Below are 144,179 nucleotides of genomic sequence, written 5' to 3' on the forward strand. Positions count from 1 at the left end.
CCTAGGCCTGTTGGGAGCTCTCCTCAGCCCTCCTCAAGAGGTTGTGGGTGCTAGTGCAGGCCTGTTGTTTCCCCCAAGGTGGACTGCACCTTTGTGCACAGCCTCTTCCTTAAGCTCTGTTCAGTGTCCCCTGCTGGGACCCTGATGGGACTGTCTCACTCATAGGCCCAGCTGAGGAAGTGACAGACCAGATGAAGAACAGTGGATCGTACACATGACAATTTTGTGTTTGTGTGTGTGGTGGTGGTTTTGGGAATTAAATCTATGGCCTTTGCATAAAGATACACTCCCCAACCATTTTTATATTTTATTTTGAGATAAAGTCTTACTAAGTCGCTAAGTTGTGCAGGCTGGGTTCAAACTTGGAATCCTCCTGCCTCAGCCTCCTAGAGTGCTGGGATTAAAGGTGTGCACCACCATCTCACACTTGATTCTTCCTGGACCAAAGCATGCCCATAAGGTGCACTAGTTACCACCTGCTGTATAACAACTCCAAAACACAACGGTTTAAAACATAAACATGTGAGACTTCATGCCGTTGCTGAAGGCCAGGAACTGGACATGCCTTCCCCTGTGGCTCTGGCTTCAGGTCCACCAGGAGGGCATGGTCAAAGTCAGGGCTGCAGGAATCTAGAGGCCAGAAAGGGTTGGACGATTTTTCCAAGATGGCTCATTAACACACCTGGCAGGTCAAGTCCTTCCTGCAGTGTGGCTTAGTGTCCTCATGATATGGTAGCTCTGGGAGGAGGAAGCCAAAAAGAGCCCAAGTAAGAAGCCACAAAACCAAATCTGAGAAGTCAGCCACTATTACTGAACCATATTCTACTTCTAAGTGAGCCATTAACTCCAGCCCAAACTGTAGATGGAAACATCAGTGCCACCTACTGGAAGGAGGAGCATCAGAGAGGATGTGGGCAAGTGATCTAGAACAGCACAAGGCCATGCCTAGCTGCGGTGCGGACCCGGGGAGCAGGACAGGAAGTGCAAACATCCGTGGGCAATGCTGATAATTGCAAGGATCCTGGAAAAGTTTATTGACCACTTAAAAGTTAAGCAAATCCGAGTCCAAGATTTACTATTGCGTTTGATTTATGAATCTGGTATATCAACCTTGGGGTTAGTTGAACTATAATTTGAACAGGGCCGAGGTAGGAGCTCAGTTGTAGAGCATTTGCCTAGCATGTGTGGGGTCCTGAGTTCAATCCTCAGCACAGCAAGAAAGAGAGAGAGAGAGAGAGAGAGAGAGAGAGAGAGAGAGAGAGAGAGAGAGAGAGACCCCCTCTCCCCAGTCAATTCTCTGATGGAGAATTAAACAACTGGGGGTCCTACATTCAATCCAGTTCTTTATATGCAGCTGGAGTCAGATCCCCCAGGTTTAAGGGCCTCATGAAACTGTCCCCACTTCAGACACCAATCATAAACAGTAACTTGTGGCCTTCACTTCTGACTGACCAGCCACAAATCGGGATTCCCACGACCCTCTCCTTGGTTCTGATTAGTTCACTGGGATGGCTCACAGAACTCAGGGGACAGTTATGTTTCCTGGGTTTATTATAAGGGATGTGGATGAGCAGCCAGAGGAAGAAACATGCAGGGAAAGTCTCCTGGCCAGGCTCCGTGCCCTTTCCGTACACACTGCCCTCCCAGCATCTCCCGTCTGCCACTATCCAGAGGCGCATGAAATCTTACTGTTCAGGAGTTTTACAGCACTTCATATGCAGCTCCTCTCTCATCCTCGTTTCTGGATGTGGGGACAAAAGTCCCAGCCATCTAACCCTGAATCTTTCTGAGACTTCCTAGGGGTCCCTCCTTCAGCCACTTTATTGGTATCAACTCTGTTGACCAAAAGGGACTCATTGCAAACAGCAAAAGATGCGCTTATCACTCAGGAAAGTCCAAGGCTTTTAGGTGCACTAGGACAGGAACCAGAAAAGACCAAATACATTTCACCCTGAAGTCCCTGGGATGGGACTGCAGGCAGCCCAACCTCTGGCCCTTTCCTGAAATGTCCCCTGAGAGGAAGGGGCCCTTTATCTAAGAAACTAGATCTGTGAGTGAGGCCCGGGAGGCAGCTCTGGGGACCCACCTCTGTCAGCCTTGTCCTGACTTGGGACTTCTCAGTGGAGGGGCCAAGGTATGTTCGCCTTCGGAGCTAGGAGGTCTAGAGAGAGGGACCTCTGGAGATCTTCACTTTCCTACCACTACTGTTCATCTCCTTTGAATGCTGTATGATTCTGGTGAACTCTGCCTAATCGGGCTGCTTAGCAGCAGATAGCTGACCCTAGGAGAACAGTTGTACATGGACCCTTGGGACCAAGCATGGGGGCCGGGGCCGATGAGCTGGGGCTGGGAAGCTAGAGAGGCTCCTGGGAGAGGGTCGGGGCCCCACCTCAAGTTAGAGCCCTGAGGTCCCGTCATCCTCTCCTCTCGATGCTGCTCTGCTGACCAGATGTAGGCATTCCAGCTGTGTTTTGTGAATGTATCTGGCATTTCCTCATCACCGGCTGCCCTAGTCTTCTTGCCCTGATGCCCACAAGTGTGCACACAGCAGCTCGGAAACCCAGGCAATGGTGAGGAGCCGGGCTGCGGGTTTGGATGTCTGCGATGGAGCTGGGCAGTCATTTCCAGATCTGGCACCCAAGGCATACAGGGATGGAAGGGACCGGGCTCAGGCAAGCACTCCTGAAGGCTGGAGACTGTTTCTGTCTGCTAGCTCTGGGGCCCTGTGGGAAATTCTAGTCTTTAGCATCTGTGAAGGTTTCCCAGGATCTGGCTGAATTAAAGAATCCTTCCTTTCTTTCTTTCTTTCTTTCTTTCTTTCTTTCTTTCTTTCTTTCTTTCTTTCTTTCTTTCTTTTCTTTCCTTCTTTCCTTCCTTCCTTCCTTCCTTCCTTCCATTGTCTTTCTTTTTTTTTTTTGAGACATGATCTCATTATGTAGTTCAGACTGGCTTTGAATTCACCGTGTAGCCTAGTCCTCGAAATTTCAATCCTCCTGCCTCAGCCTCCCAAGGGCTGGGATTACAGGCATGCACCACCACCTCGTCTGTCTCCTTCCTTCCTCTCTTTCTCCTCCTTCTCCTTCTTCTTTTTTTCAGTCCTGGATACTGAACCCAGGGACAGTTTACCACTGAGCTACATCCCCAGCCCCTTTTTATTTTTTATTTTGACAGAGGGTCTTGCTTGCCTCAAACCTGTGATCTTCCTGGTTCAGCCTCCCAAGTAGCTGGGATTACAGATGTGCACCACCATGTCCTGCTTGCCTTAATTTCCTGTTGAGCCTCTCACCCCCAGGGGAGGAATGTCCTAGGAACAAACAGCCTGCATGATACTCAGTGCAGCACCTGCTCCACACCTGGCCTCTGGCCTGCAGGGCGGGGCAGTCCTCCAGCTGCGGGCAGCTGTGCACAGCTGAGCTGGGATTTGCCAACATTGTATCTAGCAACTGGACTTGTACAATGAACTAGCACGGTTTGTGCCCAAACCAAAAACTAGCTTGTGTCTTTAACTTTGAATCTTTAAACTTTATTCCTGGGGGCAAACCTTTCTGCTGCTGGCACAAAATGAAAACTCAGCAGCCTCACGTTTTTCCTGTTCGGTGTTAGGTCCTGGAGCTGTCCAGTCAGTCGATTTAGGTCAGAAAGACAATCTCAATTCAGTGGTGGCTCTGGGCTTCTCTGTGGTCTTTGTCCAGAGGGAAAGCTCCTCCCTCCTGCTGCCGGCCCTGGGCTGGGCTTCTTTCTCCAACCCAGACCCTTCCCTGGCGACTCCACAGTGGAGCCAGGGAAAGGGTCGGAGAGTTGAGGCCAGCACTTGGAGCTTGCTGCTTGGCAGACGGCTCTATCCTCTGGTTGGCAGGGGCTGAAGCTAACTTTCTGTTTTGCAGCTGCTGGAAGACTCCCCTCCCTGAGACCTTCCTTCACGCCTGTTCCAGGGCTGCATCTGTGTTCCGGATGGTTCCTGTGACCTCTTCCCTCCCCACTTCTTGCTGATGATGCCCTGGTGGCTTTGAGCCATGAGAAATGTCCACATGGCACTGTCTGTGTGAGGCTGAGCCACCAGTGAGCTCCTGGCCTTCCTCCAAAGCCCAGAGGCAGCGCATGTCTGGCATACACTGGAGAAAGGACACACCCCAGTCTCCCAACTCAAAGGTCTTTAGGGGCGGCTCCCATCTCTAAAGACAGCCACCATCAATGCCCTGATAGGCTGCTCAGCCACCAAGAAGTGGTGTCCATGACTCCACTGCCAAGAATCTGAGCTGGCCTCTGGTTGCTGAGCAGTGACCGTGCTGGTTGAGAGTGGACTCTCAGCTCCCCTTCTGCTTCGAGAACCTAGGCTCTGTGCTGGGAGGAAGCTCCAGTGGCCCCTGTGGGAGAGCAGAGGCCCCTGGCCCATCATCCTGTCCAGCCAAAGTGTGAGTGAGCTGCTCCAGGGCTGACACCAGGTGGACAGAGACAGTGTCCAGTGGAGCCTGACCTCACGGCACACTGAGCAGACCAGGGATTACCATTGTTTAAGGTTCTAACATTGTAGTGTTTTGTTTAGCTGCAACAGGTAACTAGCACTTTTTGAGCCTCAAGTCGCTGCATAGAGGCCCTGCGCCTGATCTGAAGCAGCTTTTTCCCTCCTTGCTGGGGTGGAGGGAGACAGTGTAGCAAAAGATCCCACCAAGGATGTTGCTTTGCAAATCATCCTCTTGGGCCACACAGGAACCCTTTTTTCTATCTAGTCTGCTTGGGAAGTCCAAGAGATATGGAACTGGTTCTTTAAAAGTTCTTTTTATTTTATAGCACAACATTTATTGGTGCATTTTAGGCATATGTAATGCTAACACTCATCATAGGGAATTTGCACCTGTACATGGTACCTCCTGCCCCTTTTCCCAGCCCCCTCAAGTTCCCTCCCCTCCTATGTACAAAAGCTTTGCTTCCATTTTTACGTTTCTTCTTGTCTCTTCCTCCCTTTCTCCTCCCTCCTCCCTTATTCCCCTTCTCATTTGAACATTTTCTTCCCATTTCCCAATATCTATTATACATTTTAATCCTTATTTCCACTCTCGGTTTTTCACACCAGACACTTTGGTATTTAAATATATATGTCCAATTTATTTCACTTAAGAGTATGGTCTCAAGGTGCATCCATTTAGCTATAAATGTCTGAAAGTCATCTTTCTTTATGGCACAGTAGTACTCCATTGTTTAAAAAAAACACATCATCTTTATCCACTGGTCAATTGGTGGGCTTTTGGACTGTTTCCAAAATTTAGCTATCACAAACTGTTCTGCTATATACATGGGTATGTATATATTGATGTGGTATGATACTTTTAATTCTTTTAGGGAGATACCAAGAAGAGGAATAGCTGGATCAAATGAAACCTCTAGTTTTAGTTTTTTGAGGAATCTCTACACTGATTTCCATAGCAGTTGGACAGGTCTGCACTCCCACCAGCAGTGGAGCAGGGTTCCTCTTTCCCCACAGCCCCTCCAGCATTTGTTATTGGTTGATTTCTTGATAACAGCCATTCTTTCTGGAGTGAGTAGAATGTCAGCATTGTTTTAATTTACATTTTACAAATGACCAGTGATGTTAAAGATTTTTTTCTTTTTTTGTACCAGGGATCGAACTCCGGACCTTGTGCTTGTGAGGCAGGCACTGGAACCACTGAGCTAAATCCCTGTCCCTATACCAATTTTCTGTAGAGTTTTTTAAAAATCATAAATGGGTGTTGGACCTTCTTAAATGCTTTTTCTGCATCTACTGAGAGGATCATATGGTTTTTGTTCTTGGCTCTGTTAGTGTATTGCAGAGGACCATAATATTGATTGTGCCCAAAGCAGGCTGTAAAAAATTACCCCCACAAGTGGTTTGTTTATAGAAGTGGTTCTGGCCAAAACCTACATGCAGAGGTCAGAGTAACTCGCACCCAAATTCTGTTCCCACAATTAAAACCTTCTTACTAGAATGACAATGTTCTAATTACAACCATATATTTTATCTATTCTGCTCCTAATTTGAGAATGCTTTGTCTTGTCTTTTACGAGCCTTGCTTACATTAATTTCCATAAAACTGCAGGACTGCATTTTCTCAGGCAGTACTGCCCTTGCATATAGCTTACCTTTAGCCCAATTGATTACTAATAAAAATCAGTGGCTTGGACTGATCAATGCCTTTGTCAGTTGCACTACCATTGGTCATCCTGGTGCTCTGCTTTCTGTCTCTCTTAGTTCAGTCTTTTAGTTTTTTTTCTCAGGCCTTTGTTATATACTGGGCAGGAGACTGGAGCCTACTGCAGGGGTTTCCAGTAGCGTTTCAGGGGTTCCCCAGTAGTGTATTACATTGATTGATTTGCGTATGTTGAACCATCCCTGCCTCCCTGGGACGAATCCCACTTGGTCAGGGTGTATGACCTTCTTGATGATTTGCTGCTTTCTGTTTGCCAGTATCTTACTGAGGATTTTTGCATCTGTGTTCCTTAGGGAGACTGGCCTGTAATTCTCTTTTTTGGTCGGATCTTTCTCTGATTTTTGAAAGTTCTTTTTTAAATACAGAAAATCCAGGCAGAATTTTATTTGAAGGCCCTAATTAGTTAAAGGCTCTGCTGTGGTTGAGGAGAGGGTGCGAGTGCATGCTGGACCTGGGCCCCTGCCCTGCTGCCCACAGTGACCCTGAAGTAACGCAGACATCCTGGGTTCCGCAGAGCACAGTTTGAACACCACCAGCATCAGGCTAAGAACCGAGGCTGGGAGCGGATGAGTCTCTGGACCTGGGTTTTTCATTTGTGAAACATGAAAGGTGACTACTCCTCCGTGTCTCACGAGGAGCAGAGCACATTACCCAGTTGGTGTCCACACATGTGTGTCTCTGCTCTTCTTCTGACTTGTGTTCCACACTGCTCCATCTGTACCCTCAGGCTTCTGCAGAGCCACACTGGGGCACAACTGGGAGCTCCTCTTCCGGTGCATGTCCAGGCCCTTCCAGGACTACCCCAGCCCAGGAACTGAGAGCTAGGCTCCCTGGAGGGAAGGCCCACAGAGTGAGGGGTGGGGGTGGGCCACAAGACTGCTGGGCTAGCCCAGTTTTAGCAACCAGTCCTGGCAACCACTCCCTCAGCCACTGGGGTGTCATAAGTGCTGTACCTGCCTTCTCTGATTTAACCCCCAACAGCCCCATAGGGTAGGTATTGTTACCCCCTTACTCAGGTTAGAACACTGAGGTTCAGAGACATTAAACCAGCTCGGATGGCCATCAAAATAACGAAGAAGCTCTGGAAATGCACATTCCAGACCAACAGGACCAGACAGCTCTGCAGAGCCGAAGTCACATCCTGCCCAATGGGAAGAAAGCTAGGGAGGGAGAGGCAGGCCAGGTAGCCGGGAATGAGCACAACCCTGGCAGGCCCTTTAGGGCCCAGGGCTTCTGAACCATCTGTGTGCTGAGTATTTCCTGGCCTCACCCTGGACCTGTAGTGGCAAAGCTGGAAGTGGGACTCAGGCCAGTCTGTGGAAAGCCTATAGTCCTAGGCACTGAACTTCCACAGTCCCAGGAGGACGGTGGTGAGCTTCTCACTCTGGAGCTGGGCCCTCCCGCTGCTCCTGACTCTGTGGGCTGCTGTGGGGCTGAGGATTTGCCTCTCTAACTTGACCCTAGGCAAGCTGATTCTGCTGCTCTAGACACTGCCTTAAAATATTAGTCAGCTGTCCATCTCTGTGACAGGATACCTGAGAAAAGCAACTTGTAAGGAGGAAAGATTTATTGTGGCACAGGGTTTCAGTGCAGTTTTGCTCAGTCTCATTGCTTTGGGCCTGTGAGGGCACCATACATTATGGAGGAGTGTGTGGCAGAAGAGACTGCTCACCTCATGGTGACCACCAGGAAGCAGAGAGACACGGGAGGGTCCCAATGTCCCCTCCAAGGGCATACCCCAGTGGCCTAACATCCTCCCACTAGGCCACGCCTTTTTAAATTTCAGCGTTGGGGATTGAACCCAGAGCCTCCACACTGAGCTACATCTCCAACCCTTTTTTATTATTTTGAAACAGTCTTCCTAAATTAAGTTGCCTGGGTTGGACCCAAACTTGCAATTGTCTTGCCTTAGTCTCCCAGAGCCCTGAGGGTATGGGTGTGCACCCCGGCACCCACCTCAGCCTCACCCCTTCGAGGTTTCACCATCTCCCAGTAGCATCACAGGCTGGCCACCAAGCATTCAGCACATGAGTTTTCAGGCCAGGCCATCCGAGCCCTGACAAAGTGGAAGAGGGAGCCAGCCCCTGGTGCCGTAGCTCCCTTCCCAGGGTGCTTTTCTGTGCTCTGTGATGAAGCAGTGCTCCTGGCCCTGGGCTGCCCACCTGCAACCCTGGGTACCCTGAGTTGGCACCTTGATGCCAATTCTATGCTGCTCCAGGTTCCACTAAGGAAAGAGCACCCTTGGGAAGGGGCCTGCCTAAGGTCAGGATGAATAGGGTCTGTGGTTTCTGGCCACTCTGTATGGACACATCTGTCCACCCGTGGGCTTCTGGGAAGGGGTGGTTGCATTCACGTCTGTCTTTATGCTTTCTGCAGCCCCACAATTGTGCAGCTGACTGGGAAAAAAAGAATGTGATCTTAAAGTTCTCCCTGCTCCCTCCTTGAGCAATTGTCCTGGGACTTGTTGCAGATATTTGCACCAATTAGTTATTTTAATTTTATGTATACCTAGTTAGGCCCCCAAAGGGGAATCTGCAGATTAAATGCTGCACACACCTGAATGACTGGAACTCACAGTCCCCAGATTTTATGGATTTTGGTTTTAGTTTTTAGACAGTGCTACAGCCCATAGGCCAGTATGGGTATTTCCTTTTAATCCTCAAACAAGTGTTTCTGATTCATTGAGTATCTAATTGCACAGCTCATGAGGGAAGTTCCTATTAAAAATGAGCACCCAGCACCCTGTGAGCCATCGCCCCTCCCTCACTTCCACCCACCCCTGACGGCAGACATGGTTGCCGTCCAGCTGTCCTGGGATCCTCTCTATGCAGCCTGTCCTGACCCCTGACCCTTGACCCCTACTTCTTCCAGCCTCACCATGCCATCCTGGACCCATTATGGTTTGGGGGAAGAGCTCTAAATTGGGTGTTGGTACTGTAGTCTCAGCCATTGATAGGCCGTGTCGACTTGGCAAAATCACTTTTCTTCTTTTGGGCCTCAGTTTTCTCATCTGAATACAGGGACAGCAGGGCTGGTTTCTCCTGAAGGAAATCAGAGGTTCTGTTGGAAAAGGGAGTTGGGGCTGGAAATGAGGCACTGTTGGGACTGGAGATACTGCTTTGGAGTTTTGGGAACTGGAACTGGACTTGGAGGTGTTGGGAGGGCAGGCCCTAGCCAATGGGGAGAGTTGATCCTGGTTAGGGGAAGGGAGGTTCATTGTATCACTGGCAGTCATTTTACTTCTGCTGGCAGGTGCCAAAAAGGGCAGTCTCCAGGTTTGGAATGATGTCCGGAGCCTGAAAGCTTCTCCTCAGGGCTTAAGGAAGTAGCCCAGGCTGACCAGAGCCTGGCTCGTGAACACTGTGTGGGAATAAGTTCAAAGAGCTCTGTCCCTAAAACACTGTTGCCATGGGGGCTTGTGCCTGTGCTAGGCTGATGGTGACCCTGTGGAGAGAGGTGTTCGCGCCCCAGCCTGAGCCCTGAGAAATAACTGTGGCCTGGGAGGCAGGCTCAGAGGCCTGAGAGCTTCCTGAGGAGCTGGGTCCTGCCCTCAGGCAGCTGCTGAGTGGATGCAGCTTCACAGAGCTAGGCCATCTGCTTTGTCAGCGGGAGCCAGAGTGAAGAGGAGCCAACAATAAGCCCAAGCCCTTCATTTCTTAGGAAGGTGAAGTAATCAGGGGCAGGAAGGACTCAGTGTGAAGGCCCTTGGTTCGATCCCCAGTATAGAAAAACAAATTGTTACTTACATTCAAGAGGTTAAAGCAAAACATCTGGTTATTTGAGAGAACTAGACTATGACCTCAGCAATAACATTCTACCATCCCCAGTCCCTTATTTAGTTGAACAATAGCCAACATAACTTAGCAGTGCCAGGCGCCCTGGATGCGCACACAGATCACAGATTGTATCCAATGTGCTATATTTAGCTCCACTTTGCCCCAGAGAGTCAGAGCCTCAGCAAGTGGAATTTATAAATCATATGACTTGTCAAAGGTAGAGCCAGGAACCCAATGAGGCCTGAACTTGAGGACTTTAGAATCTCCTGATTTGAGACTGTAGGCCCAGTCCCAGTACAGCTGCAGAGCCAGCCTTACCTGCAGCCCCTACATTAATTCCAGTCAAGGACCCACTGCTGTCTGGGGAGCCCAGGCCTCTCCCTCGGCCTGCAGACCTTCACCAGGAGGCCACCAGCCCCCAGCCCAGGGCACTGCACCAACCTGGCAGGACCCACGTGAGGCTGAAGGTTAAGAAAGTTTTTTTGACAGGTGGAACACAACTGTAATCCCAACAGGCTGAGAGGCTGAAGCAGGAGGATCACAAGTTTGAGAGCAGCCTGGGCAGCTGAGCAACTTAGCAAGAACTTGTCTCAAAGTAAAAAATTAAAAAGGGCTGAGGAACCAGCTCAGTGCATGGCCCTGGATTCAATCCCCAGCAGTAGAAAAAATAACAAGGGCCTTTACATGTTCTATCTCTTTTGAAATATAATACATGCAGTTCAGTAATTTAAATGTGTGCACCAATGGCCTGAAAAAGATGCTGCCAACACAGAGGGGAAAGTCAGTGAGCAATGCCCCATGCTAAAAAGGAAAAGAAGCTTATTTTTTATGTTTTTTGCAGAGCTGGGCATTAAACTCAGGGCCTTGTACATGTCAGGCAAGCGCACTACCATTGAGCCACACCCCAGGCCTGCTTTGTTTTAGAGATGGGGTCTTGCTATGTTACCCAGGCTGGCCTTGAACTGCTGGACTCCAGTGACCCTCCTGCCTCAGCCTCCTGAGTAGCTGGGGCTACAAGTGCCCAACACTACACCTGACTCTTCCCCCCCCCCCCCAATATACTAGAAAGGCAGAAAAGTGTGACGCTATGATTAGAGAATGAAGACACGTGAGAGGCTCATGGTCTCTCGCATCCGATAGAGGAAGGCACATGCTCCTCACAGAAGCTGGTGGATGGAAGCAGGGAGCCCCGTGCCCCACCGTCTACACCCTTGCCTGGATTTGGAACCACACTAGTGCGGGGCCGTCCTATAGCCTCCAGCACTGCCAGCACTGAGGAGAGAGGCCGCATGGAGGGGACAGGGTCGGGCCACATCCATGGTGGGCGAGCTCCCAAGAGAGGCTTTTTCTTCCTTTGCGGAGTCAAACGATGAAACCCAGGTGGGATGGTCCGGGCTCAAAGATCTGTTTACTTTATTATCTTTTTACCCTGAAGAATGTGGCTGTTTGGTTAATGTTTATTAAATACTCTAGTTTTGATCATGTCAATAAAAGTCAGTGCTGCTTTTATAAGAAAAAAGTGCATTTTTGTAGCTCATTTCAGAGATCTTTCCGGGCCCGTTGGCTCTACCGCCATCTGGTGGCGGATTCCTGTAGCGCAGGGCTGGCCAGATCCAATCTGGGGTGAGAATCCTGAATCCCCTGTGAGGATGACCTTAGACTTCCTCTCTTTGGATTGCAAGGCCTAGGCCTTAAAGTAGACACGGTACTGCCAACTTTGGAATGGCTGTGATGATGTAGTGCCTGAGTGCACAGTAAATGCTTAACGCATCGTAACTATTAGTCTTATTGGAAAAGAACTTGATATCCAGTGGTTTGTTCTAGAGCGCTGTTCTTTCTGCTGCTGACTCACCTGAGGCTGCAGAAGCCAGGGATCCCCATCCAGGTGCCACTGTGCTGAGCGAGAGGCGGAGGGAGGCTGGCAGGGCCAAGCCAGGCAGATGAAACGTAGCAGGAATAATGAAGCCCTAAAGGAATATGAAGTCAGCCAGGTGCACAGGCAGTGGGAGAGAATGGCCTGGATGACAGACTAAGTGAAAAGTGTGAGCACTGTAGGAACAGGCAGCTCAACACAGGCCAGTTGGGTGGCGTGGCCACTGACAAATCTAATTTGATTGGATCTTTGAAGGGACAAAATACATGAAAGTTCTAAAAATATTCATTCACCCAACCTTGTAATTATTCAGAGGAAATCCCTGGAAATATCTGTACACAAAGATGCTATGTTGTGGCTTGTACCAAGATGGCCCCCAAAGCCTTATGTGCTCATAGGTGGGGCTTTTCAGAGCTGGCTGGATCTAGGATGTGTGATACTGGGATTAAGTGTGTATGGTACTAAATTAGTCCACTGACTGGAATTAGCATAATTCTGGGTATGGATAATGGAAGCCCCACCCTGGATGGCACCAATCAATAAGCTCATGACCTGGATGGGTTGGTTATAAAGGGAGAGACAGGCAGGCTTGCTGCTGCTGCTTGCTGATTTGTTGACTCCTGTCTGCCATGCCATGGACTGTTTCTCTTCTGCCATGCCCCTCTGCCATGCTGTCCTGGCTTGGAGCCAGCCAACTATGGACTGAAGCCTCGACAAACTGTGAGCTGAAATAAGCCTTTCCTCCTTTAACTTTGGGTGTTGGATATTTTGTCTCAGCAATGAGAAAAGTAACTGAAACATGCTCAGTGCAGTGTAGTTTATTAAAGAAAATAATTAGAAAGAATAAATGGCTAATAATAAAGGACAAATTTAATTGTGGTTCATCCATGGAATCCTTTTTTTTTCCAAGGGAAAATGCACATAAATTGGGGATGCTGGTGGTAATCAGGATAATATTGGAAATAGAGGGGGCTGGGGATTTAGCTCAGTGGTGCTGCCACCTGCCTCACAAATGCAAGGTCCCGGGTTCGATCCCTGGTACCAAAAGAAAGATTATAAGACATAGAGGACACATGATAAAAGGTACAATTAAATAAGTATTAAAAATTAAAAGCTATATGCACCAAGCCAGTCATAGTGGTATGAACTATTCGGGAGGCTAAGGCAGGAGGATCCCTTTAGCACAGGAGTTCAAGGACAGCCTAGGCAATATAGTATGACTTTTTCTCAAACACAGGAAAGAGTGGTCATATAATTTCGAGCTGTGGTTATATTTCAATGGTAAAGCACTTGCTCAACACACAGGAGGCCCTGGATTCAGTCTTCAGCACTGGACAAAAATTTTTTATATGCATCTGTAAGATAGATCCAAAATGTACAATATGAAACTTGACAAAACCACAAGTAGAAATTGACAAATCCAACATTGAAGTAGATTTTAATTATTCTCCCAATAACTGAGAGATTGAGTGGATAAAAAATAATAAGGCAGAAGATTTGCGCAACACAATTTAGAAGCCCAATAGAACCTCCCTACACAGTACCCTGAAGCCCACAGCTAGGGAGGACGCGTTCTTCTCAAGCACTCGCGGTACTGGTAACACAGTTGCTCGCGCACAAGCGCAGCAGGAAGAGGGAGTTGGGGAGCAGAATCTCTTCCATGATGCTCAGGGAAGATCCTCCAGGGGAGGCTATGACCACGAGGGGCTTGTGAGGAGGAAGTGCAGATTCGGGACCCGCACTCTCTCAGGGCACACAGGTGCGCGGTTGGAGGGAAAGAAAGCGAAGGCCGTGGTTCCAGTGAACCCCGGAAGTGAGGGAGGCGCGATGTGAAAGGCGTCTGTGAGAGGCCCGTCTGGCGCTCTGCGGTCCTTCTGCTTCCGCCCAGGATGCGGCCTCCAGAAGGCCGTGCATAAACCAGACTCCGCCTGGACCTCGGCGTCCAGAGCCTTCGGGCGATCTGCCCTGTGAGCAGCCCACGGGCTCTGTGATACCCGCACCTAGAGGATGGGCCCGAGATGAGCTCCGAGCCCTGCAGATACTTCCTAGTCATCCCTCAGTAGTGTCTGGGGTCTTCAGTTACTGCCGGTGGAGCATGGACGTGACCCCTAGTGACAGCGAGCCGGGAAGGAAGTGGAGCCCGGGAGCCAGCAGGCCTGGGCCCCTGCGGGCGGGCGGGAAGGCGCCTAAGGAAAGCCCCTCCTGTCTCCACAGGCCAAGTAGAGAGGACCCAGGACTCCAGGCGGCCCAGTGCACAGGGAGCTTCCCAGGCCAGGTGTCACACATGACCTCAGGGATAGGAGGAAACTCTAGAATTGTCCCCAGTTCCTGGATAACTGAAAAGCGGAGTTTATCTCAAATCTCCATCTGAGCCAACTGCCTTCCCCACTTCGGCCCCAGAGTCACCTCGCTGCTCCCTCTGACCTAGCACCGGGCCTCACTGTACCCTGCTTAAGTCCCCTCTCTGGCTGCTGGGCAGGCAGCAGGATGTAAGTCACAGAGGCGTGGGCAAAGCAGCACAAGCCCATGAGTTCCGGAGTCAACAAGCAGAGTGAGGCCAGGTGTGGTGGCACACACCCATAATCCCAGCACTGGAGCATCTCTGCCAGAATTGGTCAGTTTGGGGTAGCTAGTGAGTTCAAGGCCAGCCTGAACTACATAGCCAGACCCTGTCTCATAAAGAAAAAGAATACATCAAGGAAGGAGCCTGCTGGGAAGTCAGAAACCTGCACTGTGTAACATGAGCCACTCCCTCTCTCTGGTGTCTTTTTTTTTTTCCTTGAGACACATCTTGCTCTGTTGCCCAGGCTAGCCTCAAACTCATGGACTCAAGTGATCCTCCTGTCTCAGTCTCCTGAGTAGCTGGGACTACAGGTGCATGTCACTATACCTGGATAATTTCCTCATTTTTAAAATGAGAGGTAGTCATCTCCGAGATCCTTTGTAGCTAGAGATTCTGGGATTCTATCATCAAATGAACGAGGTCTCTTTCACGGGTCAACTGAGCAAGTGCTGAATCAGAGGTTCTCTCCCTCCCAGGCTTTATGAAGCTGCTTTGAGGCTGGATGTGGTAGCGCACACCTGGGATCCTAGCACTTGGGAGGCTGAGGCAGGAGGATCACTGTGAGTTCAAGACCAGCCTGGGCTACCTAGTAAGTTCAAGGCCAATGAGTCTCAAAAACAAAAACAAAACAAAACAAAACAGAAAAACAACGTGGAGCTGCTCTGAGGTGGAAGGTGTCAGAGGTGGGAGCCACCACTAGGAATTATCCTCCCTAAGCAGCTGCCTCCAGGATCTGGGCAGCAGGACCACCCAACCACAGAGGATCCAGGATGACCCTGGTATTTTTATTGGGTTTGACCAGTAATTCTGATATCCAATGGGAAGTATGGGTGCCTGTTTCTCTGTAGAGCTGCCTAGTTTCATATACATAATATACATGTTTATATACGTATTATATATATATGTATGGTATACAAATTTTGATGTCTCTTCTCTACATGCACACTCAGGTACACATAAATTGTGAGTCAAGGATAGGAGACTCACTACAATGTCGTAAAGAAGCATAAGCATTTGTAGCAAAATGGATGTACCTTGAAGCTGTAATGCTAAGTGAAATAAACTAGACACACAAGCTTCAGGATCACATGGTTTTCTTACATAAGAAACCCAAATTATAAATAAAGAGCAAGACCAAACATACAGTAATAGGGAAAAGAGAGATGGGTCTTTTGTAAAAGGGAAGGGGAGGACAGGAGAGGAGGGAAAAGGAATTAGGGGTGGGTGGATACATACCAGCTCCCCATGGGGAATGTGATCACCATGTACTGCCAGCAGGGACTAAGACAAGATGCATATGCACTTCTGGAGCATTGTGGGGTACAGGAGGAACAGTGAAGCCACCCTAGTTCACGTGACCATCTACTTGTGGGCAGGAGCTGAGTGGTACCCGGGCACAGAGTTTAAGTGTCAGCAATGAGCCCCTGTACCTGCCTTAGTCTGGAGGCTCACACTTTATTCTGGATGCTCAGTTAGGAGAAGGATCCCTGTGTTAGTCAGCTTTTCATTGCTGTGACAAAAATAGCAGAGAAAAACAACTTAATGGAGGAAAGATTTATTTTGGCTCATGGTTTGAGTACGTGGTCAGTTGGCCTCATTGCTTTTAGGCCTGTGGGGAGGCAGGAACATCATGGCAGAAGGGAGAGCTGTTCACCACATGGCGCCAGGAAGCAGAAAGAGAGAAGGCAAGGAAGAGGCTAGGGACAAACATACCCTTCCAGGGCTCAGCCCCAGTGACCAGCTTCATCCAAGTAGCACCTGCATCCTGAAGTTCCTGCCATCTCCCAGTAACGCCAATAAATTATGAACATTTGATTTGATTAACCTATTGAGGAGGTCAGAACCCTCCTAATCCAATCCCTTCCCAAAGCTCCACCTGTGAACGCTGCCGCACTGAAGACTGAGCCTTCAACACACAAGCAAACCCTAATACTCCTCAAACCAAAGGGTTCCAGTGACATCAGCTCGGGCCGGGGAGGGTCTGGAAGGCACTCGATGGCTGAAGAGACGAGGCATTCAGAGCCTGGATAAGAGCAGACAGAAGAGAAGGTAGTTAGCGAGCAAAAACTTACAGGAGAAATACAGAGGTGACTTTTTGTTTTGTTTTTGTTTTTGGTGCCGGGGATCGAACTCAGGACCTTGCACTTGCAAGGCAGGTGGTGGAACCACTGAGCTAAATCGCCGGCCCCAGAGGCAAGTTTTTACCAAAAGGTAGTAGAGGAAGGTTAGGTCAACTTCCACACTCACATTCACACTTGGTTTCATCCTTGGGTTTCTTTACTCCTTCTGCTTGCCCTGGTGTCTTGTTCACTTGCAGTGTGTGTGCTAAAGCACTGACGGTCCATCTTCTGCCAGGACATCTGCAAAGCATCACAGCTGCACACCCAGCCCCTTCTGTCACCTCCACCTGGACAGCCTCACACATACCCACTCAACATAGCTTTTCCTTTTTCTTTTTCTTTTTTTTCTTTTCAGCACTGGGGATTGAACTCAGGGCATTCACACTGGACTTCATCCCCAACTCCCTCCCCCCCTTTTTAAAGACGAGATCTTGCTAATTTGTCCAGGCTGGGCTCAAACTTGTGATCCTCTGCCTCAGTCTTCCAGAGTGCTGGGATTACAGTTGTGTACCACCAAGCCTAGCTTTAATATGACTTACAGTGAACTCATGGCCACATCTATGACCTGCGACCATGCTTCAATTTTATGACTTCTATTTGTCTGACTCTTTTTCTTTTCTTTCCTGGTTGAGACACAGTCTCACTGTGCATTTCAGACTGGCCTTAAACTCACTGTGATCCTCCTGCCTCAGCCTCCCGAGTGCTGGTGCCACCACACCCAGCCCATTTATCATTGGTAGCCCCCACGCCTGGAATGTAAGGATGTGGAAGTGTCATTTATAACCAGGCCCCAGAATGGTAGTTACAGTTCCCATTGCCTCTGTCCTTACAATGCAGGGTTTCCAACTTGCTTACTTGTCAGAATCACCTTGGACATTTGCAAAAAATGCAGATTTTCTAGCCCCTGTTCAAAACTCCATGAATCTGAACTTCACAAATTACTTTCTGAATTTTTATTGTGGTACAATACTGTGCACATTAAACTTACCATTTCAATCATTTTTAAGGGTATAGCGAGTATTACCAAATTCATTCATAATGTGTAACCATCACTACCACCTATATTGAAATCCTTTTCACCTTCTGAAATAGAAACTCTGTACCATTAAGTAAAGGCCCACTCTCCACCCCTTCCCGAGTAAACCATCTTCTCATTTCTCAGATTTTTTTTTTTTTGTACCAGGGATCGAACTCAGGACCTCACTCTTGCCAGGCAGGTGCTGTGCCAGAGAGCTACATCCCTGGCCCACCTTCTAATTTCTGATACAGTGGTTCTGACTACTCTAGAACTTCCTCATAGGAAGTTCCTGATACAGGAAGCTCTGACTTCCTCATAGTTGGAATCACACAGCACTTGTGATTTTGTGACTTGCTTATTTCACGCAGTATATTGTCTTCAAGATTTCAGGACCAGGATTTAGCTCAGTGGTTCTGCTGCCTGCCTTGAAACCGCAAGGTGCCGAGTTCAATGCCCGGTACCAAAAAAACAAAAAACAAAAAACAAAAAAGATTTCATCCACACTGTGGCCTGTGTCAGGATTTTCTTCCATTTTAATGGCTGAATGAAATTTCATTGTTATGTACATAACACACTTTTTTTCCCTTAAATTCTTTTATTGGTTCATTTTAGGTAAACAATACATTTACATTTATCATTGGGTGCTTGTTGTGCCTGTACATGATGTATCTTGGTTCTTATTTTTTCCCCATTCCCTGTCCTCCCTTCACCCCCTCCACCCTTCCCTATTTACATAGACTTTGTTTCCATTTTTTTCTCATAATTTTTCCGTTCCCTTCTTTCCTTTCCCCTTCCCCTCCCACCATCCTTACCCCTTAAGAACTTTTCTTCCTATTTCAAATTATCAATTATTCGTTTTAATCATTTTAATCCTTATTTGCACTTTCAATTTCTCACACTAGAGAAACTATTCGGTATTTACACATGCATAACACACTTTCTTAATCCATTCATCCATCAGCAGACACTTGGTTGCTTCCATGTTGTACCTGTTGTGAATAATGCTGCTGTAAGTATCGGTCTACAAATATCTTTTCCAGAACCTGCTTTCCATTCTTTTGAGTATATACGCAGAAATGGCATTGCTGGATCCTATGATAATTATTTTTGAGACAAGGTCTCACTAAGTTGTTAAGTTGTTCAGGCTGGGCTTGAACTTAAGATCTTCTGGCCTCAGTCTCCTCAAGTGTCACTGTGGTTTTGATTGGCACTTCTCTAATGATCAGTGATGTTGAGCATCTTTTCATGTGCTTATATGTTCTTTGGAGCAATATCTATTAAAGTCTTTTGCCTATTTTTGAATCAGTTTTTTTTTTTTTTGGCTGTTGAGTTTTAGTATTTATAGTTCCAGACAGTGATCCCTTATGAAAGATATGATTTTCCTATTCTATGATTTGTCTTTCAATCTATTAAAATTGTTTTTTTTTTGTTTTTGTTTTTGTTTTTTTGGTACCGGGGATCAAACTTGGGACCTTGCACTTGTGAGGCAGGCAGCAGAACCACTGAGCTAAATCCCCGGCCCTAAAATTGTTTTTTGAAAATTGGAATAGTTGATCTCTACCTCAAACTGATAGAAGCCATCTATGAAAAACCAACAGCCAATATCATACTAAATGGTCAAAAACTGAAATCCTTCACACTAAAATCAGGAACAAGACAAGGATGTCCACTATCACCACTCTTGTTCAATATAGTTCTGGAAACATTAGCCACAGCAATTAGACAAGAGAAAGAAATAAAAGGAATAAAGATAGGAAATGAAGAAGTCAAATTGTCATTATTTGCAGATGACATGATACTCTATATAGAAGACCCCAAGAACTCCACCAAAAGTCTTCTAGACTTAATAATCAAATTCAGTCAAGTAGCTGGTTACAAGGTCAACACACAAAAGTCAATAGCTTTCCTCTACACCAATGACAGACTCACTGAGAGAGAAATAGGGCAAATAATTCCTTTCACAATAGCATCCAAAAAACTGAAATACCTAGGAATCAACCTAACGAAAGAAATCAAAGACCTCTTCTCTGAAAACTATGGCACTCTGAAAAGAGAGATTGAAGATGATATCAGAAAATGGACAGACGTCCCCTGCTCCTGGGTAGGAAGGATTAATATAGTGCAAATGGCCATACTTCCAAAACTGCTATATAGATTTAATGCAATTCCAATTGAGATCCCAGCAGCATACTTCATGGACCTTGAGAAAACAATCCAAAAATTCATTTGGAACAAGAAGAGACCCAGAATAGCAAAAGCAATTCTAGGTAACAGAGACATGGCAGGGGGTATCACAATCCCCAACCTGCAACTCTACTACAAAGCTACTGTGATAAAAACAGCATGGTACTGGCAAAGAAACAAACCTGAGGACCAGTGGAACAGATAAGAAGATGCAGAAACAACGCCAGACACACTCAGCCATCTCATCTTCGATAAAGGAGCCAAACACCCTCACTGGAGGAAAGATAGCCTCTTGAATAAATGGTGCTGGAAAAATTGGGCTTCAACTTGCCAAAGATTAAAACTAGACCTATATCTCTCACCATGCACTAAACTAAAATCAAAATGGATTAAAGATCTAAATATTAAAATAGAAACTCTAAACCAGTTGGAACAGAGGTTAGGTAGAACCCTCGAAGACATCAGTGTAGGAAAAGATTTTATGAACAAAACCTCAGTTGCCCGTGAACTAGCACAAACAACCAAAAAGTGGGATCTCTTCTTATTAAAAGGCTTGTGCACAGCAAGAGAAACCACCAGCAGTGTGAAGAGACAACCCACAACGTGGGAAAAAATCTTCACCTGCTCTTCCTCAGACAAAGGTCTACTATCTCGAATCTATAAAGAACTTAAAAATATCAGACCTCCCAAATTTAAAGACCCAATCTGAAAATGGGCATCTGAAATGAACAGACATTTCTCAGACAAAGAAGTAGAAATAGCAAATAAATACATGAAAAAATGTTCAACATCACTGGTCATTCGAGAGATGCAAATGAAAACAATGCTGAGATTCCACTTCACTCCAGAAAGAATGGCTGCTATCATGAAATCAACCAATAAGAAATGCTGGCAGGGCTGTGGGGAAAGAGGAACCCTGCTCCACTGCTGGTGGGAGTGTAGACTGGTGCAAGCACTGTGGAAATCAGTATGGAGATACCTCAAAGAACTAGGACTGGAAGTCCCATTTGACCCTGCTATTTCACTTCTGGGATCTTCCCAAAGAATTAAAAGAATCATACCACAGTGATATATGTGCGCCCATGTTCAAAGCAGCACAGTTTGTAATAGCTAAAACTTGGAAACAGCCCAAATGCCCATCAACTGGAGACTGGATAAAGAAAATGTGGTTTTTTAATAAAATGGAGTACTACTCAGCCATAACAAATGAGAAATTAGAGACATTTATAGCTAAGTGGATGCACATTGAGGCAATACTCTTAACTGAAATAAATAGGACACACATGTGTAAATACCGAATAGTTTCTCTGGTGTGAGAAACTGAAAGTGTAAATAAGGACTAAATGTATAATAGGTAATGTGAAATAGGAAGAAAAGGGGCAAAGGGGAAGGAAGTGGGAGGGCTAGGGGAAAGGATAGAAGGGAATGGGATTAATATGAGAAAATGGAAAAATAGGAACAAAATCTTTGTAAATAGGGAGGAATGGAGGGGTTGAAGGGAGGGCTGGGCAAGGGTGAAAAAATAAGAACCAAGAGAGACTATGTAAAGGTACAAATTTCCAATGATGAATGTCATTATACTGTATACCTAAAATGTACCAATGATTAGAATGAATAATCGATAATGCAAAAAACAATTGTTTTTTGATGCACAGATTTTAAAAGATAAGTCAAATTTATTTTTCTTTCTTTTTAAGCTACACCATAGTCCTATTTTTTCCTTTGGTTGTCTATGCTTTTTCATTTTATCTAAGAAATAATTGTCAAGTCCAATGTTGTGAGAGAATGTTGCCCTATTTTCTTCTAAACGTTTCATAGTTTTAAGTCTCATAGAGCTTTGATCCACTTTGAATTAATTTTTGCACATGGTATTGGGTAAGTGTATTAGGGTTCTCCAGAGAGTCCGTGAGAGATGAGAGAAACTGGCTCACATGATTACGAAAGGCAAGGAGTCCCTGATCCACCCTCTGCAAGATGGGGACTGAGAAAGCAGGTGGTGTCACTCAGTCCGAATCAAAGGCCAAGAGCCTGATGCCCCATGTCCGAGGCCAGGAGCAAATGTGTCTCAGCTCAAGGGCAGTGGCAGTCTGCCCTTTCTCTGCCTTGTCTTATCCAGCCCTGACAGGGTGCATCCTCTCTACTCGCTTGTGATTCCAATGCTGGTCTTTTCTGGAGAGATTAGGATTAACTGTTATGGTGAGCATCCAGCTTCATGCTTTTTTTAAAAAATAAATTTTATTTTATTTTATTCCATTTCCCCCTCAACCTCCCTTCCCTATGTTTTCCTTCTATTTTCACTTTTTTCTTGTCCCTTCCTTACTTTCTCCCTCCCTCCTCCCTTGTTCCCCTTCCCATTTGAATACTTTCTTTCCATTTCCCAATATCTATTATACACTTAGTCCTTATTTCCACTTTCAGTTTCTCATACCAGAGAAACAATGCAATATTTAAACGTGTGTCTGATTCATTTCACTTAGGAGTATGGACTCAAGGTCCATACATTTAGCTATAAATGTCTGAAGTTCATTCTTCTTTATGGCACAGTAGTACTCCATTGTATAAAAAACCCCACATCTCCTTTATCCAATCATCAGTTGATGAGCATGGGCTGTTTCCAAGAATTAGCTATTACAAACTGTGCTGCTGTAAACATGGGTGTGCATATATCGCTGTGGTAGGATGCTTTTCTTTCAAGAAGATACCAGAAGAGATATAGTTGGGTCAAATGGAACCGCTGGTTTTAGTTTTTTGAGAAATATGCACACTGATTTCCACAGTGGTTGCACAAGTCTACACTCCCACCAGCAGTGGAGCAGGGTTCCCTTTTCCCCACAGCCTGGCCAGCATTTGTTATTGGTTGATTTCATGATAGCAGCCATTCTTTCTGGAGTGAGGTGGAATCTCAGCATTGTTTTTATTTGCATTTCTCAAATGACCAGTGATGCTGAACATTTTTCATATATTTATTTGCTGTTTCTACTACTTCATCTGAGAAGTGTCTTTTAATTTCAGATGGCCATTTTTGGATTGGGTCTTTAAATTGGGCGGGGGGATCTGATTTTTTCTGAGTTCTTCATATATCCTAGATAGTAATTCTTTGTCTGATGAATAGCTGGTAAAAAATTTTCCCCACACTGTGGGTTGTCTCTTCACACTGTTGGTAGTTTCTCTTGTTATGCAAAAGTTTTTTTTTTTTTTTTGCAAAAGCTTTTTAATAAGATGAGATCCCAGTTGTTGAATCTCTGTAGTATTTCTGATATGGGCTGGGTTTTGTTCATAAAGTCTTTGCCTGCGCCTATGTCCTCAAGCGTTCTACCTATTCTCTCTTCCAACAGATTTAGTGTTTCTGTTTTAAAATTCAGAACTTTGATCCATTTTGATTTTAAGTTAGTGCATGGTGAATGATATGGGTCTAGTTTTAATCTTTGACATGTGGAAAGCCAGTTTTTCCAGGACCATTTACTAAAGAGGCTATCTTTCTTCCAGTGAAGGTGTTTGGCTCCTTTGTCAAAGATAAGGTGGTTAGGCTGGGGATTTAGCTCGGTGGTGCTGTGCCTGCCTCAAAGGTCCTAAATTCAATCCTGGGTACCAAAAAAAAAGATAAAGTGGTTGAGTATGTCTGGAGTTGTTTGTGCATCCTCTAGTCTTTTCCACTGATCCTCAGGTCTGTTCTTTTGCCAGTGCCATGCTGTTTTTGTTTTGTTACAGTAGCTTTGTAGTATAATTTCAGGTCAAGAATTATGATACTCTCTGCCTTGCCTTTGTTGCCTAGAATTGCCTTTGCTATTCTAGGTCTCTTCTGGTTCCAAATGAATTTTAAGATTCTTTTCTCTAATTCTGTGAGATATGGTGTTGGAATTCTGATTGGGATTGCATTAAATCTGTACAACAGTTTTGAAAATATGGCCATTTTCACTATATTGGTTCTTCCTACCCAAGAACAAGGGATATCTTTCCATTTTCTGATATCTTCTTCTATCTCCTTTTTCAGAGTACTGTAGTTTTCAGTGTAGATGTCTTTTACTTCCTTCATTAGATTGATTCCTAGGTATGTGATTTTTTTTGATACTACTGTGAAAGGTGTTGTTTCCCTAATTTCACTGTCAGTGAGTTTGTTATAGAATCCCACCTATTTTAACTATCTTCAAAATCTGAATTCCACTAGGGTTATCGACAAAAATAAATCAACAGCTATTATGCCAATTAACAAGCCATAAATTTCACCACTGAACATTTACTTCTAATATGTTCAGCAGCAAATATCTTACTGATTTTAAGGGAGTGAATGCCATGGCCCTTGTTACCACCCTTAGCCAGAAAACACACCTACTCACTCATTTGCTCCATCATTCTCCTAAAACGTGGCTCCTCCGGGACACCATACTTACATGGTGCTCCAGGGACATCTTCCCTATATTCTGCTTCTCCAGACACCTGCTCCGTGGTTGCACAGTATTTACACATTCTTTCCTTCTACAGAAAACTGCAATCACTTTGTTTCTTTCCAAGCTGGAGGCTCAGGAACAGAGGAAGAATGAGCCAGGCAGTTAGGACAGGGACTGTAAGGTGTTACTCACACCAACCTGAGTGGCCTGAAATCTTGCCTCTTAGTTTTATGTATGGCCCTGAATTTCATGCCTAACATGGTTTGCCTGATAAGAAACTATCATTTTAGAGCTGGAATGCTTTGGTGTATTTTCCCCAGTACCAGGAATCGAACTCAGGACCTTGCACTTGTGAGGCAGGCACAGTGCCACTGAGCTAAATCCCCTGCCCTTTGCTGTATGTTTGATAACTTTTTCATTCAAACAAACAAAATATGGTAATCTCAGAATTCTGGGAGGCTGAGGCAGGAGGGTTGTGAGTTTGAACTTGGCCTGGGCAACTTGGTGATTTTGTGAGATTCTGTCTGCAAATAAAAAATAAAAAGGACCAGGGATGTAACTCAGTGCAAAGGCCCTGAGTTCAATTCCCACTACCACCAACAAAACAAAACCAAAACCAAAAAAGTTACGCTTATCTCATGGGAGTGGGTGGGATTAAGATGTAGGCAATTCTAATGGTTAAGTCCTTGCCAAATACTCTAAAACACCCACATGATTAAATCTCACATGCACGTGCTAGAATGCACCCATTCCCTCCTGCTTCTGTTGTTGCCGTGTTACTTACACTGTTCCCACCTCCCATCTGGATGGATGCTGCAGCCGTGGGACCAGCCTGTCTCTATGTGACTCTGCTGGATAATCTGGAGCTGACTCTGTCCTACAAACCACAGGCTCAAAGTTGAACTAAGAGAAAATGAAGTTCACTCAACATTGTTGGAGACAATGTTCCATTTCATGTGGGATGTAACACCGATGTTTAAAGTTCCCATCACACATGTCCTACAGATGTCCCCACATTGAGCACAAAGACATTCACTGCATCATCACTTGTAATAGCCCCAAACTGGAAACCACCGCTGTTTCCATCAGTATAAGGTAAAGAGGTCAACTATGGTTTATTTATATAGTGTATAAGACATCGCCAAAAAGAGGCAGAGATACATGGACTGACCAGAAACGATCTTCAAGACATGTCAAGCCTGTCCAGTAGCGTATGCTCTCAATCACAGCTACAGACTACATCGTCCCACTCAGTGGTCTCACAGGTAATGCCCTGCACCTTGTCAGGTCTTTGCAGAAGCCTGGAATTCCATCTCGGTCTGGGTTGTTTCCTTCTGGTACCTTCCTTCTGGGTGATGCCATGGCTGCCCCAAGAAGTCCCTTCCTGGGCTCCTCCTCATCAGACTCTGGACACATCTTCCATCTCCTCCTGTGTTGGCCTACTTGCTCTCTGTGTCCCGTGTCAGCCTCAGCTTTGGTTTGTGCTCCTGTTTTGATGAACCACACCCTCTAGTAGCTTCTCAGGAAAGGTGCCTAGGAAGGGAATTCTAGGGGACTGTAGACTGCAAAATGTCTTTGTTCTGTCTCTCAGTTGATTGATAGTTTGGCAGGCATGAAATCATTTCTCTTCAGAATTTTGAAAGCATTACTCTATTCTTCTACGGCAGCTAAGAAATTTTGGTGTTAAGAAGTCTGGTGCTCCAGGTATGGTGGTGCATACCTGTAACCCAGTACTGTGGGAGGCTGAGGCAGGAGGATCACAAATTCAAACACAGCCTGGGGAACGCAGCCAGACATGGTCTTCACATAAAAAAGGGTTGGGGATGCAGTTCAATGTGAAAGCACTGGGTTTGACCCCAGAAACCCCCTCCCCGCCCCCAAGTCTGATGCTAATCTGGTGGCAATTCTTTGTATATTAACCGTTCATGGAATCTTTCTCTCGAGTCAAAGTTCATAGTAATGTGTGCATGGTGAAAGGGTAGGGACCTGGGCCATTTAACCACTCTGCACAGATTTCAACCAACCCTCCCTCCCTTCGCCACACACCTATTTCTTCTTGTCAGTGCATGCGCTTCCTCCAGTTCCCAAGTCCTGAGTTTTCCTCGTGCAGACTATGTAGCTTGCTTCATTTTAGTATCCCAGCTTCGTGCACTCAAGTTTCAGCTGCCACCATATTGCTAAGTCAATCAACAAGTGTCCAATTTTTTATTTTCCAGAACTGTGCAAACATTTCCTACATAGTTGTCTGTGATGGTTGTGCTGTGGCCTGATTAAGTGTAGCAGTGAAATAATCCCCAGTGCAGTGGTCTTAAGAGGGGGGCCCTGAGGAAGTAATCAGGACCCCTCCTTATAAGGCATCAGTGCCTTTTAAAAGGGTTTAAGGGCATCTTTCCCTTTTGAGAACAACTGCTTGCTCTCCACAGAAGGCTCCATCTGTGAGGAGCAGCTCCTCCTCAGGCACTTATTCTGCCAGTACCTTTGAGAGAGGAGATCAGGGCACGGCAAAGCTGACTGGGGAAATAGGCGTGACCTGTCAACCACAAGATCCTGGACACGAGTGCAGAACAGTTCCCAAAGCCCTGCAATGTAGACTTTTTGTGAGAATTGCAGCAGGTTTTCAATAGTATACCTAGACCTGACATCAGCCTGAGACGGGGATCCCAGCACCGCCTCTTAGGACCCGGATACAGAAGTTCTCACAGGTTTCCTGGAGATATGGACAGAATAAAAGAAAGGCAGCCATGAGAAGCCGGTGCCACCCTAACTTTCCACGATATCACACATTGTGTTTTCCAGATGCTGTGTGTACATTTTGTTGTTGTTTTTTGAGGCAGGGTCTCCCTTTGTAGTTCAGGCTGGCACTGAACTCACTATGTAGCCCAGGCTGGTCTCAAAACTCTTGGCGATCCACCTCCCTCAGCCTCCAGAGTGCTGGGATAACAGGTATGTGCCACCACGCCCAGCAGCGTGTACTTTTTAATCTTTGCTTTTACCTTCTTTTTCTCTTTACTCTGCCCAAGTTCGCTCACAGTACCAGTTTCTCCCTTCTTAATTTCTGCTTTCTTGAATAAACTTTGCCACTGCTGTTTTGCTCATTTTGTTCAAGTCTCTGTTTGAGATGAGGAGAACCTGGAATCTAACTCCAGAAGGAGAGGTGAGCAACCTGAATCCAGTAACATTTAGTTGGAGACCCACTTTAGAAGCAGCTACACAATAACAACTTGATCTTGGATTTCCCAGCCTTCGAGACTATGAGACATAAATTTTTGTTTACAAATTACTTGTAATTGTACTAAGATTTTACTTTTATAGCAGCAGTACCTTTTTAAAAATTATTTCCTGTCATTTTGGAGGAATTCTGAGAAGGCAAAAGAAAAACCAATATATAAATGACTGTATTTGAAGTCTTCCACCATAAGCCTCCATCATTATTCCGTTGGTAAGTTTTGGTCTTGAATTTTGCACCATGCTTGCTCTCTGTCTCATCTCATGGTAAGTAGAAGACTCACATTGTCACATAAAAGCAGCATAAAAAAGCATTGTAAAAGTCACCTCTTCCATCCCACCCACACTCAGGCGCCTGTGGAAGGGCCTCTCCCCCAGGTCCCTGGCACCCACAGTCCCTTACTACTCCCAAAGGGACAAACCTCAGGACAGGAGGGGTTGTGCAGCCACACTCCTCAGGTTCAGATGCTGGGTGCTTTCTCGTTGTGAGACCTCAGCTGAGGCACTTCTCTGTGCTGTGCTTCTGCTGTAGCTTCAGTAGTGAGCACTGTCATGCCAGCTACAGCCTGCTCAATGAGCGACCAACTTGAGGATTCAGTTATTTATCTTCTACTAAGTGGTGGTTCTATCACATAAGTATGTGAAAGGGGTGATGTGTTCATTTGGTCTCTGCTGTTGATTTGGCTAGCTCCACTTTTATCTGGGGGTGGATTTTACAGCTATCTGCAGAAGCCATAGACTCCCCAACTCCCTGGACTTGAAAGCCCACCCAGTGCACACTCAGCTGCAGACTCAAGCACGGGGCATCCACCTGTCCCGGTCCAGCGGCCGTTCTGAGAAGGCAGTGGGGACAGGGGAGAAGGGTGGGGACTTTCGGCATCAGTGGCAGGACAGGGGAACTGTCTAGTGGACAGTGCTGCCTCTTTCCTGAGCTTAGGCAGGTAGCTTAACTGTCCAAGAATAATGTCAGCTGTAGGTAATCTTCATAAGTGTCCTTAATGGGATGGAAACTATCTCCTCCTGTTCCTAATTTGCGGAGTCTTAAATCATGAACCAAAGTTGAATTTTATCAAATGCCTTTTCTGTATGAGGACCATCTCCTTTATTTTATTAATATGGTAGATTAACTTTTTTTCTCAAGTCCTGGGGCTTGAACCAAGGAACTCACATGTGCTAGACAAGTGCTCTACCACTGAGCTACCTCCTCAGTACTTAAAAATTAAAAACAAAATTTTTTTTGAGACAGGGTCTTGCTAAATTGCATAGGCTGGGCTTGATCTGCCTGCCTCAGCCTCCGTGAGTGCTGGAATTACATACATGAGCTACACTTGCCTAGTAAGGTCTATTTTTTTTAAGGACTTTGTTGATTTCATCTAATGTATTGGTTTAAAGTTGTCTATAACATTCCTTTAATTCCTATCTTTCTATTCAGTCTGGAGATTGACCCAGGAAGTACTGAGTTACATTTCCAGCCTTTTTTATTTTGAGACAAAGTCTCATTAAGCCAGGATGGCCTTGAATTTGGGATCTTCCTGCCTCAGCTTCCCAAACAGCCAGAAACACAGATGCGAACTGCCATGCTGGGCTCTCATTACCCTTTTAATGTCTGTAAGACCTATAATAACATCCCTACTTCACTCCTAATAAAGGTAATCTAGGTTTTATCTTTTTCTTCTTACAATTTTGCTAGGGGTTTTCTCAATATCAAAGAACCAACTTTTGGCTTTGTTAGCTATTGTTATCTGTTTTCAATTATCATTGATTTTTGGTTTTATCTTTAATATTTTCTTTCTTTAAATTTAATATAGATTTTAATTTTTCATCTATTTTCTTTCTTTCAAATACATAGTTTTCTTCTCTTTTAAATTTAATTTTATTGATACACTTTAGATATAATGATCACATTCATCATAAGGAGTTTGTACCTATACATGATATATCTTGATTCTTTTTTCCCTCTTCCCCTCCCCTCCCTTCAACTCTCCTTCCCATTCTTATTTTAAAAAGCTTTGTTTCCAATTTTTTCCTTCCATTTTCTTTCTTTTCCCTTCCTTCCAAAATATATAAATGTTTAAAGCTACATAATTTAGAAAGTAAGTACAATTCAGATTTAGCCATTTACTAGTTCATTTCTCTGGGTTACTCAACCTTGAAGGAAGTTTCTAATTCTCAGGGAAAATTTTACAGGAGCTCAGTAAACACTCCCCATTAGGGGCCTATGCATAAAAATCTAAAGAATGATTGTAAGGATATAAACTCCAGTGTTCCTTGTTTTAACTCCCTGTTTCTTGCTGTAACTCTTGTTTTTCACTGCATTTCACACTGGGCATTTTGTGCTTGTTCTAAAGACACTTGAATGTTAAGAACCCTCAGTTCCTGCTTTGAAGGCTAAATTGTAATTACAGTGACTCACTCATCTGTACTTAAGCTTTTGGGTGTAAATGAAAGTTAAATGACTTCCCTTCATTTTAATGTTCTACATATACTAACAATATCACTAGATGAAATCTACTGCTAAGTATTTACATTAATTTAATGAGTCAGCTTTTTTTGAGATAGGGTCCAGATATGAAGCCCAGGCTGGCCTCAAACTCTTGACAGTCCTTCTGCTTCAGCACCATCACACCCAGCTTAATGAGTCTTTTTTTTTTGGTCACTGCTTATATTTTTATGCTTATCTTTAGAGAATTAATTCGTAACTTTTTAATAATTCATTTTAATTTCTGATTTTTGAAGACTGAATAGTACTGAATGTAGATTTTAAAAAATACTCTGGCTATTATAAAAAATTTCTATTATAAAATTCTTTTAAGAGTTCTTTATAAAAATAATAATTGTGCTATAAACATTTCAAGGTGGGGCATGGTGGAGCATGCCTGTAGTCCCAAATTTGGGCGGCTGAGGCAGGAAGATTGCTTTGAATTTGAGGCCAGACCAGGCTACATGCTGAGCTCAAGACCAAACTAGAGAATGTAGACTCTGTCTCAAAGAAGCAAATCAAAAGAAATTTTCAAACTCAATCCATCAAATTATTCCTAAATATAGGTAAAATCAAGTGTATGTTTGTATGTGTTAGAGAAGAGAGCAGAACATTTTTTCTAATTCATGTCTTCTCCCCCGCCCCGTGGTTCTGGGTACTGAATGCAGGACTTCATGCATGCTAGGCAGGTGCTCGTCATGGAGCTCCATGCCCAACCCTCACCATGAGACAAGGTCTTGCTATGTTGCCCAAGCTGATCTCAAGCCCTGAGACTGAGGAATTCTCCTGCACACTGGGACTCTAGGCACCTGCCTGGGCATCTGGCTCTAATTCATACAACACTGGTAACAAAGGCCTTCTCAAACCAGGTCTGCTGGTAGGAAAAAACCTAACACATTTAGTGTACAGTTAGTTTGGGGGAGAAGTCTTTTTATTTTTCATTGTATTGTTGCAGCGCCCAGGAACTCAACCCAGGGACTTGCACAAGGTAGGCGGGTGCTCTACCACTGAACTACATCCCAGCCCCTGGCTTTGGATATTTATGTGCCTAGTAGAAAGGGATTCCATTTCATTAGTCAAGAGATGATACAATTTGATGGAATGAAATGTGCATCCATACAGATGACTTTTGCTTGTACCAATGTTACCTTTTGAAAAAGCACAGTGCTGGGCATGGTGGCACATGCCTGTAAACCCAGCACTCTGGGAGGCTGAGGCAGGAGAATTCTAAGTTTGAGCCCAGCCTGGGAATTTAGCAACTTAGTGAGGCCTTGTCTCAAAATAAAAAAATTTTTAAAAGGCTGGGGGTATAGTTCAATGCAAAGGTCCAAAGTTCAATCCCCAATATTGTCAAACAAAATCAAACAAAAACACCCCCTGACCCACACACCAAAAAAAAGTAAAAAACAAACAAACCCAAAAACTCATATATTAGTTCAGTATCTCATTTTAAAAAAACAAACATTTGGGATAAGACAAATTTATACAATTGAACACTTTAGAACATATTGTTTCCTCACAGCGCCACACATTGGTATGTATGAATTATGTTAAAGTAACAAAAATCCTCTGAAAATCAGCACAGACTTCATTTATTTATTGTGTAAGTTTGGCAAACAGCACAAAAATCCAGCAACATTTTAAACATGTAAAAAAGTCAAATGTTAAACAGTACTGGGGATTATTTTAAAACATCATTAAAATAATGAGTACACACTTAAGATTCTGCAAAGCTAGCAAATCAAAGTGCCTGGCTTCTGAACAGATACCACAAAACTACACATTAAAAAAAAAACATACTTTATCTTTACAAAAATTACAGCCAAGCAATAGAAAAAAGGACATTAGATGAAGGAATGAGTACTCATGTTCACCACACAGACCTTACACATGGAAATGCTACATCTTGTACCCTGAAATGCCATGTGCAGAGAGCCACACAGACGGAACCAGGCTCGCCACTGAGGTTAAGAATATCTGCGAATCAGTAATGCTCAATTAAAACTTTCTCTACAGCAGTTCTTAGATCCTAACCATATACTCCACCTTGAATCTGAGAAACTTTCTGTATAGCAGTTCCTAGGTCTTCACAATGTGTTCCACCCTATGTCTGAGAAGCTAAGACTTCTTTGTTGGCAGTATAAAATTTCTGACCAGTATCAAAATTCTGATAAAACACAAACTGAAGAAAGGCATTTTCTAGTGTATATGGATGTGACAGGGGGCATCAATGAGTGTGGAAGAAACTCTTAAGATTTTACAATAAATTTCTGCTGAGCTTTGTTAAACCAAATAGCTCAACTATAAGGCAAGAGAAAATAACCCCCTCTAACTCATTAGTGGGTCTCACCAAGTAAATACAGGAATTCAACCTTAGGGAAAAAATCTCTATGTGAACTGATCTGAAACAGCTGACATCGAAAGAAGCATCTAGAAATTAACATGTTGATATTCAGTCATTGGTTCAGAAGCCCAACGAACAATCTATTGGTTTATATTATTAATTAACGTTTGGAATCAGCACCAGTCCCCAAAACCTCAAATTATAATATGTAATCTTCATTAAATACATCCTTTTTGTGCTATATAAACACAACTGTAATCAAGTTTAAAAAAGCTGAATTTATTCAACTTATTGTATATTGTTGTGATACTGGGTAGCAACTTAAATTCACTGACTTGTGCTTCTGTTTTGGGGCACTTTGATTGAAGAGAAATTCGTTTCACAGGCTCACATCTTGCTAAAGCATTCCTTAGCATTGGTCCAAACTTGAATTCCCTAAAAACAAAAGTAATTTTAAAAAACTCAATTCTGGAAGGATTCTGAAAACCCAAGTATTTGGGTTAGCAATATACAGTACTTAGTTTTGCTTTGTGATATAATCAACAAATCCAGTAAATATGACATTATATTAGAAAATGGTTAATATAAGCAAATGTCTAATGCTTCTAAAAGAAGGGGGGAATGTCTTGAATAAATTTATCTTCAAAATGTAGGAAGAATTTGTAAACTGAGTTTTCAAGATTCACATCATAAACCCATTTACTCGTATCATTTCTGTTTGTAAACCATCAAGTTTTCAGGCAGTTTTTTTTTTCAATGTAATATGTGAAACAAATCAAAAAACTTTATTGGTTCAACATACAGAGTTAATGACCGTGTGTGTGTGTGTGTGTGTGTGTGTGTGTGTGTGTGTGTGTGTGTGTGTGTGTGTGTGTGTGTGTGTGTGTGTGTGTGTGTGTGTGTGTGTGTGTGTGTGTTGCTGAGGCGCGAGCCCTGCCCCCCACACGTTGCTAGGCAACGCCCGCTCTGCTGCTGAGCCACAGCCCCAGCCCCAGCCCTGAAGTTTGACAAAACTAATTCTGCACCGAAAGCCCGAGCCCCTCTCACTGGTCCTGGCAGTCTATTTAGTAAAAAGTTCCAGATGCCCTAACACACATGAACAAGAAGGCATGACTGTAAAGATGTAACAGGTAAAGACTAGGCAAGGGGTAAAAATTAAGCTTTTTCAATAAACAAAATACATATTATTTAACAACTGCTATCTTACGAGAAAGGAACTTTTAATACTTAAGCATTAAGGTGTATTATTAATATTTTCTGAGGCTTGAGACAACAGAAAATATATCAAGAATCTTTTCAGTTTCCTTCCTCCCTGATGGAATACAGAAGACAGTTAAAGAAATAAAAACTAAAAATCCTTTCCATGTCTCAGACTGGCTAGACGGGATAAGATGGATCTCGTGCACCTTCAAGTATGATGCCCTGACACAGAGAATGGAGGAGCACAGAACACATCCTAGTGTATATGATGCGGTCCTGTTCTGCAGGGAGGAAAGTGTACTTTCCATGTGACTGCAGGACGAAACACCTCGCAGCAAGCCAAGAAGGTGTGCCGGGGGAGAGATGAGCAAGGGATTCTGGGGAGGAGGGGAGAACTTTTCCCTAATATGCTTCTGAATTGCTTTGCTTGCTTTCTTGTGGTACTGGAGAGTGAACCCAGGGCCTGCGCAATGCCAGGCAAGTGGTCTAACACTGAGTTACATCACAAAACCTCTATTTCACTTTGATAATTTTGAGACAGGGTCTTGCTAGTGCTCAACTTGTGATCCTCCTACCTCAGCCTTGAATTATTTCAAATTTCTGCAATGAGCATATGCATTATTTTTATAATAATTAAAATTTTAAATTGACAAAGATGAAATAATTGGAAAACCAATTAAGTATTTTTAATTTTTTTTTTCTTTTTGTACTGGGGATTGAACTCAGGATCTTGCACTTGCAAGGCAAGCACCAGAACCACTAAGCTACATCCCCAGCCCCCCAATTAAGTAGTTTTAAAAGCTTCAGCCTACTGGATTCAATATATCAGACAATTCATTATCAAAAAGGTTGCCCAGAAAACAGCAGTGTTATTTATTCACTTATTTAGGTATTGAGGGTGAGCCTTCACACTGAGCTACATCTTATTCCTTTTTACTTTTGAGACAGGGTTTTGGTAAATTGCAACACTGCCCTGACTAGGCTCTAAATTTAGATCCTCCTGCCTCAGCCTCCCAGAGCACTGGGATTATGTGTGTACCACCCTGTGTGGCTACTATTTACTTTTAAAATACTTTGTTACTACTAAGGGTGGGCCACCATGCAAGAGAGTACACAGTGACCTGTTTGTTTGTGTATTTTTTGAGACAGAGTCTCACTTAAATTTAGTGCAGGCTGGCCTTGAACTCACTAGGTAGCCCAGGCTGGCCTCAAATTTGTGGGATCCCCCTGCCTCTCTCCCCAGTGCTGGGATTGCAGGCATGCAAGCATTATTTATCTGAAAGTTTTTATTTTGGTTTAATATTACTGCAATTTAGTAAACAGATTATATTCAAGTAACACCTGGATTATAGTTAATATTTGAAGTAGATATTATAATGAAGCTGATATATTTTAAGTTATATAAGTAACATACACAAACTATAGACACTCATTTATCCAAGAAAAACCAATGTTAATCTTGACTTCTAACACTTAATTTGAAGTTTCTAAAGAAAAGACCACTGTCAATTTTCAAATATAAAAATCTATTGCACTAGGCAAAAAATCAAACATGATGAAATTTTATAATATCATTCTTTGGAAATAAGGGGAACACACACTCTTATTAAACTCCTGTTTCTTCCAGTTCCTTTCTTAGGACATGTGAGGCAGACATAATGTGTTCGAATACCCCTTAAGTGGCAACCCATTCCAACATTAAATTTCAGCACCCTGAACTGCCCCACCCTATTCAAAGTGAGGGGAAAAAGAGGATTTTTCACTGTTACACAAAGGTCCGTCTGACTTCAGGGAGTGAACAGGACATCATTAGGAGTTTGCTAATGAGCCTTTATAGTACAGACAAAACTGAAAAAAAAAAAAAAAAAAAGAACCAATGCTACCAATGCTAAAAGCCTTTGTTATCTGACCTTTCAGACCTCTGGGCTTCAACAGGGCCAATCAGAAAGAGGCCCAGCAGCTGGCACAGAGAAGGAGCCCACAGGCCACGGCACAGGGACTGAAGCACCACAGAACCTTGAGGCCCTGAGGCTACACCACTACAGGTTTACCAGTAATGAAAAGACCGGAAGAGTCACAATACGAGTCTCTCAGACACAGACACCACTCTAACCCAAGCAGAGAGGAGCCCACTTACTTAACTGGTGAGCCGGACAAATGTCTATGCTGCAGCTGCTGCAGGGGATACCAGAGAAAAGTTTAAGAAAAGTGATGTCTCTTAGCCAAAAAATAAAGCTTGTGGCTAAATTACAGCACAGGAATTGTATGTTTATATGAGTGTGATGTTCCCCCCTCTAAAGTCTTCAGAAATATGGAAATTCCTTTTTGTTGAAATAAGGAAATTCTTACTCCTATGATTCTGAGAGAATGAAGGTTACGTCATTTGATAAATTACGACTTGCTGGACACACACACAGTACGGGGTTGTGGGGTGTGGCTTGATGGCAGAGCACTGGCCTAGCACCTGTGAGGAGGTCCTAGGCTTAATCCTAGTAATGGGAAAAAGAAAACAGCATTGCTACTGGTAGTGGTAGTTAATGTGGACAGATCTTAGGTTATGAAAAAGAAGTTAAGGAATGCTTCTGAGTTTCTTCATGGAACAGAACTTCAGAAAGGTTTCACTTACTGTCAAAATACTTATTTTAACCAGAAAAAGCCTCAGCGTTCAGGTTTTTTGCTATGGGAATCAGCTACATGAAAGATTTACTTTGCCACCATTCATACCATGTCCCCACTTTCCCAAATAACAGTTAACCCATTTTCCAACCAAAGTATCCCTCGTTATTGGACATGGTATTGTACTGCCCTGCCCAAGAACACCATGTAATGAAAGCATGCTGCTGGCATGTATTCTGAAGTAAATTATAAATGGGGCACAAAAGTTGGGACTTTAGGTGAGTGCTGACAGTGACTGACATTTTGATGACAACACTTCACACTTCTCTCAGTATTAAGCAGAGAAATTAGGAAAAATTCTAGAAGGAAACCATGAAAATGAAAATGTATTTGGTTCAAGTAAGAGAATTCACATGACTGTGTAAGCACTTTGTGAGCATTAGGTGTCTTCCCTGGAAGCGAGCCTACCTTTTTGCACATACTGATCTGCATGACCGCATAGCTTATGAGGGCCTCCTTTAAGTCATGGTTCTTTTGTTCTTTGAAGCGTTCAATATCAGCCCAAGCATTTTTCACAAATTCTCTGAAATACAAGGTATAATCATTATTCTTATTTAAATTATGTGGACCATACATTATAAATTCAACGAACAAGTTACTGAGCTTATTTCTGTCTATAGAGAAAGAAAAGCTATTCTTTATTTTCTTTCTTCTTTCCCTAAAAATTATGAGGGAAAAAGCAGATATAGTTACATATCCTCCCATTTTAGTAATCTATATTTTTGTCACAAATTATTTTTCATTTAAAACAGATACAACTGGTTCCTTGAACCAGCTCCCAAGTTGTACAGAAGGCACAGTGAAGTGCCTTCCTGGCGACATGGGAACAATCCACTCTTGACAAGACAAATTATGAATCACACTGCGCATGCACATGGTTCACATGACCACTAGGCTCTGGAGGACGGTGCTTGGGAGGCTGATGTGGGACGACCGTTTGAGTCCAGGAGTTTGAGACACACTCAGACAATATACTGTATACCCATTTAAAAAAAAAGTTCCCATATATGGTTTTCTTTTTAATTCTACTCATGAAAGTTTACTTTGACTTATTTGGTGCCAGCAGTTCTAGAAATTAGCAAAGCCACTTCAAACCCACTGATATACTATGGGTCTGCACTAGGTCACTAGTTTTCATACTGACTGTCGGACGAAAACAAAAAGAAAATGAGCCAAATGAGACAGCACATCTCTGAGAACTGAGTTTCTAGAAACACTGACAGAACAATCAGCTTCCCAATACAAAACTACATTTATGGTGGGATAAATCAGGTGCTCTGATGGTCGGTGGAAACAAGGGACAACTTCACGGTGGCGTAACCAGTCAACAGAGCACTGAAGGATGATCAGGCTTGTTGGGTTAAGTGGGGGAGAAAAAAGGGAGAGAGAATGTGCAAAGAATAGAAATCACGAAAAGTGCCTGAGAATAGCAACTTGAAAACCCCACCCCTGCTTCCTCTTTCCCTACACCACATCAGCTATTCCTATAACATAACTTTTGTTAACTCAGATGTGTTAGGAATGCAATGCCTGCATTTTAGAGGAACAGGATGTATCCAAGGATGCTCACGAGGATGCGAATTTCTACTAAAAACACATTATCTGTCACATACCCTACACATCCAGCTTTGTCCAACAGCTCAGTATGTTTACCTGCCTTCCAGATTTTTAGACTTTAGCTGTTGTTCCCCTTCACTGATTTGTTCTTCTAGCACCTTTATTCTGGCTTCTCTCTGCTCTGGGGCTTCTTGACCAAAGAGCTTGGTGGTCATTCCCTTCAAGGAGAATGTCCTCACAGTCTAAAACGAAACAGAAATGCATGAATGGATGACAAAGCACTATCTACACACCACAAACTGCTACTCAGCCCTAGAAAGGAAGCCACTCCGACACCTGCTGCAACATGGGTGAAACCTGAGGATGCTCACACCGGCAGACACCGCATGACTCCACGCCAGTGAGGGACCGAGCAGTCAGAATCAGAGGCAGGAGACCAGATGACGGTTCCCAGGGCTGGGGAGGGCAGGGTGGAGCTGTTCGGGAACAGCTACAGAGCTCATTTTCGCAGGATGAAGGGTTCTGGAGGTGGCCACAAAGCAGTGTGAATGCACAGAACATCACTGAACTGTGAGCTTGCAGTGGTCAGACAGTAAACTTGATGTTATGTGTATTTCACACACATACGCACCCCTGGGAATGGAAGCACTGGCCACTTTCCCTGATCTCAGACAAAAGTAACAGCCAGCCAGGGGAATGAGAATATGATTTCTTTTCATTCTTTCTTTTTTTTTCTGACAGGGTCTCACTCTGTAGCCCAGGCTGGCCTTGAACTTGTGGCCATCCTCTTACCTCAGCCTCCCAAGTGCTGGGATTACAGGCCTGCGCCACCACATCTGGCTTTTAATACAGAATAGTCAAAAGGGGGAAAATTCTAACTGAATTTCTTAATCAACTGGAAAATTTCCATGTGAAATATTAGACCAATTATTTCTTATTTATATTAGTGGTCATATTTTTTTTTTTTGGTACTGGGGATCGAACTCGGGTCCTTGCGCTTGCGCAGCAGGTGGCGAAACCACTGAGCTAAATCCCCAGCCCAGTGGTCATATTTTTAAAAATTACTGACATAGAAGGTAAAATTTAACAGACAACTATGTAAATAAACCAAACCTAAGGAGCATATTTAAAATCTGCATAACTCACAATGCCACACGATGTCTCTCAGTAAAGCAGGCAAGCCCTGCAGGGCAGCCCCCAAGGCGGGTTTCTCACTCCCTAGAGCTCTCTTCAAGTGTAGGAGTGGTCACCCAAGTGCCCTGAAAATGGCCTGGGGACGTCCAGAGCTTCAGGAATAAATCGAAGGCCTGGTCTGTAAACAGCTCACAGCAGGGGTCTCTTCTCACAGAAATCTATGACTGGTCATAGATCAGCAAGTGGTAATCTGTGTGAAAAGCACTTTTAACCCTAAACTACTTGATAACTAGGAAGTGATGGCTAAACAGCAACACTTGCTGCTTTGTTGCCTCCAGAATACGTCCCTCACTGTGGCAGTGAATGAATTCCAACGACTACAAAAAAACGACCTGAGCCAGGTGTGGTGGCACACGACTGTAATCCTAGCACTGGGGAGGCTGAGGCAGGAGGATCAATGAGTTTGTGGCCAACCTGAGCTACATCATGGTCCAAGGCTAGGCTGAACTACATAGCGAGGCCCTGTTTCAAAAAACCAAACCAAACCAACTACCTGCCTATGCAATTAGATATGGAACTTTTTCACAGGGCTCCCTGTAAATATTAGAGAATAAAGTACACAAAGAGCTCCTGGTTAGGAGATGAGATTCTAAGTGGGGAAGCCTTTTTGAAGTAAACAAATTTAAAAATTTGTCAAATTAACCCTGAGACACTCTTGTAATACCATGTAGACTATAGTTCTGACGGCCAGTATCTACCTCTCCTATCCTAAGGCCTCACAGAGCTATAGCTCCAAGTAGATTTTATTTTTTGTTTGAGACAGTGTCTCACTAAATCACCCTGGCTGGGCTCAAATCCTCCCGCCTCAGCCTCCCAGAGTGTTGGGATTACAGGTGTGTGACTCCACGCCTGCTTTGCTGTTATCTTTTTATATCAGGACACCAAAGCATTCTGAAGTCCCTCCTACGTTATTCTCCAGCATAAGGTTCAGGCATCCTGTGCACTGTAACTGCAGCCTTGTCATCACAAGAGACCTAGGGATGAACACTCACCCCCGTGGCCAGCTCCTCACACTGCTGCTTCTTGGAAGCGAGATCCTGAACAGCCATCTCCAAGTCGTACTGCATAAGTTCATGCTTTCTGCACACAGCCCTGGGGAGGAAAGCAGACTGCCATGTAGCTTTCCTGGCTCAGCCTTTAGCATAGTAAGAAACCTTTCTCAGGGGGAAGACGGAGGCATTCACAATGTCTTCTAGGCCCTGAACTTGTATGTCCAGAATTTTCTTTTTCTTTTTAAAAATTTTTTGGTGCTGAGGATTGAACCTGGGATCTTGCACTCTACCACTGAGCTAAATCCCCAACCCCATCCAGAAATTTCAAATTTATTTATTTATTTATTTATTTAATTTTTTTTTTTTTGAGACAGGGTCTCACTATGTAGTTCAGACTGGCCTTTAACTATGTAGCCCAGGCTGACCTCCAACTCACAGCAATCTTCCTGCTCAGCCTCCTGTGTGCTGGGATTACAGGTGTGCACCACCACACCCAGCCAAAAATTTTCAAATTTAAACTGTAGTAGCCAAACATTAAAAATAAAATCTAGTAGAACTTAAGCATAAAAACTTTACATATACGTAAACAAAAGATTATTTGTGTTTTTTCCAGTAAATATACCATTATCACATATTTAAGTGTTTTTTTTTTTTGGTATGGGGGATCGAACTCCGGACCTTGCACTTGCAAAGCAGGCGGCAGAACCACTGAGCTAAATCCCTGGCCCAAGTTTTTGTTTTTTTAATATAAGAACTGATGTTACCATTTCAGGTGGCAACGGAGTATTCTTTCAAAGTATCTCAGAGTTGTGCTCCTTTTTAAAAGAAATGTCCAGTTGGGCATGGTGGTACACATGTGTAATCCTAGCACTTGGAAGGCTGAGGCAGGAGGATCACTGTGAAGTCGAGGCCAGCCTTGGCTACACAGTATAGTGAATTCAAGGCCAGCCTGAACTACACAGCGAGACCCTGTCTCAACCACCTCCCTCAAAAATAAAAAGAAATATCTATCAGTTTTTATTATCACAAAAGCCATGCTTGGTGTAAAAAAAGATCCTAACACAGAAATGTACAAAATTAAAAAAGGAAGTAGTATCAGGGACCCTCTTGATATTATTTGTGCTATCCAGGCACAACCCATGTTATAGGCAGTGTATATCCTTCTAGCATTCAGCTGGGCATTTATAGATAAACATGCCCACACATCCCAAACGTTTCTGAGTACTTCTCAGTTAGCTGTGTACTATGGGCATCTTTTCAGATTAATACACATTAGTCATTTTTATTATTTTTACATGTACAGAATTCTACTGTATTCAGAAACTTTTTTTTCCTTGGTTATTTGAAACTATCTTGGTGAGACTTTCTACACTCAAAGCACTAGAAGAAAAAAAGTAATAATATGCAGATGTTTTCCCAACGGTTATGGAAAAGCTTGAGGACATTACTCTTCAGTTTTCCTAACAGTATCCTTTCATGTGACAGGAAATCAGACCAAAAACTACCTGTGCCAGAAAAATGACTCATTTTTCAAAATTAAATAGAAAAAAAACACAGCAACTTTTTTTTTAATCGAATAGGGTTAACAGATAATTCTGTTTGGCTTCATGGGGAATACTACCATTAAAATAGAAGAAAAGTTCTTAATGTTAAAAAATTTTACAACCTGCTGAGAAGGCATACAAATGTGGGAAAAATTATAGAACAAAATGGCAACATGCAATTCATTTAAAAAGGATCTTACAATATCTTTATTTTACAGAAGCATATGAGACGCTGAGGATCAGCCAGAGGGCTGCATCCACAACATTTTATTACTACTCACCGTAGTGCTTCTGCATAGAAAAGATACTCCTTTAACTGATCTGCATAATGTTCTTCATCTTCTAAAATATCATCAATAGAAGAAGCATACCTGTTTAAAAAACACTGCATTAACAGAGCAACTTTCACTGGGACAGAAAGCACTCACATCCTAAGAAAGTGCTGTTCAGAGTTTGGGCCACAGACCATCTGCTATCTGTCAATGACATGAGAAAGGTGACTATTGGCATTTACAAACATTGATGGAAATCTGAAATGATGCAGATTATACTGAATTTCACCAAGTACAATGGCCTAGAAATAAAAAAAAGTTTGAATAAATTGTATCATTGGAATCTTTTATTGAAAGATATTATGCAAGGGCTATAAAACCTATGAAAGGATGTGTTTGGTGTAACTGGTGCACACACATCCTTGGTAGTAACTAGTTATAATAACACCAAAAAGCTACAAAGGGAAAAATAAAAAAATAAAAATTACAGGAAATTCCTGGAGACTTCCTTTGTACTGATTCTGTACAGCAGGCTCGTCCTGCAACAAAGACAAGCTCCTCACTGCTGTGTGGCCACCACTCCTGTACCAAGCTCTCCTCCAAATCCTGCGAGCACACAGCTCAACTCTCCGTGCCACCTCCCTCAATTCCTGGAATCTCTGTCACTCTACTGTGGATCTCGATCAACAATTCAGAACTTTATCAAAGGAATGTCTTGTGGGCTGATTTTACTGGTCACACTGTAAATTCTGCATGGATGAGGGGCCACATGTTCATGTTACTGGATCATACAGGAGTTCATCTTTCCTTCAAATTAATTCTGATTCCTTAGCAAGGAGATAAAAAATACATTTATATCTTCAGGCCTGTTTCAACTAGACAAGTAAACAAAGTTTACCGAAGCTATAAAATTAAATATACACAACTATGGTAAGGTTTATTTGGAAAGCAATGTGCTTACAGGATTTATAAAAGCAGGCAAAGTACATAATCTATAATTACAAATTTACACCTACTACTGAAATTTCATCCACATGACTGAAAAGAATCAACACTCTACAAAACAGTAAAAGCAAAATCTGCCTTAGTTCATAAATCTATGTCTCCAGGAAAGTTATTGTTAAGAAAACAAACAAAAACAGCCACAGGGCCGGTGGCTCGAAGACAGGAAACACAACATAGGGCCAAACTGGCACATCTGAAGAGAAGCATCAAATGTAGAGAACTATCAGTGGCAAAGATTTGTAGATGTCAGTAATGAGAATAATTTATTAACAGTTTAATAAATCAACTAGAAAGATAATCCTGAATTCGCTCTCATTTTTTTTGGTACTGGGGATCGAACTCGGGACCTTGTGCTTATGAAGCAGGCCCTGGAACCACTGAGCTAAATCCCTGGCCCTTGATCCTGAATTCTTGCACACACTGAAATGCTAAATCAAGAGAGCAACACTTATGGTTAAAGAAACTGAATGAAAAAGCAGCCAGTTAATTTGAATATGGCCTAAAGAAAATATTTAGATAAAACATTTTTTCACCCCTCCCCAGAGTTTAAGGTATAAATGACAAATAAAATTAGCATACACTGGCAGTGTACAATGTAATGTTTTGATATATGTACACACCATGACATAATTAATTCAAGTTAATTAACATATCGCTCACTTGACATACTAATTTTTTTATGTGAAGGGACTATTTAAAATCTATTTTTAGGGGGCCGGCGATTTAGCTCAGTGGTTTCGCTGCCTACTGCATAAGCCACAAGGACCCAAGTTCGATCCCCGGTACAAAAAAAAAAAAAAAAAAATCTATTTTTTTCTTTTTATTAAGGAGTTGTAGGAGTTCTTTATATATTATGGTTAGAAATGTTTGCTACTAGTCTGTGGTTCGCCTCTTTACTATCTTCACATTTCCTTTTTTTTGGCAGAAAACACACAATCCAAAATTTATCTTTGTAACAGATAAAATTTATCTTTGTGATTTTTAAGTGTGCAGCTCTGTGGCATTAAACACATTCACACTGCCATGGAGCCATCACTACTAACAATCTCTGGAAGAAGTTCTCGCCTTCTCCAACTGAAGCTTTGTACTCCATTTCACATTAACCTTCCATTCTTCCTGCCCCCATGCTATCTCTTGATAACTATCAATTTTAAATTTTGATCAGGATCAATTTACCAGTATTTTCTGTTTATGTCCTTTTAAAGAAATCTTTGCTTCATATCACAGCGATGTATGCACACACATGTTTCTAGCAGCACAGTTTGTAACAGTTAAATCTTGGAAACAGCCCAAATGCCTTCCAACTGATGACTGGATAAAGATGTGTTTTTTTAAATAATGGAGTACTACTCTGCCATAAAGAAGGATGAGCTTCAGACATTTATAGCTAAATGGATGGACCTTGAGACCATACTCTTAAGTGAAATAAATTGGACACATATGTTTAAATACCACATTGTTTCTCTGGTGTGAGAAACTGAAAATGGAAATAAGGACTGAGATGTATAATGGATGCTGGGAGATGGGAAGAAAGTGCTTAAATGGGAAGGGGAACAAGGGAGGAGGGAGGGAGAAAGGAAGGGACAAGAAAAAAGTGAAAATAGAAGGGAAAAAATGGAAACAAAGGTTTTGTACATAGGGAGGGGAGGGGGCTTGAGGGGGGAATGGGATAAAATGAAATTTATTTTTAAAAAATAAGCCAAAAAAAATAACGAAAACAAAACCAAAAGAAGTCTTTGCTTACTCGAAGATTACAACAGTATTCTCCTGTCTTTCATTAAAAGCTCTATATTCAGCTTTTATACTTATGTATGAGACCTAAATTGAATTACTGTTCTTTTGTGTAAAGTGTGAGATATAGCTCAAAGTGTCTCCACCACGTAGAGACCCAGTTCTTCAAGCATTATTTGGTTTTTTTTGTTTTGTTTCCTTGGTTTTTTTTTTTTTTTTGGTACCGGGGATCAAATTCTGGTCCTTGTGCTTGGGAGGCAGTTAGCAGAACCACTGAGCTAAATTCCTGGCCCCAAGCACTATTTGTTGATAGGACTATAGAAGCATGGATCTAATTCTGGACCACTGATCTGCTGTTTACTTTCACTATCTTTATAACCATAACTTTATAGTCAATCTTGAAAGCAGGCAATAAATTCCAGCCTTGTTCTTTGTCCAAATTGTTTTTGCTATTCTAGGTCTTTTGAATTTCTGTACAAATTTTAGAATCAGCTCATTAACTTCTATAAATGCCAACAGAATTTAACAGACTGCAATTGGAGAAGAATGAGCATCTTAAAACTGCGTATTCCAATCAATGAACGTGGTTTATCTCCATTTATTTAGGTTTCCTTTAGTTTTTCTCAGCAATGTTTTATATAGTTTTTTCAGTGTAGAGGTCTTCTAACATCTTCATTAAATTAATCCCCATTATGTTTTGATGCTATTGTAAACAGTATTGTTTTAAATATTTTATTTTCTAATTGATTTTAGTATGTAAAAATTATTGATTATTATATAGTGATCTAATATCTTGAATTCTTTTTTTTTAGACAGGGTCTTGCTATGTAGTTCAAGCTGGCCTTGAACTCATGGCTCCTCCTGCTTCAGCCTCCCAAGTGCTAGGATGACAGGCATGCAGCACCACGCCTGGCTTGATATTCCGAATTCTTGCTAAATTCAATTTTTAGTTCTGTAAGATTTTTGGTTAATTCACTATGATTTTTTTGTAAAAGACTTTGTTGACTGCAAATAAAGATGGTTTTTCTTCCTTTCTAGTATTTATGCTTGTTAATTTTCTTGCCTCATTTCACTAGACTTGGCAGTGCAATGTTTACTAGAAGCGCCATGAACAGACAACCTTGCCTTTCTTGACCTTAGGAAAAAGTATCTCTATTTCACTATTAAACATAACCTAGCTACCTACTATCTATCTTTCCCTCCCTCCTTCCTCACCTCTCCTTTCTTTTCTCCTTTCCTTCCTTTCCAGCCAGGGTCTGGATGTCTGTTTTTTTGGTTGTTGTTGTTTTTTTGGGTTTTTTTTTTGGTACCAGGGATTGAACTTGGGTCCTTGTGCTTGTGAGGCAGGCGGCAGAACCACTGAGCTAAATCCCCGGCCCTGGTTGTTGTTGTTGTTTATGAAAAAAAATTGCTTTATTTTAGATATATATATCGATAACATTCATCAGAGAATCTGTAACTGTACATGATATATCTTGCTTCCTTTTTTCCCATTCCTCCCATACCCTACTTCCCCTCCTTATATAAACAAACTTTGTTTCCATTTTATCCATTTTCTCTTTTTTTATTCCTTCTTTCCTTTCCCCCACCTCTTTCCTTGTTCCCTTTCTCATCTGAATATTTTCTTTCCATTTCTCAATATCTATTATACATGTAGTCCTTATTTCCACTTTCAGTTTCTCACACCAGAGAAACTATGCGGTATTTAAACATGTGTGTCTTATTTCACTTAAAAGTATGGTCTCAATGTCCATCCATTTAGCTATAAATGCCTGAAGCTTATCCTCCACTGTCTATAAAAAAAAAAACAACAACACATCTTTTTCCATTTGTCAGTTGATGGGCACGTGGACCGTTTCCAATATTTAGCTATTACAAACTGTGCTGCTATAAACGTGAGTGTGCACATATTGCCGTGGTATGATGCTTTTAATTCTTTCGGGAAGATATCAAGAAGTGGAATAGTTACGTTAAACAGAACCTCTAGTTTTAGTTTTTTGAGGAATCTCCACAATGATTTCCACAGTAGTTCCACTAGTCTACACTCCCACCAACAGTGGAGCATGGTTCCTTTCTCCCCACAGCCCCTCGAGCATTTGTTATTGGATGATTTCTTGATAGCAGCCATTCTTTTGGGAGTGAGATGGAATCTCAGTGTTGTTTTCATTTGCATCTCTCGAATGACCAGTGATAACTGAATATTTTTTCATATATGTATTTGATGTTTCTACTTCTTCTTCTGAGAAGTGTCTATTCATTTCAGATATCCATTTTTGAACTGGGTCTTTAAATTTGGGGGGTTGATTTTTTTTAGTTCTTTATACATTCTAGATAGTCCTTTGTCTGATAAATTGCTGGCAAAAACATTTTCCCACATTGTGGGTTATCTCTTCACTTTGTTGGTGGTTTCTTTTGCTGTGCAAACACTTTTTAATAAGATGAGATGCCAGTTGTTGATTCTTTGCAATAGTTCCTGTGTGATCTAGGTTTTGTTCATAAGGTCTTTGCTTACAACAATGTCTTTGAGAGTTTTACCCAGTCTATCGTCCAGCAGATTTAGTGTTTCTGTTTTAATATTTAGATCTTGGATCCATTTGGATTTTAGTTTAGTAAATGGTGAAAGATAGGGGCCTAGTTTTAATCTTTGGCAAGTGGAAACCCAGTTTTTCCAGCACCATTTTTTTTGTTGTTGTTAAATTCTTTTATTGGTACATTTTAGGTATACAACACAATTACATTTCTCATTGGGAACTGTACCTTTACATAATGCATCTTGGTTCTTATTTTTTCCCCATTCCTAGCCCTCCCTTCATGCCCTCCACCCTTCTCTATTTACAAAGACTTTATTTCCATTTTTTCCATTTCTCAGCATTTTTCCTTTCCCTTCTTTCCTTTCCCCTGCCCCTCCCACTACCCTTACCCCTTTGGACCTTTTCTTCCTATTTTGCATTATTGATTATTCATTCTAATCATTGGTACATTTTAGGTATACAATATAATGACATTCATCATTGGAAATTTGCGTCTTTACATAGTCTCTCTTGGTTCTTATTTTTCACCCTTGCCCAGCCCTCCCTTCAGCCCTTCCATTCCTCCCTATTTACAAAGATTTTGTTCCTATTTTTCTATTTTCTCACATTAATCCCATTCCCTTCTATCCTTTCCCCTAGCCCTCCCTCTTCCTTCCCCTTTGCCCCTTTTCTTCCTATTTCACACGACCTATTATACATTTTAGTCCTTATTTACACTTTGTTTCTCACACCAGAGAAACTATGCGGTATTTAAATTTATACATGTGTGTCCTATTTATTTCACTTAAGAGTATCACCTCAATGTGCATTCACTTAGCTATAAATGTCTCTAACTTCTCATTTTTTATGGGTGAGTAGTACTCCATTTTATTTAAAAACCCACATTTTCTTTATCCAGTCTCCAGTTGATGGGCATTTGGGCTGTTTCCAAGTTTTAGCTATCACAAACTGTGTCCAGCACCATTTATTAAAGAGGCTGTCTTTCTTCCAGTGAAGATGTTTGGCTCCTTTGTCAAAGATAAGGTGGCTATGTCTGGAGTTGTTTATGCATCATCCAATCTGTTCCATTAATCTTTGGATCTGTTTTCTTTGGCAGTACCATGCTGTTTTTATCATAGTAGCTTTGAGTATAATTACAAGTTGGGGATTGTGATGCCCCTTGCCTTGCCTTGCCTTTGTTGCCAGAATTACCTTTGCTATTCTAGGTCTCCTCTGGTTCCAAATGAATTTTAGGATTGTTTTCTCTAATTCTGCGAGATATGGTATCAGAATTCTGATTGGATTTGCATTAAATCTGTGTAACAATTTTGGAAGTATGGCCATTTTCACTATATTGGTTCTTCCTACCCAAGAACAAGGGATATCTTTCCATTTTCTGATATCCTCTTCGGTCTTTTTTTTTTTTTTCAAGAGTACTGTAATTTTCAATGTAGAGGTCTTTTACTTCCTTCATTAGATTGATTCCTAGGTATTTCATTTTTTTGGATGTTATTGTGAAAGGTGTTGGTTCCCTAATATCTCCCTCAGTGAGTTTGTTATTTGTGTACAGGAAGTCTATCGAGTTTTGAGTGTTCAATTTGTATCCAGCTATGCTACTTAATGTGGTTATTAAATCTAAGAGTCTTTGGGTGGAGTTTTTGGGGTCTTCTATGTAGAGTATCATGTCATCCTCAAATAATGATAATTTAACTTCTTCCTTTCCTTTTCTTATCTAACTGCTCTGGCTAATGTTTCCACAACTATATTGAATAGGAGTGGTGATCGTGAACATCCTTGTCTTGTTCCTAATTTTAGAGTGAAAGCTTTCAATTTTTGTCCATTTAGTATGATGTTGGCTGTTGGTTCATCATAGATGGCTTTTATCAGATTGAGATGAAGATGATCTATTCCAATTTTCTGTAGGGTTTTTAATCATGAATGAGTGTTGAACCTTTTCAAATACTTTTTCTGCATCTATTCAGATGATATGGTTTTCATTCTTGGCTCTGTTAATATAGTGTATTACATTTATTGATTTGCTTATGTTGAACCATCCCTGCCACCCTGGGATGAAACCTACTTGGTCATGGTGTATAACCTTCTTGATGATTTGCTGCATTGTTTGCCAGTAACTTATTGAGGATTGTGTCTATGTTCATTAAGGAGAATAGCCTATAGTTCTCTTTCTTGGCTGGATCCTTCTCTAGCTTTGGTATCAGGTAATGCTTGCTTCCAGGAATGAATGTGGGAGTACTGATTCCCTTCCAATTTCATTAAAGTGTTTGAGAAGTGGCAACAGTCTTCTCTAAATTTCTTGTAGAATTCAGCAGTGAATCCATCAAGGCCTGGGTTTTTCTGTGTTGGTAGGTTTTTAATTATATCTTCAATTTCACTGAGTGATATTGGTTTATTTGGTGTATATGCTGCAGAAGTGAGTACGATATTGGTTTATTTAGAATTTTTATATCTTGATTCAGTTTTGGTAATTCATATGTATCTAGGAATCTGTCCATTTCTTCTGTGTTTTCCATCTTATTAGAGTACAGGTTCTTGAACTAGGTATTGATGATCTGGATTTCTGCAAGATCTCTTGTGATTTCACCCTTTTCATTCCTAATTGCATGGGTTTGAGTATTTTTGATAAGGTTGGCTGTTTGTTAATTTTATTTAATCTTTCAAAGAACCAACTCTTCAATTCATTCTTTGTATTGTTTTCTTTGTCTCCACTGCATTAATTTTTGCTCTGATCTTTGTAATTTCCTCCCTCGTATGAGCTTTGGGTTTGACTTGGTCTTCTTCTTCTAGAAGCTGGAGGTTCAACATTAGGTTGTTTATTTGTGCTCATTCTGTTTTCCTTTTTTTTTTGAGACAGGGTCTCACTAGGCAGTTCAGGCTATCCTTAACTCTACGTAGTCCAGGCTGGCCTTGAACTCACAGTGATCCTGCCGCAGCCTCTTGAGTGCTGGGATTATAGGCGTGTTACCATACCCAGCATGCTCTGTTTTCTTGATATAGCAATTCACCTCTATAAATTTCCCTCATAGGACTTCACTGCGTCCTATAAGTTCCAGTATACGGTACTGGCATTACTGTGTAATTGTAGAAACTGTCTGATTTCTTCTTTAATTTCATCTGTGACCCATTGTTTGTTCAGGAGGGTGTTATTTTTCATGTGTTTATGAAGTTCTTGTGGTTTTTTTCTGTCATTGGTTTTCAATTTCATTGCACTATGGTCTGATAATATGCATGGGATAATTTCAATTCTTTTGCATTTACTTAAGCATGTTCTATGAGCTAGTTCTATGAGCTATGGGTCTATTTTGGAGAATCTCCCTTATGCAGCTGAAAAGAATTTTTATTTTGATGTTCTGGGGTAGAACACTGTGTAGACATCTACTAGATCCATTTGTTCAAAAGTCTGGTTCAGTTCTAATATTTCATGTTTGATTTTTTCAGTCTGTTTTTGAACTTAAAGGCTCATATCTTCCCACTCCAGCCTTCTAAGAGGCTAACAGAGGTGGTGAACCTATGGCACAGGTGTTATTCTTCTTGAGGACAACAGGTGTTAATATGAGTTCTTTTTTTTTTGGTACTGGGGATTGAACTCGGGTCCTTGAGCTTGTGAGGCAGGTGGCAGAACCACTGAGCTAAATCCCCGGCCCCATGAGTTCTTTTTTCTATACTAAGACCTTCAGTATTCAGGGTGAATTGCAGCATTGGTAATTTGTGACAAATAAGTGGGGTTTAGGTTGCAATTTGGGCACTCGTGTCTAAAAGGTTCACCATCACTGGGCTAGGAACACAGGCCTACACCACTGTGCCTTGGCTAAATATATCAGCTAGAAATTTCAGGGTGAAGAAATTCCCTTTTATTCCTAGTTTGGTGGGAATTTTTACTGTCAATGGGTGCTGAAATTTGTTAAATAATTTTTACCTCTATTTAAATGAATGCACAGGTTTTTATCTTCATTCTGTTAATATATGAGGTAGACCAATTTTCAAATGTTGCACTCCTGAGATGAATTTAAGTCAGATATGTGTACAAAGAGGACAATACAAATGACAGGAGGGGCTGGGGATTTAGCTCAGTGGTTCCGGCGCCTGCCTCACAACTGCAAGGTCCCGAGTTTAATCCCCGGTACAGAAAAAAAAAAAAAATGACAGGAAACTTGACAAAAACCCATGAGAATTCTGAGTCACTAACATAACATGCCCCACTGCATTCTGCACCATCAGTATTATGCTAAGTCTTCCAGGTACTCACACGTCCATATGATGACCAGCACTCTGCAGCCCGTCACCCATTTCTTTTTCTATGGCACTCCACTCACTAGGGAAAAAAAGATAAAACCAGAAGCATCAGGGAACATTATGAAATGGAACTGTTTTTATTTTTCTCATACTGGACATGGAACCCAAGGGCCTTGCACAGGTTGAGCAAACCTACCAGCTGAGCTCCAACCTCAGCCCTTGGTATCTCATTTTGAAACAGGGTTGTACAGGCTGGCCTTGAACTTGTAATCATCTTGTGTTAGCCTCCTGAGTAGCTGGGATTACAGGCGTACAACAACATACTTGGCTAATAAATCTTTTTACAAAATTCTCCAGCTAGCTTTAAAAAATATTGTGTACATATTTTGATTTCTTGTGACTCAAGTATGCTGTTTTCCCCCTAAGTTTAACAACTAAACATAAGTGAAGGCTATAAAAATTGATAGCTGCTGCTAAATATAAGAGAGTACAGTAAGTCCCTGACATAAACATTTGAGTTGCAAACTTTCACAGAGGTCATGTCTAAGACTCACAGGTATATGGTGCAAGACAGACTCTGGCAGGTTACAAGCGAATCTGACTTACAAACGTTCTCCTGTAACGGTACTTGTTTGTTAGTTGGGGACTTACTGTGTATAAAATGGCTTCTGCTTATAGATTTAAAGTACTGATTCAGACCTTACTCTTGATCTACTTAATTATAATCTCTAGGCCATGTATGAGATATGATAAAAACATAGTGAATGTCTAAATTTTAAAAAATTATTGTAAAAGACACAATCCCTGTCAAAATCTTTCCCCCAGCTTTGAACACACACGCCATTGTTCTTGCCGCTTTCTGAGGAAGTGCCAGAAGTCTTCTTTTGTGAGTGCCTTCAGCCGCACTCTCAGGGCTGCTGCAACGTCCTCAATCGATTCAAAACAGTTACCTCTCACATTCACTTGGACCACGGGGAAGAGCCAGAAGTTGCATGGTGCCAGATCCAGTGAATATGGTGGATGAGGACACACTACTGCTTTTATGAGCCTGTCTTTCTGTTGGATGGCACCAGCATTCACCGTATTTTTGGTCACACATTGTAAAGACAAAAAAAAAGGACTTCCAGAATTGCTTCAAAAAGTGCCAAGAACGATGGGATAGTCAGGAGTGGTGGCCTGTAATCCCAGCTCTCTTGGAAGGCTGAGATAGGAGGATCACTGCAAGTTCAAGGCCAGCCTGAACTACATGGAGAGATCTTGTCTAAAAAATTCCCAGTGGGATAAGTATGTTCAAAGCCAGGGTATTTTGAGGGAATTAATGGCAATGTGTTTTTTACTGGAAGACCAGAGGGTCTCTCTGAAGTTTTCATTCATTCATTTCACACAGGGTCTTGCCATGTAGTTCAGGTTGGCCTTGAACTTGATATATAGCCCAGGCTGGATTTGAACTTGCAGTCCTCCTGCCTCAGCCTTCCAAGTGCTGAGATTAAGGGCGGGCACCATCATGCCCATCTTGAAGGATGAATTTAACATTACAGAGTAAACCATATTTTTATATTAAGTCATGGATACTCTATAGAATAAAATGTAAATTTTGCATGATTTGACAGAACCCAAGGGTTTGGAGAGATTCTGCTTTAGCCTCAGCTGCTTCCAGCCAATCCCAGTAGAGCTGGTGAGGAAGGCATAGGAGCTGTGCTGTGTGGATGTGACCCAGTCTGCCCACAACCACCCCAGGCAGACAGTTTCCAAGTGCTGTCACCAAGCGACCCCTTCACAGGACACAGGCTGCTGCGACTCATGCAGCTTCCTCCCTCTGCTCTGGGACAGGGCTGCACCTTCCTCTTCCTGTGCTCCTCCATCTACCCTCTAATCCTGCTCCCCTTTCCCTTCTCCCCTGCATGCTCTGCTCCCCTCCAACAACAACCACCTTCATCTTTCTCCTCTTCAGGACCTTCTTAAACAACTAACCACTAACTTACTATTTCTTTCTTCCCATTATGCTGTATTTTTAAAGTCAGCCCATATACTTTTACATATTCCTGTCCTAGTTATGAAAAGTTTATTTTACAATTCCAATAAGTTTCTCTTCATTAAAAATGTAATATAATCTTAATACTGTCCCAACTTGCATTTAATTTTAATGTATTGCTTGACTAAAGATAAGTGGATAAATTGAAATCTACAAAATCATAAAAGTGTAGAAAAAAATGAGAAAAGTTTTTTACTTTTATTTTTCGTAGTACTGGGTATTGAACCCAGGGTCTTTACACTGAGCTACATCTCCAGCTCTTTTACTGTTTTTTATTTTGAGATAGGGTCTCACTAAGTCCCTAAATTGCCCCTGCAGCGTTGGAACTTGCAATCTTTGTGCCTCAGCCTCCCAGAAAGCTAGGATGACAGGTAAATGCCACTATGACCAGCTGAGGAAGGTTTGTTTTTTTAAAATAATCCTAAATAAGGAAGGCCTAATTAAGATACACAAGCAACTCAGAGGCTATTATTTTTGAAAGGAGAAAAACTAGTCATTTCAAAGTAATTAAACTTAATAAACAGAGTATTTCTATATGTTAAGACCAACATAAAAAGAAGTCAAGACATATGACAAACTGGAAAAAAATACGTGCTCCTTTTCACAAAGACCTAATTAAAGATATATATGGACAGCTCATGAAAACGGGGGGGGGGGGGCTGTTAATCATAAGAAAAAGATATTTGAATTTATTCATAATTAGAGAAATTCAAATTACAACTACAATGAGAAACTTTTTCACCATCAGACTGGCAAAGATCTTTCTGCTCACACAGTTTGGTGCCAGGTGTGAGAAAACACATTCACACTTTGCTACTAGGAGTTTACCATTCTGTGTGCAGGGCGATTTGGTGACACCAATCAAAACTGCAAATGCAGCTATTCACAGATCTGGAATTGCACTTCACAGAATTTATGCTCTACACAGACTCATTCACTCTTAAACCAACATGTACAAGACTATTTACTGCAACATTCAATGCACAACAGAAAACTGGAAATACGTAATTATTAAAAGGACCCTGGTTAGGTGACAACACTTTTGTTCAACAGAACCCAATACAGTGATAGTTCTGTATCTTGGAGAGCAGTCCCCAGGTGGAAACCACAGCAGAGTAGTAAATGCATGTGCTGTCTTTCCATGTTCAAAATAAAAAAAAATGGGGGCTAGGGTGTAGCTCAGTACTTGCCCAGCATATGCAAGGCCTTGTGTCCAGTCCTCTGCACTACTAAAGAAAAAAGATGTTTGCATAATAATATATTCATTTCTAGTGTTACCTTCTACTAGTAGGGTGCACAAGATTGAAACTGGTATTGGTTGCCTCAGAGAGACCCTAAGGGGCCGGCAGACAGAGGTGAGGAGACTTCATTGTGTAAATTTTTATTCTTCTTGAATTTTATTCCATTTGAATCTATTACCTATACAAAAATGTAGCATGAGCTATATTTTAAAATTATTTCAATTTTAGGACATATACTGCAACATTTAGAGATATTTTCTTATAAAAATCTAGATAATAACTTCTAAAATGTCACAAACAATAACATAAGAACAAGCAAAAAAGAAAATTGTTCAAAAATAACCGAAATATTGGCTGGATGTGGTGGCATACAACTGAAATCCTAGCACTGGGGAGGCTGAGGTAAGAAGATTGAAAGTTCGAGGCCAGCCTGGGCTACATAGGAAGACCCTGCCAAATAAGTAAGTAAGGCTGGGGAGACAGTTCAGTGCACAGTCCTGAGCTTAATCCCTAGTATGGTGGGAGGGGACCAGAAGATGAGTGTAGGTTATATGCAGAAATACTTGTTTTCCCCATGTTGGGGATCAAAATTAGGGCCTCACAAATGCTGGACAACTGCTCTACCACTGAGCTACACTGGTTACAAAAATATTCTGATTACCATTAAAATTACTCCATGCCTGTAATCTCTGCTACTTACAAGGCTGAGGCAGGAGAATCAGAATCCCAAGTTGGGAGGCCAGCCTGGGCTAGTAAGTGAAATCCTGTCTCAAAATAAAAATGAAAAAGGGCTGGAGATGTAGCTCAGTGGCACCTACCATAGCACACACTGGGTTCAACTACTGAAAACAATGACGACAACAACAACTCCAAAACTGAAAAAAACTCATCTTGCAAAAGAAAAAAAGAGAAAATAATTAATTCTTTAAGACAGTGATTTCTAATGAATTTTCTTAGGCATTCTGCCATTTCAGTAAAAGTACCCACTTCTGCTTCAACGAGAGTAGTTTCACTTTTACGTACTCAATATGTTGAATTTCCTCAGTACTTTCTGATTAAAGAAAGGCTTTAAAATGAAAAGTAGCTATTTGAAAGCTTGAAAACTACTAATGAAAACATAATGTTCTAGGGCCAGGGATGTAGCTCAGTGGCACCGTGCTTGCCTGGCAAGCTCAAGTTCCTGAGTTCGATTCCTGGGGGGGGGGTTATGTTTTACCCTCCAGGCTCATGAATTTTCATGAGTTTCATAAATATTGTTTTAAAGCAAAAAAGCTAATTAATCTGTTTATATTACAATTCTGTATAACACTTACCTGAACACTCGCCCATAATTCCCATGTACTTTATATACTCCATAGAGTCGATCTGCTACTCTCTGAAATATTTAACAGAAGTTGCCGTTAGGTCAAAGTTATAGACAGATTACTTTAAAAAGTAATTTCATCCTCATTCAAAAAGAACAAGAACCTCCCAAACGCTTAGTACAACAGACTTGGAAAATACAAAAAAGAAAAAAAAATTCCCTAAAATCTCACTATACACACAAGAAATTGGCACTGTTCTACTATATTTATCTTATACTGATAATATTTTTATCCAGAAAATTAATGTTATCTTTAAATAAGTGCCACTTGAGCGGCCAGGGATTTAGCTCAGTGGTTTCGCTGCCTGCTGAGCAAGTGCAAGGACCTGAATTCGATCCCCAGTATCAAGAAAAAAAAAAAAAGACTTTCGCAAGCACAAGGACCCAAGTTCGATCCCCAGTACCAAAAACAAACAAACAAACAAACAAAAAAAGTACCACTTGAAACAGCTGCTAAAATTGCATGGAATTGTACATAAAATGTAGAAGCTATCTTTGTTGGAAAACTTTAATGAATATTTAGATGTCCCTATTTTTCAGTAATGTAATGTTGTACCCTTTTAAATTTTTTGAGACAGGGTCTCACTAAGTTGTTAAATCGCCCTGGTTGGGCTCAAACTTGCAGTCCTCCTGGAATGCTTAACAGAAATGCTTTACTGAAGTGGTTTTTACCATGAATCAAGCTTAGGAAACAATGATATAATAAAGCTTAACAGTCTTTTTCTTGAAAGATTTTTAGACCTTTAACAACAAATAAAAATAACTACTATTTAAGAGAGGATTTGCAGTAGGGAACATCTTACAGAACCAGCATTCCAGAGAATATATGATGGAAAAATGTCATTTTAGACCATTAGTTGTTCTGGACTAAAAAGTAAAAAAAGAATGATTAAAACCAGATTAATTCCATGGCTATTGGTAATTGAGAATAACAGCACCAGGGGAAGAGGCTACACCCAACAATGCAGTGCAGTCTGCTACTCAGGTCAGTTCTGTTGTGAAGGCTTTCTTTTGGAAAAGTGATCATCAGACAAATGACACCTAACAAATTCTGTAACATCAGAAGAAATCTGACAGCCTCATCCTATTAACCCTCCCAAACCTAGGCTGCCTTCTCTATTCGTACTGCACTAGTAGGTGACTGCATGTTGAAAAAGACAAACTTCTATGACATGCCATTACAAGACGCTGTTTTAACAATCTGGACACACAGCTTTCCTCCCCTTGATTCTATTAAGGAGTCAAAGGGTATGAGATTTAAGACTCCTGATACTTTCTGCCAAAATGGTTTCCAAAAGAGCTCTATGCATTTTTTTTTTTTGCATACTGGAAAGAGACTGAAACCAGGGCCTTTGCGTTGAGCTGTATCTTGAGTCTGGCCTTCCCCTTCTATTGTTTTTATTTTTTAGACACTGTCTCACTAAGTTGCCCAGGCTGGCATGAGTTTGCAATCCTCTGTCTCAGGGATTTCATGTCTGCACCATCACACCCAGCTTCTCCATTCTTTAGGTATCACTTAAATTTGTTACCTCTGCTTCATGGATTCTTAGTGTTTGTCTACACGGTTTCTCCAGCTCACCCCTCTATCTCTGAGATCCTGACAAATCTGTCTTTTCTTCCTAGCATGAAAGACTAAGAGGCTCTTAACACCTTGGGTTAGTCATATGACTGCTCAATGGTTTACCTCTGCCTCCTTGACCTCCAAACCTGTGACTGTCCTGTCCTTTTCTCTGGATGAAAGCCTTTCAGGGGGATACAACTTTCATAATCAGCCTAAGTTAAACAGATTCTCCAGGTTCTGTGGCACAGAGGACAAAGCAGTGTGAATTCTTGCAGTGTTCTTGGGGGAAGGGGTGGTGTCTCTGTCCTCTGCCCCACTTCCCACAAGAACTGCTGCTAATTTGTTTGGGTAATTTCAAGGCAACCAAAGGTATAGAAATTTTATCTCATTAATCCATCCTTTCCTATACCTTCTTGGTTCTAACCTGGTAATTCTCACATGTACCTTTTATTTTCCTAGAGAGAATTTTCTAATTTATTGAAAGAGACTACTGGGGTTTGGATGTAGTCTGTCCCCTAAGGGTGGAGGTGTTAGAAGCTTGGTCCTCAGAGTGCTGGTACCTTGAGGAGGTGGGGATCATGGGGAGCAATTAGGTCACTGGGACATGGCTTCAGGAAGGATTAATTAGATTCTCAAAGGAGCCCAGTAAGTTCCTGTGAGAGTGGGTTGTATGAAAAAACCAAAATGGGCCCCTCTCCAGTCTCCAGCTTCCTGGTTTGCCATGTGGTCTCTGCTTCTGACATGTGCTCCCATTATGAAGCGATTTGTCATTGTGACACAGGGGGCCCTTACCAGAAGCTGAACCTCCAAAACTGTGAGCTAAATAAACCTCTTTAGTTTACAGACACAAAGACATTCTGTTATTACAACAGAAAATAGAGTAATCAGGGCCTAAAGGTACTCTAAACAGTTTAACAGGAGATGGGCCAACATGAAGACCTTGGGAAGGATTTTCTTCTTTTAGTCTGTTTTTCTATACTGTTAGGAAAATCTTCAAACACATAAAAGATATAGGGAACAAAAGGATAAACCTCTATTTCTTACAGAGAATATGGGATACACCTCTACTTGCCAATGCCCAGCTTCAAGAATCATTACACAGTCAGCTGGTTGCATCCAAAGCTACCCTACTCCCCACCGGCTGACTCTTTCATATAACATTCCATTTCAAGAGGATTCCAGGCAGCACAAAATTCAATCTTACACTTGGTAACCCAGTCTCTTTCAATGCCTCTAGCAGAGTCAAGTTCCCTCTAGGTTGCCTGGAAGGACTGGAGTAGATGACACAACATTTCCAGGTACATTAATTTAAAGAAAAGTGTTGCTCTCCGTGTCTATTATAGTCAAACTATATGGCTAAGTAAAAAATGATTATTCCTCAATTTCCAGTTCCTTTTGGCAGACTATTACCTTAAATGAGTGCATTTAAGAACCCAGACACAGCATGGCCTAACATCCACAAACTATTACACAGACTTTAAAGAAAATCTGAAAGAGTAGGATATAACTACATGTAGATATAGACTCCTACACTTATTCACTGAAATGGCAATCCTTTGACAAGATGTCAAAACAAATATACGATTACAAACCATGGAGAAAACAATACCTTAAAACTCTTCGAGCTGTCTGTACAAAAAATTTTTCACATTTCTTTTTAGCACAGTTTGGATGATGGACATACCAAATCTGAATGTAAAAATCAGTTATTTATAATAAATACCACCTGTTACTTAAGTGTGGTTATTAAGTGACAAGCACCTTCCCTGACAATGTGCATGAAGAGCTCTGGGACCACTTACAGCTCGGACTCGAAGGAGATGGGAGATGACTGACTGCAGCTCATCACTGTAGTGCTTCAGTTCAGTAAATCTCCTGAAACAGCAAACAAACCAAACATTTTTCTCATGAAAACAATCAAAGATAAAATATAAAACAGCAGTTCCTGAGAATAAAACTGATTCTATTTAACCATATGCCAGCCTTGAACATTTACACAAATATAAATACAAAACATTCTAAAATAAAATGATTTTTTATATTTTGAAAGCTAAGAAAAGATGTCATACTTAATAATTTTACATTGTGGGCTTGAGACAGAAATAAAATTCATTAGTATGAAAAATTACTTTGAACAAAAATCAGGAAAAAATTTATGATGCTAAAACAATCTTATAGTGTAACCATAAATCGTGATCTCCAACATCAATCTTTATGCTTCTCAGCAATGTTTCCCTCAGCTTTTAACTGCCACTCTCCATACAGAACTGAACTTGTGACACATCACGTGGCCCTTCTAAACACCCAAGCTCCCCAGGGAAAACAAGCCATCGGAAGGGGATGACCCCCACTTTCCTCAATCTGTATTACTTCTTCCTTTTATCTAAGATCTCTTCCTATCCTGTGTTTAGATTTACATGCCATATTCCTGTTTTCTATCTCTACAAGCTCCTTCTGATGAACGTAACAGTTAACTCAGGTTTCTCCTAGATTACAATACACACATACTCCCTTGACCACACAGCCAACTGTGACCTCTCAACACCCACACCCCTTATACTGAAGCTTTCATCCGGTATTACCTCCCTAGAAATAACCACTTCCTTTCCCATTCACATCTTGGCCTGTTAGAATCTGGCGTTTGCCCCCAGTACTATAGTGGAGAAATGTTCCTGACAAAGTCACCAATTCTTTTCATGCTGCTAAAAGCCAGTGACAGATTTTAGTGACTTCTTATTCACTCCTGTTGGCAATGTAACAGCTGACATTATCTTCCTAAAAAATTTGTTCCTTTGACATCATTGCTATTTTCTTGTGGTTTTCTTTTATACTCTGGTCATTCCTAAAGTTTCTCTTGTAATACTCACTTCTTTTACTTAACTCTAACAACTAACTGTACTGTGGGAAGAAGTCCCGAAATGTTTGTTAAAAGTACAACTGAGAGGGCCGGGGATTTAGCTCAGTGGTTCCACTGCCTGCCTCGAAAGCAGAAGGACCCGAGTTCGATCCCTGGTACCAAAACAAAAACAAAAACAAAACAAACAAAAAAAACCCCAAGTAATTAAAAAATACAACTGAGAGACCTCATTAGGAAAAGGAGGTGAATAACCACAACTGGACAAAGGCCCTGCTAATACTCAGGGATCTGAATTTATAACAAGCTCGTCATATAATTCAGATGCTAATTCAGGTTACACTTTGGATGCTGGCATTCTTTAGAGATCAGGCCTAGGTTCTCAGCCATCTTCCCTCTATTTTTCAATCCACATATTCTTTTATATGATTTGTCATTTACAAACACAGTTATTATTGACATCCTACAGAATTATAGATTTCTACCTCCAGTTCAAATCTCTGTCCTAAAATCAGATCTATACTTGCTTTTTCATTTGTACTTGCTTATATATCCAAAGATTAACCTATCTCTCCCTCTGTCCCCAAATCTGTCTCCAATGCTCCCTAGACTGCTAAAGGGTAAAACCAAACTGTCATTTGTATTCCTTTCTTCTGTGTTTTACTGCATCCATCCTAGTAAACACCTAGTCTGTCAATTTTACCTCCTAAATATTGCCTGAGTCCACCTGCATTGCTCTGGACTCTGCCAATGGCCTCCATTCGATTAGCACCATTGCTTCTCACCTGGAATTCTTCTACTGTCTCTCACCTGGCCTCTCGGGCTGCTCCCACCCAACTCTAACCTACTATCCACTTGGCTTGGATGATCTTCCTAAAGTGCAAACCTACATAAGCAAGTGCTTAAGCAAGTTCTTTTCTGCCACTGACCCCAAGACAAAGTCCAAACTACTTCATGTAGCTTAAGCAGCTTTTTGCAGACCTTGCACATGCGAATAACTGTGGTTCATCTAAGAGGCAGATAGCAAAGTTGAGGGCATCGACCATACTGTTAGCACAAACATCTGACCTCTACCACTCTTACTCAAGGCAAGTTTCTGCAGCTAAAAGAGTAATGCAGGAATAAGAGGGCTGGAAAACGTGGCTTTCATCAAGTGGAGTGCAAATCCATGTCTGACATCCCCTCTTCACACTTCAAGATGAAAGGTAGAAAGTGTCCTCTTCAATTTTGCTTGTATTTATAGAATAAAACACTGAAGGTATAGAAACCTAAAAACTAATGAGGTGTTAAACTCTGGGGAGGGGGTAGGAATGGACAAACAGGACCTGGGGTGATAGTTTCCATTCTCTAAATATTCTGTACCTGTCAATCCACATACATATCTGGTTAACCATGAGAACATATTACCTAGTCAAACAATTTTTAAAGATATTTAAACAGAATTCAATTTTAAAAAGAAGTATAATATCTCACATAACTGTGAGCTGCTTTCTTTATGTGGAGCCAGTAGATTTGGGCTAGTATAATTTTCCTACAGAAGTTAAGGTTTCAATTTAAGTATCAAGAGCCAAAGAGTCCATTGAACTTTGTCAACCCTTGATCAGATCTTGTGCTTGGGCCCAGGAGACAGAAATTCTACACGATTAGGTCTCCATCTTCTCTAGACCTGATTGGATCCCTTTTATTTCCAGCTTCCCAAATGACAGGACTATAAAATTCTAAGCTGTCACATTGGGTTATGAAAAAACATTTATAACAATATAAACAGTTTAAGACTCAGAACACTTACATTAGGCAAAACAGAGCTTACTGGAGTTGAAAGGAAAGGTCCTAACATTTTGGGTCCCGATCTGCTTAACAGACTGGCACTTTCTTTTGAACAGTTGGCAAAGAAGAATGAACAGTATTCCCCAGTGAATCATGTCACAGGAAGTCAGGGCTAAAAGATCCTAAACACTTAAGGTGTTGTTGACATGGGTGAAAAACATGCATCTTTGGAAAAATCAGTTATTGGGAAATCAGAATACCTAAGGTAAAAATTGAAAAGTCCATCAAGCCTTAGATAAAAATGAGTATTTAATAAATGAAGGAAACAATTCTCCAGAAATGAGTCTAAGTTCTTTGTCAAGTCAAAATCTAGCAGTGCCTGCATATTAAAATGAGGATTCTCCCACTCTAAGTGATTAGGTATTCTTACAGAGATTAAAGACTATAAAGCACATATGATAATGTCAGAATGCTACAGCTGTACTGGAAAACAGGGAGTTAACAAAGAATCCAGATTAGTAAACAGTGTCTGAATGTCTAAGATCCCTGCTGTGAAGGATGTTAAGCAGATTCTAATAAGACTAAATTTGAGGGTGTCTATACCTAATATATCCTGTAGCCTCAACCAACCTTATTTTTTATTCTTCTCAAAACAGTCCCAATACCACCACAGGCTCTAAGCTTCCTTTTATTTTCCATATTCTACTTTTATTTGCTTGTAGTCATCTCCCCTCCGAAGGCTGGATAAGCACCACTCCTAATCAAATCTCATCCATTACTCAGGACCCATCAAGGTTTTTTCTGAATGTCTCTTCATCTCCAAGCTCAACTGCACGAGCACAAGTTGGAGACTGCTGTCTATTTCACACTGCTTTCATATAACCTTAAGTTTTCTCCATCTTACCATACTGAAAGTATTTCAAGCCACAGATTCTATTTCTTTATACCTTTTACAATCACGTTTACCTGAAATAAAGCTTAACATAAAAGGAACTCACTGAATTCTCAAAATCTCAGTGACTATGAGAAATAATAACTGTCAATCCATTCCCACGCTCCCCTTCCAATTTCTGCCCTTCCTGTTCCCACCTCCCCTCTTGTCTGTAGGGTTCTTCAGATGGTGTCTTGTCCTTGAAGAAGAAAATTCACTGTGTATATTTTTTCTCTCTTATCCATACTTCTTGCTTTCAAACTCAGCATAGGAAATTGATCTAACCTGAGGAAATTGTAATCTTAATTATCTGACTGCATGGCCTAAGAAAACTATGACTATATACATGATTTAACTGGTCATCCAGTTTTGTTTTGTTTTTTAAGTCAAGAAAAACTGGTAACTAAAGCCACAGTAAATGAAATTTCTATTGGGCAAAGTAGCATAGGACATGAAAAGTTAGTATTATTTATTTCTACAACTATAAATTTTAAAATGACTTATGTAAATATCATGTTACTTATATAATCTGGTTAGTTTGCAGTCTGTATTTTGTGTTAGTGGGTTTATTCATAAAACATATATGGAGTTCAATAAGCAGATATTAATAAGCCCTGGACACATTCTTTTAAGAAAAATAAACACTCAAGAGGCATTTCAGAGCTCCTAAGGCCACACACAAACAGAAGATTGCAGGTCCTCCTCCTCACTGCGGTCAGCAGTCAATGTGAGGAAAGATAAAAATGTACCAAGCAAGCCTCAGAAGAATTGTTTTAGTGATCTCTCTGAAACAATCGTTCTGGTTTTCTGGGTTTTAGGAAAGGATAAACAGTTTTACGATGTAAACTACTTTAATGATAATATGAATTATAACCTATTGGGCCAGCTATATCTAGAACAGAGATTTTATATCTTAATCAGTTATAACAACAACAATTATAGCCAGGTATGGTGCTGTGTGCCTGTAATCCTAATAATCTGGGAGGCTGAGACAGAAGGATCACAAGTTTGAGCCCAGCCTGGGCAACTTAGCAACTTAGTGAGAGCTTGTTTCAAAATTGAAAAAATAAAGAGGGCTAGGGATGTAGCTCTTTCAGTGTGAAGACCCTGGTTCAATCCCCAGTTGGGGAGGGTGGGGACGGGACAATTCTCTTAGCTACAACTTAAGGCAGAAAAATTTTATTACTATATACTTATTTGGCACTTTCACAAGACTGTAAGGGCAAAACTGCCTCGATAACATTATCTGGTCACATAATGTTTAAAATTTTACATATACTAAAGATAGTAAATAAAATTTAGCAATTTAGATAATCTTTTAAGATCAGAAAAGGGAAAAACATTCAGCTGACAAAATTTTTTATTAAACAGAAAAATAATGAACAATAAAGATTAATATTAAATAACAGATTAATAAAGATTAATATTAAAGTTCCAATTAAAACATTAGTACTCACATGATTCTCTAATGAATGTACATCCACCAAAGTCACAAACTTAAATTTTCCAAAGCTCTTTTTGAAGGTGACTTGTAATTTTAGTTCCTAATCTAGAGACAACCTATGTACCAGGCATGTCACTGTAACACGAAAACTTCAGTGCAACCTTATATGCACATTGCTAAATTAAAGAAGCCAAAGAGAAAGGCTACCTACTATATGATAGGATAGTGTAAAGAAGGAAACACCATGGAGACAGTAAGAAGACAAGTGGTTGCTAGGGCTGGGGGAACAGAGGGATGACCAGATGGAATGGGGGATTTTTAGGGCAGAGAAACCACTGTATGATACCGTAACAGGGACACACACCATTCCAAACACATCCAGTGGCCAAGAGTAATGGAAATGATGAGCATTACATAATTAAGTTGCGTCAAGTCAGGTTCAGTGATGGTAACAAACACACTCCCTGGTATGGGATGTGGACAGTGAGGAAAGCTGGGGGGGGGGGGAGCTAAGAGTATATGGGAGCTCTATGCTTCCTGCTTAATTCTGCTGTGAACCTAAAACTGCTCTAAAGAACAGTCTATTCAAAAAAGAGGCAAAAAACAAGATTGAAAACTTCAATGGTTACCATCACAACTTCCTAATTAGCCACACTTAAAAATATTCTTTTATTTTTTATTCAAAAGCAGAGGCATTATAGGGTTAATATGCTATTGTTTATAAAGTCAAGTATAACAGGTTAACAAAATATGCAAACAGCCTTTGTTGAATAAGAATTTACACTCTGGAGAAATTAACACTGAAAGACCCACTAGAAAACTTGTAACATACATCATAAACTTGGCCCCTGAAAACAGAACAGCCTGGTCTAAGCACATTTCTAAATGAGAAACTCCCAGAGGTGAACCCAACGCCAGGTAAGGGACCACATAATGAAGAGCCTGGACTACCTGCCGATTTAGAGAAGGAATAACACCAATCTGTAAGAAATACCGAGGACTCGTCCTAAGAGTCATTTCTGAATCCACTGCAATGCTCCCTTTAAACACAGAACTGGCATTGCTGAGGTCAAGTATTTGTCATGTATCTCCATGGAGTTATTATGCTAAAATGCATTTTTCTAACAAGTTCTCTTGACACGCAAAGTAGATTATTAAGTATACATAATTGTTTTAAGCTCTGCATATTTGACAAGTCATATAAAGAAAACTATATGAAATGAAAATTTTCTCATTTTTGATACTTCCATAAAAAATCCTTCTAGAAAAAAAGTAATAGTTTAATTTTCTAAAACTTCAGTGATTTACAACCTTAAACCCAAATAAGTTACCAAATTTCAAAATGAGTTTTAGACTTTAAAAGGATTTCACTAAATATGAATTACTACTTAAAATATTTAGCAAATAAAGTGCATACATTCAGAAATGAAAAATTAAATAGATAGGCACCATTCAAAACAACATTGTAACTGTTATTAAAACAAAACCTTACTTGTCTGGGTTTTTCACTCTGAATGTTGCATTAAGCGCTTTTAACCTGGAGTCTGCCTGGAAAAAATAATTTGTTCACTTAATACAATTATATTTCAGGGTATAAAAATCAAACAGTTTTACTTTCCCTTTAGAATTAAGATGCTCAAGTACAGGTTTTTTCACATCAACTGTTGCAAACACATTAAACATACCTTAAAAATAGCTTAGTATTTTTGAGAACACTACACAAACATGTTATAAATTAGACTGCACACATGGCATTCAATGAGTCCAAAGTAAAACAACTGCAAACACTGACACCAGTGGGCACTTGGCTTTGAATTGTTGTAATTCAGAACAAGTCATATGGAAAAGTTGTTTACCTTTTCTCTAAGCCAAGAAAAGCAATGATCTGCATATATAAACAAAATTACTGCTTTCGATCCTATGCATTACTGAGGGTAGTTCTCAGAATCCAAACTAAATGTACTTTGTTTTTTCTCATTATCATAATCAATGTTCTAGAAAAAGATATGGAAATACCATATTAAAATACCATACTAAAAAATAAATTTTAAATATCATACTAAATAAAACAAGGTAGATGACATCAAATTACTTTCTAGCTAGCAGAAAATGTTATAAGACCATACGTCTTTTAAACATTTTATTTCTAGATAACTGCTCTCAAAGGAGAAACTGAACTGGGCATAGTGGTACAGGCATGTAATCCTATCACTCGTGAGGCTGATGCAGGAGGATTGCCACAAGTTTAAGGTCAGCCTGAATGAACTACATAACGAATTTTATCTAAAAAAAAAAAAAGGCAAAGGAGAAACAGAGGGATAGATAGTAAACAATAATTGTACTGCACGAGGTGCATACTTAACATATTTGAAGCCTAGCCTAAATACCCTAAAACAAGACAACCAAATAATTTTTCTGTCCAAGGTACAGGAAAAAAGCATTCCTCAAAAGAGGTAGCTCAACCAGACAACAATTTCAAAATGTAGTTTGGTTTCAAATACCTCTATCACCCTGAAAATTTTACGTACTTCCAATCCACAATTACAAGTAATCTAAATTAGCAAACAAAGCAAAGCAAAAATATTATTAGGGCCTCGCAGATTACTTGAGGTAGAAAATAACAACAAATGTAACAAACATGGTACTCTCCAGACTCAACCTCTTAGGACTCCAGACCCAGAGGGACTCAAAGAGCTATGTGAAGAACACGGACAGAAGCTTACGTTCTCTCTGATTTCATGGGATTCTTATTCTAAAGTTGGTATTTCATCAATTCTTGACCTTTCTTACATCTCAAGGACATATGAAAGTTTTTCAAATAAAAAGGCTCATGAATTTAAGGCCTATACCATATTAAACATCACTGAATACCAAAAGATCTCACAAATGTTCAAGTGTGGTTCTTTAAATATGAATGAAATTACATAAAAGGCATAAGCAAATTTTCATTTGTACCTTTTTTTCAAATCTCACGCTTTTTAATACCACTGTTATTTCTTACTTTTCACATCACCAGTTCACCAGTTTAGAAAACATTTAAATTCAAGATAACCATCTGAATCTTCGCTTACTAAATCGTCTCAGGTGAGATCCCTCACAGACCCAACTCCATCTTCTCATTATTTCACAAGATTCCATAAAAAGGGAAGCTGCCTAAACTGTCACCAACCAGAAGCTCCCTTCCAAGCTGACTCTGAGAAACTACCTGGGCTATTCCAAACCTGACAGGTTACCAACCACCTGATCATATTCTCCATTAAACACCTAAGGATGCCCCTAGCCCATCACTATTTCATACCTCCCTATTTTATTCCCTAAAGCAGGATTACCCGAAATCATCTTGTTTGGTTTCTTGGTTGTCTGCTATAGCATTAAGGGAGTTGCACAAGGCTTCTGTGGCAATACTTTACCTGCTTTATCTCCCCCAGACCTTGCCTACAAACTACTACCCAGCCCTTGCCTCTCCTCGGCCCTCGGGTGGCTCCACAGTAGGTTTCTTATCTTTTGGGTCTGAGATCAAATGTGAACTCTCCTGGGGAATGAGGATGTGGCTCAGCTTGCCAGGGCAGTGCTGGCCTGTGCTTCTGTCCTAGTGCTGTTAACAGTGCCCCCTTTTACTCTGGAAACGGATCCCATTTGGACACTCATCTTAAGTAAATGCCCCAAAATAATCCCTGCTGTCATGTTAGCAACGATGCTTTAGTTCCTTTATGCTACTTAGCACTATTATTTCACTTATTAGTACTTTAAAGTATTTTATTTAAATGTTAACATATCTAACCACTAACTTATAGGTTTCATAAGAACATGGACTTGATGAACTTTTCCTGCTTATTCACTACTGCATCAACAGCACTCAGAGCGCACCTCACACTGTGGCATCCAGCATTCGGAAGCTCCTGGGCAATCCAGAGCCTAGCATCGATGCTGAGGTCCCAGACCTTGGGTCCAGCTGCCCCTGCCCCAAGCAAAAGACAAGGCTCCAGAGCCTTCTGAACAGCCTCTATTTGTCTGAGGTATGGGCACATGGAATCAGGCTTACTTTCCTGAGGTCACTGAGTTAAAACAATGTCACTGTACTCTGTACAAAAACAAGGAGTCTATGTATCCATTGCTATAGGGAAAAACTCTTTGCTCTCTTTTCATTGAATTAAGTAGCATGAGTATGTGTATATATGTATGTGTATATATGTATGAGCGGCAATCATCAGCAATGATATAAAGATGGGTTGCTCAAGCTTAGGTTAAATAGAGCACTGATTGTAAAAAACTTAAATTTTATAATTATCTTGCTGATTTAAGAAAATGAAAGGATTTAAGAAAATATTAATGTAGGAGCTTGAGACATAGCTCAGTGGTAAAGCACTTACCCAACGTAGTTTAATCCCTAAAAGGATTTAAAAGGATTTAAGAAAATATTAATCTAGGAGCTTGAGGCATAGCTCAGTGGTACAGCACTTACCCAACATAGTTTAATCCCTAGCACCTAGGTTTGATCCCTAGCACCGGAAAAAATAAATAGACAAACAAATAAATAAATCCAGTAGGCCAAAAAACTACAGATTAAATTAAAAGTACCTGAAAGGAAAATTGAAGCAAGCTGACATTTCAATTTGTGGATGAGAACCAAGGAGCCAAGGTTAATTATTCTTATACAAATGTTCGGTGAGATTCAGAATGATCTCATTTTCACAAAAATACAGCTTTCAACACTTCCGTTACTAACCATCTTTGCATAATGAATAAGCAAAAAGAGACAGTAACATGGGATGTAATAGAAGGGCTTTAAGTCAAACAGAACATAGCTTAGATTTAGATTCTGTTACTTGGAAATATGCAACCCTGGGTAAGTCATTTTCTACAATTCCTCAACTAGAAAAATGGGAACACCAACTAACCTCAAAAAGAGTAAGGCAATATTCAGCAAAGTAAAATTCAGTATTGGACAGTACAGGACCTAGCACACAGTAAGCATATATGATGGTAATTATATTCAGTTAAGAAACTTACTGCTTTAGACTCTGAACAAGTGGGTTTTGTTTTTTTTTTTACCATTTTGGGCAAGCTTTCTAAAATTACCGGCTCGGGGCACAGCTGAGAGGTAGAGTGCGTGTCTTGCATGTGCAAGGAAGGCCCTGGGTTCAAAATAGACCTCTCCTTACCTTACAGGAATAGTGGTCGAGTTTTATGAAAAAGGGAATTAGCATGTCTGGGATGAAGCCTAGGATTCCGTATTTTGAAAAAACAATCCAACAACTGAGATGCAGCAGTCCACTGACCACACAATGAATAAAGAATACACCTCAAGCATAATTTCACTTTTCCCTGAGGCCACCAAGTAACCCTATATACAACTAATCCTGAACCTGTGTGTCACTCAGTGAGGCCTGGGGGCTAAATGAGGGTGTGTGAATTTGGCCTCAGGCCCAAAGCACCCTGAATGGGGTGTCTGACCCTCACTGCCCGCTGCCTCCTGCTCTGCCATGAGGCTCAGCTGACTCTGTCACTATTGTCACGTGTCCCTGTCTCCAGTGCTACTCAGCTTTAGGTCTTTTTAATTGCTAAAATATATTACAATCTAGAAAACTGACAGCCAAGTTTATCTGAATAATTTATGGAATTATGATTCCTATCTAAAAGGACCAAAATATTTCTCAAAGTAAAGAAGTCACGTTACCTCATTTGAATATCTCAGAAGTCAATTTTGCTTAACTCTCAGCTTTCGACTATGATCAGATTAGTTGGACTCACCAAATACATGACCTTGGGACAAATGACATATATATGTATGTATATGAGGTGACATCTACATTTATGTAAAATGGTCCAGGTCCCATTTCCTTGATGGAAGAAAGAACTTAAAACAAGAAACACTCATAACAAACTAAAGAACAGAGCAAGATACATGGGTTTCTGAATTATTTCCATATATTCTATATCTGGTCTACATCATTAATTATGAATACTATATATTAAGTATAGTATAAGTATATTATTAATACTATATATTAAGTATCACCTTTCAAATACCTCATAAAAATGAAACCCAAATAGGAAATATTGTATCTGTACACTTAAATAGCACCTGCACATAAAAGGCAAAGCACTTTGTAAGCAGTATACCATATTCTTTAATAATGGAGAAACTCAAGGGGCTGGGGATGTAGCTCAGTGGCGTCGCATGCACCTTGCAAGCGCAAGGTCCTGAGTTCGATCCCCAGGACTGGAAAAAGTAAAATAAAATAAAATAAATAATGGAGAAACTCAGGTGGTAAAAGTCACCAAAGTTATTGCCAAAAGCAGGGTTCAAGGACAAAGCACAGATAATTGATTAATGACCATATTAATGATTAATTTTTTAAAACTTTGTATTATATAAGACAATTTACCAAGAATTTAGTCTTATCTTTTTATTAGCTTCTAACATACCTTGAACTATTTCTCAGAATACCCTATCAAAATATGAATCATTTAACGTTTCAAGTTACTTCAAATACATTCCTAAACTAAAACTCCACTTTTCTCCAAAGAATTATAATCAAGAAAATTCTTATTTTTTTCATATATATTTACCAACAAAATACTTATATTATCAATGCATAAAGCTCTAGGATGTTTTCTTAAAATTACTGTACACATTCTATTCTTCGTGCCTAGATGTATTGTACAGAACTTTTGGTAATGTATAATCATTTGAATGATTTATCAATTTATGTAATACACAGGTTGAGTATCTCTTATCTGGAATGCTTAGGAGCAAAAGTGCTTCCGTTTCCAGAGGTTTTTTTTGAATTTTGGAATATTTTCATAGGCTCTGCCTACTGAGCATCCCTCACCTGAAAATCAAAATCCAAAATACACCTAAATGCAAATTTTTTGAGCAATGCTGCTCAAAAAGTTTTTAAAAGTTTTGAGTTTTAAAGCATTTAGGATTTCAGAGTATTTTAAATTTCAAATTGTGAATGCTCAGCTTGTGTTATATAAATTTATATTATATTTGTCTGCCAATTTAGTTTATGCCAGAGATGAAAATTCAAAAAGTTTTCAATGACCCATGTTAAATTTCTTTTGGGAAAGATCTGGAGAGGACAATGAACAAGGCAGCCATCTAACCACCACCATGCTGCTCAGTTTCCAGACAGCAACCTCACTCCCACACTAATTGTATTGATGGAATTTGAAAAGTTGTACAAGAACTAAGTAACTAACTGATGCTATTTCAAAATGAGCCCTGACCACCATGTCCCAACAGAGAGGAGTGTGATGAAAAACTCATCTACTAATGCAGGCAAACCCAAGCCTGAGTCTTCAGTGTCTTTCATTTCTGCCAGAGTAAGCAACTGTGAGTGTGAGGAGGCAGGGAGCAAGTGAAATGGTCAGGACAGTGGGCAGAAAAGGGTAGATGTCAAAGTATCCATTCACTGTGGGAAAAATCTACTGCCTGTATTTAAATTAATGCTTCAAAATGCTCTTTCTTAGAATTAAATGAATAAATCTGCTTACTGTAGTCCAACCATAATTACACAAATCAAAAGTGAATTGCAGTGTTTCTTTGAAAACCTTTCCAGGATATTATATGCAAAGCTGATTTCCAACATTCACTCATTCAAAAAATACCAAGTAGCCAAATGTGCGCGGCACTGAGCATGCCAAATTACTTCACACAAATATTCTTACCTTCAGCTGAAATCCAGTTTCATTCACAGTCTCCTTCCAGTTACCTTCCTAAAAATTAATATTAGAAATCATTACTGCAAAGTAAAACAACCCACCAGAAATATTTCAAATTATTTAACTGAATACCTATGACTGTGTTCTGACTTCAAGGGAGATGAGGGAGAGATATTTAAAAAAATTCTTTTCACTTCAAAATTTAAATGTACAATCTAGATTCCAAATGATTAACAAAACGTGGACCTATAATTTTAGAAATTTGGGCTTCAAAAAATTGAAGACTAAGTCTGACATAATTTAAGTGCTATTAAAAATATTGTCTTTATTATCTTTAAGTAAAAAAATGTTAGCCAAAAGCCAGATGCAGAGGCGCACACCTGTCATCCTAGCACTCTGCGAGGCTGAGGCATCAGAGTCCCAAATTCAAACCCAGCCCGGGCAATTTAGTGAGACTCTGTCTCAAAATAAAAAACAAAGACTGCATTGGGGATATAGATTAGGCTGAAGGCTCTGGATTCAATCCCCAGTAACACAGACACACAGACACACAGACACACACACACACACACACACAGTTAGCCAGAAGACTAATGTAAACCAATAATTTGAAATTCAAATCCAAATCAAACCAAACACAATAAATTGTATATAAAAAGCAGCTCCACAAAGATCCTTAAGAATAGGCACGCTACAGTTAAAAAGACAGAAAAGAATGCAAGTCAAATGAATATTTTACATATTAAAAGAAAAATACCTGCGTTAAAAACAAATAGAAGATTTTGTCTCTACAAAGGGTGGGATGTGAAGCAACTCTCAAGAGAAAGTTTTCTAAACCAATCCGTCGTCTTTCTACAAAATCAGGATCCATGTTGTCAGCAGAGAGTTTATGCCAAACGAATTCTGCCTAGGTAACAAAACAAGCATTATGAGTGGTCTCAATGCCAAATACTTCTGACCTACTGCCATTTCACTTCTTACCCGTTTTTCTGGTAGAGGTGGCACAACAATATGTGGATAGCAAACCAAAAGGTAGTTTCTCAACAACTCAAACTCACTGTATCGCCTCCACAGTGAGTCTGTGAGGACACTCTGACCATCGGCATGTTCAACTGACCTGAAAAGGAACCAAAGAACATTTATAGTATTTTAAAAAATGTACACCTCTATTTACTGAATTTGTACAAACCAGATACTGAGTAAAGACCTCTCCAGTATTTTCCTACTTGCTCCTTACAACCCTGTGAAGCAGGGCCTTGCTATTCCCATTTTATGGATGAGGAAGCTGATAGTACTTGCTCCAGATCTGTAGGTAGAGTGCTCAGATCCAACTGGTTCCAAACACTCATACCTAGTTTCCTTTGTTTAAAATAAACCTATCTGAACTCAAGAGAAATTGTTGTATGATGAACAATAAGATGGTATGATTTAATAAGATGGTAAAATCTGGTGTAGTTAGGGTTTTATTCAATAAAAAGGTGTGCTTTGTGCTTGGTTTTGTTTGTGTTGTTTGAGACAGGGTTTCACTACATTGCCAAGGCTGCGCTTGAACTTGTGGGCTCAAGGGATCTGCCCACCTCCCTCTGTGGAGTGCTACAGGTGCGCACACTGCACCTGGCTCAGTAAAATCTACTTTTCACTTTATTTCTGCCACAGTGAAAGAATAACATTCACAGTAAGACAAGGACACCACACTCCAGGTCGTAAAGAAACCAAATGAATCCAAAACCCATCTGAAAAACTAAGGAAGACAGGTCATAAAAATATCTAAACTGGGTGTGGTGGCATGTGCCTATAATCCCAGCACTCCGGGAGCCTGAGGCAGGAGGATGCAGAGTTCAAGCTAGCCCAGGAAACTTAGCAACTTAGTGAGATGCTGTGTTTCAAAATAAAAAATTGGTTGGGGATACAGTTCAGCACCACAAAACAAACACATGCCCAAAATCTTTAATTACAAGGTATGATTAAAAAAAACGGTAAATGTTTAAATTTTTAATTTACTTTTTCTTTTTGAGACAGTCTTGCTATTTAGTTCAGGCTGGCCTTGAACTCACTATGTAGCCCAGTCTGGCCTCAAACTAGCTGCAATCCTCCTGCCTCAACCTCCCGAGTGCTGGGATTATAGGTGTGCACCACCACACCTGGCTTAAATTTTTTTTAAAAATGTTATTACAATAAAAGATATATTGCCACTATTATCCCTTACATACTCCCCCTTGCTTCATATATACTTATTCCATTGCTCTTGCCACTTTCTGAAGCAGTTCGGGAAGTCCTCTTTTGTGAGGGTTTTTTGTGTGCCTGAGGATTTTCAGTTGTGCTGCTGTGGCTGCCTCAATGTTCCAAATCAATTCAAAATGTTTATTTTTTGTTGTAATTTCACTTTGGGGAAGAGTCATAAGTCACATGGGGTCAGATCCTCTGAATATGGTTGGATGAGAACATACTGTAATGTTTTTACCAGCCTGCCTTTCCACTGGATGGCTCTGTGTAGCAGCATTCACTGCACTTTTGATCATGCCACATGAAAACACTCATGAAAGAAGGCTGCTAGAACTGCTTCAGAAAGTAACAAGAATGGTGGGATAAATGTGTCTGAAGCAAGGGGGAGTATTCTGAGGATTAATGGTAATGTGTCTTTTACTGTAATACATTTAAAAATTTTTAGCATTCACAATATATTGTGATCATGAGCTGCCAGGCAATAACAGGTCTTGTCTATCTAAAAGTTCAATTTATAGTTGGGAGAAAGGGTTAAAATCATACAAAGGAGATTTGAAAGTACTTTAATTACTTAAGATTTCTGCTGTATAAGCAACACTAGACAGCACTAATCATTTATACTTTATCAAGACCTTTTTATTTTCTAATTATTTGCTTGACAAGAACTTAGCTGTCCTCCAAGAAATGCACACACAACTATAATGTGCACTTGTATATTAGTACATAAAGACAGAGAAGCTAAATCAGTCTTGGAATAAAGTCAAATGTGAGGAAATGTTTACATTATGCCATGCTAAGCACAACAGTTACTTCGTTTTTGTTTTTGTTTTTGTTTTTTGAGACTGGCTCTCCGTGTTGCCCAGATTGGCCTCAAACTACTAGACGCAAGTAAACTTCTCGCCTCAGCCTCCCAAGTAGCTAGGATCACAGTATCTACCACCATGCCCCTCTCCTCAGACTTCTTTTAAGAGTTAATTTCCTATGAAGAGGCACACGTAGAAAACCTCTCAAGGAATTAAAAACCAGCAACTTTAGCCTTGCTCAGTCTCAGTCTGTTAAACTATGATCTACAGACCAAGCAGAGAGAGCTTTCCATCTGGCCCTAACCCTCACTCTCACTCCCTACCTGGTTTCAATGAGGTAAGCAGTGTATGTTTCTTGCATGTTCACTGCGTTTCTTCCAGTTCTCTTTTCTGCTTCAGAAACACTGATTTCTATCTTCTTCAACCAAAAATTATTTTCTGTCATCTGGATAAAAACAAATGAGACAACAACAAAAAAACTCTTTAAGACGGTATTGAAAAAACCCACAGTTATTTTCATAAAACCCATTATCGGTACATATTTCAGACAGTTTCTTGTACTTCTTGAGTTGTTAGGGGTTACTAAGTGACAGCAGCAAATGACAGCCTGTCTTTATCAACATATAGCATAGGAACTTTTCCAGAGTTATACTAACAGGTATTGCACATTTATTTTTCTAAACTTAGACATTTCATGTAAGTCACCAAGAATAAGTAATACAGGGGAAAAAAAACCCTTGAGGACATATTATATGTAAAGGATTCTGGGAGGCACAAAGAGGAGGTGACAATGGCCGCTGCACTCCCACCCCCATAAATATAAGCTCCCTCTCTTCCTGGAACTTCTGTGGAATATGAAGGGCCAGCACCTCCCAATGCACACACATCCCTTCATTTTTCTATTTGCTCACTCCTGCAAGCCAGATACAAAAACGTAGAAATTCAAAAGTAACTGGATATATGAGGAAGGTTAGAAAATGACCACACACATCCAGGGAAAGGCTCAAGCTAAGGAAAGACCCAGCTTGATCTTTGGCTCAGAGAGCATCCAGAAATTTTTTTTAAAAAACCCAAATACTAACAAACTCTGGGAAGGAGGAGAATCTGATTTCCAGAGTTACCACATTATTAGATTCAAATGTCCAGTTTTCAACAAAAAAATTCAAAAGGTGTGTGAAGAATAGGAAAGTATGGCCTATAAAAAATAAACCAACAGAGTAGCAGCAATTACAGGCATGGGCCACTGTGCCTGGCAAAAGCAGTTTTTTGATGAGATATGTCACCTGTGTTCACAGCAGCATTATTCTCAATGGGCAAAATGTGGAAGCCACCCAGGTGTCCATTAACAGATGGATTAAAAATGTGATAGTGAGATAAGGGATTAGGGCGATGCCAGGCTAGCTGGAAGACAGGATATAACCCGTCAATTACGAAGATCTGGACTGGGGCTGAGAACAGGCTGTGCCTATGTAACCTGATCCAGAACGGATGTGATCTGTAATTACGGCCAGGATCCTCAGGTAGAACAACGTCCAAGAGACTGGATCTGAAGGATATACAAGACAGTGGCCACGGACTTTGCCACCTCTGCTGAGACCTTGCGGTGCTGCTGTCCTGTTCCTGCAGTGGGCCGTCCTGATTAAAGGATGTATCTCTCCTTGCTCTTTCCTTTTCCTTCATTATTTCTTTTCTTCCTTTTTTTCTCTTTTCATCACCTTTTCCTTTTTCTTGTTTTACATTAAATAAAAGTTGTGTTTAACTGTTCCTCAGTTGTCTCATCTTTGGGCAGGACAGAAAGAGCCTACAATCATCGGACACTGTGGTATCCAGCAACAACAGGGGTTCTGGGGATGTGGCTCAGTGGGAGAATGAATGCTTAGCATGCACAGTGCCCTGGGTTCAAGTCTTAGGGAAATACACACATATACACAGTACTGTACACAAACAAGGGACTGTGATTCAGCCTTTAAAAGTTACAAAATTCTGACACACACAACATGGATGAAACGTGAAAGTACGTTAACTGACACAGACTAGACAAAAATTTACAACTATTATAGAAGTCCATGTACATGAAGTGCTTAGAATAGTCAAAAAGCATAGCGACAGAACACAGAGTGGTGGTTGCCAGAGGCTGGGGAGGGGAAAACGGGTAACTACTATACAGAGCTTTGATTTTGCTAAACAGAGTTCTGGAGGTTGGCTGCACAACAATGTGAAAATAGTACTTACTAGAACCAAGGTATACATTTAAAAATGGTTTAGATGACAATGTATATTTTAACACAATTTTTAAACGGAGGGAAAAACTCTTCATTATACTAAGATTAATGATTCTCAATATTGCTAATTTTTTATTTAACTATAATCAAATCACTCTCTCAAAACTAAACTATTTTAAGTAAAAGGCAGTATTTTCGGCAAGTAGGTCAACAACAACAACAAAAACAAAAACAGATGGGTGTGGTGGTTCATGTCAACAATCCCAGTACACAGGGAGGCAGTTGATGGCCAGACTGGGTAACTTAAGAGACTGAGCAAGATCGTGTTTCAAAATAAAAATAAAAAAAAAAATAAAAAAAAAAAATTTAAAAAGGACTGGAGATGCTGCTCAGTGTGAAGGTTATGGGTTTAATCCCCAGTACAGCAAAAGTAAAATAAAATTAAAAAAGGAGTCATTTATATTCACTTTGTTTACCTAAATGTGGGGCATGATTAACAAGGTTTCCAAGCAAAAGCAGGAGCAGACTCCTTTTTCCTCTAGAGGACATCCCCAGGTCTGTGACAAAGGACCCAGAGGAACAGTGAACACTGCTGAGACCATGTGTTGGGGGAATGCATTCAGAATAACTCCAAGTCTAACAAGGAGGAAGTGAAGCCACTGCTAACTGCTGTGCTTTACTGCCCTTCTCCCTTGATCACGGTTAAAATTCAGAGGTGGATTTTAATTAAAAACACTGCAAACTTCCGGGCCTGGAGGAGCACACCTGGAGACTGAGCCAGGATGACTGCAAGTTCAAGGTCAGCCTGGACAACTTAGTAAGATGCTGTCATAAAACAAAAAATAAAGTAAAATGGGGGCTAAGGATGAAGCTCAACACTATGGTACCTACCTACCATGCACTAGACCCTAGGTTCAATATCCAGTACTGGAAAAAAATGTCCATAATTCAGGGCAATTTATGAAGGAGAGATTAAGTAGAAATGTGAGTACAGCACAAGTTTAGAAAAAAAAAAACAAAAACCAGACACAATAAAACCCATAGTTATACACAGAAAATTAACTTACACACTATGAGGTTTTAAAGAACTATGTAAAAATATTTTTAAAAATGGAATCAGAGATTATAGAAAAGATGATGCACTTAGGAAGCTCTCCAAAAATGTACAGGAAAGCTGGGTGTTGTAGCACACACCTATAATCCCAGCACTTGTGAGGCTAGAGCAGAGGATCGCTATGAGCTCGAGGCCAACCTGGACTACACACCAAGATCCTGTCTTAAAAAAAAGAGAGATGTATAGGAAAACCTGGGCATGACAGTGTGTGCTCATAATCCCAGCACCCTGGGAAGCTAAGGCAGGAGGAATGCAAGTTTAAGTCCAGCCTGGGCAACTTGGCAAGACCCTGTCTCAAAAATAAAAAAGGGCTGGGGATGTAGCTCAGTGGGTTCAACTCCCAGAACAACAAAAAAAGTACAGAAAAAGTGCACAAGGTAAAAATGCTAAAAGGTAAAGAAAAAGATAACTAAGAGTCAATTCAGTGGAATAAAATTATTAGCCCCTCCAAAAATCACTAAATAAAATAAAGCATTTTTAGAGTATGAGCTGTATGTTTATGTATTAAAAGAGAAATTAAGAGAGAGGAGGAAATCATTTAACAAAAAGAAAGTTCAAGGCATTACATAAACACAAACCACTCAATACCAGGATTATAAAACTGCTAGCAGTTGAGATATCCATATACTATACCTTTTGGTCCACAGCCAAGCATTCTGACTTACCACCATCTGCTTCAGTGAAAAGTCTCTGAATTCTGATGGCACATACTATACTAAGAAAACAAATTCTCTCCTCATCCAAAAAGACAACACATGAGTCATACATTTAACCTATAATTCAAATAAAGAAATAAAGAAAATAGGGCTGGGGATTTAGCTCAGTGGTTCCAGCGCCTGCTTTGCAAGAGCAAGGTCCTGAGTTTGATCCCCATTCCCGGGACCAAAAAAAAAAAAAAGAAAAAGAAATAAAGAAAATAATAAAAGCATAAAATCAACTATCATAAAAATTAAAGAATAAGCTACATATGGTGGCACACGACTGTAACACCAGTACTCCTGGAAGCTGAGGAGGAAGAATCTAAGTTCAAAGCCAGCTGGGCAACTCAGCAAGACCCTGTCTCAAAATAAAAAATTTTGAAAAGGGCTGTGGATATAGCTCAGTGGGGAGGCTCTGGGTTCTGATATGTAATCGGTGATGACCCAGCCTCAATTTAGGGGTTCCAGGAAGGACTTCTTGGAGTAACTCCAAAGGAGTCCAAGTCCAGTTTATTGAGCTGGGTCTTTTATGGGTAGGGTAGGGGGTTAGTGGGACAGGCTCAGGTGGAGTGTAAGAATAGGGCCACTGATACTGTGACCCCAGGAGGTGGGGTAGGTTTGTGGTGTGTTAGCACAGTGGATGGCTGGGGGAGGGAAAGGGGGGGAGGGCTGGTGGGGCTTACATGTAATAGGTTCAATCCCTAGTACTTCAATTAAAAAACCAAAAAAACAAAAACGAAAAAAACAGGAGCTGGGGATTCAGCTCAGTGGCGCCGCACCTGCCTCGAAAGTGCAAGGTCCTAAGTTCAATGCCTGATACTGGAAAAAAAAAAAACCAACCAAAGAATGAATACAGGCACACAGCAATACTAGCAGGGTTGGGAGATGATAAACTGTTTATCCTGTCAATATTAACACAGAACAGTGGCAAGATTAATACAACTGATACTGTATTTATTACAGAACACACTCAACAGATGTAGGGCCATGGCTTGATGACTAGCTGATGACCCCAAAGATAGGTTTTAAAGAAAGATACAAAATTCTAGTTGTATTCAAAATGTACTTCTCATCAGACTAAAAAATATCAAAGAAAGAATGATGCTATACTCATATCCAAAGGAATAATGCTCCCACAACAGAAACTCAAAATCACTGCTCTCTACTTAAGACAAAATAACTACACAAGACCACATAAGAACAGGACATATCGGAAAGGCTGAGAGAATATTCTATTTCCAATTCAACAAGTGAAAATGAATATAATCTGTTTTAAGTGTTCCAAATGTTGTAAACAGTGAAGATAATAAAAGTAAGCATAAAGTAATGTGTTAGCTTTCTAGCAGTGACAAAATACCTGAGAAAATCATCTTATATGGAGGAAAGGTTTATCCCGGCTCACAGTTTCAGTCCAAGGTTGCCTAGCCCAGTTGCTCCAGGCCTGTGGCAGCACAGTACATCAGGCAAGAGCACGTGGCAAAGGAGGCTGCTCACCACCTGCTTGTTGGAAACCAAAAGACAGAGGAAAAGGAATGGCCAGGGACCTATTATTGCCTCAACAGCACGACCCCCCAGTGACCTAACTTCCTCCAACCAGACTCCAACCAGGATGGTCCACCACCTCCCAACAGAGCTGGAATATCTGAGATTCAAATTACAGCAGCAGATTTACAGTGACAAAAAGTACAGTAAGAAACTACTAATTAAATAAAGGAATCTTCAACCCTGCCAGTGCACTGCAGTCCACTGTGGTGCTCTTGACAATTAAAACCAAAAGGAAGGCCAACTTGAATTGAGGGTGAGTAACTCTTACCCAAAATGCCTGGAACCAGAAATTAAATATTTAGGTTTTTTTTTTTTTTTTCAGACTTTAGAATATTTGCATAGATAGATAATGCTGGGGATAGAAACCAAGTCTAAACACAAAATCCATTTTTTTTTTTTTCCTGGTACCAGGGATCGAACTCAGGTCCTTGTGCTTGCGAGGCAGGCAGTGGAACCACTGAGCTAAATCCCTGGCCCAAAATTCATTTATTTTAATGTACACTGTATTATACACACAGCCAACAGTAATTTTATACAATATGTTTAGTGTACCTTGGTTTTCACTGTGATTGTCACATGAGGTCAGGTATAAATTTTTCATTTGTGGCACCATGTTGGCACTTAAAAGAGCCTCAGATTTTGGATTTCTGGATTAGGGATGTGCAATCTGTTTATCAACTTTCAGAATTACTGACGAAGAGTTAGAATGTCTATTTGTAGTATTTAATTTATTCAGTTATATAAACCACACACTTATAACAAAATGTATTACTTCAGTGAAAATTATAAGAAAAAAATAAAATTAAAAGAAACCAGGCCAAAACCATCCACCCGTACTGACATATATGGAGATAACTCAGAATAGAAACAATGCAAAGAAAAAAGAATTCTTATTTTTCTTTTCTTTTGTGTTCAGCCAGGGTCTTGCTGTGTAGCTTATAGTCCAGTCTGGCCTCAAACTTATGATCTTCCTTGCCTCAGCCTTCCAAGTGCTGGAATTAAAGGTATAAGCCATTAGGTCCAGCTTGAGCAAGATAATTTATAGAAATTGTTTACATCGTTCCTAAAAAGAATTTGGACATGTAAAGAAGTAGAATGTCAAAACAATTCAGAAAAAGGCTGGGGATTTAGCTCAGTGGTTCTGCCGCCTGCCTTGCAAGTGCAAAGACCCGAGTTTGATCCCCAGTACCAAAAGAAAAAATTCAGAAAGAAAAAAAAATTGAAGGAGGACCTATTTTGCCCAATTTCTAAACTTAGTGACCAGTGAGAATCCAGAAATTAACTCTGACATTTAAGGACAATTCATTTTAAAAAATGCAGCAAGGTAGGTCAGCAGGGAAAGGACAGAGTATCTACTTGGTTCCCCCCAATTTAGACACCTCTACTATGCACACACACACAAAAAAATCTCAAAATGGCTTATAAACATACATGCAAGAGCTAAACTGAAATTTCTAGAAAATAAAGGAGAAAACCTTGTGACCTTGAAATAAGCAGAGTTCTAAAACCAAAAGCAAATTCCGTGAAAGAAAAAAATAGAAACTTCATCAAAATCAAAAACTTCTGTACTTCAAAAGATATCATTAAGAAAAAATAGTATGCGTTGGGAATGGGAAAAACAGTATCTGCAGATCTTATATCTGATAAAAATATTTGTAACCAGAATATAAAAACAGAGCTCAATAATAAAACAAACCATCCAGTGAACCACACAAGCAGCCAAGCACAGTGGTGCATGCTTATAATCCTAGATACTTGGGAGGCTGAGGCAGGAGGATCACAAAGTCAATCCTAGCCTGGGCTACACAGTGGAACACTATAACGAGCAAAATATCTGAGTAGATATCTCCAAAGAAGACACATAAATGGCAGTTAGCACAAGAAAAGATGCTTGTCATCACCACGGGTCATTACAGAAATGCACATAAAACCAAGTCACAACCAACAGAACAGCTATACTCAGACAGATGACACCAAGTGCTGTCAAAGGTGAGCAGAACTGAGGCACTTCCCACAACTGCTAGCAAGATTGTTAGAGGATACAGCCACTTGGAAAATAGTGACAGTTTCTTAAATACAACCTTACCATATGAACAGCAAGTACACACCTATGAACTTACCCAAGAGAAATGAAAACATACATCCTCACAAAATTTATAATAGCTAAAAACTGAAAACAACCCCAATGTCCATCAAATGGCGAAAAAACAAAATGTAAGATATCCACACAATCAAATATTATCCCACAATGAAAAGGAACTACTAATGCACACCACAACGTGAGTAAACCTCAAAACATTACACTAAGGATAAGAAGCCAGATTCAAATGACAACAGATTGAATGACTCCATTTCTATGACTGAGGGTGGGAAGTAGGATGATTAAACACCAAGAAGGAGGGAACTTGTGGGGAAGACAAAAATATTTCAAAACTAGATTGTGATGATAGTTACACAACTCTGTAAATTTACTAAAAATCATTAAATCATACATGTATGATGGGTGAATTTTGGTTCATAAATTATACCTCAACAATATAAATATTCCCTAATAATGCTGTTAAAAAAATAAAATCCAAGAGTCCATACTGACATAAATACAAAAAATATATAGCTAAATAAACAAATACCATAGGAAGTTTGATGAGGAACATGATACTTTCATAATTTCAAAGTATGTCCCCACAAAATTAATTACATACAAACAAAAAAAGAGTACATTGGAGAAGCTTAGCTGACAGTAATGATTAAAGTGTTCAAAGTACTAGGAATAATAGAAATTGTACGCAAAGTAAAAAAAACAAATGAGAAAAACAGCATCTCCATGTTTATTGTGGCACTCTTCACAACAGCCAAATTATGGAATCAGCCTAGGTGTCTGTCAACAAATGAATGGATAAAGAAAATAGAGTATACATGCATAATGGAGTATTATTCAGCCAGAAAGAAAACAAAATCATGTCATTTGCAGGAAAACAGATGGAAATGGACATCAGCATGAGAGTTATCATATTTTCTCCTAAATGTGGAATCTAGGAGAAAAAGATGACATGCAAGTAGAAGGGGGACTATTAGGGAAGGGGAAAGGGAGAGTAAGAGAGAGTACTAGAGGGTTTTGCTCCAAAGTTCATTATTGCTAACACTGGTAAAACAAACAAAGTATGAGGATTAAATAGTATTCAATTATCAATTTATTTTCCTGGGCCAGGGATTTAGCTCAGTAGCACTGTGCCTGCCTCAAAAGTGCAAGGTACTGAGTTTGATCCCCAGTACAAAAAATAAACCACCAAAATTTATTTTCCTGATTTTGATGGCACTGTTGTGCCAACATGGAAAATGTCCTTATTTGTCCCTGAAATATACACTAAGGTCTTGGGATGACATAAGGCAGTACCATGTTGGCAAGTCAATCTCAGATAGTTCAGGGGAAAAGGCTGCCTACTGCTCTTATTTATAAATTTGCGATTATTTGTAAAAATTTTTTAAATGCTCATAAGTAACTTTTTGTCTCAATTTGTTTCAGGCAAGAAAAACAATACACATTTCCAAATCATTTCAGAGGATAAAACCAAAGAAATTATGGTCCATTAAGGAAAATCCCAAATCAGAAACCCCCCAGGTAAGTATAAAATATGACAGAGTAACATCAACTAAAAATAGACTCAGTTAAGATAATGAATGGGGTGGTCTTAAACCTTTTATGGTAAACAAGAGGAAGACTGAAAATATAACACAAGATGAGATACGGCCGGGGATTTAGCTCAGTGGTTCCACTGCCTGCCTCACAAACACAAGGTCCTGAGTTCGATCCCTGGTACCAAAACAAAACAAAACAAAGCTGGGGCCAAGGATTTAGCTCAGTGGTTCTGCCACCTGCCTCAAAAGCGCAAGGTCCTGAGTTCGATTCCAGGTACCCAAACCCCCCAACACACACACACACAGACAAAAACAAAAAACAAACAAACAAAAAAAGCTGAGATACTTATGCGTAATTGTCAACTTGATTGGCTCGGGAGCTCTCTAAGGGATTATTAGTAAAGCACACCTCTGGGTATGTCTAGGTGGGTCATGGTGGCATGACCTTGAGATCTATATCTGGTCCTTAGCTACTTTCTCTCTGGTGCTGTTCCCCTTCTATTTTCCAGCTGCCACGAAGTGAAGGGCTTTGCTCCACCAAGCTCTTCTGCCTTGAAGCTCCTGCCTTGGAGCCAGCTGACAATGGACAGAAACCCCAGAAACCATGAGCCATTAAACTCCTCTAAGTGTAGGCAGTGGGCATTGTGTCCCAGAGATGTAAAGCTGATCAATACACAAGGAATGAAATTATAAAGACAGACAAATACAATAAGGCAATCTGAAATCAAAAGAAACTAGTATAACATCAAGCCCACCAGCCAAATGGAAATCAGGGAAAAAAAAAAAAGTAATTAACAGAACCTCAGATCAATTCTCTCACAGATTAGTACCCATCCTGCCAGAATTTTATTCACATCTCTGCCACAGATTGGCTGTGTAACTCTAAGCAAGTTCTTAAAGTCTCTGGTTCTGTTTCCTGATCTGTAAAATAGAAACAGCAGTATGGTAATGGACTGCATGTTGTGTCCCCTAAAACAACTGTGTTAAAACTCTAATCTTCAAGGTATTAAAAAGTGTGGTCCTTGAGAAGTGATTAGATGATTACAATAAAGCCTTCATACATAGATTAGCATCTTTACGGTACCTGTCAGGTAGCAAGAGCTCCATATTACCTATTACCCAATATTTGTAGGTTTGTTTTTCTGATGATGAAATTTATATATAGTTAATGAACAAAACTTAGAAAAAAATTAAATATAAATCACCAACATATATTGGTGTACTTCACACTATCTCTTTTCTAGGAGTGATACTTTTATGTTACTGAAACAAGTTACAGAGCTAAGGGTGAAGAACAATCTATCGAAGTTGGAGTGTAGATCAGTGGTAGAGCACTTGCCTAGCATGCACAAGGCACTGGGTTCAGTCCCTAGCACCAGAAAACAAAACAAACAAACAAAAAATAAAAGAGAGAAAAAGAAAACAAACCTGGAACAATCGGTTGAATTTACTTTCCTTTGGGTCTATGTCTACACTGATCATAGATAGCCAGTTGTGTTAGCTTTCCATCATTATAACAAACCCCCGAGATAATCAACTTATAAAGAGAAAAGGTTTACTTTAGCTTACAGGTTTGGGGCTTCTGGACCATGACCGATTGACCCCATTGCTTTGGGCCCTCTGACAACGAAATGTATCATAGAGTGTGTGGTAAAGCAAGTCCACTTACTTCATGGTAAGGAAGTGAAGAGAATGAGGAGGGGTCTGGGGGCGCACAGTCCCCTTAGAGGACACAGCCTCAATCTCCTAAACCCTTCCACTAGGACCAGTCTGTTAAAGTTTCCACTGCCTCCCAATAGTGCCACTCTTGGATCAAGCCTTTAACACACGGGCTTTTGGGAGTACTTATCCAAACCACAGCCCTGGTTCTAAAAAATGATGTGTTTAATAGGCCTAATAATGAAGCTGTAGATGAATATCTTCATTGAAACTGCTACTACCAACTACTGCAAACTGGCTAGCTTATAAACAGCAGAAGGATGGTGGTCACAGTCCTGAGTCTAGGAGATGTGGTATCTAGTGAGGACCTGCTTCCCGTCACTGACATCCCCATTTCACTGTCTTATGGCAGAGTAAAGAGAGGGGCTCTACAGGGGCTCTTTTATAAAGGCACAGATGCCACTCATGAGAGTTCTACCTTCATGACTTAACCACCTCCCAAAGGCCTGACTACCAACATCATCATCTTGAGATTAGGTTTCAACCAATGAATTGTGGGACAACAGAAATATTAGTCCATAGGAATAAGTAAGAAAAATGGATCTGTTATTTTTTCCCAACAAAAATACTTTTAAAGGAACAGCACAGCTCTTCAGAAAGTTGTCTTCCAAACTGAGGAATAACACATTCATTCATGAAATTAACTTGGTGGGTGTGATCAGAATCTTTTTAATGAAAAAAAATGAGAGAAAAATATCAGAGGGCATTCCCTGAAATAGTGGTTAAATATTGCTTCTTAAAACAACACTCATATCTATAAGTATGTACTTATGTTGGTTATGACATAAAAATGTATTCTACACTGAGTCACCTTCAAAAAAGTCTGACAGCTATTCAGGTACAAAAGGGTAAAAAAATTCTTGAGTATGATTTAGTCATACGGTGCTCAACTGGCACATTCTGTAATTGTGTTTGCTTTCTGTTACTGTAATAAAATAGTTGAGATAACCAACTTTTCAAAAAACGCTTTTTTGGGGTCATAGTTCGGGGGGGTTCAGGCTATGGTCAGTTGGCCCTGTGGCTTCTGGGCCTGGGCAAGGCAGCACATCATGGCTGGGCAGATGTGGCAGAGCAAAGAGAGAGAAAGAAGCACTGAGGGCCCCACAAATATCCCCACAAAGGGCCCTTCCTCAATGACCTAACTTCCTTCTACTGGGTTCCACCTCCCAACAATGCCAAAGGTTGGAGATGAAGTCTGTACCACATAGCTTTTGAGGAAGACTCAAGACCCAAACTAGCACTATCCCCATAAATCTTTTTCTTCCATTTTTCCACTATTCTCACCTACAGAATACATCTAACCTTACAGTTCTGGTTTATTCCACTCAGTTCTCTGCTACTAACGAGAGAAGGTGCTCATTGTGCACTGGAATTTTTAAGTACCAGTTGCTCAAGCACTCTTTGGTCTTCAGCACCCCCAGGCCAAGGCCTGCTCCTTAAAAGAACTCTATTTATAAATTCCTTCTCTGGTAAATACAAAGGTCCTACCTCAGCACCTTAACTGCAGACTCAGTGGAATCTTTCCACTTAAAACAGAAGCTTTCCTGCACCCCCTTGCTCTTTCTTCTTCCTTATGCCAGGACTAATTATTACTGTCTTAGAAACTAGATTTCACTCTCATTTTTTCTCTTTACCAAATTATTTTAAATAAAATTTACTATAGTTTTTAAAAAATAAATGCAGTATTCCTCATAGGAAAAGTGTAAAAAATGAAATGACAGGGATTCTAATCAAACACTGGAAAAGAAAAGGACTGAAGACTTACAGAAGAACAAAACTAAGAAAAAGAATCTACAGCAGAATTCAAAGACTCCTGATTAGTGAGGTTTAAAACCAGAAGGCAGGGCCAGTTTCCACTATCCTTTAAGGTTTGGTAACTGCCCAAAATCCTTCCCTAAAATTTGCAGAGTCAAAAATAAGATTGATGAGGCCAACTTTTTAGCATTTCTGAATACTCTTGTTATTTCTGTGGTGAAAAATGAATAAAATAACACATCTTCTATACCTCCTTCTCCTCCTCAAAAGTACAACTAAGTACAACTACACTAAAAAATTCTGAACAATTTACAAGACTATTTTAAACTAACTTCCTTCCCCTCAATGAAACAGAAAGACTTAATGGAAAAAGCATTGATTTTAACGCCAGGTAGACTTGCTCAAATCCCAGTCATGCTAAGAAGCTTGTGACCCTGGTCAAACTACTCTCTGAGCTTCTGGCTCCTTATCATTAGCTACATTTTGGAGGTAATTTTGAAAATTAACTGAAAAGAGCCTCACTGTGCACAATACACACAACCAACAAATCTACCTTACCTTTCTTCCCAGATCACATTCCTAGCAATGAGGCTATTGCAATAATTCCCAACTGGAGGACTGAAGGGAATAAATGACAGAAAGAGGGGAAGGATTTAGATGACTTGAAAGGAGGGGGTTAGGGGTAGGGGCAGAAGGAGGACTGTACTGAATAAATGCAAATTTAAACTCCTAGTGATTGTGAAGTAACTGTCCAAATGGTTTGTATCCCTACATGAATCACTAAATTAGGCAGCTATTTTAGGAAACCCCTTAACTTTTGGTCGCTAATAGATGGTCTCTTGTAACCACGTATTTACAAATGTTTTCTAAAAACATCAAGTAATTGTATATAAGTATAATTTCTTCTGTATGATGGTATCCCTGGCATTAAGTAACTTGAATTAAATATACACAGGTTTTTTAATGATAAGAGAAATTTTAAGCATTTAAAAATATTTCATTTAAAATTGTTTTTTAAATTGACACATTTGTATATATTTATGCGATGCAACAGAATGTTTTGATTCAGATATACACTGGCTTATAATCACTTTTGTTTGTTTTTGTGGGGGGGGGATCAAACCCAGGGTCTCACACATGCTAAACACATGCTCTATCACCAAGGTACATCTCCAACCCTATAATCACTTTTAAATTAATATGAAAGGATTTCATATTCTATATTGAGATTTCATATTACATTCTAAAGATCCTGAGTTGGATAGACCCATGCCAAAACAAAAGGAGCGAGAAAGGGGCAAATACTTTAAAGTCTGAAAATGTTAAGTATTAATAAGGATACAGAGTAGCAGACACTGCTCCTAGGAGTATAAATTGTATCTCTCTGGAAACAATTTGGCACTACAGGTTGAACATGTCACTACCTTACAATCCTGCAATTTCACTCCTGTATTTATAATATACTCTTGGACATTTTGCAAAAAAAGACATGTAGGAGAAGTTCATGGCAGCAGTAACTTTTTAAAATATTAAAATTTTCATTATCCTAATGTCTGTAAACAGACAATCCAACCCACCACAACTCAGGCTGGGCCTGGCCTTCAACAGTGAGGAACAGGGGCTCATGTCCTTTCTGCCTCAGTTCAAACCCCTCAAGGGTCTCCTTCCAGTGCTCCCAGTCTGTAGCTGTTCCCCATAGCTGTCTCTCACTCAGTCATTGTGGGAGGGTAACACCAGGGACCCTGAAATGAAGCCATCCCCTAGATGTTCTGAATCCCAGATTCAAATAATTACCCTTTCCCAGAATGGCACCCAATCAACCACTCTCTAGCAATATGGTAGGCAACAGTGCTGGGATCCCTGTCCAGCAGTTGCCTGCCTTGTGGAGTGAGTCCACTCAGGATAAAATCCCGTGCTGTCCCTGTAGATTCACAACAACTGCCTCAGCTGCTATTTCTCCATGAAGCCCCTACTACTCACGTTGCATGCAGAATCAGACTGCCCTCTGCACAAGCTGGGAGCCAGTAAGAGGGTCCAGATTTTGGTTTCCTTCTCTATGCTATAGTCCACCTCTTAAAGTTCTCTGTAGCTTCTAATTTTCTTGTCCATTCCCTTCTAATTCTCAGCAACCTACTTCTTTTTTCCTTCCTTAAGCTGTTATTTTTCAGTTTTGGATTCCAGAAAAGTGTATTTTTGGTAAGAAACTGTTAAATGTCTTCCAGAATGACTGTGTTTATCTTCATGCCAACAACGAATGAGAGCTGTGTTCTACAATCTTGCCAACATTTAGCACTGTTAATTTTCTGGGTTTGAGACATTCTCATATGTGTATACTGGTTATCTCCTTATTTAATTTGCATTTCCCTATAAATGATGAGTCTGCACATACGCTTATCTGCTACACCCCTGGCCCCTTATCTGACATCTGTGTATCTTATTGGTGAGGTCTCTGTTAAGGTCTTGTGTGTGTGTGTAACCCAGAACAAATCCGTGTCCCCCTTTTTAACTGGGTGTTTTGTTTTGTTTGTTGAGTTTTAATTTTTCCTTTTTAGCTTCTCCTAATTTCTAGAAATATTTCTGGAGTGGGCAGGATCTCCTGTTAAACATGAGAGAAGTGTGTATATTCTGTAACGCTTAAATTTGGCTCCTACGTGATTCACTTTTTTTGTGCAGGCTCTCACCAATGACTTTTCTATTCTCTTTTTAAATAACTTTTTTTGTGAAGTAGATTAGTAATGCAAACAAGGGATTCATAATTCTAATTCTTTAGAAGGCCCCACATGTCCTCTTGGATCACAGTGCCTTTACTTCACCATAGAGGTAATCAGTACAGTATTTTGATTTTGTATTAATAATTATTCTCTCTCTTTCTTTCTTTCTTTCTTACTGGCATTGCTGGTTTCATTGTCTCTTTCTAGGATATCCTTGAGAATTTTTTGGAGTGCTGCTTTGTAGATCATGAATTTCTTGAGGTATGCTTTGTCATGGAAATACCTTAATTTTCCACCAATTTTGAAGGAAAGTTTTTGCAGGATATGTAAGAATGGGTTGGAAGTTGTTATCTTTTAGGGCTTGAAACACTTCACTCCAAGTTCTCCTGCCTTTAAGGTTTGTGTTGAGAAGTCTCCTGTAATTTGGATGTATTTACCATTATAAGTGATTCACTGCTTTTGGAAGTATGGCCACTTGATTGCATTGCATTGGTTCTCCCTTGTTCTTGGATAGACAAAACCAATACAGTAAAAATGGCCATAATGCCAGAACTACTATACAGATTTAATTCAATTCCAATCAAAATACCAATAGCATTCCTCATAAAACTAGAGAAAACGATCCTAAAGTTCATTTGGAACCAGAAGAGACCCAGAATAGCAAAAGGAATCCTGAGCAACAGGAGCAAAGTGGGAAGCATCACAATCTTAGACTTCAATTATACTACAAAGCTAGTGATAAAAACAGCATGGTACTGGTACGTACAAACACACACACACAAACACACACACCAGAAATGTGGATCAGTGGAACTGAGTAGAGGATGTAGAAATAATTCCAGGTGCATTCAGCTACCCAATCTTTGACAAGGAGGTCAAAGACTTATGCCCGGAGGATAGCCTGTTTAACAAATGGTGCTGAGAAAACTGGCTATCCACATGCAGAAGATTAAATTTAGGCCCATGTCTCTCACCATGTACTAAACTAAAATAAAAATGGAACAAAGATCTAAATTTTAAAACAGAAATACTTAATCTGCTGAAAGATAAAATATATAAAACTCTTGAAGACATAGATGTAAGTAAGGACTTTCTGAACAGAACCCAAATGGCACAAAAAATAATACCAAGAATCAACAAATGGGATAATATCAAATTAAAAAGCTCTGCACAGCAAAGGAAACCACCAACAGAGTGAAGAGACAACCTACAGAATGTAAAAAAACCTGCTAGCTATTAATCGAATAGAAGACTAACATCTAGAATATATTATAAAGAACTCAAAAAAATTAGGACCCCCCCCCAAAAAAAACCCAATCAAAATATGGGCAATTAAAATGAATAGACATGTCTCAGAAGTACCAATGGCCAATACATGAAAAAATGTTCAACATCACTATTAGAGAAATGCAAATTAAAACAACAGTGAGATTCCATCTTACTCCAGTAAGAATGATTTTATCAAGAAATCAAATAATACCAAATGCTGGCAAGTCTGCAGAGGGGGAAGAAGAACCCTTCCCCCTTGCTGGTGGGAATGTAAACTAGTATAACCACTACGGAAATCAGTATGGAGATTCCTCAAAAAACTAAAACTAGAAATTCCACTTGACTGGGCTATTCTCCTTCTAGGTATCTTCCTGAAAGAGTTAAAGACATCATATTACAGTGACACATGTACATTGGTGTTCAAAGCAGAACAATTCACAATAGCTAAATATCTGAAGCAGCCTATATGCCCATGAACAGATGACATGTGGTATTTATATACAACAGAGTACTACTCTGCCATAAAGAAGGACAAACTTGAATCATTTGTAGGAAAACAGTGTGCTTTAAGACCATAAAATTAAGTGAAATAAACCAGACACACAAGCTTAAATATTACATGGTTTCTCATATATATAAAGAGCAAAATAACATAATAGAAAAAAAGAAATTTCCTTGAGAAGTTTTTAGTTTATTAATCAAAACACTGTGATTTTATTTCTTCATTTTGTGATGCTTGTAGTATTTGACAGCTTTTAAAGTCTATAAGCTTTAGACTTCATTAACCAAGGTTCTCTCCTCATTCATGATATCACTTTGTACGTTTGTCAAGTAAATAAATCTTTGGATATGAAAAAAATTTTTTTAAATTATACATACATATATGTATACATATACACACATATATGTTTATATTCTGCTGGGCCTAGTAATACATGCCTGTAATCCCAGCTTCTCGGAAAGCTGAAGCAAGAGGATGGTGAATCTGTGGCCAATCTGGGCAACTTAAAGAGATCCCATCTCAAAAAAAAAAAAGTAAGAGATGATAGTGTAGCTCAGTGATAGAGCACTTGCCTAGCATGTATGAGGCCATGGGTAAAATTCCCAATGAGGCAAGGATGAGCAGGTGCAGACACACTCCTACTATAGGATCTAGCAATTGCACTCCTCACAGAAGCTGGAAACTTATGTCCCCACAATAAGCTCTACATGTATGTTTATAGCAGTACTATCCATGGAAGCGACCAAGATTTCCTTCACTAGGTGAATAAACTGTGGCACATTCAGACAATGGAATATTGCTCAGTCCAAAAAGAAATGGGCTATTAAGCTATGAAAAGACATGGAGGAACCTTAAAATTATGTTACTAAGTGAAGAAGCCAGTCTCAACTGGCAGCATACTGTATGAGTATTATAACTACATGACATCATGGAAAAAGTGAAATTACAAGAAATTGAAAAAAGATCAATGGTTTTAAGGGGTTGAGGGAAAAGAAGATAAACAGGCAGAGCACAGTATTTCTAGATCTGAAAATAGCACATATGATACTATAATGGTGGATTACATGTTATTACATAATTTTCCAAGCCCACAAAATGCTCAGCACCAATAGTGAACCCTGATATACACTATGGACTTTGGGTGATGATCATGTCAATGTAGGCTCATCAACCGTCATCTATACCCCACAAGTGGGATACTGATACTGCAAGAGGCTGCACACGTGTGATAGGAGAGAGTATACAGGAAATCTCTGCATCTTCCTCTCAATTTTCCTGTGAATATAAAACTGCACCCAATAAATAAAACTTTTAACTTAAAAAAAAAAAAAAGGCTGGGGATTTAGCTCAGTGGTTCTGTCGCCCGCCTCGAAAGCCCAAGGTCCTGAGTTCAATCCCCGGTACCAAATATATATATATTAAAAGCACACCCCCAAAAGGTCTTTGAGCTAACGTCTATATCTTGGCCTTTTCCTAAACAGGCAAACCTTCAACTGCTGTGTTTAAGTCTTTCCTTAGCTGGTCTTTAAACTTAGAGTCGTTCTAGTTATGTTCAGCAAACAACTTCAGCTTTTCTTTATTCACCATAAGAACCAGCAGTTTAATATTAGCACTAACCTCTGTCCTAGAAAAGAAAGCAGCAAAATGACTGGATGAGCCATGCACATTGAAAGTGACTGAGTTTCTGAAATGCTTCCATTTAACCTGATCTACACATTTTGCATTACATGTGAAGCCACTTTGGAATGAAAGCACTTACGGATATATATGACACATCCCCCTCCTTTTCCTCAAGCAAGTGAACATCACTAATTACCAAAGAGGCTTCCAAAGCAAGCACAGGGGATATAGACAAGTCTCCACTGAGAAATACGGCACTTACCCGAGATGAAGAAATCAGAACCCAGTAAGGAGTTTTTTAAATGCTTCTTCATTTGTACCTTTTCTTAAAACTGACACTTTCTTCAATTTCCCTTCAGGAAGTTGAGGGTGAAGCCCCACTAGGCCAACCCCACTTACAGCCCCAGATTTGCTTTTCACCTCAGTCTCTATTCTTTCCTTCTCCCACATCACTGCCCACCCCGAGCAAAGCTCATCAGACTGCCTGAAACCTCAGCGGTCTTCTGGTCCAGACCCCCAGGAGACGGGACCCCGGAAGCCGCCCCTCCTCCAGCCTCGCCGTAAGGACCCGACCCCCAGGCCAGCACCACGCGTCCCTGCGTCCATTCCCGCAACGCCAGCGCCCCGCATATAGGGCCCCTTTGCCCAGAGGCCCCCTCCACAGGCACCCCACACCTGTGGACCTGGCCTCTCGGCCCAAGCCCACCAGCCTCTGCCCGTTCAGCAGAGAGCGTTAGGCCCCGGCGCAGACCCTTCCCCTTTGGCGCCCCTTCTCCTCACCGTGTCCAACCCGGAGCTTTCTTCCTGGGCCCCCTCGGCTTTCTCACCGACTGCAGCCTCCAGTTCGCCGTCGGCGTAGCCCAGCGGCTCCAGGGGGGCAGGCTGCAACTGCCCCTCGAGGTCGGAAGAGGCCTGCTCCATAGCTGCAGCTTGGCGCGGCGAGCCCAGTGCGCCTGCGCCCGCCCCGCCCCTCCGCGGCCGCCTCGCCCCTCACCCGTGTCGCCCCGCCCCTCCGCCCTGCGGCGCAGACCAGAGCCGAAGTGGAACTGGCGTCTCAGCGGGAGGTGGTTCTGCAGGGCACTGGTCAGCTGCTAAGCCAAGAGACCTAGGAACCTGGGAGAAATGGTGGAGAGAATAAGACAGGAAAGGGGAAGGTGAACACAAGATCTGAGTGTGGGAAGCGTTCAGGTTGGTTATCACCTACAAAAGGAAAATGCAACACTCCAGAAAGCTGAGGCCTGAGCTTCTCCCTTGGCCTCTGCCATGCCTACCATTAATGGTTCCGTTTTCTCTGGAAAGAACAGAGCGCCATAAGTTATTGACTTTCAACAAGTTGAGTAACACATGCAGAAAAACTTAATACCTGCAAGGTTTTGAAGGAAGTGAAACGTTTGGGCTCGAGTCCCATTGTAAGTGTTTAAACCCTAGGGCCTGGGATTTAGCTCAGTGGTTCCGCCACCTGCCTCGAAAGCACAGGGTCCGGAGTTTGATCCCCGGTATAAATAAATAAATAAACTCTAAACACTGCAGCCCTGGAGATCTGGTAGTAAGCTTCTACAGACATCTCTCGTTCGATTTTCTAACTCTGCATCTGTGATGGTAACCTGATGGGTAATATTCAGCCTAGCCCAGTAATCTTTGTACAGTCAGGCCCCACTGTTTCAAGGACAGAAACTGATCTCTCTGCCTAAACAGCAATTTCAAGTTGCAACACCATTTCCCTCCTGCAGTGCTCACTCCTTGTATTTGTCAGTGTTCACTGTTAGACCCAGCGAGAAAGAACCAACCAGAGACCAATATTAAATCCAGACAGGAGTTTATTACCGGCCGGGACCCGAGCTGAGCATCGGACTCCAGCCCTGACTGGGGGGAGACAAACATATTTTATAAACCTTTGAGGCCAATAGTTTCTAGGCTCCCCTATGGGATAGAACTAGCAAAGCAAGGAAAGGTACAGAAGCGCCACGTCCTGCTGTTAGAACATTTGTAAAACAATAGTTGATTAATTGTTATTTCTAAAGGGACTTTCTAAGGGGAGGAGGTTTCTAAGCTTCCCCCTTCTGAGTTCATCTAAAGGACAGGCAGGTGGGTCAAGCAGCAATATGGAGTCTGTCTTGCTAACTAGGGTCCTTGATTCACCAGAGGAACAAATAATGGTGCCCGACATATAAGGATTTACAAGACAGGCTTGCAATAGCCCCCCGCAGAGTCTGGTGTGGAAGAGTTCAGAAGGACCCTCTGCATGCTGGAGATGCAAAGGATAAAGTCAAAGGTTGAAGACCTGTAGCTCACTGTAAAGTCCCATGCAGTCCGTATCAGGAGGCCGAAGGGTCTGAGCTGGAAGGCTGAAGAGTTTGCACTGGAAGCCTGGAGACAGACATGCAAAGGCAATGGTGAAGACTGGAGCTCCTCTGAAGAAGCAGAAGCCAGACTGGCTTCTTCTTTCCCTTTTTATTCCCTCAAGACTACAAGCCTATTGGTTGGTGGGTGGGTCTACACCCAGGTTGGGTCTTCCCTCTTCAGTAAGTCCCTCATTCAGACACACCCAGAACTGTGCTAAACCAATCACCTGGGCATTACAGTTATCCCTCTCCCCCTCCCATTCACTCTTCTATGGTGAATTTCTACATATCCCCACTTATCCCAAAAACTTCTACTCAGTTATCACCCCATGTGCTAATATCACTTTGTGAACCCAGTGAGCCTTCTCATAGAACTGCATCTCCAACCCTTTTGTATTTTTTTTTTTTTTAAGGATCTTGCTAAGTCACTAAGTGGCCCAGGCTGGGCTCTAACTTGTAGTCTTCTTACCTCAGTGTCCCAGAGTGCTGGGATTATAGGCATGCACCACCAAGCTGGGCTAACTTTAGACTCTTTTTTTTTTTTTTAATTCTTTTATTGCACATTGTAGGTATACAACACAATTACATTTCTCATTAGGAATTGTACCTTTACATGATGCATCTTGGTTCTTATTTTTTCCCCATTCCTAGCCCTCCCTTCACCCCCTCCACCCTTCCCTATTTACAAAGCCTTTATTTCCGTTTTTTCCATTTCTCATCATTTTTCCTTTCCCTTCCTTCCTTTCTCCTGCCCCTCCCACTAGCCCTACCCCTTTGGACCTTTTCTTCCTATTTTGCATTATCCATTATTCATTCTAATCATTGATACATTTTAGGTATACAATATAATGACATTCATCATATAAGGCACAGAACCCTAACACTTCTCCCTCTTTCCCTCCTTTCTTTCCCTGTCTCTTCATCTCCCTCTCTTGCCCTCTCCCTCTTCTCCCTTCACCTCTCCTTTTCTAAGCCTAGGACATTTACCCAAACGTAGGCGTTTTATCCATTTATGAGGAATTAGTCATGTCAGGCAAGCCCATGGAAAACATGGTTTTAAATCAGAAGACTATATTCATTTATCACAAGAGGGACATCTTTCTAGAGACAGATTCATTACTCTATCCTTTTTTTTTCCAGCTTTGTGATACCCTGGAAACCAGACCCTGGAGTCAAACAGGTAACTCCTGTGGGCTGGTAATTTAAGTGTCTTACCCTGGTTGGGTACAGTGGCACACACCTGTAGTCTCAGCTACTTGGGAGCACCTCCAGATCCCAGGAGGATGAGGGATGAGGGTGCAAATTCCAGGCCGTCTGGGCAGCCTAGAGAAACATTGTCTCAAGTAAATAAATAAATGAAACGGTCGGGGGATGAAGCTCAGTGGTAGAGTACTGGGGGGAGGGAAGGGGATAGCTCACTCTTCAGTGAGTGTAAATAATGGAAAGGGTCTGCTGGTTTGTTTTGTTTTGTTTTTAAGAAAAAAAATGAAGACTAGGTAGGAACTTGAGTTTTCTGCTCATGCATATCTCCTTTTTCATATGTGTGTGTTAAAAAATCCCTTGTAAGGTTGCCTTTGATAACCCATTTTAAGTTGTTCACCTGGATGTCACATTATCCCTGTATCTGTGTGTGTGTGTGTGTGTGTGTGTGTGTGTGTGTGATGCTGGGGATTGAACCCAGAGCCTATTACAGCCTTAAAAGAGGCCTTGAAAAAAGCAAATTTGAAAAATCAAAAGGAACTGTGAAATGTCACCCTCTGTGGGGACATATTCACCATGTTAGCCAGCAGAAGGAACTTTAGTCACTTGCATCTGAATAGCATGTTTTAGATTTCAAATCTGTCATTAACAAATATCTCTTGAGTTCCTGTGTTCACTTGGGAACCCTATGAATTATCTAGTCTCTGCTCCTCATTACCCAGTTTCTCTTCTTCTCCTCCCCAGGATTTTCCTACTATTGTCTGGCCAGCCACCTAGGTACTACAATGGTCACCTTCCGTTTCCTCTGAAACTACACCCTTCTCTTCTCTCCTTCACCAGCAGGTGATGCCACTCCCCCACTCCATCCCTCTTTTTTGTGTCAGTGTGAATGACATTGGCCCTTGTTCATAGCACAAGATCTAACCTCCCCTTCCTGTCACCACTATATTCTTGGGGGGGGGGGGGGTACCAGAGATCAAACTCGGAACTTTGCGCTTGTGAGCCAGGCAGCAGAACCACTGAGCTAAATACCCAGCCCCACCACCATATTCTTTTTGGGCAAATTCTCCATTGTGTGCAGGAGAGCCAGTCTTAGTATATGCCTTCAACCGCACCCTCCTCTCGCAGGAGCTGAACCACATTGGCACAGATTATTCACACTTTCTTTGTTTGTTTGTTTTTGTTGTTGTTTTTTTGTTTTTTGTGGGGTTTTTTGGTACTGGGAAATTGAACTCGGGTCCTTACGCTTGCAGGGCAGGTGGCAGAACCACTGAGCTAAATCCCCGGCCCAATTTGTACTTTTGCTTGAACCTTGCATCACAGGGGATGCTAGACCTCAGGCCAGTGATAGTGCTAGGACCAGATTGTCCCCAAGCCATGAATTCCTGGGGAATTGTGTACCAAAGAGACACTGCTCTGGGAAGGCTAAAACAGAACACACTTGGGGGAAACTAGACTACAGGTCATAGTGTTGCTGCCAGAACAAAATCCAACTATGTTTGTTTACACTAAACAAAGAGAGTAGTAGGAGAATCTGATACATAGTCACCATTTGTTTCAGATAAGGTAAGGCCTTTAGACTCACACAGGACTGTAGTGCAGGCAGCAGTGCTTTATACTATGACCTGCAGAAACAGGAGGCGCTGAGTACCATGAATGGGGCTACACGGGACCACATTGGGGACAGTCAGGAAGCAGGAGATCAAAGGGAAATGTGGAGAAGAGCAAATAACCGTGGTGTGGTGGTGGATTCCTGTAAACCCAGCTACTCTGGAGGCTGAAGCAGGAAAGTTACAATTCAAGCCCTGCCTGAGCAACTTAGCAATTTAACAAGACACTGTCTCAAAATATAAAAATAGAAAGGGCTGGAGATACAGGTCAGTGGGAAAATTCTGGGTTCAACCTCCAGTGCCAGTAAAAAAAAAAAAAAAAAAAAGTGGCACAATTACAACACTTGCTCTGCTTGACACTTGTCTACTAATTCTTCTGTGTCTGTATCTCTATTCACATCAGCAGAACTAAGAGCAGAGCCAGACCTTATTCCCCTTATCTCCCCAGTAGGTGTTCAGCACACGTTCACTGAACTAGTGAATTAATGTTTGTGGTGGGAGTCGGAGGGATTACATATAAAACAAAATAAACAAGCAAATAATAACAATATGCCAGATAGACAAGGGAGCCATCTCCCTGGCCTCCTGCCTGCTTTAGGTCTTCCCGTGCCAACCAGGCCAAAGGAAAGCCTTTCCCCATCCCTCCTTTGCATCCATCTCCCCATGCCTGGATTCTCTCCAGAACTGCAAGGAAGGAAATAGGTAATGATGGATACAGGGCAGTGGTCGCCCATGCTGTCTCCTAGCATCCTCTCCCCTAGCCCCTTGCCCATGGGCTTAGTCCCACTGGGACCCCAGCTTGATACCAGGCACATATCATTTCCCCAGAACAGAGAATGCAGCCTTTAGGACAGACAAGGAGTGGGAGTCATTCTGTCCCTTGCTATGGCCAAGCAACCTCTGGTCAGTCCTTCTTACCAAATTAGGCCCATGTCAATCAGTACTCCTCCCCTGCATCACAGAGCATGCCAATCACTGAAATCAGGAGTTTTGCAAAAGGGAAAAGGTTTGTTCATGAGGCAACCATGTGAGGAGACAGAAGGGCAAGTCTCAAATCTACCTCCTCAGAGGGTTAAGGGTATTTATATAGTAAAGAAACAGGGCAGTGTAAAGCATGGGAAAAGGGGATTGAAGATAAAGAAAATCAAAGCAATCGGTGGTCTGTGCATGAGTAATCCAATTTCATGGTCTTCATGGAGCACAGGTTAGGAAATGGCCATCATTAGCATAATGTGAGTGTGGATTTTTGGCCCTCTCCCCATTTTTTAGTACTGGGGATTGCACCTAGGGCCTTTGCTCTGAGCTACATCCCCAGGTCCTTTCCTTTCTTTTGAGACAGAGTCTCATTATGTCACTAAGTTTCTCAGGACAAACTTGAACTTATGATCCTCTGCCTTAGCTTCCCTGACTGCTGGGATTACAGGTGTACCCCACCATGCTGTCTCATTATTTTGAATTTTTTGTTTTGTTTTTAAATTTTGAGACAGGGCCTAGCTAAGTTGCTATGTGGCCCAGGCTGGGTTTGAACTGGCAAATCTCCTGCTTCAGCCTTCTAGAATTCTGGTATTACAAGAATGTGCCACCATGTCCAGCTGGAAAAATTTAAGTTCTGGGGGCACCACTTTTTAATTCTCAAGTGATATAATTCCCAAACTCCTCATGTTTTAAACCTATCAATACAGCTGCCATTATGTCAAACTTTGGTGCACATTTTCAAAACTGCTTGAATGTGTGTTTTCCTAGATTGCAACACTAATCCCCCACCCTATGTAATTTTCTTTGTTCTGAACAAAATTAATTTTAATCTCAATCAACATTCTGGAGGTAATATCATCAGTTCGTAAGATTTTAGAAAGGATTAAAATGAAAAACTGGGGCCAGGGATTTAGCTCAGTGGTTCTGCTGCCTGCCTTGCAAGCATAAGGTCCCAAGTTTGATCCCCAGTACCACAAAAAAAAAAAAAAAGAGAGAGAGAGAAACTGTATTAATTGGGTTTGCCACTGTTGAGTTCTTTCATTGAAACACATCTTTTGTTAAACAATTAGTCTCTTCAAAAATGATGATGGAAGCAATTTAGTGAAGCAAATTTTGAATTTGTTTTCTATAACTTGTATTTGTCCCTGAAGTATATATATTATAAACCAGCACAGATGTTGTCCAACTTTAAAGATGCTGCCACCTTCTGCATTGTGAGATCACAAACATTAGGATAGTATGTGAAGGAAGACACCTCCATAATCAAACAACTAAAACAAATATACCAGATTCTGAGGAATAACAGTCTTCAAAAGATCTTAGAAATCACTTTGGACACTTAGAATTTGATGTTTCACTTCTAAGTATACTTAGTGACATCAAATGAAATTACTACAAGCACAGAGGATTTCACAAGCACTGACATGACAGAGGACACGTGGTTAGATTTTGATCTACATTTCAGGTTCTGGAGAATCAGAAAAAAGACAGTTTGTCTTCTGCTGTTACTGATGTCAACATAACAACAGAACTAAGTGGTGTTGGGTTTCGAACAAAAGACAAGAGGGAACTCTTTATGCTTTTCAAAAGTGTACACTTTTTGAAGAGTGATGTGAATATCATAAGCACATATTTGAACTTTGGAAGACAGGCTATTTTTAGGATGGCCTCATGGGATCACTGCATTGCTCTCCAGGCATGTAACTTCAGTATTGCTATAGTTTGGATCTGCACTGTCCCCAAAGACTTGGTCCCCACTTGGCACTGTTGGGAGGTAGTGGAACCTTTAAGGGATGGAGCTTAATGGCAGGAAGTGACATCACTGGGGTGTGTGGCCTTGAATGGGATACTGGGTACCCACCCTGTTCTTCTCAGATGCCATGAGATGAGCAGCTCCCTTCACCATGCGCTCCCACCACGATGTGCTGCCTCACCACAAGCCCAGATCAATAGGGCCTCTAGCCATGGACTGGGACCTCCAAAACTCTTTTAAATTTATTATCTCAGGTACTTCTTTACGGCAATACACAAATATCACCCCAAATATGTGTCATTATCCTTGCAGAATGTCTTCTCTATAATTGAATTTATGCTGTTAAAGTGGAAAATAAAAATTATTCTGAAATTTATTTTTAAAACATAGAGTCTCACTCTGTTGCCCTCTGTTGCTCTGCTGACCTGAATTCTTAGGTTCAAGCAATACTCCTGCCTCACCCTCCCCAGGTAGTTGGGACTACAAGCACATACCAATGTGCCTGGATTTGAAATCCATTTCTTGTATTGCATTGTAATGGAAACGCATATAATATTTTACTTAAAAGTGATTTTTAGATTTTGTACATATTATATATCTTCATGGTAATATGATTCTTTCTTTGTAGAAAAATGATCCTGACCTGCTTACAAAAGAGACACTTTAAATACAAGAAAATAGTTTGATTTAAAGGAAGCAATAGATATGCTAATCCAAAGAAAGCTGTGTGTCTATGCTGAGCATCATGGACTTTAAGTGAAGTCCATGAAGTGTTGCATAATAATTGTATATTTTTGCCGGGGATTTAGCTCAGTGGTTCCGGCACCTGCCTCGCAAGTGCAAGGTCCCGAGTTTGATCCCTGGCACCAAAAAAACAAACAAACAAACAAACAAATAGTTGTATATTTTCATGCACCTAATATGATGGCTTCAAGATACACATTGAACAAAATAAACAGAGTTAAAATGAAAAATTGGCAGGCCACAATTACTGTGAGAGATTTTAAGTTTTTAAATATAGTGGACCCTTGAAATTTGCAAGGGTTACGTTCCTAGAGCACCTGTGAATTATGAAAAACTATAAATTTCAGATAGTCAGAAAAATGCCTATTTTTATAGTTTAAACCCTAAATATGCTATGCCTCCTGCAGTTATGTAATTCAATTTAATAAAATACTGTATGCAGTCCTGTAATAATTTAATAAAAATACTGTGCAGTAGTTCAACCTTCTCCTGGAGTGTCATAAACTTCTTCTGGCACTTAGGTTCATTCCAAGAAGCCTTAGAAGGTACAGGGCATTTTGGTGGCATCTTGAGGATCTTAGGGCTTTAAGAAGAACAAAATCGAGAACCCTCAAGATAGCTACACATGGTACAGCAACCTTTACCATGTGAGGGATGCTGGTGCACCTGCAGAGATGCGTTACAGGGCAGCAGCCAGTCAACAGAAAGGAGGACTTAATAACACTCTTGGACTGGCTACTTGCAAACCTCCTGCCAGAGAAACAATTGCAGAGGATACAGTATTTGTGGCTTCTGTGAAATTGTGGTGGTTTCCACCAAAAACTTTTAGTTAGGATCTAAGGAAAAGTCCACCAATAACTCAGGCTGCAAACTCTGAACCATGACTTCATGGAAATATACTACACCCCTCTTAGTAATTTGTAGATAAGAAAACAGAAAAATTCCTCAAGAATAGAGAAGTCCTGAATGTCTGATTAACCAGCTCTAGCCATCAACAGCAAAATATGCTCATTCTTTTCAAGTGTACATGGAGCACTTACTAGAACAAACCATATCCTGCATCATAAAATAATTCTCAATGAATTTCAAAGAACTGCAAGCATACATGTATGTTCCCTGAGAAGTAGTCCCCAAGCTTCAAAATTTTAAATTAAGTTTTAAATAACTCATGATTTAAAGAAAAAAACAAAATGGAAAATAGAACACTACTTATATTAAAATGTATAAGATACATCCCAATAGTATTTAGGGGCCAGGGATTTAGCTCACTGGTTGCACTACCTGCCTCGCAAGCACAAGGTCCTGAGTTCAATCCCTGGTACCAAAAATCCAATAGTATTTAGATGGAATTTTGTAGCTTTAGATAAATGTTTCACTGGTGAACAAAAGTTATCAATCAGGCCACCATCCCAAGTTCCTAGGACAGAGAAGGTGAGCCGCGAGGGGGCCAGAAGCACCACCCCGCCCCTTGGAAATGAGAAGACACATAAACAAGCCTCAAAAACAGACTTCTGGATCACCTACAGCAACCTCAAAGGGAAATGAGATGGAACAATCTGATACTCAAACACCTGGACTCTCTGAATTGGCAACAAAAGAGGATCTGGGAAAAATGAAATCAGAAATAATTTCTCAGATAACAGCAAAGATTGTGCTCATGGTGCAAGACATCATTAATAAATCTAGAGAGGACACAGATAAAAAAAATAGAGGATCTGAGGAACATGATGGAATCCCAACATAGGAAACAAATGGAATCCATAAAACAGATGCAAACAGATTTCCAGGAGATTAAAAACTCCATCAAAAGTCTGCATAGCAGAATGAATCCATGTGAGGATAGAATTTCAGATAGAGAAGAAAAGATTGCAATTAGTGACCAGGAAAAGAAAAATTGCTTTAAAATTGTAAAGGAACATGAGAAATCAATCCAGCAGCTGCTAGACAATGCAAAGAAGAATAACATAAGACTGATTGGAGTCAATGAAGAAAGAGGAGAGAGTGCAGATGACATAAAAAAGCTGTTCACAGAAGTGACGGCAGAAAACTCCCCAAGCAGGGGAAAAGAACTTCACATACAGATAAATGAGTCATATAGGACTCCAAATAGCCTTGATCAAAAAAAATCTATACATAGGCATATAATAGTTAGGATTCCAGAAACCCAACAGAAGAACAAATTTCTACAAGCAGTGAGAGAAAAGAAACAAATCACATACAAAGGAAAGCCCATCAGAATCACAGCCGACTTCTCAATGCAAACCCTCAAGGCAAGCAGAGCTTGGAGTGATGTATTTCAAGCCCTAAAGGAAAACAGCCTCCAACCCAGATTGATGTACCCTGCTACCCAGCAAAACTATCTTTCAAAATGGATGGAGAAATAAGATACTTTCATGATAAAGAGCACCTCAGGAACTTCATGAATATCAAACTGGCACTCAAAAAATTTTAGACAATACCCTAGGAAAAGACAATGAGGATCACAACCCTAGAAAACCCAGCAGAATGAATCCATTGGGCGTGACAAATTAAATGCAAAGGGGGAGAATCCAACAAAAAGAAAAAGTCATGACAAGGCTTTTAAAACTTTTAACTTCATCTCCCTAATGAGTGTATAATTCAATCTTGTTATTGTACTCATTAGTATTTTTCTGATTCTAGAGTTGCACACCTTTTCTTGTGCCGTACTGGCTATTTATCATCTTCTTATGTCTATTTTTTAATTGGGTTGTCTATTAATGAACTCTAAGAATTCTTTTTATATATTCTGGTCATGGGTTATATGCATTGTAAATATGGTCTGTTTAAGGACTACTTTTCATTTTAATGATGTCATTTAAAGTTCTAAATTTTGATGGAATCTCATTTATCAATTTTTTTCTTTTATACATCATGTCTTTTTTATACTAGGTAATTGTTGCCTACCCTGAATTCATAAACATTTTCCCTTATAATTTCTTCTTAAAGTTTTATACTTTTAGGGTTTCATATTTAGATTCATAGATCCCTTCAAATTATTTTCATGAAAGAAAATAAAAATAAAAATAAAAATAATTTTCATGTATGGAAATAAAGGGTTGAGGTTAATTTTTTTTTTTTTTTTTTTGGTACTGGGAATAGAACTCAGGTCCTTGCGCTTGTGCAGCAGGCCGCAAAACCACTGAGCTAAATCCCTGGCCCGAGGTTGACTTTTTATATATGGATACTAGGTGTTCTAGTGCCATTTGCTGAAAACACTGTCTCTTCCTCGGCTCTTGAATTGAGTTTATATTCTATAAAATGCTAATGTTAAATAATCTTTCAAAACTCAGTGGATAATATATGTGTGGTTCTATTTCTAGATTCTCTGTTTTATTCCAATGATCTATATGTCTTTTCTTACACCAACACTGCTGTGATTACTGTAGCTTTAGAAGAAGTCTTAAAATTAGGTACTAAACATCTTCCAACACTGTTTTTGTTTTGGTTTTTTTTTAACTTTTCTAGGTCCTTTGTATTCCTACATAACTTTTAAATTTCAATATCCAATTCTTCATTTATAGCAAGTATACACAGACCTGAATTTTTATATATACCTTGTGTTTTCTAATTCTGCTAAATTCAAATACAAGTTCTAGGGGCTCCTAGAGATTTCTTAATATTTTCTCTGTAAATGATCATTTCATCTACATATAAAGATTTTGCTTCTACCTTGCCAATCCTATCCTAATTGTGTCATTTTATTGCCAGACTATTTTGGTGGGGCCTAGGTTTCAAAGTTTAATGGACAGATAAAGAGTAAGCATATCTGCCCTTGTTCCCCACCTTAAGGAGAAAGCATTGTTATCGTCTCCATTCATATAAGGCTTTCTCACTGGAAGTATGGAGTACATGTCTTTAATCTGTTGAGAAGTTTCTGTTCTACTTCTAGGCTCCTGATAGCTTTTACCATGAGCAGCTGTAGAATTTAGTCCAATACTTTTTCTCCAACTAGTGACAGGATCATATGGCTTTTTCCTTTCCTCTGTTAAAATGATGACTTTTGAGGGTGGATCTTCCAATGCTGAACCAACACTGCCATCCCTATAACAAAACCACTTTCTACATCCTGCCAGATCTGACTTCTAAGAGTTTGTTTTGTTAAACAAATTTCTATCTATGTTCATACTTTTTTCTTCTATTATCTTTATCCAGTTTTAGGATTAGCACAATGTCGAGTTCCTAAAATGAGGGGAGAAGTGTTCCTTCTTTTTTCTGCTTTAATTATTTGATATAATTTATCAGTTAAAATGTATATGAGCCTGCTGTTGTCATATAGGTAGGTTTTCAAGCTAGGAATATACTTTGTTTAATAGGTGCTATTCAAATTTTCTATTTCCTCCAGAGTTAGTTTCATTAATTTGTCTTCCAAGGTACTTCTTAGAAGTTGTCAAATTTATTTCAAAACAGATTTTTGAAATATGCTTTCTATATCCTTTTAAATTCTGTAAAATCTGTGGTAATGTCTCCTAGATCTTGATATTGTAATTTTAAAAATGTATAATTGATATTGTGTAACAGGAAGAAAAGGTCTAAAGGTGCAGAGTAAGTAGGAGGGGTAGGGTAAAGGAAAAAAGGGAAAAGAAAAAATATGAGAAAAGGAAAAAAATGGAAACAAAGTCTTTGCAAATAGGGAAGGGTGGAGGGGGTGAAGGGAGGGCAGGGGAGGGGGAAAAAATAAGAACCAAGATACATCATATAAAGGTACAAGATCCTAATGATGAATGTAACTATATTTTATACCAAAAATGTACCAATAAACTTACTGTGAATATTAGCAGCACTCAGAAATAAAATTCAAGAGCATTAAAAAAAAAAAAGTTACCAATCAACAAATGAAGTGTCCCTTGGAGCAAGTTACTATAAAACAGTAATGTAAGCCCAAGAAAGCAGGTATGATAAAGATAAGAGCCCCCCCAAAAATTATGAAATCAATTTTGCCAAAGACTTGTTCTTGGAAAACATTAGTAAAACTGAGCAAGAAAAAAAAGAAAGAGAAAACACAAAACACAATTCTCACTATCAAGACTGCAAAGCACATTGCTTAGAGCCTCACCCATAAAAGGACTATCAAAGATACTATGAGCAACTTCAGGCTACTAGATTTGTCAACTTAGTAAAAATGGGAAGCTTCCTTAAAAAGCACAACTTTTCAAATCTGAGACAAACAAAAATAAAACATTGGATGAGTCTCTGTCAAATTTAATGCGTAATTTGAAATATTCCTGCAGAGAAGCCCCAGGTGGCTTCAGTAATGAATTCTACCCAACATTCCAAGAATAATGCCAAATATCTTACATAAACTCAGAGATTAGAGAAAAATAGACTATTTTTCAGTCCTTTTTAGGAAACCAATCCTGATCAGGCCATTGTAAGAAAGGAAAATTATAGGACATGAACACAGATATGAAAGTCCCAAGATGCAGAGGTCAATTTTTTTTTCTAGGAAAAAGGTAAGTTGAGTTAAGATAGAAAGTCAGTCAATGCGGTTCACCAAATTAACAGAATAATAGAGGAAAATACGATTACTTTAGCAGGTAAGAAAACAGCATTTGATAAAATTTGAATACATATGATAAAGATATGTAGAAAACTTAGAAACCAATTTTATTAATCTGCTAAGATTATGTTTCATTTTTCTTTTTTGGTATCAGAAATCAAACTCATACTTGCCAGGCAGGTGCTATGCCATTGAGCTGCATTCCTGGCGCTGCTAAGATTATGTTTTAAAAATACTCTATTGCTAGCACTATACTACACTAAGTAGTGGAATGAATATAATACTCTCAGAAAACAGTAATAATCTTTTTGAAAATTGAGATTAATTTGAAGTAGTAGAAATTCATTAATGATGAATGATGACAATGGACTTTTCAGGGACAGAATTTGGACTGATGAACACATGGTTTATTTCTACTATTTGAGACCAAGCCAGTAGAGTGACAGCTACCAGCACAGACTATGGTGTCTTCCCTGCATATCAAGGGGAAGAACTTAGCTGGGCCTGAAATAAACATACCCACTTTGTCAGCCCACCACAGAGGTCTACAGGCACAGACACTATTACTATGAGACCCTGGGTATTCCAAGAAGGCAACAGAGTGGTTGCACCCTTACCTCTGATTAACCTGGTCTGGTGGATGACAAGTGATAAACTCTCCCTGATCTTCCAGTCATGGAGAACAACAAGGGAAAGGTAAGGGGAAATCAACATGTTTCCTTTTAGTACCTCTCCTCTCTTGGAAGGATGTGGGAGGTCCTCGTGGACATGAGAGGGAGGGACATAGGAATGTTCCACATATGGTTAACAACCCTTTCACTGTTACACTTTAAATGCAATTGCAAATGGCCATATACTCTTCTCAGTTCTTGTTTCATGAGCCCTGAATCTAATCCCTTTTGCCTAATAATTTAATCCCTTGCAAATATCTGCTGGTGCTTTAATTCATATCTCCCCTCACAACCCTCACTCAAGTTCTGATGAAGTTTGAACCCAAAGTCCTTGATGAAAATGTTGAATGTGATAGCAAAGTTCAGTGGTGATCTGGTGGTAAACTGTGGAATGCCAGGTATGTAGATTCACATTATGGTGGTGGAAACTTTGATACCTGCCTCATCAGCAGTGGGGTGGGGTTGAGGGAAGCCACATCCTCCTCCGAAGCTCACCTAAGCAAGGTGTAAGGTCTAAGGTGGGATTCCTCCACACCCAATTTCTAGTTCCACTGAAATTAAAATTCAGCCTCTGTTATGGTTTAGATCTATAATGTGTTCAGGGGTGGTGCTTTTGGATCATGAGGGCTATAACTTTATTATTAATGGATGAATTATTATTGGGCTTCTAATTCGATGCCATGATTTGAAGATGATGGAAACTTAGGGTGAACAAGGTTGGCCATGGGGGCTTAACTTGGGGTGTGTATTTTGCCCTCAGCCCCTTCCTTTCTCTTTGCTTTCTCTCTCTCTGCTTCCTGGCTGCCATGAGATGAGCAACTTTCCTCTCATGCCCATCATGATGTTTCTGCCTCCCCATCAGTCTAAAAGTAGTAGAGTCAGGTAACAATGAACTAAAACTGCTGAAACCTGACAAAATTAGACTTTATCCTCTAACTTTTGTCAGATGTTTTGTCACAGCAATGGAAAGCTGACTAATGGTGGAAAACTAGCACTGAGGGTGGGCATCACTATTACTGTACCTGGCTATGTGGTTTATTAGAATGTGAAACTTGTTTGTGGGAGGAATTTGGAAAAGGTTGGAGAAGCAGACCAGAAAAAGCTTATGATGTGGTAAGCAGAGCTTAATAGACAATTCTCATGTGAGCTTAGCCCAGAATGCTGATAGAAATGCAGATAGTAAGACTGTGCTCCTGAGATTCCAGATGAGAATGAAGATGCTATTGGGAATTGAACTAGAGGCCATTCATGTCAACATCCTGGCAGAGAACATGTCTGCATTTGTAAGTGCCTAAACTTAAAGGCTTTGAACTAGTTTATCTGGCAGAAGAATTTTCAGGCTGTGGTATTTGCTGGCTGCTTTTAGCTAAAATTAGGGACAGCATAAAGCAGAACATAAAGATTTAAAAAACTTGTAGCTTGGCCAGAAAAGAAGCATTGTAGGCCAAGGAGGGTGGGGTTGCTGAAGAGATTAGTACCATTCAAAAGAAGCCAAATTCTTTGTACTGGGATGTTGGGGGAGCAGGGGAAATAAAAGGATCAAGATATGATATGTATAAGTACCAATAGAAATAAAAATTCCTAACCAAATGTGAAAGAAAAAGATACCTTTGGGCATGTCAGGAGCTGATCAGACCCCACCCACCACAAGCTTAAGAGTGTATAAGCTTGTAAACTTGTTTGAAGGATTGCTTTGAAATGTGAGTTGCAGAGTATTCTGCTCATACAGAGCCACCTAAGGAACTGTTTTCTTGCCATCAGCCATCCAGGCACTCAGAGGATGCTACAACCATGGTCCAAGGGTGTCCAGCTACTGCTGGAACTGGTGGCAGACCTTGCATCATGCCTGTGATGCTGTTTTTGCTGGCATGTAGAATACAAGAGTTACAGGGTCATGGAGACATTCTCTGAGATTTCAAAGGAAGTATGTTTGGGGACCAGGCAGTGTTGGCTGAATTACAGTCTATGTAGGGCTACCACCTTTGAGGGCAATCCATGAAGCTGTGAGAGTGAGGTCAAAGCCACAACAGAGACCCAAGAAGCTATAGATGCCAAGAACGTGAAGATCTGCTGAGTCTAGACACAGGCATTGAGAGGAACCAGCCCAAGAGCACGGCCATCTGGGCGGCAGCTGGCAAGTCAGCTGGGACAGGACTGCCCAAGTGCACTGGAGCTCATGTTATGCCACCTTGTTCCCCAGACACTGGACATGGAGCACTGGGACTTAATATTTGCTCTGCTGTGTTTCAATCTTGGTTTGGTTCAATTCCTCCTTGCCAGTTTCCTCACTTTGGGGATAGGAATGTGTACCCTGACCTATCATTGTCTGTCGGAAGTGTATAACTTGTTCTTTTGATTTCAACAGAGACTCATAGTTAAGAGTTTGTCCTAAGTTTCAGAGGAGACTTTGAACTTGGACTTTTGAGCAATGTTGGAACTGTTATGACAGTTACACAATATATACAGTACGGCAAAGTTAAATGGAATGTATATAACAAATGGACAATGGGTAGACTAAAATTTCTAACATACACTAACAAAACACCTTTTGAAATTTCTTTCCTCCCACCTCTCTGAACCCATGGAACCAGTACTGTCCACAGAGGTGGTTTAATGATTCCATTTCCAAACATTATTTCCAATCAGTTTTTAAAAGCTATTTACAAAAAAGATTTATTCTACAACTTCTATTTTTAAATGTATCAAGCATCTCTAAATCTCTAGATTTTCATGAAAAAAACTTGTCTGCTATATATACAGCACTAGTGCATTCCTGTAATCCCAGCACTTGAAAGGGTGAGGCAGGAGAATCGCTGCGAGTTTAAGGCCAGCCTGAACTATGTAGTGGGACCCTGTCTCAAACAAACAAACACACATAAAAAACCCTCCAAAATTACACTCCCTAAAGACAATATTTCATACGAATTTTAGCAAAAAGATATTTACAAAGCAGCATTTTACTACCTCTACATTTAACATATGTTGGCAACTTCTAATCATTTTGGTAAGACTAGATGTTTCAAGGACTCAATTTTGTCCACTATACACAGCAGTCTTGAATTGTAATAATAGTTACAGTTGGAAGTATCTGCAATATATGAGCATTCTAGCCTAGAACCCTTCCTTTCTCCACCAACTCATGAGACTAAAATGGTCAAATTTTCAGAAGACAATTTTTCCTGTGAATTTTAACACAAAATGTACAAAATTATTAGTTTATTAACTCCACTCTTGTCATACGCTGGTAATCTCTTTAACATCTAGGAAGACTACATGCTGTAAATTGAGACTCATCTGCCCTTTACACACACTACATGCAGCAAAGTAAAACAAAATGCACAGTTATAAGGGACAATGGTTATAAAAGTTCCCTGGCACAAGCCAGGTGTGGTGGTGCATGCCTGTAATCCCTGCACTCAGGAGGCTATAATTATTAACATTATTATCCTGTATTAACAGGAGGATTGCTACGAGTTTGAGGCCAGCCTTGACTACATAATGGGTTCAAGGCCAGCCTGAAGCACATAGCAAGACCCCATCTCAAAAACAAAAACAAAAGGTCAGTTTCGGCATCCGTTGCCACTGGCTGCCCTCAGCCAGCAGCTCAGCACCATCTCCGGCCATGTCTCGGGCGGGCGCATCGAGGCAGTGGGGGCGGTGGGCGGCCCAGCGCTGCACCCTGGTCTGGGCTCTGTCCCAGCTCCGTCTTCGCCCGGTGGTCTCGGCTCCGGAGCTCCCATGGGCCCACAGCGCCCAGGCGCTCTGAGAGGGAATTCCCGCCGGGTGTTGGGAGGACAGTGTTGGGTCTGAGGCTCCTTGCTCACGGAATCCTGGAATCTAAGATTGAAACTTGGGATCTCACGCCATCAGATCTGTCCCCAGGAGTAGTCAGTCACCCTGCTTCCTGCCTGTGGTGACCCTGGGACGACTTCTCAGAACTTTTCAGCTGCTGCTCCAAGGACGCGCTGGCCTGCATTCCATCTCTTAGTGTTCCACCTCGCTGTGTGCCGAGGCGTGGAGAAACCACGAACAGCTCCCGCAGTGAGGAGTTCGACTGCTACTTCCTGCACTAGGGCTTCACAGCCAAGGATATCCTGGACCAGAAGATCAATGAAGCCTCATCCTCGGACGACAAGGATGCCTTCTACGTCACAGACCTAGGGGACGTTCTCCAGAAGCATCTGCGCTGGCTGAAAGCTCTCCCTCGAGTCACCCCCTTCTCTGCAGTCAAGTGCAACGACAGCAGAGCCATTGGCACGGGACATGACCGTGCGAGCAAGACAGAGATCCAGTTGGTACAGTCTGGGGTGCCCCTGGAGAGGGTCATCTACACCAACTCCTGCAAGCAGGTGTTGCAGATCAAGTTTGCGGCCAGCAGCGGGGTCCAGATGATGACCTTCGACAGCGAGGTCGAGCCACTGAAAGTGGCCTGGGGGCATCCAAAGGCCAAACTGGTCTTAGGGATTGCCACCGACTACTCCAAAGCATCGGTGTGTCTGTCGCCTCAGTGTGAAATTTGGTGCCACACTCAAAACCAGTAGACTCCTTTTGGAACAAGCAAAAGAGCTGAATATCCACGTCATCTGTGTCAGCTTCCACATGGGAAGCAGCTGCACTGATGCCAAGACCTTTGAGCAGGCCGTGTGGGACGCGGGCTGCGTCTTCGACATGGGGCCTGAGGTCGGGTTCAGCATGCATCTGCTGGACAACGTGGCAGCTTTCCTGGATCTGAGGATGTGAAGCTCAAATTTGAAGAGATTACCAGTGTGATCAACCCCACTTTGGACAAGCACTATCCAGCGGACTCCGGGGTGTGCATCATCGCCAAGCCGGGCAGGTACTACGTGGCATCGGCCTTCACCCTCGAGGTAACCATCATTGACAAGAAGCTGGTGTGGAGGGAGCAGACTGGCTCTGACGATGAGGAGGAGGCCAGTGAGCAGATCTTCATGTACTACGTGAACAACAGGGTCTATGGCTCATTCAACTGCATCCTGTACGATGACCATGCACAGGTGAAGCCGCTGCTGCAGAAGAGACCCAAGCCTGAAGAGAAGTACTACTCCTCCAGCATCTGGGGACCCACGTGCTACGGCTGCCTCGTGGAGGGCTGCGACGTGCCCGAGGTGCATGTGAGCTACTGGATGCTCTTTGAGAACATGGATGCCTACACAGTCGCCAGGGCCTCCACTTTCAATGGCTTCCAGAGGCCGACCATCTACTACGTGATGTCAAGACCAGTGTGGTAGCTCATGCAGCGGGCCCAGAACAATGGCTTCCTGTCCGGCATGGAGGAGCAAGATGTTGGTGCCCTGCCTGTGCCCTGCACCTACGAGAGCGAGATGAAGCAGCACCAGGCACGCACCCCTCTCCCAGCATCGAGATGTAGACGCTGCCTGCCATAGGTGTGAGCACGAGGGTAGCTTGGCTGCAGGTTGGGACCATTAACTAACTACTGCTAGCTCTGGACATCTTGTAAGAGTAGGGTCGGCACAGCCACCAGACTAGGAGAAGGGTCACACTTATCGGTGTTTCTATGAAAACTATTTGAATATTATTTTATGTGGATTTTTATTCACTTTCACACATGTTACTAAAGAGGGCCCACAACTGCCAAGCAAGCGTTTGTAGCTTGTGCAGCAGCAGCATGAGCCAAAAGCTTAGTGTTGTGACCTGTTTAGGAAATAAAGCATCTTGAGAGAATTTTAGAATTGGGAGATGTTTGCAGCTGGCTGGCCCAGTCCTGTGGCATCTGCTGGGAGCCTCAAGGACCAGGCCTGCGCACCTGGGGGATGCAGAGTGGACAACCAGGGCAACAAGGGAGAGGAGGACAGTGGTGGGGCAGGGGCTGAGCCTCATTGTATGTATTGTAATTAGTATACAGGCTGAATACAGGGCTATGATGATCATGTTAAGTTATATTAATAAAATTGTGAAAATGGATAATGAGAATGAGGTAAAACTACAAATAATTGCTCAACTAGGTTGAAAGTTGGCAGTAGAGGTAGCTTTGTGAGGCTAATTAGTACTCATTGCAGTGTTATTAGGTGGAGATTATTGGCCTCGAGCTAATACTACACTTGGGCTGTGAATTCGTTCATAGTTTGAGTTAGCAAGGCAAAGTACTATTGATGATTGTCATGGTTGAGTGACTGTGTCAACTTGAAAAATTTGGTAAAGAGAAGCTTAGCTATCCCCTTCCCCTCCCTTCACCCCAAAGGAAAGGAGGGAAAGGAAAAACTATGAGAAAAGAAAAAAAAATGGAAATGATGTCTATGTAAATAGGGAAAGGTGGAGGAGGTGAAGGGCACACAGGTAATGGGGAAAAAATAAGAACCAAAATACATCATGTACGGGTACAAACACCCAATGATAAATGTAAACAAATTGTATACCTGAAATGTACCAGTAAAGGAATTTGAAAAAAAAAAAGAGAAGTTTAGCTAAAGCAGCTCAGCAATTCCATGCCCTAGGGCGTGGGAGTCGCCCAGGTTATAAATGGGAAATGAAGAAGGACCATGATGCTTTAGTTCCTTTGGAAGAGCTCTGGTCTATGTCATCTCCTGCTTTGCAGCACGGATCCTTCAGCCTTCCTTCTGGCATAGACTCTCCAGCAGACCCATCAGCCTCCTGATACCGACTGGAACTTGCTCGGGACACTGTAGTGAGCTCCAGACCTTTGACTAAAATCTTTCATTCTCCAGCGTGCGGACAGACTCTGCCCTCTTCCTCATCCAACTCTGTGGGTCGCCATTGTAAGCCAATCTTGTAAATTCATATATATATATTTATATTTATAAATATGTGATATCATATAAATGAGATGTATATATGAGATGTATATATGAGTTATTATATATATATATATCTTGTGTTATATCAGTTTCTCTGGTAAATACTGACTGATACAATGATGTAAGACCAGGGGCATTTATTAAGGCTGTAGTCCCTATGAAACTTTATGGTGTTTGGATAAGAATAGGTACAATTACCAGCATTGTATGAGTAAATGATGAGAAAGTGGTTAATGCATTTAGATCTGTTTGGAGCTTGTTATAATTATGCCTCATAAAGGTAATGTGAGAACTGGATATCAGCTCAGCTAGTGGTTCAGAATAGTAATGCATGTCATGACAGCCTCCTGTATGTAGCAGTCTGGCTTCGAGGAGTACTGATCCTGTGACTGGAGCTTCTACATATGCTTTTGGTAATCATAAGTAGAGGTCACACAGGGACATTTTTATACATGTCAGTCATAAGAGGCATTAGATCAAGACTATGGTAGTGTTGTAACATGATGATTAATGATTACAAAATTTAATAGTCCTGCTCTATGATGAATATAGATCAATGCCACATGTAGTGGTAAAGATCCAATTAGGATTAAAAAATAGAAAGTGTCTCCATCCTGTACTTAATTGTCCTGTTTGGTTTTTCTGGGGGTTTTTTTGGTACTGGGGATCGAACTCCAGTCCTTGTGCTTGTGCAGCAGGTGGTGAAACCACTGAGCTAAATCCCCAGCCCTTAATTGTCCTGTTTGGTTTCCTCAAAGGTTAATAATAATCAGAGTAGGGATTAATGTTGCCTTAAAAAGAATATAGAGACAGGCATGGTAATCCCAGCACTGTGGGTGGCTAAACCAGAAAGACTGAAAACTCATGCTCAGCCTGAGCAGTTTAGGGAAGTGACAAGATCCTGTCTCAAAATGAAAAAATAAAGAAAGGGCTGAGATGTAGCTCCATGGGAAAACCCTGGATTCAATCCTCAATACCGGGGGGGAAAAACAAAAAAAGAATATAGAATAAAATTAATTGTGCGGCTGTAAATTTCATAATTAGGAACATTTTCAGGGAGATTAATATTGAAAGGGCTTTTTTCGTTGTTAAATTGGCTCTTTAGGAAGGTGATTTTGGCTTACTAGAATTATTAGAAGCAGAAGTTATTGATACCCAAAGAAGGGCTAAAAATGGATTGGAAAAAATGCCAGTGAAAAGTTTAAACTACTTTTGCTGAATTTGTTAAGGAGAAATAAACTAGTTAGGCTTGCATATGGGCTAGGTAAAGTCATGTTGATTGAGATTATTGACTATTTAGAGTACCATGTTACAGGTATGAGTATAATTGTTGATAGTGTAATGTATGGCATTGGAGAATATTTGGGTTTTGTACATAGCCTGGGATGGATGTTTAAATACCATTACTCATACTGCCAAACCTACAGCAGTTTTCAAGCTGCCAATAATAGTACAATAATTGGTATTATGAATGATGTGATAAAGCACATATTTAGAATTTAAGGTCCCTAGAATATTTATTTGTTTATCTATTATTTTTCACCCTCTCTTTTTTTGTTTTTCAGTACCAGGGATTGAACTTAGGACCTTACCTAAGATTCCTCAGATTTCCTCAGATGAGCTGCTTATGGCAATTGTGCCCAAGAGGAGGAGGAATAAGTTAATGGTGGAAATTATGGGACTGATTCCTACAGGAAGGGTGTGATCCTATATTTTAGGGGTCTGAGCCTGACAGTTTATTTACCCGTACTTACTATGGAATGTGGTTTATTGGGTAGCATGAAAGTTTTTTTTTGAGAAACCATTTTAACCTTTATTGTATATCAGATTACATATACAATAAAATTAACAAGTCATATAACTGAATGAAAAATTCTTTATACAAAGTATATATAGATACCTAAGTACCATCTAGTTTGAAAATGAAATAAAAATGAAATATGTATATAATTGTATTCGTGAGTGTGTTAAATCAAAAGCTACACAACAATGAAAAACATTAAGGGGCAAACCCAAGAACCAATGAAGAGACTTCTCTGAATTCCCATGTTTCATTGAGCATCAAAAACCACCAATCTTTTAGTTCTTTTCTTGTACATTATTCTGTATCCACATTCTCTACATCTGATTGGCTACTGCTTGTGCAATGTTGATAACTAAGCTGAAATTTTCTTTTAAAAAAAGGCCTAATTCAATCCCTGGTTCCAAAAAAAAAAAAAAAAAAAAAAAAAAAAGACCTAATTCCCCCCCCCCCCTTCTCAAAGGCAAGGATTCCTACATTTGAGAAATCATGAGTTGGTGTATTAGGAGGCTGCTATGACTTTCAAGGGGGTGGCAGCTGCAGGATTCCCTTCCTCTGTACCTATTCTGGCCAAACTCACTCATACCCTGGAGCCCATAGTCCCTTCCCTTCTCCCTCATCCACTCCCCATGCTTATGAGGGTACAGAGATATATAATGATGATGTGAAAGGAAAATTACAAGTCAATGGGTGAATGGAGATTTTAGAACAGTACGTAACGGCAGAGCATGGAGGAATGATTTTAAAAAACCTCCTGTGTGAACATCCTTCAAAGAGTCATCAGACAAATTGTCTCTGATTTATCTGCAGTAAGAGGATTTTATTTTGCCTGCTCTGATCTAAGTCCTTCCAATGACATAATGAGTCCCCCAAAGACCCCATGTGGATGTGTTTTCTGGGTTAGATGTCTAGGTCATGTGATGCTTTCTCAATCCAGGGATTGCAAACACCCACTATCCAGGAAGAAACACACATATGCCAACCTGGGTACATGACCTCTTTCACCTTTATTGACAGCAAGGTCTGCCACGTAGGGGAGTTTTGGCCACCAGAGAAGGAGGTGAACGGAGTGACAGAATATTCTCTAGTGGAGATTTTGGCTTGTGAAGGGCAGGAGAAGATAAGCCTTGTAGTGTCTGGCAGCTGTGTCACTTCATCTGGAAGAAGATGGCTGGAATAATGGAGAACACACAGGTGAATCACCCCCATGCTTCCAGGAAAACCAGCCCAGCAGAGTCTACCTGCCTGGCTGGAGTCAGAGCTGCTTCTGTACATATATAAGCTCTCTCTTCTACTAGTGCCAAAGCAATAAACCCATCTCTGCCCACTGGGAAGCAAGCAGGGGATAGAGAGGGGAGAAACTACAGATGTTCTGTTGTTCCCCTTCCCTCACCCATCTTCATAAGCCCCTCTGCCTACTGCTCTGGAGAGGTCTCATGGGTAACTTGTGATGGTCTCCATCCCATAAAGTCTGAAAAAGCAGGGGTAAGAGTCTCCAGGAGCATTGCTTCCAGCAGTGGGTGACACTGCTCCCTATGTCTGGCCATGTAGATGGGCTCAGACAGCAGGAAAAGAGACTCTAAGAGCCTTACCAGAAGCTTCAGCATAGAGGGTGGACTTGTCACTGCTTTGGGCTTCACATGAGAGAAACACCTTTCTTCCTTCTGTGCCAGTGATCCTGGCCTCAAGTCTCACCACAGAGCCCAGGGTGATGGGGCTGAAAGACCAGAGGGTGAGAATGGCTTCTGGACTGGTTTCTTAGGGTGGGGTGCATGCATGTCTTTAGGAAGTGGCCTTGTCCATGCAGAGTGGGGTCCACACATTCTCCTCCAGGGACTGAAATGTGATGGGTAATGGAAGGAAGATGGGGCATAAAACAATCCCAGGTGGTGTGGTGTTTTGGGTTTTATCATTGTAAGGAAGCCACAAATCACTTCACCAGCATTTTGGCCCACCAGCTCCCCATGTTCTGGAAAAAATCAAACTCTTGCTGTCTTCACAACTGGGAAACATATGCAACATTTTGCCCAATAGTTTATAAACATAAGCTCATATTTCTGGTCACAGTTCTCCCAGGTCCTGAGCACTCTGTCTTGCTCATAGGAGTGAACAGAACTCACTTGCAGTTTGTCTAGTATCAAGTAGGGAATCACTCATCTTTTTTTTTTTTTGAGACAGGGTCTTGCTCTATAGTTCAAGTTGGTCTTGAACTCACAGCAATCCTCTTGCCTCAGGCTCCCTAGTCCTGGGATTACAGGCATGTGTTCCCACGCCCCCAGGGTTTCTTTATTTTTGGCAGAATGGCTCTATTTCTAAGCCAGCATCCCTTTTGTGATGGTCACTTTTATGAGTCAACTTATCTAAGTACACATTATACCCAGTTCTGCAATTAAACACCATTCTAGGTGTTGTGAAAATATTTCATAAATGACTGTTAACATTTAGGATCACTTGACCTCAAGTAAAGATTATCTTTGCCAGGCATGATGGTGCACACCTGTAATCTCAGTACTCTGGGGAGCTGAGGCAGGTGGATCACAAGTTTGAGTCCAGCCTGGGCAACTTAGCAACTTAGGGAGACCCTGTCTCAAAATTTAAAACGGGGTGGTGGAGGGGTAATGTAGTTCTGTGCAAAGGCTCTGGGTTCTGTCCACAGTACTGCAAAAAATCTTCGATAATCTGGGAATCTGGGTTTGCTTTATTCAATCAGTTGAAAGCCTTAGGACAATGCCAGGGCTTTTCCATAAGGGAGAGATTCTACCTCATACCTGCAGCATCAGCTCCTGCCCAAGCGTTTCCACCCTGCCAGCCTCGGAGAGAATAGGCTGTGTCCTTCTCTCCCTGTGAGTCCTCCAGAGCCTAGTGAGGCAGAGGAGTTTTATGGAAAAAAAGTAGATCTTGGGATTTCTGCATTTGGTCCTGGTTTAGATACCAGCTACCTCTATATTCACCTCACTGTCCTTATTTGTCAACTTGGAGATAACACTACCTAGCTTCCAGGATTACTGTAAAGAACAAAGGTATATGGAAATGTTTCCTAAACCAATAACCAAATATAAGAAATCCAATCCAATTCAATCCATTACACTACAATACAATCATAGGAGCTCAGTGATTATTTGTTGGCTGAGTTAATTTTTTTTATTCAGTACCAGGGATCGAACTTAGGACCTTGTGCTTGCCAGGCAGGTACAGGGCCACTGAGCTACATCCCCAGCCCACAGCTGAGTTAAATAGTAACAAGCACTTTGGTCAGAATTCTCTACCCCAGGGAGGGCCAAAAGCATTCTATGTAGAATATTTTTATGTTTTAAGCACACAAACCATCTTCAACATTCCTGTCCTTCAATAAAGAAAGAGCATCTAACAAGATTAAGTTGGTCAATGTGAGAATTAAAATAAAAATTTCTCTTTGCAATAAAGTTTTTTTTTTGTACCAGGGATCAAACTCAGGACCTTGCACTTGCCAGGCAGGCATGGCACCACTGAGCTAAATCCCCAGCCTGCAATAAAGATTATTATACAAGTCTATATTTCCCATCATAATACAGTGGAACGACCCAATGCCAGCCTATTTCTAACTTGAACACAGACAAGGAAACAGACCTCTTGAAGGTAATGGTCATTGTCCCTGTAAAGACTGCATTGGCACTGAGGTACGCTGTCATGAAAAGTGTGGTGTCTATCATGGTCCCCAGTGCACCACCGTGGATAATCCTGTAGGGGAGAAAGGTTAAGAAATTGTCACTGCATGCCACAGGGCCAGGTACTAGTGAGGGAGATGGTGAAGGGTCCCTGCCACCAGGACCAGAGTGTGGCCTCCCTTCTTGTGCAGCAGGGGAGCAGGCAACACAAATGCACAGGGAAGACAAGCAAAGTTGTCTAATGCAAGTTATGCCTTCCCAGAACACAGACCCAGTCAACCTCAAACTCTGGTGAATTGTGTTCCCTCCTGGGTTATAGTCTTGGGGGCCAATAGAGTGGTGCAGTGCAGATGTCGTGGGCTTTTGGGCAGAAAGTCCTAACTCTGAGTCTCACATTTCCAGCCCTGTGACCTCAGTCACATAACCTCTTGGGGCATCTGTTTCTTTATCTATAAAACAGGAAAAAAGTCATCTCTCCTGAGAGTTTTTGTAACCATTAAAATTGAGTGTGTAGCTCAGTGGTAGATTGCTTGCCTAGTATGTGTGAGACACTGGATCTGATCCTCAAGATATACACATACAAACACACACATGCACACCAAAAAACACCAAAAATTAACATAGCCTAAGCTCTTGGTGGTACAGGGTCTGGCACTGAACAAAACTCATCCATCACTTATTCCTCTGCAGTTTAGGAAGGTGAATATCAGTGAGGAAGAACTCCATGCCAGGCATGGTGTTACATACCTATAATCTCAGCATACCAGAGCTCAGGGGGTGCTGAGGAACGAAGATAATGAGCTCAAGGCCAGCCTGGGCTCACATCAGAAGATCCAGAAGATCCAGTCAAAGGGGGGGCGGGGAGAGGAGAGGAGGGGAGGGAAGGGAAGAAATTCCACAATCACAGTATCACAATGGGCTGGGAATAGGGTGGGTAGCTAGAGGAGTTTCCTGCCTAGGAAGCCAGTAGAACAAGGCATATGTCCTTGGTACTTCTGTAACCAGGAACCTGCAGAAGCGGCCATAGAGCTGCCAACCCCCTCTCCCCCCATATTCTGCTCTTTGGCCAAGAAAAAGCCTACATGAGCTGCCTGCTGGGATGGTCCTCCATGCCTTACCCTGGCAGTCCCTCCAGGAGGGGCCCAGGCTGGAACAAGCAGACGCACTTCTTCTCTGAGTCGTTGTGGAAGATGGCATGCTCAAAGCCCAGCCCCTCGAGTCCCTGCACCTCCGCGATCCTGAGAAATAGGCGGCTGCCATCTTCTGTCGTTTGCACTAGAGAAAAGTGTCAGGTCAGTGAGAGGGGCCTCAGGCTGGAGAACCACCCTCAGGCAGTGCAGATCTCTGGAGCAAAAGAGGCCTGACCACAGTGGTCCTCAGGAAAACCCTCTTCCCTCAAGGTCCACTCCGTCCCTCCCTTAAAGGAAAGGATTTGGGAGTTATTCATATAAGAGTTATCTATACAGTATGACCCCCAAGGATGATGGAAGGGTTAATAGTCCTTCCTTAGAAGCTGTAAAATCCAATACTTAATCAAACATTTTTGTTCTAAGAATTTCTTAGAAATTCTTAGATTGGGTGTGTAAAATTAGAAATCTTCCAAATGTTTCCCACCCCATGTCTTTTTTTCTTCTTTTTACTTACTTATTTATTTGTTGTTTGTTTATTTATTTGTTCGGTTTTTTTGGTACCGGGATCGAACTTGGGACCTTGCGCTTGTGAGGCAGGCGCCGGAACCACTGAGCTAAATCCCCGGCCCACTAATTTATTTTTTATCAGCACATGTTGTAATAATGTTTACATTCATTTTAAGGACTAGGTATATGTACTTAACATATCTTAACTCTTTTTATTCCCCTTCTTTCACCCTCCCTCCCTCTCTAGATCCCTTTCCCACATTTTCATTTTATATTTTTTTAGTTCATGTTTGCAACGCATGGTGATTACATTCATTGTGGGGAGCTGATGCTTGCGCACAACACATCTCAACCACCCCACGTCTTTTATATGCCTGTTACATTTCCTGCCATTCTTTCCACCCATTCATCCCCTTTCACACATTCAAACTACAGCTTAAATTGACCACTAGAGGGAGCATATGTTGTGTCCCCAGCAAATTCTGGCTCTTGACATCGGGTAAAGGCTTGTGCCTTAATAGTGGAAACCACCTTTTCCTAATTCCTCCCCATGGGGCACCTGTCTAGTCTACATGGGATTCTAGGACTGACTGCCAACAGGAGTGGAGAGACCACTGAACCATAGGAGCTTCTGACAGTCCAACCTCTGCCACACCTCACCGTGTGGCCTCTCCACGCCTCAGTTTTCTCGCTTGCAATTTGAGGGGGCCTGAACTAAATGGACTCTGAGTTCCTTTTCTGAGCTAATATCACTTGAGTCTGGGATCACTGGATCCTGGCTGCCTTGGTCCTGACTCCCAGCTAGCACAAGTCACACAGCAGATGGGCTGGGGTGCAGAATGCCTCAGGGTACACATACAGGGTGAATTTGGCCAACAGTTCTGTATTATTTAGAGCTTTCCCCGCCGCACCGCCCCCCCCCCCCAAGTTCAAGTTAAGCGCTCCTGATGTAGGCGGTTTGAACATACCGGGGACCACTTCAGCAATCCTAGCAAGGCTGGCTTCTTTTAGTATGTGCACAGAACGCCAATAACCTGGAATTCTTGTCCACAACCCATCCGCAGTCTTCTCCATGAGTTCATTATACAGCGCCACCATGCGGGGGCTCCAGCTGGTGTTCGGGAGGGAATAATCCTTTTTGTCAGACTGGGTGTGTTTGCTGCTTGACACCTGAAAAGTTGAAGAGGCAGCAGACTGTGGCCAGCACAATTCCAACTTGACACATTCACTGGACCCTTAACTGAATGCAGGGGCCTGTTTCTCCCAGGCAGAGCATGCACAAATGCCCAGAGATGAGAGAGTGTGTCAGGTTCCCAGAATGTAGGGGGGAATTGCACTGGAGGAGGCCCGAGAGAAAGCTGGAGACCCAATCAACTGTGCTAAAGACTCTGGGCTATCCCGAAGCGTTTTAAGCAGGAGAACAAGCCAGATTTGCAAACTGGTCATGCTTCAATGACACGGGGGGCTCTGGCTGACCTGCAATCCAAAGGTGGTCTTTTCCTGCCACATTCCTCTTCTCCCAGACCCTCTGTGCCTCCATCTCCTCCTCTCACGTTCTCCAGGCTGCTCAGTGTCTCCTAGACAGTTCATCTTTGCTGACTGTCTATATTCCAGGCCTATTTGCTGTTCCATCAAAATCGGGAGGCTCCACCAGGGACCCTCTTTTCTGACAGATGAAGAGGATTCAGTCTAGATTGCCAGCTCTCTCCATCTCAGAAATTTTGGGGAATTTATCATATGGCAACACCTTCCTGTACCTTCTACCTCATTATTGTTTGTGTTCACTGGTGCCAATCAGAACACTGTCTATGTGTTCTAGTGCATTTAGGTTGTTTACTCGGAATTGCCTGTATATGGCCTTCCCTACCTAAGCAGAAGAGAAATACAGATTCTTAAATGATTTATGAATAGACAAGGTCTTATGGGGATGGAGGTGGAGAAAAACTCTGACAGGAATGATTGACAACCTTTACTACTCTCCTGGGGAGACTCTTCTTCAGTGAGTTAGTAGACAGTATGGTGGCTTTTGAATTCAGTCTCCAAACATGTTTCCAATTAATACACTGCACCTTTTGCCACTTCTGATTTAATTGCTCTGAGCATCAGTTTTCCAATCTATAAAATGTGAATAATACTGATATAGAGGGAATAAATATAACTTCCAATGTGTTAGATGTCAGATTCACTGGTTTGTATTCAAATTCAAAGAATGAATTTTAAGGAACAATGGAGGTTAAGAGTAGGAAAAATTTATTGAGACAGAGAGCTCCCGAGAGACAGGAGGGGGACCAAAAGTGGGTTGCCAATGAGCCCACTTTTCAAAGGAAGTTTTATGGAGCAAAACAACGAGGTAGGTACAACGTGGGTTGATGATCATAATCAGGAGGGGTGGCACATGACTGTACTCCCAGCACTTGGGAGGCTGAGGCAGGAGGATCACTGTGAGTTTGAGGCCAGCCTGAAGTATATAGTGAGTTCAAGCCCAGCCTGAACTAATAACAAGACCCTATAAAAAAAAACCCCCAAAAACCAAAAACTGTGATAAACCAATAAGATCACAAGTATAGCTGCTTAGGTAATACTGATCTAATGGGAAAGCAGGTCAGGTAACAAGTATACATGGAAAGAACAAGGATCTTTTTAAGAAGGGATAGATCAAGAAGTCCTGGTCACCCACCTGGGTGACTGATGTCTACCTAGACTTTATTAGACCAAGTGAAACCACTTATCTTATCTTATCTTGTGGGGAGGTATAAGGCTCGGTCATTCTGTCTTTATCTTGAAGCCTGGCCTTCAACAGATGTGCCTCTAGCCACAGTTATAATGTGTTCTCATCCTCTACACTGACTCCCTCAAGGGCCCAGCCTGTCTGACTGCTTATATTTCTACCTAACTTAGTGTCTATAATAATACCATCTGACCTGAAGATTGCTGTGAGGAATGCATAGGACCTGGGGTCATATACAAATGTACTGGCCCAGGACCTGATCAAAGTAAACATTCCAAGATGTTAAGGTTGTCTAAATCCAACAGGGAAAAGCCCCTTTCCCTAGATTGATCTCAAGAAATTCTTTCTTAGCAATGATCATATCAAACATTGAAAATGTGAAAGGGATGGCATCTAACTGATGCTACTTATTAGCATTCAAGTTTCATACAATTCACTTTTAATTTTGACTACTTTTTGTTGTCTAGAAAATATCTCATCAAAATGTAATTAGTGTTTTCCCTTGAGGCTGCACTGCTCAGAGTTTCTTTTCCCAATTCTGCTCACTCTTGGGATTGGTAACCCAACTTCCCCTATTAGAAATGTTTAGCAGGAACTGTATGATGGCTTTAGATTTGGTAAGAATGGGACAGGTGGAAAAAGTTGGACGAAATAACAGATCGGATACATATTAAAATAGAGAAAGCAGAATTTAGAGCAGTGCCTGGAGTATAGAAAGCACAACACTTTTAAACAACTCCAAACACACTCAGCCACCTCATCTTCAACAAAGGAGCCAAATACCCTCACTGGAGGAAAAATAGCCTCTTTAATAAATGGTGCTGGAAAAATTGGGTTTCAACTTCTCAAAGATTAAAACTAGGCCTATATCTCTCACCATGAACTAAATTAAAATTGAAATGGATTAAAGATCTAAATATTAAAACAGAAACCCTGAACTGGCTGGAACAGAGGTTAGGTAGAATTCTTGAAGACATTGGTGTAGAAAAAGATTTTCTGAACAAAACTTCAGTTGCTCATGAGCTAGCACAAACAATCAACAAGTGGGATCTCTTCTTACTAAAAAGCTTCTCTACAGTAAGAGAAACCACCAACAGTGTGAAGAAGCATGAAGTGGGAAAAAATTTTCACCAGCTGTCCCTCAGACAAAGATCTACTATCTTGAATCTATAAAGAACTTTAAAGAATCAGACCTCCCAAATTTAAAGACCCAATCTGAAAATGGGCACCTGAAATGAACAGACATTTCTCAGAGAAAGGAGTAGAAACAGCAAATAAATATATGAAAAAATGTCCAACATCGCTGGTCATTCGAGAGATGCAAATGAAAACAATGCTGAGATTCCACCTCACTCCAGAAAGAGTGGCTCCTATCAAGAAATCAACCAATAATAAATGCTGATGGGGCTGTGGGGAAAGAGGAACCCTGCTCCACTGCTGATGGGAGTGTAGACTGGTGCAACCACTGTGGAAATCAGTATGGAGATACCTCAAAGACCTAGGACTGGAAGTCCCATTTGACCCAGCTATTTCCCTGCTTCTTTCCCCAAAGAATTAAAAGAATCATACCACAGTGATATACGTGCACCCATGATCACAGCAGCACAATTCATGACAGCTAAAACTTGGAAACAACCCACTTGCCCATCAACTGGAAACTGGATAAAGAAAATGTGGTTTTTTAATAAAATGAAATATTACTCAGCCATAAAGAATGAGAAACTAGAGACATTTATAGCTAAATGGATGCACATTGAGGTGATACTCTTAAGTGAAATAAATAGGACACACATGTGTAAATACCTAATAGTCTCTCTAGTGTGAGAAACTGAAAGTGTAAATGAGGACTAAAAGTATAAGAGATAATGTGAAATAGGAAGAAAAGGGGCAAAGGGGAAGGGGAAATGGGAGGGGTAGGGGAAAGGAAAGAAGGGAATGGAATTAACATGAGAAAAAGAAAAAATGGAAACAAAGTCTTTGCAGATACTGAGGGGTGGAGAGGTTGAAGGGAGGGCAGGGAAATGGGGAAAAAATAAGAACCAAGATGGATTATGTAAAGGTGCAAATTTCCAACAATGAATGTCATTATATTGTGTACCTAAAATGTACCAATAAAATTAATAAAAATAAAAATAAAGCACAACAGCTTTGAGAGCTCTCCCTCTCCACTGAGCCAAGTAGAGAAAGCTCCTTTTAAGAGTGTAGAGTCTGGGCTCTAAGTCTCCATTCTGACAATCGCTGCTTGACCTTGTGCAGGCCACCTTGTATTTCCAGGCCTGTTTCCTCGTAGGTCAAGGAGGGCAGCAGACAAGTTGGTAGCTGAGGTCCCTTACCAACTCTATCACTCTGGAGTCTATGACCAGCCTCCCAGCCACCCAGCATGTGGCATTTGATAAGCTACTCACGGAGATGGGCTGGACTGGTGTCCAGGCTGGGGCCTGATGGCCAGCCAGGGCGCGGAGAAGGGGTGCTGCATGTCTGCACCCCACCAGCCATCTGAGGCCTCTCTGCAGCATGCCGTCCTGCTGAGCTCTGCTACCTGAATGTCCTCACAAAGGCCAGCCTTCACGTAGCTGCACAGCAGTGCCTGAGGCTCTGTCTTAGCCAGTCTGGTCTGTTTCCTTAGGAAGGGAGTGAACAGAGGTAAAAACCCACCCTCTTTGCACTCAGCAGGCAAGACAGGGATAGCAGAACCAGAAGGGACATTAGCCAATCATGAGTTAGAAGTTACAAATGTGTTTGATCTTTAGAGAGGCCAGAAACAGTTTCGTTGTGTTAACTTGGTGCCTGAAACAATTGAATCAACTTAGAATGTTTTGCTGACCCAGGGTTATTTAGATGACTAAAACTAGGAACTGGTGTTACTAGCTTCAGTTCTTTCCTGAACTGAGAACAGATGGTCCTGAACATCTCATCTAGTTTTTAACTTTGTCTTGAAGTGGCCCTGTTCCTTCCTTCACTCAACAGATATTAAGGAAACACCTATTATGTGTTAGGACTTATATTTAATCCAAACTTTTCCATCTTTCCCCAAATAATCCTTCATGTATTTTCTCCCTGATCCAGAATCCAATTTAGGATCAAACATTTCAGTGAATTTTCAAGTCTTTTTAGTGTCCTGTAGTCTGGAGCAGCTCTCCAACCTTTCCTTGACAGGTATCTTCTTAACATGCCACACATCTACTCACAGATAAACATAGGAAGGAATGAGATGCAGTTCCTTCTCTGGCACTGTGGGCAACTGGTGGTTCTGCCAGCCAGTGATTGGTAGATGGCATTAAAATACGTCATCACCCTGTAAATCCCTCCCATGTCAACCAGAGGCAGCTTTATTACTATCTCCATATTGCACATAAGGAAACTGAAGCACAGACTAGTTGAAATATGTTGACCTAAGTTTCACCACTCGTAAAAAGCCTCATATGCTTTATATTTATAGTATTTTTTATATTTATAATATTAGTAATAATTAATGGTTATATGTATACGAAGGGGTTTACATATTACAGATGGGCTATCAGTTCTGTGGGGCAGGCAGGTCCGACAGCATCATCATGGTCCCCATATCACCTGAAGCCCTGAAGTGAAGGGCTGCCCTGAAGTGACTGCCCTGAAGCCCAGGCGGGTGAGTTCAGGACAGCTGGTAAGTGAAGGAGCAGGCCCAGAATGGGTCTTCAGATATAACTTTTGAGCTGTCCTCTCAGGAAAGCTTAGGTGGTTCAAGACCCAGAAGTGCATCCTGCTTCAGAAGAGTTGGCTGCTCTAAGTGGTCTTTGCAGGTGTCAAAGGGAGCAGAGTCCTGGTAGCCGACAGTCTGGCAGAAGGTGGCGGGACTTCTCAAATCTCACACCAGCTACAGAGCTGGCCCCATCCTATGTGCCCAGCATGGTGCCTGTTCCACAGGGCTGGCTGTGCTGAGAGTCACATCCTCTGGGGCACAGCCTGTGCTGGGCCAGGCAGCGGGGGCAGCTGGGCTGAGAAGCACAGGGCATGTGTGAGCAAGGCCGTGGCCCTGCTGGCTGCCACAGGAAGGAGGGTGCATAGAAAGAGCTCACTGTTTGGGGGATACCCCTGCTCTCCAATTCCAGTTTGGCAGCCCCTGGCTTAACAACAATCATCTTCTTTTTTACTCAACAAATGATTTTTAATGCCATTTCCTCATTATCACAGTGCCAAACATAAGGGTGTCCCAGGAATGATTTTGTCTGGGTGGAATGGCCCAAGAGAAAGGAAGGGCACCCTTCCATTACCAGGAGCTGAGTGTAATTTGCAGGTTGACTACTGCAATCCAGAGAAGGTCACTCTGACTCTACATTAGGCCAAACTGTTTTCTCTTCCCATGCATACCTGTGCACATACACAATCTTCTTCCATTCTGAAATCCTTTTTCCTTACACCAAGGTCATGAAGATCTTCTTTTATATTATTGTTTATCATTATATCTTGTCTATTCTTGACAATTTGCTTTTTAAAAAATGAATTATGGAATCTTTTATGTTGCCATAATTTCTAAAGGATATTTTCACTGAATATGAAATTCTGGTTTGGCAGTTATTTTCTTTTGACTCTTTAAAAATGTGAACACTTTTTCTACTTTAAGTGTTCTTATTCAAAAGTCTTCTTTTGCTTACATTCCTTCCCCTTATTGCTATAAATCAGTAAAAAATACGGGTGAGATTCTCAGATTCTGGCAAATACCTCCACAGGAAACGCTGACTCAAATGCTGAGTTCACCTCTGTGGATTTATGTCATTTTCCAGGCTCTTAGGCCTTTTCAGTTTTCCACAATAGATGGGTTGATCTAAAATGGTACTTCCAAGGTTAGATCATGGTTTATTTTGCACACATAAAAAGGAGCACAGGGTTGAAAACATTTTGTTAAATGAAATAAACCAGACACCAAAGTCACATATTATATGATTTCATTTATGTGAATTACCCAGAGCAGGAAAATCCATAGAGACAGAGCAGATCAGTTCTTGGAGTGGAATAGGGAAAAAGGGAGCACAGAGTGGTGGCTTAATAGGTCTGAGACGTCCATTTGGGGTGTAAAAATATCCTGAAACTAGCTGGGAGTTTAAGAAATAAAAATGTAAAGTGGTCTGTTTTCAAGCATGCATTTAAAAAGTCCCTAAATGGACAGGACCTTGAGAGGGAGAGATAAAAATACTAAGAGAGCAACCTTTGTAGAATGTAGGCATGAGTAGAGGAAGAGAGAAGAAAAGCATATTTTCTAGCTAAGACTAAGGAGCAACATAGTAACTGCAAGGTCAAAGGAACATCTGCTTCTCTTGGAAAATTCCAAAGTAAAGAATAAACAATACTCTGAAGAAATCCAAACTCAAATTGGGAGGCAGACTGGGAGACTACCCTATAAAGAAGTAATAAAAACATAGGCAATGTTCAGGGAAGGTTTGCCTCCCATAGTACTCTCAGCCAATGAGGAAATGGAAGAAGGGACCTGTGTGCTGGGCGTTAAATTGCTCACTGTGGCTGTCCCGGGTGTGCCCGTCCACCAGACACCCTGCCTTACAAGGTTAAAAGCCTTGCTTTTACTACTCCTTTCTGCCTGAGTTCATTCTTTGGGTCTGGGCAAGTGAATGCATTTCTCACAACTGGGGGCTCATCTGTGACATCTGTGCCCACGTGGACTGGGTCCTACTCCCACTGCACTTTGGGCTGGACTGCTCTGCCCAGATATTCTGTCTCCTTATCGAAGTCATAGAAAACCCAAGACCCTTGTTCTAAAGACAGCAAAACTGATCCAACCTAGGCATGGAGTGAGTGTGCAGTCCTGATCCATGATTTCATTCTCCCATGAGGGAAATAGCTAGAGATGGACAAGCAATAGTGCTGGAGAGTTAAATGCACAGAATGGGTGGTTCAGGTTCACGGTGCACAAGAAGTCTCCACTGTGGGGTGAATTGTGTGCACAGGGAAACAGTTCATTGGGTGTGCAAGAAACCTCTGTAGCAGGGTCTGGGGATACAGAGAAACTCAGCCATGGAGCCCAGCCAGGAGTGGGAAATAAAGGTTCTAGGCCTAGGAAAACAAGACACTCCCCAGATAGTTGCTGGGACGAATGTTAGAGGGCTGGATAGCTCTCATAATAAGGATAAAGAAGAATTTTTTAAAATCAGAGAAAGAACAAAAAGTAAACATCATGGTCTCCACTATAGGACAATTAGATCAGGACTCCACACAAAGGAGATGAGGAAAGGGAAGGAATCAGTAGGTAAACAAAAGTGGAAAGCCTCCAGGGGAAGAACCCTACAACAACAAATACATGTTTTAATTGTGGGTAGCCAGGGCATTTTAAAAAAGAGTATCCAGAAAGAGAAAGAAAGAAAGAAAGAGAGACAGAGCAAGAGAAGGAAAGCAAGCAAGCAAGCAAGCAAGAAAGAAAGAAAGAAGGAAGGAAGGAAGGAAGAAAAGAAAGGAACAGAGCACAGTAGGCTCCTCCAGGCTCTAGACAATTCCCATGCATCTGCTTAGTTTATGTTTTATGTTTGTGTAACAAAAAGATAACGTGTCATTGGCACATACTGTCCATAGTCCTTTGTCTCCCTTATAAAGGCTATAGTTTAAACTGGGTCCTAATGGATAATAAAGTTGTGGTTAGCTTCTCTCAAGGGATCTAGGGAAGGGAACCAGTCCTCCTTCAAGGAGTTGACAAGAGCCCATTGTTGCAAATCTTGGCAGATTGATAAATTTACTTTTGGATTCCAATTTTATTTGGTATTTTTGTTTAATTGATATGCTTAAAACATTTCTTGTGCATTGAAGATAATTCTTAAACTGCAATGATAGGGTTCACTTGCTCTTCTACTTGGACTCAGATAAGGGTTCTGCTCAGGGTTACGTGCTGGTTTGTTGGCAGCGAGCCAAAATTAAAATGTAACCATTTATAAACTCACTCAGACCAAGAGGAAAAAAGTGAACCAGGGACATTTTAAAATCCAACTGGCTACAGAAAGAAGCAAGTAGGATAAAGAAAAAATATATAAAGAAAGTAATAAAGATATCTTTTTGGTGTAAGAAAATTTTGAATTAAATTCAAAATAGGTAGGTTTTGCCCTACCAGGATAGAAAAAGGAAAGATAGTGGCAAAACTAGTAGGTACAAGCATGTTTTTATAAAAAGGATAAAGTTTGTAAAAAAAAAATTGTATGGTTTATTGATGGCAGTGCCAAATTATGCAGGTCAAATCACTGATATAGAAGGAGCCATTGGGGTCCCCAGGCTCTGTGTGATGCAATACTCAGAAACTATGGGTGCCTAGGAATTTATACATTGCTATACAGGTTGGTAGATGCTGTGTGACATGCCAAAAGGTAAATAAGAAGATGATTAGAAAACACATTACAGGAGGAAGACCTCACAGAATAAGGCCATTTCAAGTAAATAAGCAGATGCCTCTAACATACAAAAAAAATAATTTATAATTGCTAGAGGCCAAATCAGACTCAACCTCTTATGGAGGAGTGATTTGAAAACCACAAGACAGGTAAAATGGGAATTAAAATGGGACCAAACAGTTACAAAGAAAAGAGGAGGAATATTTTCCACCTACTTCCCAGTATCTACCATCCATTTTGGTCCTTATTTACCCTTTGGGGTTCTCACACAAGAGAAACAATGAGATATTTAAACATATATGTCTGATTTATTTCACTTAAAATTATGTTCTCAGCATGCATCCATTTGCCAAAAAAGGTCTCAAGTTTATCCTTCTTTATGGCAGAGTGGTACTCCATTGTATAGAAAAACAATATTTTCTTTATCCATTCCTCTGTTGATGGTCATGTGGGCTGTTTCCAAGATTTAGCTATTACAAATTGTGCTGCTATAAACACGGCTGTGCATCTCTCATTGTGGTATGATGCTTTTAACTCTTTCAGGAAGATACTAGAAGGGAAATAGCCAGGTTGAATGGAACCTCCAGTTTTAGTTTTTGAGGAATTTCCATACTGATTTCCATATTGGTTGTACCAATTTACACGCCCACCAACAGTGGAGGAGGATTCCTTTTCTCCCACAGCCTCTCCAGCATTTGTTATTGGTTGATTTCTTGATGATAGCCATTCTTTCTGGAGTGGGACAGAATCACAGTGTTGTTTTAATTTGCATTTCTCAAATGACCAATGATGTTGAACATTTTTTTCATATATTTATTTGCTGTTTGTACTTTTTCATCTTAGAAATGTGCATTTCAGATGCCCACTTTTGGATTGGGTTTTTTAATTCGAGGCATCTGATTTTTTTGAGTTCTTTATATATTCTAGGTATTAGTCATTTGTCTGAGGAGTAACTAGTAAAAATTGTTTTCCTCATTCTTTGTGTTGTCTCTTCACTCTGTTGGTGGTTTCTTTTGCTGTTCAAAAGCTTTTTAATATGATGTGGTCCCCAGTTGTTGATTCTTTGTAATATTTCCTGTGTAATCAAGGTTTTGTTTTGATAGGTCTCCCACTACCTCAGCAGCTATTATGTATAGTAGCTGCCCTCTTCCTATGGGGCCTTGCCCCCTCCCCTGTGTGACATCATGCCAAGATGGTTGCTCCCACCAAAGAACAAACCCTTCTTCCCAGCATGCCCCTGGTCCCACCTAGAGAGTAACCTAATACTCGCTCACCTCCTACCACTAGTGATGTCACCGGCTCCTCCACTCCCTGATCACTACCTCACTTAAGCCCACCTCAGCCCCTACAAGCCCCACCCCAGTCTCTATAAAAGACTCTTCCTGCCCCGGCCATGCTGCTTTTGTCTCTCTGTTCAGAGACAGCCCGGCAGATCTATTCCCCTAATAAAGGCTTGTTGTGGCCTGGTCTGGTCTTGGTCTTTGGCCCTTTTACCTGACATGTTTGTAAAGTCTTTGCCTATTCCTATGTCTTCAAGAGTTTTACCTAATTTACCTTTCAGGAGATTTCTTTTTTAATATTTATATCTTTGATCTGTTTCAATTTTAGTTTAGTGCATAATGAATCTCGGTTTAATCTTTGGCATGTGGAAGGCCAGTTTTTCCAGAACCATTTATTAAAGAGGCTATTTTGCTTCCAGTGAAGATGTTTGGCCCCTTTCTCAAAGATAAGATGGCCGAGTGCAGTCATTTCTGTATCTCCTGTTCTGTTCCATTGATCCTTGGGTCTGTTTTATTTTTTGTTTTGTTTTGTTTGCCAGTACCATGCTCTTTTTATCAAGGTAGCTTTATAGTATAATTTCAGGTTGGGGATTGTGATGCCCCCTGACTTCCTTTTGTTGCCCAGATTTGCTTTTGCTATTCTAGGTCTTTTCTGGTTCCAAATAAATTTTAGGATTGTTTTCTCTAATTATGTGAGGTATGTGATTGGTATTTTGATTGAGATTGCATTAAATCTGTGAGACAGTTTTGGAAGTATGACCATTTTCACTATACTGGTTCTGCGTACCCAAGAACAAGGGATATCTTTCCATTTTCTGATATCCTTTTAGATCTTCTTTTTCAAAGTACTGTGATTTTCAATGTAAAGGTCTATTTCCTTAATTAGATTGATTCCTAAGTATTTCATTTTTCTTGATGATATTGTAAAAGGTGATGTTTTCTTCATTTCCCTTTCAGTGAGTTTGTTATTTGTGTACAGGAATGCTGTTGATTTTTGAGTGTTGACTTTGTATCCTGCTATGTTACTGAATTTAGTTATTAAATCTAGTGGAGTTTTTGGGGTCTTCTATGTAGGTTTTCTATGTAGAGTACCATCCACAAATAATGATAATTAACTTCTTCATTTCCTACCCTTATTCCTTTTATTTCTTTCTCTTGTCTCATTGCTCAGGCTAATGTTTCCAGAACTATATTGAACAAGAGTGGGGACAGTGGACATCCTTGTCTTGTTCCTGATTTTAGAGTGAAAGCTTTCAGTTTTTGTCCATTTAGTGTGATGTTGGCTGTTGGTTTGTCATCGATGGCTTTTTATCAGATTGAGATAAAGACCTTCTATTCCATTTTTCTGTAGGGTTTTTAAATCATGAATGGGTGTTGCACATTGTCAAATGCTTTTTCTGCATCTATTGAGATGATCATGTGGTTTTTGTCCTTGGTTCTATTAATGTTGTGTATTGCATTTATTAATTTGGGTATGTTGAACCATCCCTGTATCCCCAGGATGAACCCTACTTGGTCATGGTGCATAATCTTCTTGATAATTTACTGGATTCTGTTTGCCAATATCTTATTGAAGATTTTTCCATCTATGTTCATTAAGGAGATTGGCTTCTAGTTCTCTTTTTTGGTTGAATCCTTCTCTGGCTTTGTTATCAGGGCAATGCTTGCTTCCAAGAATGATTTTGGGAATATTGCTTCCCTTTCAACTTCATTAAAGAGTTTGAGGAGTAGAGGCATTTGATCTTCCCTAAATTTTTTGTAGAATTCAGCCATGAATCTATCAGGACCTGGGTTTTCACTGTTGGCAGTTTTAAAATTACTTCTTCAATTTCATTGACTGATATTGGGTTATTTAGAATATCTGTATCTTCTTGATTCAGCTTTGGTAATTCATATGTGTCTAGGAATCTGTTCATTTCTTCCACATTTTCTATCTTATTACAGATTCTTGACATACATATTGATGACCTAGACCTGTTGTGATTTTCACTCTTTTCATTCCTAATTGACCCCCAGATAATCTCGGTATTGCCATACAAGGAAGTGATCACAACAACTGTGTCACCTTGGCTACCATAGTATAATCAGTAATAACAATAACATCAAACAGTCTAGAAAATGATAAACTATGGTAACTGGTAACTGTTAATTTGCCACCTTTAACTGTCGGCACAAGATTTACGGTTATATAACAAAATCTAAAAGAAATCAGTAAATTATATATAGTAAATATTCTCTCAATAAAGTGATCTTGCCCTCAGGGAAGAAAATTTAAAATGGATAAAAGGGGGAAAATAGAGAAACAGAAGAAGAGAAAGAGATTAGAAGCAATGCTGAAGGACAAAGGAAGATTTACCCAAGCTTGGGAAACTGGTGAAGAAGATAGGAGGAAAACAAAATAGATAAACTAGATCAAAAACAGCAACAACAATAACAAAAACCTAAAAACAATGTTCACACTCATGAAAAAACAAAAACAAACCATCAAGAGAAAACAAAACAAAAGCAAAGACAAAGAAAGATTTCTCTGTGCTTTCACGCCTATGGTTATCTTTTGGGGCCTACAGTTTTGTGGTAGTGTCCAATTCAGGGTGTGTCTCTACTGCCACTGGTAGACAAAGGAGGCAGACAGAGCCCCAACCCATACTGAATGATCCCAGCAAGCCTGTGGTAGGATTAGTGCTGAGTGCTGATTCTGGCACTTTCAGCTCCACAGATCAGGTTAATCCTGGTCTCTGGTTGTGGGGTTGGGGCCTGAGTTATTCAGCCTACAATACTCTGGGTATCTCTTTCTGGGCTGACTCTGGATGTCTCCAGCAGTTGTCTCTCACCCAGTCACTGGGAACCCTGAGATGAAGCCAACCCACAGCTGCTCTGAGTCCTGCCTCAGTTGGCCCCTCCCTAACATGGCATCTGGCCAAGCTCCCTCTCCAGGGGACATAGCAGACACTTGGATTGGAGTCACCTACCAGCTGTTGTAGTGCACAGCATTCACTGCTCTTTTCCACTGGTGCATTTCTCTGTAGAGGCCTCTGAAGTCACCCTCCCTCATTGTGTCTCTGTAGATTTGAGCCTCCTCTCTCACACTGTGAGCCAGGAGACAGGGAGAAAGTGAACTTTGCTACCTCCTTTTTCTGCACTGGAGTCTGTGATGGCTTATGTCTAGATGTCCCCCCAAAGCCTCATGCAGTCATAGATGGGCTTTCTTTTTCAGAAGTGGCTGGATCTAGAGTGTGTGTGTTGCTGGGATTAAGAGTGTGTGATTATTAAAGTAGTCCACTGAATGGTTTGGCATAATTCTGGATAGGATTAAGGGTATCCTACCCTGGGTGCCCCACTCTGTGTATGAAACAATATAAAGGGACAGAAAGAATCTATCACTTATGTCCTGTCACTGGCTGCTTGTTGCCTTCTGCCTGCCCTGCTTTGGCAAAAACCGTTTCTCCTTTGAGTTGCCCCTCTGCCATGCTATCCTGCTTTGGAGCCAGCCAACTATGAACCGAAACCTCTTCAAACTGTGAGCTAAATAAACTTTTCCTCCTTTACTTTTGGTGTTGGATATTTGTCTCAGTAATGAGAAAAGTAACTAAGTCTGTCTCTTCACTTTCTCAGTGTGCTCCAGTTCTCCCTTCAGATCTTTCCTGGGGCATGGGCATCCACTTACCTCCTTCTTTTGTTCCCAAAGTTGTTGTATTCCAGTTTCTGGATTCTGAATCTTGGAGAGGCTGATTTACTGCTATTTACCACTCCATCACTTTCCTAGAAGTCCTCTAAGTGTTTTTGATAGGGTTGGTTTTAATCTAACCATTTTGCTATTCGTTTTCTATATTACCCTATTATTTCTTGCTTTTTTTGTATTAATCAAGTATTATTCTACTTCCATTTCCCTCTATTAGATTTTGAGTTGTGTTCTTGTCCTCTTTTTCTGTTACCCTAGAAGTTTCAATATTCATCTCTAATCTGTTGTGATTAATCTTAAATCAGGATTTTTACATTTCTCCTTTTCTTTCTTTCTTTTTTTTTTTTGACAGAATGTCACTATGTAGTCCAGGCTAACTTTGAACTCATATAGGCCAGGTTGACCTGAACTCATGGTGGTAGTCCTCGTGCCTTAAACTCCCAAGTGCTGAGATTACAGGTACATGCTACCATGCTGAGTGGATTTGAACACTTGCTGAGTGATGTAAGAGGATTGAACTCCATTTACTCCTTCAAATATTCCCTTCAGCCTTTTGTGATGTTGCCTTTTTTTTTTTCAGTAGTGGAAATTGAACTCAGGACCCTCACACTTAGCTATGTCCCTGTCTTGGTTACTTTCCTTGCCACTGAGTCACAGTACCCAACACCCACAAGTCAAAGGCAGAAAGGTTTATTTTAGCTCACAGTTTGTAGAGGTTTTGGTCCATAGTTGACTGACTCCAAAGCAAGGGGGGATGCAGAGGAGAAACTGTCCATGGTATGGCAGGCCAGAAGCAGGAAGTAGTGACCCTTCCTTTTTCTTTCCCTTTTATTCCATCCAGGCAACCAGCCTATTGGTTGGTGGCATCTATACCCAGTGTGGGTCTTCCCTCTTCAGCAAATCCATTCAGCCACACCCAGAACTATGCTATATCAATCAGTGGGTTAATCCTGTGTCACACACCCATGATCTCAGTATCACATACCCATGAGCCAGCAACTCCCATAAAGGACTTTGGGGGGACATCTAGATATAAGCCATAATCGTTTTATTGTTTCAATTTTAAGGTAGGGTCTCATGAAGATGCTAAATTGCCCAGGTTGGGTTTGAACTTGAGGTCTTCCTGCCTCAGCCACCCAGAGTGCTGATGTGATAGGTTTGCCCCACCACACCCACCTGGATATATTTTCATTGAATATAAGTGGACTAAATAATCAATTAAGAGACAAAGACAAGTCCAGATCAACAGGGCAGCCAGCCATGGACTGGGACCTCCAAAACTCTTTTAAGTTTATTATCTCAGGTATTTCTTTACAGCAGTAACACAAATGCCACCCTAAATAAGTGTCATTAGCCTTACAGAATGTCTTCTGTATAACTGAAGTTAAACTAGAGAGGGAAAGATAAAAATCATTGTAAAATTTGAAATTGATTTTTCAAGAATATGTGGCCTTGTTATGTTGCCCAGGCTGGCCTTGAACTACTAGGCTCAGGTGATCCTCTTTCCTCAGCCTCCCAAGTAGGTAGAATTATAAGCACATACCACTGTGAATGACTTTGAAAGCAATTTTTAAAAATCCTATATAATATTTTATTTAAATGTGATTTTTAGATTTTGTAATACTATGTATCCTCATTATCTTAGTCACTGTCCTCCTGGCTGAGACAAAATACCCAACACCTGCAACATAAATGCAGATAGGTTTATCTTGGCTCACGTTTTCTAAAAGTTTCTGCTGATTCCAAGGCTGGAAAGCATATGGCAGAAGGGCCTGGTGGAGGAAAACTAATCACCTCATGGTACCCAGGAAGTAGAGAGAGAAGGAATGAGCCAGGTGATACACCCTGACAGGTCACCTAGTGACCCGCCTCTTCTGGCCAGACCCCACTGCCTAACAGTCAGCTAGAGCTCCCCATAATCTTGTCACCTTCTAAAAGTCCCACTCTGAGGACAGGCAGTCCCTGGGGGACATCTAGATAGAAACCATAATATGCATGGTAATGCAGCTCTCTTTCTTTGTGGAAAAAAAAAAGCCCAAACTAAATCATGCTTACAAAAGAGACATATTAACTATAAAAAAATGGTTTGGTCTAAAGTAAACAATGCATACACTAATCCAAACAAAGCTGGCATATCTATGCTAAGTTTAGTAGATTTTCTTTCTTTCTTTCTTTCTTTTTTTTTGTTACCGGGCATTGGACTCAGGACCCTGTACTTTCGAGGCAGGCAGCAGCACTGAGCTAAATCCCTGTCCCAAGTTTAGTAGATTTTTAAGACAGGAAATATTGCTGAAAAAAGGGAAGCATTTTATAATGCAAAATAACATTCAATTAAAAGCATAATCTATATTTTCATGCACCTAATAGTTTCAAAATATACAGTGAGCAAAATAAACAAGTACAATGAAAAATTGACAAGCCATGATTACAGTGAGAGCTTTTAATGTACCCTTAATAATTTGCAGAATAAACAAAAAGTAAAAGTAACCAAAAATATAGAAGTCTGGAACATTTTCTTGAATCAGCTATGGCCAACAACTGCAGAACACACACATACTTTTCAGGTGTACATGGAGCACTTAGTAAAGAAACAATATCCTGCATTATAAAATAATTCTTAATAAATTTCAAATAACTGAAACCACATATCCATATTCTCTAAGAAGAGTAAGACCCACAGGTTTCAAAATTTTAAATTTAATTCCTAAATAGCTCAAGATTCAAAGCAGAAAACACAATGGAAATAGAAAAATCTTAAAATAAAAAATAAAGAAAATGTATTATGTTAAAAATGTATAAAGCCAGATATAGTAACACACACCTATAATCCCAGCACTCTGGAAGGCTGAGGCAGGAGGATCAAAAGTTCAATAATTTAGTGATTTAGTGATCCTGTTTGAAAATAAGATTTTTAAAAAAGGAGTGAGGGTTTAGCTCAGTGCAAAGGCCCTTGGTTCAATCCATAGTACTGACAAAAAAAAAAAAAAAAGGAAAAAATGCATCTAAAGTAGAGCTTAGGAGAACTTTTGTAGCTTTAAATATATAGTTCTTAAGTGAACAAAGGTTGGCAATCCATAAACAAAGATTCCCCTTTAAGAAGTTAGTATAAAAAGTAGATGATAGGAAAAGAGGAAATAGAATTTGTGCAGCTAGAAGGGCGCCTGGGGATGGGGGGAAGATGAGAGGGAGAGAAGGCGAAAGAGATATAAAAAGGGTCAAGGTGGCATATGTGTACAGACCAACTCCCCACGATTAATGTCTTTACTATGTATAATGAATACATACTAATAAAAATGGGGAGAAAGAAGTTAGTATAAAACTAAGCTTGTTAATTAAGTCCAAAGAAAGCAGGTAGAATGAAGAGTATAACAAAGGAGCAAATAGATAAGAGCAGGAAATCAACATGGTCAAAGCTGCTTCTTAGAAGAGATTAGTGAAACTGATAAGCCCAGTAAGATCAAGAGAAAACTCAAACTGTCAATCTCGAGATGGGAGCCTCATACATTAAAAAGAGTAAGAAGATACTGTGAATGACTCCATGCTCAAAATTGAGATTAACAAAAAATAGAACATTGGATGAGTCTGTCAAATTTAATGCATAATTTGAAATCTTCCTGCAGAGAAGCCCCCGCTGGCTTCAGTAATGAATTCTACCAAACATCCCAAAAAGGAAATAATGCCAAATATTTTACACAAACATGGAGAATAGAGAAAAATAGAATACTTCCTAAACATTTTTAGGAGACCAATCCCTACCATTATAAAAAAGGAAAATTACAGGACAATATCTCTAAATCCCAAGACCAAGAGGTCATTTTTTTTTTTAGGAACAATGTAGGTTGATGTAAGAAAAGAAAGTCACTTTCCTGCTTCTGGCTGCGCGGAGTCAGGTCGTGTGTTGGAGAGACCTCAAAATTGAAACTTTTCTTCCCATGCCTGAGGCCGCCCCCAGCTGCTCTGCAGCTGTCACCATGCCACAAAATGAATATATTGAATTACACCGTAAACGTTTGGATTACCATGAGAAAAAGAGAAAGAAGGAAAGTCGAGAGGCTCAGGAACGTTCAAAGAAGGCAAAAAAAAAATGATTGCCTGAAGGCTAAGCTCTACCATAAGCAGCTCCATGCTGAGAAAATACAAATGAATAAGACTATCAAGATGCATGAAAAGAGAAGCACCAAGCAAAAGAATGATGAAAAGACTCCTCTGGGAGCAGTACCTGCCTATCTGCTAGACAGAGAGGGACAGTCCCGGGCAAAAGTACTTTCCAACATGATTAAACAAAAAAGAAAAAAAAAGGCAGAAAAATGGGAAGTCCCTCTGCCCAAAGTTCGTGCACAGGGAGAGACAGAAGTATTGAAAGTTATTCGAACTGGAAAGAGAAAAAAGAAGGCATGGAAGAGGATGGTTACTAAAGTCTGTGTTGAAGATGGCTTTACAAGAAAACCACCAAATTACGGAAGGTTCATTAGGCCAATGGGCTTACATTTCAAGAAGGCCCATGTAACACATCCTGAACTGAAAGCCACCTTTTGCCTGCCAATACTTGGTGTGAAAAAAAATCCTTCATCACCACTATATACAACTTTGGGTGTTATTACTGTAAGACCGAGGGCCTCACCAAATGCTCCGAGGAGCTGACTGCAGCGAAGAATACCCGGGAAGGAACACACGGGACAAGTTGGAAAGTAAAACAGACCTTTATTAGTCTGGCCAGACTGTACTCCTAAAGCAAAGTAGCTTAGAGAGGCAGCTAGCCCAGAGTCCGAGGCTTGTTTATAGGGGTGGCAGGGGGAGTTAACAGGCGAAACTTACAGAAGAGGAACAAAGGTTAATGGCCAACTGACACATACTGATGGTCAGCAGACATTTACAGATTGTTCTATAGATAGCGGTGTCCAGAACATCAGTTTCAAACAAACAAAGAGTTGAGTAATTTACTGTGGGACCTTATGGCTGATACAGATCTTATCTAGTGTCCCGGAACTAACAAGCATCTTTATCCATTAGCTCACATTCAAGCACAGTTGGGGCTAGGGGAGTTTTATGATTACAGGGTTATGTAGTCCCACATTACCAAAGGTACAGTGATTGAAGCGAACGTGAGTGAGCTGGGCCTTGTGACACAAGGAGGCAAGGTTATTTGGGGTAAATATGCCCAGGTAACCAACAATCCTGAAAATGATGGATGCATCAGTGCAGTCTTACTGGTTTGAAAGATGTTTCATACAATAACTTCTTACACTTATTGAAGACTGCAGACCAATCAGGAAAACCACCATTACTGTGAATACTACCACAGCTTTTGTAACTGCAGTCATCAAGAGAATTATTTATTAAATAGTAAGAACATTAAAATGCCCCAGTTTTACAAAAAAAAAAAGAAAGTCAATCTGTGTAGTTCACCAAATTAATAGAATAATAGAGGAAAAATGTTATTATTATTTCCATAGGTTAAAAAAAAGAATTTGATAAAATTTAAATTCATATATGATAAAGACACATGGAAAACAAAGTATAGAAGGTAACTTCTTTAATCTGCTAAGATTATGTTTTTAAAATACCCTACTGCTAGCATTATATTTAATTGTGGAATATATTTTATATATTCCACAATATATTCCGCAATAGTATATATTCCACAATAGTAACAATCTTTTTGAAAGTTGAGATTAATTTGCAATAGTAGGAATTCATTAAGTATCATAAAATATGTCTTGTGTCTGTAATCAAAGTTCAGAGAGTTCCCCTTCTAGCCACAGAGTCCAACCAACTAATGTTTTGTCTTTAAAGAAGCATTGTGAAAAACACCTCCCTCACAAGATGTAGTCTATGCTGGAGGAATGGGAGGAACAACGGTGGGAGGAGGAGGACTTTCCCCAGTCCTCCTTGGGAATCTGTCTTCCTATGTAGACGAAGAAGTGGCTGTAACATTTCTGAAATATTTCTGAGAGGTGTTTCTTGAACTTTTCACCCACAAAAGCGTAGATAACAGGGTTCATGCAACAGTGAGTGAAGGAAATGGTCTCTGTGACATGGGTGGCATAGCTCAGCCACTGGCTTATGCTGCACCCGTCCAATATGTGCAAATTGTGCAGGGACGTGAGGAACAGGACCAAGTTGAATGGGACCCAGAAGACCAAAGTTGCCACTACCACGATGAGCACCAACATGATGGCTCTGATCTTCTTGCGGTTCTGGCATCTCCTCAGCTGGCGCAGGATGCTGATGTAGCAGAACATAAAGATGGTGAATGGGATCAGCAGTCCTACAGTGTTAATTTCAAAGTGGATGAAGATCTTCCACTCCAAAGCCTGCTGATTGTAAAATGAATAACACTTTAGAATGCCATCTTCAGAGGCTACTTGGTAAAAGACTAACAATGGGCTGGTGGCCAGAAAAGTGGCCAGCCACACTGCCAGGCTCAGGCCTGTGCCCATCCTGGCTGTCCTCACTTTCATGGCATACACAGCATGGACAATAGCCAGGTACCTGTCCAAGCTCATGAGGGTGATGAAGAACATGCTGCTGAAGAAGCCAATGTAATAAAGGCCAGAGACCACTTTGCACATCACAGTCCCAAACAGCCACTGGTCCAGATGGTAGTAGGCTTGAAAGGGCAAAGAGAAGACAAAAAGCAGGTCAGACAAGGCCAGGTTCAACAGGTATATGTCTGTGAT

At 41.0% G+C, this 144,179-nt stretch overlaps 3 protein-coding genes, 1 long non-coding RNA gene and 2 pseudogenes across 6 annotated transcripts in view; 2 read left to right on the plus strand and 4 right to left on the minus strand.

Moving 5' to 3' along the window:
• Positions 1-13,256: 13,256 nt before the first annotated feature.
• Positions 13,257-20,549, minus strand: LOC147830498 (uncharacterized). Its single transcript, XR_015453078.1, has 2 exons — positions 16,645-20,549; positions 13,257-16,420 (listed from the first exon to the last, which is right to left on the minus strand). It is a non-coding gene; the product is annotated as an uncharacterized LOC147830498 (long non-coding RNA).
• A 10,829-nt stretch (positions 20,550-31,378) lies between these two features.
• Positions 31,379-94,732, minus strand: Snx4 (sorting nexin 4). Its single transcript, XM_004835223.4, has 14 exons — positions 94,546-94,732; positions 75,298-75,419; positions 72,930-73,065; positions 72,706-72,855; positions 71,955-72,002; positions 65,770-65,825; positions 59,084-59,156; positions 55,671-55,732; positions 51,098-51,163; positions 41,597-41,686; positions 39,772-39,871; positions 37,682-37,827; positions 36,437-36,551; positions 31,379-32,587 (listed from the first exon to the last, which is right to left on the minus strand). The coding sequence occupies exons 1-14, from the start codon at positions 94,684-94,686 to the stop codon at positions 32,540-32,542; spliced, it is 1,353 nt and encodes a 450-aa protein (XP_004835280.1). The 5' UTR covers positions 94,687-94,732; the 3' UTR covers positions 31,379-32,539.
• Positions 94,733-109,789: 15,057 nt separating this feature from the next.
• On the plus strand, positions 109,790-113,983 carry LOC101723036 (ornithine decarboxylase pseudogene; annotated as a pseudogene).
• Positions 113,984-118,161: 4,178 nt separating this feature from the next.
• On the minus strand, positions 118,162-127,890 carry LOC101705063 (acyl-coenzyme A thioesterase THEM4-like). 3 transcript variants are annotated; one of them, XR_002395613.2, is made up of 7 exons: positions 127,588-127,890; positions 123,423-123,624; positions 121,936-122,092; positions 120,780-120,890; positions 119,942-120,032; positions 118,766-119,009; positions 118,162-118,344 (listed from the first exon to the last, which is right to left on the minus strand). XR_002395613.2 is itself a non-coding variant. In XM_004835224.4 (6 exons), exons 1-6 carry the CDS (start codon positions 127,696-127,698, stop codon positions 118,322-118,324), a joined length of 729 nt encoding a protein of 242 aa, XP_004835281.1. In that variant the 5' UTR covers positions 127,699-127,873; the 3' UTR covers positions 118,162-118,321. The 3 variants fall into 3 exon arrangements, 1 of the variants encoding a protein (XP_004835281.1); XR_002395617.2 differs by having other exon boundaries at positions 118,766-118,890; positions 127,588-127,885; XM_004835224.4 differs by lacking the exon at positions 119,942-120,032 and having other exon boundaries at positions 118,766-118,890; positions 127,588-127,873.
• Positions 127,891-141,470: 13,580 nt separating this feature from the next.
• Positions 141,471-142,715, plus strand: LOC101705692 (ribosome biogenesis protein NSA2 homolog; annotated as a pseudogene).
• Ccr8 (C-C motif chemokine receptor 8) overlaps positions 142,184-144,179 on the minus strand; it is a 3,517-nt gene continuing 1,521 nt past the window's right edge. The window contains exon 2 of the mRNA XM_004835227.3: positions 142,184-144,179. This exon is cut by the window's right edge and continues 218 nt beyond it. Coding sequence (XP_004835284.2) covers positions 143,316-144,179 — 864 coding nt within the window. The 3' untranslated portion in view covers positions 142,184-143,315.

The sequence above is a fragment of the Heterocephalus glaber genome, unplaced genomic scaffold (genome assembly GCF_053883595.1).
Source record: "Heterocephalus glaber isolate CG9 unplaced genomic scaffold, H.glaber_assembly_v1.0 deba00000122, whole genome shotgun sequence".
Taxonomy (NCBI): Eukaryota; Metazoa; Chordata; class Mammalia; order Rodentia; family Bathyergidae; genus Heterocephalus; species Heterocephalus glaber.

Excerpts from the sequence above, each read along its gene's own strand:
- Snx4 (XM_004835223.4), bottom strand. The coding sequence starts at position 94,686 with ATGGAGCAGGCCTCTTCCGACCTCGAGGGGCAGTTGCAGCCTGCCCCC. Across the intron at positions 72,856-72,929 it reads CACCTCTACCAGAAAAACGG|GCAGAATTCGTTTGGCATAA; the intron begins GTAAGAAGTGAA and ends TTTGTTACCTAG. Across the intron at positions 72,003-72,705 it reads TCTATTTGTTTTTAACGCAG|GAAGGTAACTGGAAGGAGAC; the intron begins GTATTTTTCTTT and ends ATTAATTTTTAG.
- LOC101705063 (XM_004835224.4), bottom strand. The coding sequence starts at position 127,698 with ATGCTGCAGAGAGGCCTCAGATGGCTGGTGGGGTGCAGACATGCAGCA. Across the intron at positions 123,625-127,587 it reads CACCAGTCCAGCCCATCTCC|GTGTCAAGCAGCAAACACAC; the intron begins GTGAGTAGCTTA and ends TCAACTTTTCAG. Across the intron at positions 118,891-120,779 it reads ATGACCATTACCTTCAAGAG|CCCCATCACCCTGGGCTCTG; the intron begins GTCTGTTTCCTT and ends CTGGTCTTTCAG.